Source organism: Coenobita brevimanus, chromosome 5, assembly GCF_032717465.1.
Source record: "Coenobita brevimanus isolate Jiangsu-jjx chromosome 5, ASM3271746v2, whole genome shotgun sequence".
Taxonomy (NCBI): Eukaryota; Metazoa; Arthropoda; class Malacostraca; order Decapoda; family Coenobitidae; genus Coenobita; species Coenobita brevimanus.
Genome location: NC_136958.1, coordinates 12,308,245 through 12,443,244, shown reverse-complemented (window position 1 = coordinate 12,443,244; position 135,000 = coordinate 12,308,245). Strand labels below are relative to the sequence as shown.

Below are 135,000 nucleotides of genomic sequence, written 5' to 3'. Positions count from 1 at the left end.
AGGCAGATTACTAGTTAACAGATGCATTACAGAGCGGGTGAGAGGATGGGGCAAGGCTAATGTCTCGTTTCAGTCATAATGAGGGTGAGATACAAGCAGAGAATTCAGAGGAACAGTGGTGTGTGTGTGGAGAGAGAGAGAGAGAGAGAGAGAGAGAGAGAGAATGGCCCGAGGAGTATGTGATTGGGGGGGTAAGGACAATTTTCACCAACTTCATACGTTTGGCGTTACGGTTTGACCAACTAAATAGATGGAAACAAACCAAATTTATGAGAAAGTAAATTTTATTGTAACAGACTTATAGTATTTCCTGGAAAGTAATTTATTTACTGGTGACAAATTTAAACAAACCTTCATTCTGGATTTCTGGTGCATATAGACACAACTTAAATTCAATATTGCACAACTGTTCACTGATTTTCATTTATACAGTAAGATACAAGATGCTTAAACTGACTACTTAAAAAAAGAAGTAACATACACATACACAAATCACACTTGGTAAGTCATATTAGGAAAAAAGGTGAAAAACGAATGTTGAGTCAACTTGATTGGAATGTGGATAATGGATTAATAAGGACTCAGCAGTAACAACCTGTATTTACAGATTGTGTAATGATAATGGCTTTTAGAATTTTATTCTTGTTTTCATGAGCTTCCACCTATCTACAGCTTTTCTGAAGATCCAACTGATCATTTAGGTCACTTTCACAAGCTAGAACCATCAGATAATGTAACCTTTTTTTTCTTTGGTTCGGTTTCGCAAATATGTTTTTAAAGCTTAACCTGCTAAATGACCTCTTCATTTTTGACCAACTCAGTAATTCTTTGACCAACTCAGAACACACTTTTGGGGGGTGACTCCCCCACCCCGTCCCCGGTCGGGCCATCCCTGGAGAGAGAGAGAGAGGGGGGGAGGGCCGAAGGGAGTCAGCAGAGTTAAGGAGACGAAAGATTATAACTCAGCCCACTATGTATTAAACCTGGAAAGTGTGTGTAATCGGCATACTTTGGGTCTGACATGCATTTGGCATGGATAAGCTTCATGAAACACAAAACTAAGCCGTAAGAAGTAGAGTATGCATCAAAATCATTATTATAGATCACTTGCGTCAAGATGCAAAAATAATTCCAAAGATCATATGAATACGTGAGACTGTTAATTGCTGTAGCTCAGTACCCATCGCACCCTTGCAATTTCATGTTGCATCACCACCATCCAAAACTAAACAAACGAACAATTGCCCAACACTACACAGAGTATCTCGGCAACATACCCTCTTCTCCACCCAACAATACAAATCACAGATCGCCCAACACTACAAATCACAGACATACAGTGCATAAACACAGCCATTAGCCACCACAGCTATCCAAACCCTTCAGTCCAACAGCATGGTTCGTGAACCACGACCAGACATACACTCCTCATAAACCCTACCCAGAGAGACACGAACACACCTATACTCATTTTTTTTTTTTTAATTGAGGCGAGAATGCATTGACAGGTTGGTGATGATTGGCTGAATGCAACATGTCCGAATAACATCCTTGTATTTCAAATAATTACCAGGTAATGTCACATAACTTGGTAATTATTTGAAATACAGCCACTTTACTCGAACATGTCGCATTCAGCCAGTCACCACCCTGTCAAGTGCATCTTCGTCTTTAAAAAAAAAAAAAAAAAAAAAAGTATAGTCAGACTGCGATGTGGTCACCACTGTTCCCTGCTACGGTACCGACACAAATACAACTCACAAACAAGTTACTTTGCCCACATTGCAAGGCAACCCCCCACACCACGACACATTTACCACATGCACATCACTATTGTAACACAGTCTTTCAATATAACGTCACCAAAGACTTTTGGAAACGACCGGTAGAAGCTTCTGATTTCCATTGCGATCGCAACGAGATGAACCTGGGTTTGCAACAACAACAACTACAACATCCAAACCTCCGCCGACGTTCAAGCTCGAATATACTTTTTCACCACCTTATCAAGATCCATTCTGTCTTCATGACCACACAAACTCTATACCTGTATGTTATCAACAAGCTTCCTCACACCAACAATTTCTCAGTTCCTATTATTCATTATTTAACCCACTTTACGCACCCCACACACATTCCAAAACACTTCCATTTCCAATGCCCTTACTCCATAATTTTCGCCCTTATGCCATACAGAGTTTCAAGTGATTATACACCCACATCCACACCCAAACACACTCACACCCAGACACAAACACATACATACACATACACACCCATACCCATCCCATCCCCACACCCATACCCACACCCCCACACCCATACCCAAACCCTCACCCATACCCCCACACCCACAGGCTACACCCCCACACCCCTATACTCCCACACTCCCACACCCACACTCCCCACATCCCCCACCCACCCACCCACACACACACACACACACACACTGTGTGGACGATGCCTCACTGAACCGAAGTCTGATATTTTGTGAAACATCAAGACAAGGTTCAGCAAACATTGGCTGGGAATGTATCACGGAACCTTATATATTACGTGTAAATAACGACTTTACTAGGCATAATGAATACTCAGGTGTGAGGCGTGTGAACGTGAGAAAAGCAAAAGAAGACGCGAAGTGAATATCCGCCACCGTGCGTGGCCCCGCCCACTGGCTCTGGCAGCCAACTAGCAATTGTGGATGTAATGTAGGGGATATTTGGCCATGGAAATAATGCATAATAATTACAAGTTTTACACCTGTTGCATATGCAACACCCACACCACGTCAAAAAGTAAAATGGGAACGTTGACTATATATATATATATATATATATATACAGTACATATATATATATATATATATATATATATATATATATATATATATATATATATATATATATATACAGTACATATATATATATATATATATATATATATATATATATATATATATATATATACAGTATATATATATATATATATATATATATATAGATATAGATATATATATATATATATATAATATATACTGTATATATATATATATATATATATATATATATATATATATATATATATATATATATATATATATATATATATATATATATATATATATATATATATATGCAGGGCACATTACGTAAACTTCTACAGTAAATTTTAGTTGTTACAGGTACTTACTAAATTAATGTTCATCATGTTCCTCCATGTACAGTAGATACCAAGATCAGTAGATTCTTCCTCACTGCGATACAGATTGGCTGAGGTTATGTTTCTGATCATGATACCTGACGGCTTGAAGAACGTACAGTCGTTGTCTGGTGTGTTACCAACACTGCTTTGTGAGAATAATATCCTTTATAGTTTCAACTTTGAGTTGGTTTCTATCTTTGGTATTCACACGACTGATGTCTTAGAAGCAAAGCTCGCATTCAGCAACTGCCCCAGACCCACTCAAAGATTAGAAGAGGAACTGGACGTGTGAGTCCTCGTCCTCGATGACATAACGTACCGGTTCGTCACATACTATAATGGAGATAGTGTTTGAAAATCAGTATACATTATTTCGTAAACATTATCACATTATTGGCTGAAAAATCCCACATACATGAAAGTTATCGCATTATCGCATGTACGCTATCGCATATCGCAAAGTGTGCCAAAATATTGCATTTTGCGATAATTATCGCACGTCTGGCAACGTTGGCCTCAGCCCGCAAAGGGCTGTCCACCAACCTGCTCGGCATGAGTATTGCAATCCGGCCTGCGAAACCCCAGCCAAAACAAATTCATTTCCGACAAATAGCATCTGTCGGCCACATGCGGCCGGCAGATGCTATTTGGCAACTCGGCACTCCCGTCACTCCGCGCGATACAATCTTTCCGCCATCCTGCCAGACAGGGTTGCCAGATTGGGCGAAAAGTAGCGGATTGAGCTATTTTTGCTGGTTGTCCGCTACTTAAATTTAAAATCCGCTACTTGCTACTTTTGGGGCTACTTATTATATATGGGTTCCTTGTCAACATGATTGGGCTACTTCTGTGGCTAAACTTCAGGCTCTGAGAGTATCGGACTCCACAGAACAAAATGCACTGTTCTAATCAAGAAAGTGATATCACCAGTGCTTTTGAAAGAGTAAGTGACATGTATGCTACCCCTTTTTCTCTGATTATAGATGAGTCAACTGACATTGCATGTGTAAAGCATTTGTGTGTATGTATTCGGTTTTACAGCGCTAGACTCAATAAGATTATTTCTCATTTTCTTGGACTTATTCCTGTTACAAGCATAACAACCGAGGCCTTGTACCAGCACATTAAAGATTATTTTCGGGAAATCGGGATTGACTTAAATTATTGTTTTGCACTAGGGACTGATGGAGCTTCTAACTTACGTGGCTGTCACCATTCAGTATATATGTTGATGAAAAAGGACATATCAAATTTCCTACTTGTAAAATGTACCTGCCATTCTCTTCATCTTGTTTCTTCTCATGCCTCAGAAGAATTACCATCATGCATGGATTACAAGTTGAGAGAAACTTACAACTAGTTTCATGGATCTGCTTTAAGAAAAGAGGCATATTTGGACATCTATAAGCTTATCATTGATGGCAAAGAACCTCTGCAAATTGTGCCTTTGTCAGGTACACGTTGGCTTGCCAGAAGCAACAGTGTGAAAAGGGTCTTTGATCAGTGGTACTCACTATAAGCTCATTTTGAGAATGCTGCTACCTCACGTGATAAATATGTATCTAGAGAGCTCCATTCTATGTACTCGGATCATGGTAATGAATTATACTTAACATTTTTGAGACCATTTTTGAGTGATTTTGAAAAAATGAATTTGCTTTTCCAAAAGGAGGAAGCTGATCATTGTCTCCTTAATCTATCTATCTATCTATCTATTGCCAGACGCCTCAATCCCGTTTGGGGTGGCCACAAACAAATCGCCTCCAAGTCGCCCTGTTCCTCGCCAAATCACTGCCCTGCTCCCAACTCACACCCCCATCTCTCATATACCTCTCCACCCCATCCCTCCATCTCATCCTCGGCCTCCCCCTCCCTTTTCCCCCCTCCACCTCACTCACATACACTCTCTTCGTCAGTCTTTCACCCTCCATCCTCTCCACACGGCCAAACCACCTCAATGTGTTCCTCATAACGCTTCCTATCACATCCACATCAACACCACAACGCTCCTTTATATCCTCATTCGTCAGCCTGTCTCTCCATGTAACTCCACAGGCTCCTCTTAGGTAACTCATTTCCACTGCTCTCACTCTTGACTTGTGTCCTTCCAGCAACGTCCAAGCTTCACTTCCGTACGTTAGAGTTGGTATCACAATACTGTCATGTAGTAACTTTTTCACTTCCATGATCACTTCCCTGTTTCTTATCAACGCTTTCAAAGAAGCAGCAACCTTTCTTCCCTGCTGTACCCTTTCAAGCACTTCACCCTTCAAACCTCCATCCTTACTCATCACACTACCCAAATACTTAAACGTACTCACATTTCCCAATTTCTCACCATCCAACCTCGCTGTACATTCACTGACTTCACCTCTCTCAAAGACGATCACTTTACTCTTCCCTATATTCACCTTTATATTCCGTTTCTTACACACTCTCCCAAACTCATCCACCAAGCCTTGCAGCTCCCCTTCGTCTTCACTCAACAACACAGTATCATCTGCAAACAACAGTACAGGGAGTTTCCAAACACTATCCTCTCTCACCAGGGCCACTCCAACATCCACTACCCTACCTTGTACCTCTTTTTATTACCCCATCCATGTACAGATTGAACATCAATGGAGACATGACACATCCCTGTTTCAACCCAACTTTCAAAGAGAAAAATTCACTTAGTTCACCATCCACACACACTGCAGCCTTCGCACCATCGTACACACTCTTCACAGCATTCAACAACTTCCCATCTACTCCATATATTCTTAACACTTTCCACAATCCTTGTCTATCCACCCTGTCATATGCTTTCTCCAAATCCATGAAAGCCGCATACAACTTCTTTCCCTTCTCTAGAAACTTTTCCACTAAAGATCTAAGAATGATTATCTGATCTACACAACCTCTTCCCTTCCTAAAGCCTCCCTGTTCTTCTCCACCTAATTTCTCTGTTCTTTCTCTAACTCTGTCAATAAGTATCCTACCATACACTTTTCCTATTATACTAAGAAGACAAATGCCCTTATGATTACCACACACTTCTTTTTCCCCTTTTTCTTTGTACAAGGGAATAATTATACCTGACTTCCAATCCTCCGGGACTCTACCTTCCTCCCAGGCCAATCTGCACATCTTCCACATCCATTCTACTACTATCTCTCCCCCATGCTTCAGCGTTTCACCACACACTCCATCAATTCCTGGGGCTTTCCCCGATTTAACTTTCTTCATTGCTTCCACAACTTCTATCCTACTGATTTCTTCCTGTCTTCTCACCTCCCTCCTTCTCCCAGCCATTCCCCAGCCACTTATACTCGCATTACTTCCATCCTCTATGTTCAACAATTCCTTAAAGTGTTCTCTCCATCTGCTCACTTTTTTTCCCTTCTCCACTAGTAATCTGCCATTTTTATCTTTCACTCCCCTGCTAACATCACTTCCACCCTGTCTTACTCTTTTCACCTCTTTCCAGAACATTTTCTTACAGTCCCTCCACTTTACACTCAAATTCCTTCCAAATTCCTCATCCTCTCTCTTCTTACTCTCTCCTACTAATCTTTTCACCTCCCTCTTTCTTTCTACATATAACTCTCTCTTCCGCCTCTCAACTTCTTCCACGCCTCTGTTTCTTATCCATTCATTGTATGCTTTCTTCTTTTGTGCCACAGCCTGTTTCACCTCTTCAGTCCACCATACTGTTCCTTGCACCCCCCTCCGTCTTCTCTTCCTTCCACACACCACATCACATGCTGCACATATTTCTTCTGTTAATATCCTACACACACCTTCCACGTCTCCCATCTGCTCCAATTCATATTTGGCCAATCGTTCCTCCACTTCTCTCTTATACTCTGCCTTTTTCTCATCCTCTTGTAACCTTTCCACTCTCCTTGCAACTACTCCTTCCTCTCGTCTTTCCCTTCTTCTGTTCCTCCATCTTACTTGAATTCTAATTCTGGCCACCACCAAGTAGTGGTCCGAAAGTCCACTCCCCCAGCCTCTATAAACTCTTGCATCCATTACACATCTTCGCATCCTTTCATCCACACACACATAATCAATCATTGCCTTCCTTTCATTCAGTTCACCACCCACCCTTCTCATCACTCGCCATGTATACCTGTGGATCATTTTATGCCTGAAGAGGGTATTGGCTATCACCAACCCCCTCCCAGCACAAATGTCCACTAACGCACTCCCATTCTCATCTATCTCAGCAGGCACACCCCACTCACCAACTATTCCATCCACCTTCACATTCCCAACTTTACCATTCATATCACTAATCAAAAACACTCTCTCATTCCTTCCAAACTTTTCCATGCACACTTCTACATTTGTCCAGAACTCTTCTCTCACTCTTCTAGCACGATCTTGCATTGGCGCATACACACACACAATCGCCCACATTTGTATTCCAACTTTCAACTTTACCCACACAATCCTTGACCCAAGTGATCCATACTGTCTTATGCTCCTCTTCCATCTTTTACTCACAACTATACATACTCCTTCCTTTGCCCTCTCATTCTCACCTACTCCTGCACATATACCCCATCCATACTCCCATTCTCTCACACTTTCTCCTCTCCATTTTGTTTCAGTTATTCCACATACATCCACTTTCGCACCCTCAAGCGCCTGGACAATCTCTCTCTCTTTCACCTCATCATTCGCTCCCCTTACATTCCACAATAATCATGTCCTTTGTCCGGTCCTTGGTCGTCATCGTTTGGTCAGTCCTTGTCCGAGGCTTAATGTTTGTTTTTTTAGTTAGCTGTTTTCCGGGGAGGGGCACTAACCCTCAGCCAACCCATTTAGTCGCCTTTTACGAAAGCAGGGATACTGGGGGAGTATTCTTGAAAAAAAAACCCTACCCCCAGGGGGTTATATATATATATATATATATATATATATATATATATATATATATATATATATATATATATATATATATATATATATATATATATATATATATATATATATATATATATATATATATATATATATACATATATATATATATATATATATATATATATATATATATATATATATATATATATATATATATATATATCTATTGCCAGACGCCTCAATCCCGTTTGGGGTGGCCACAAACAAATCGCCTCCAAGTCGCCCTGTCCCCCGCCATTTCACTGCCCTGCTCCCAACTCACACACCCCTCTCTCATATACCTCTCCACCCCATCCCTCCATCTCATCCTCGGCCTCCCCCTCCCTCTTCCCCCCTCCACCTCACTCACATACACTCTCTTCGTCAGTCTTTCACCCTCCATCCTCTCCACATGGCCAAACCACCTCAGTCTGTTCCTCATAACGCTTCCTATCATATCCACATCAACATAACAACGCTCCTTTATATCCTCATTCGTCAGCCTGTCTCTCCACGTGACTCCACAGGCTCCTCTTAAATAACTCATTTCCACTGCTCTCACTCTTGACTTGTGTCCTTCCAATAATGTCCAAGCTTCACTTCCGTATGTTAGAGTTGGTATCACAATACTGTCATGTAGTAACTTTTTCACTTCCATGCTCACTTCCCTGTTTCTTATCACTGCTTTCAAGGAACCAGCAACCTTTCTTCCCTGCTGTACCCTTTCAAGCACTTCACCCTCCAAACCTCCATCCTTACTCATCACACTACCCAAGTACTTAAACGTACTCACATTTTCCAATTCCTCACCATCCAACCTCGCTGTACATTTACTAACTTCACCTCTCTCAAAGACCATCACTTTACTCTTCCCTACATTCACCCTTAGATTCCGTTTCTTACACACTCTCAAACTCATCCACCATATATATACATATACACACACACACACACACACACACACACACATATATATATATATATATATATATATATATATATATATATATATATATATATATATATATATATATATATATATATATATATATATATTACAGTACTGTAGGTACCTATATACTGTAGGTACACATAAACGTATCCAGTAAAGTCAATCTACATGCTGTCATGTTTAAAAGGGGTGCAAAATCTCTAATCATGCACTTCTAACAACACTCATCCAGCCAGATCGATTTCTTGTCAGTCACCTACCTTGACTGACTTCCATACCTCTTTTCCTCACACATTCATCCACTAGATCCCTCCACCTTCTCAGCCTACCTCGCCTCCTCTCCCCTTCAATTCGTTCAGATATACATTTTTCACCATTCTATTATTATCCATTCTCTACACATAACTTTAATGCTAGGTGTTTTAGGCTCGGCTTCCCGTCCCTCTAATGCCTAGCGTGTAGCTGGGTTCTTTTTCTAGACCGGAGCTTAGACAAATAGGAGAGAGGCAGGACACAAAAACTCAAGGTAAGAACCTTACATGTGTATTACTAAATTTTACAGCGGAACCGGTAGATGTCACGAATACAGATTTACTGGACAATTATCATTCTTTGGCCTAGATATGGGTTGTTAGTGTCGTGCAGGATACTACTCAGGGCAAGGTCGGGTAAGGTGAATAGCACTTAGGGCAGAGGGGTTATGCACTCTTAATGCAGGAAGTCCAAGTTTTATATATTGGTGGAACTGGTGGTACCATCTCACTATGGGTAATTATTATTTTAACACGGGTCTGCGTGTGATCTTAGTGTGGTGCGGCGTTATTATCTGGTAGTGTATTCACTGTGATAGATCCGTATCTCGCTGCCTTCCCGTTTTCACTGTTTCACTTTTACCTTATTTATTCCACCACTCTTTCATATTGTCGCTGATGTTTTTCACACTGACCACCTTTACACTTTTAATTCACTTTTCTGCCTTTACTTCACTAAGTCATGGACACTGTGCTTTCACTGTCACTCCTCTCGGGTCTGGGCATTGTGGCAGTCAGGTACAAGGATGGCGGGGGTGACTAAGCCTCAGTATTGACAGGGCTGCAATCCGCTGGGGGCCTCTGTGTTCAGGGGCCACGGGATCACGCGTAAGAGAGTCCTCTCTCGTCCGGGGCTGCTGGTGGCGAAGGGTCCTGTGCTTTCGGGGCTTCGGGCGGGAGTCTGGCCCTCGGAGCTGGGGCTGAATAGCTGTCTGAACTTCTCACTCGGGCGCCTGACAGAGGATGAATATCTCCGTGGTCTGGGTGTAAGGAGGTCCCACCCGGGGGTCCTGGGAATGGTCTGGAGGTCCCAAAAGCTGCGGTCCCCGTTGTTTGGAGACACTGACGGGAGGGGGCTGCGCCATAGGCCTACGTCGGGGTCCATCAGGCGAGCCCTCTCATGATCCGGCAGCAGCGAATAGAGCCCGGTGGTAGTCACGGGGCCTCTCCAGTACTCCTCTAGGCTGGGGCTCCCTCTGGGTTGTAGGTTGGTGAACAGGAGTCAGCACCTGAAGGAGGAGTGGCTACCTGCCGTCTCCTATCGTAGGACCCGGCTACCAGCCGTGGCCTTATGGGGGCGCGGCTACCGGCCATGGCCAGGGGGAGGGAGTGGCTACAGGCCGACTCGGGGGCACCTTCAGAGCAGCTACAGGCCATCTCCTGACGAAGGCGGGAGCAGCCACTGGCCGTCTTCTGGTTCCCTCCGGAACAGCTGCAGGCCGCCACCTGTATGGGGGTTGAGCAGTGTGTGTGTGTGTGTGTGTGTGTGTGTGTGTGTGAACCTGGTAGCTAAAGAACTTTCTTTTTTAACTAATTAAGACAAAATTTGGCAGCAGTGTTGAAGATCAGTCAAGAGGCTGATCTGCTTTTTTTTTTTACACCAATGGGTAAAAGGTCATGGTTTCATGGCATGATCAGTTTTAAAAACTAAATTCCGATTTAGACCAAGCTTTGGACGCGGGGGGTTGGAGGGCAGGATATGGTAAAGATAAATTGAATCGATTTTGAGAACAGTCAAACATCAGTGTCAGAGATAGGTCAAATCAAAGGCACAGGGAAGGTGAACTCAAACCGTACTGATCCGATCTAGATCAAAGTTTGTGGAAGCGCTAAATATCAAGCAAGAATAATGTGATAAGATACTGAGAGCATTTGCTCGAAGTTCAAGGCCACAGGGCAAAGTCGAATGCTCAGTCCGAAGCCCAATTTGTGGAAGCGTGTGTCGAACTCTGAGTGGTCCTTCTTGTAGTTGCTGGAGTTCTTGTAGTTGATGTCTTTCTTGTTCTTGTTATCAACATTTTTTTTAGGTTATTTTATTCACATTTCATTCTTTCTGCATCAACGATTACATTCCTCTACTATCTGTAAGCTCAGTTTTATACTGTGTGATATTCTTTCTTGGACGCTTGACATGAACCACTTGACTTTTTTTTTATGGAAAGAAAAAGGAACCAAAGGCCGCAAACCGTTCCTTTCAAGAAAACAACAATAACAATACAAAAGAGAGCCAATTTCAAGATTCGTTCATTTCAAGATGCCTGAACACACTGCGTTTGAAAGACTGAAGATCATACGAAGTAGGAAATACAGATCAAGGGAGACAGTTCCAGAGTTGACCTGTTGCATAAATGAAGGACTGGTAGTAACGCTTAACTCTTGCATTTGAGAGTTGGACAGAAAAGGGATGAGAATTTGTTGCTAGGCGGGTGCTACACGCCGTCGTAGAGGTGGAGGGATGCAAGCAGAGAGTTTAGAGGAGCGGTGACCATTGAAGTGGCGATAGGAAAGAGATAAAGATGCAACAGTGCGATGAAGATACAGAGGCTGAAGAGAACCAGTAAGAGTTAATAAGACGAAAAGCTTTTGACTGCGCCCTATTGAGAAGAGCTGCATGTGGGCTTCTATGCCTTTTGTTTACGGGAAAAAAACGAAAATCGAGTCACCAGCTGTGGTAATAACTCATTACGATATGACCTTATCAAACGCCCAAACTCATTGTTGATAATGCTGATTATAGACAGGGCCATGCATAACGCTGCTCTTGAACTTTGTCCAGCCACTTTTGCATGTGTTCTAGGGTGGGTGAGTCACGATGTCTACTCTGTACTTTGTATATATTTCTAACTCCAACTACCACAACCACGTAACAAAGCCGCAGTCACAACACAAATGATACCCTAAATGAGTTTCTAGTGGAGCGCCACTAATGAACCACCCTTTATTATGTAACATTTTGGTTATATTACTCAGCGCACTCCGGCAAACTTGACCAGTGGTGCGCCATCTCGCCATACGACAGCAACTTCCCTCCGTCCAACTCTGTATTCAAAGATGAGCTGACTAGTGAATATTATCAGAGAAAGTATCGGTAGTTACCTGCCTTGTGGATTACAGCTGAAAAATACAGGTATACACAGAACATGAGTGACTTGTAGATTGATTCGAAATTGTAATTGGAGATTACTGGTAGGTGCTGGCGACTATCATCCACTGACTTGATGTAGTGCTGCCTATTTGTTCCTACACCTTTATCATTCTTTTTCTGTGTCTGCCCTCTTCTCATCTTTTTCCCCATGTCTTTCCTGTAACTTTGTATTACTCTCTTTCCTTTTCGGATGGCTTTACATAACATGACAAGTCAAATGGTTTCCTGTATGCCAGGAAACCATTTACGACGCTGGGTGGTAACCAGATAACCAACCTGTAAGTGTTCCCTACATGTCATCAAGTGAGTTGGTGGAGGGTTAGTGCTCCTTCCCGTAAAACCACTAAATCAAAGACAAACGGCCACTCCTTACGGGATTGTGGCGTCTACCTATAGATAGACGGATAGATTAACTGGAGATGGCCATTTACGAGTGACTTTAAGACCGTTGAAAGTTAATGGTAAGTTAATAAAGCCTAAATTCTAAAATAATCTGTTTCTAAAGATTCTCCAGTTTTCTTGCCAAACTAAAAAAAAAAAAAAAGTGGCCAGATTTTGTCAAAACCAACTCCCAAAATGCACGGACTAAACATTTCTGTCTCTAGCAAAATACAGGATTAAACCGTGAGCGAAAACAGCCTGAAGTTTTGACAAAGCACTCGTATATGGGTTGACCACAGGACACGGGAAGAAAATTATTGCACATTAAAATACACACACACACACACACACACACACACACACACACACACACACACACATATATATATATATATATATATATATATATATATATATATATATATATATATATATATATATTCATCATCCGGACCTCTTTTCCCACCCTAGGGCAGGGTGAGAAGCAGCAATGTCCAGACAGCCCACATTTGCCTACTCCAATGGGCCACGCTTCCATTCACTCATCATTCAAACCCCCGGAATCCTGGCTTTATCTGATACGCCAAAAACATTCACCACGTTCTGTAGCTTCACATAAACGTATTCAATGGAGTCAGTCCGAGCGCTGTCATGTTCAAAAGGGGTGCCAAATCCCTGATCATGCACTTTTTCTCACAATGTTCATCCAGCCAGCTTGATCTCTTGTCACTCCCCTAGCCTCACCGACTCCAAACCACTCTTTCTCACACACTCATCCACCATATCCCTCTACCCTCTGCTTGGCCTACCTCACCTCCTCCCTCCTTCAAATTCGCCTTCATTGCATATATTTGTGATGTATTTTTCCTACCTCCAGCAGTTTTCCATTTGGTGAGGTTTCGTGATGTTAAGAGGTTAATGAAGACCATGTTTGACTTCTCTTGTTCGAGAAAAAAAAATAAAAAACTGAACTGAATATAAATGTTTGAAATAAATGGTGACTGAGTCAAATAAAGACTTTAGAAAGTAAGAAAAATTGAAACCCCTGAAAACAAAAATAAAAACAAAGTCTGTCGCTTAACTGAAGATAACTGAGGAGATAAAAAGCCACTGGGGGAAACGTGAACCACTGGACGGATCAGCACACACACGACATGAGCGCCACTGCTAGTAAGGAGGACACAAGAGACACCGTTGCCTCTGTGTCTGGGGAGCTCGACGTATGCCTAAACAGTCAAAGTAAGTAAATTATAATGCCTGTCTTCTCGGCATTTAAGTATTAATGTTACTGGAAGTCATTTCACTGGGAGGCGGGGGGCGTTTGCCCTGAAAATGTTTGAAATTGCCCTATCTCTAAACAAGTACTACGTCAGTCCGTATGGATCAAATAACGCAAATATAAACAAAAGAATATACTTTTTCATATTCCTAACCCGAAAGCATGAGAAACCCTGAGGGTGTTTTTATGACATGTCGGCTGTCTTCTGGTAGATCAGTAAAGTCTGATTTTATGAAATTCAGATCCTTAAACTTATGATATTCAGATCCTTAAAATGTTCCCTGCCCCAGCGGGGATTTGAACCTTGGTCCAGTAGGACTGCAGGGCACTGCTTCCCCATACACAAATGTAATATATATATATATATATATATATATATATATATATATATATATATATATATATATATATATATATATATATATATATATATATATATATTTATATATATAAACATTCCAAGTTTGCCTAAATCAATGGGTCACGCTTCCATTCACTCGTCATTCAAGCCCCCGGAATCCTTGCTCTATCCGACACGCCAAAAGCGTTCACCACATACTGTAGGTACACATAAACATATCCAGTAGTGTCAATCCACACGCTGTCATGTTAAAAAGGGGTGCAAAATCTCTAATCATTCACTTCTAACAATACTCATCCAGCCAGATCGATTTCTTGTCAGTCACCTACCCTCACCGACTTCCATACCTCTCTTCCGCACACACCCATCCACTATATCCCTCCACCTTCTCAGCCTACCTCGCCTCCTCCCCCCTTCAAATTCCTTCAGATATACATTTTTCACCATTCTATTATTATCCATTCTCTCCACATAACTGTAATGCTAGGTGTTTTAGGCTCGGCTTCCCGTCCCTCTAATGCCTTGAGCGTAGCTGGGTTCTCTTTCCAGACCGGAGCTTAGACAAATAGGAGAGAGGGAGGACACAAAAACTCAAGGCATCAACCTTACATGAGTAGTACTAAATTTTACAGCAGAACGGGTAGATGTCACGAATACAGATATACTAGACAATTATAATTCTTAGGCCTAGATATGGGTTGTTAGTATCGTGCAGGATACTACTCAGGTCAAGGTCGGGTAAGGTGAACAGCACTTAGGCCAGAGGGGTTATGCACTCTTATTGCAGGAAGTCCATGTTTTATATATTGGTGGAACTGGTTGTACCATCTCACTATGGATAATTATTACTTTAACACTGGGGCCTGCGTGTGATCTTAGTGTGGTGTGGCGTTATTATCTGGTAGTGTATTCACTCTGATAGACCCGTATTTCACTGCTACCTTCTTTATTCCACCACTCTTTCATATTGTCACTGATGCTTTTCTCACTGACTTCCTTTATACTGTTAATTCACTTTTCTGCCTTTACTTCACTAAGTCACGGACACTGTGCTTTCACTGTCATTCCTTTCGGGTCTGGGCGTCGTGGCAGTCAGGTACAAGGACGGCGGGGGTGACTCGGCCTCATTATTGAAGGGGGTGCGATCCACCGGGGGCCTCTGTGTTCAGAGCCCACGGGATCATGCGTAGGGGAGTCCTCTCATCTTGTGCTCTGGTGGCGATGGATCCCGCGCTTTCGGGGCTTGGGACGAGAGTCTGGCCCTTGGGGCTGGGGCTGAATAGCTGCCTGAACTTCTCACTCAGGCACCTGATGGAGGATGAAGATCGTGGTCTGGGTGTTTGAAGGTCCCGCCTGGGGGTCCTGGGGGCGGTCTGGAGTTCCCAAGGGCTGCTGTCCCCAGTGTTCAGAGATGCTGACAGGAGGGGGCTGCGGCGTCGGCCAACATCAGGGTCCGTCACGCGAGTCCTCATAGGATCTGGCTGCATGGAGAAGAGCCCGGTGGTAGTCACGGGGCCTCTCCAGTACTCCTCCAGGCTGGGGGCTCCCTCTGGGTTGTAGGTTGGTGAACAGGAGTCAGCACCTGACGGAGGAGCAGCTACTGGCCGTCTCCTGCTGTAGGGCCCAGCTACTGGCCGTGGCCTTCCGGGGGCACGGCTACCAGCTGATGCTAAGGCCCAGCTACTGGCTGTGGCCTGGGGGAGGGAGCGGCTACAGGCCGACTCGGGGACACCTTCAGAGCGGCTACAAGCCGTCTCCTGACAAAGATGGGAGCTGCTACCGGCCGTCTTCTGGTTCCCTCCGGAGCAGCTGCAGGCCACCTCCTGTAGGATGGTCGAGCAGCTACAGGCCATCTCTCGAGGGGCACCTTCAGAGCAGCTACTGGCCATCTCCTGACAAAGGCGAGAGCAGCAACAGGCAGTCTCCTGTTTACCTCTGGAGTGGCTGCAGGCCGTCTGCTGTAGGAGAGTCGAGCGGCTCTCATTAGGGGCACCTTCAGAGTGGCTACTGGCCGTCTCCTGATGAAGGTGGGAGTGGCTACAGGCCGTCTCCTGTTTGCCTCCAGAGTGGCTTTAGGCCGTCTCCTGTAGGAGGGTTGAGTGGCTACCGGCCATCTCAGGGGTGCTGACTGGAGCTGGCGTAACAGCTCCACCCTGTGGTTGTTGGTGGTCGGCTCGTCCAGAAGGTAGTCTCGTATTCCTGCTATGGTGGTGGCGGGCGAGCTCCGGGTCATAGGGGCGCGCGGCCCAGGCGGACTTATGTCCTTGTCACCTGGAATCCAGGCACACTCTAAATGGTCCTCGGTGGGCTCCTTCTGGGGGTGTTAAGTTGCCCTCTGGGACATTATATTGCATTTTAATAACCATACCATTTCAGTATATATATATATATATATATATATATATATATATATATATATATATATATATATATATATATATATATATATATTTATGGCAGGTCCCTTAATACACCCACCCGGCTCCCCCTGCTATACCTCATAGCATTTCATCTGGCCAGAAATGTATGGCAACATTGTTCCCCCCGAGATTCTGATTGGCTGAGGGTGACTGGTCGATTTCGTTGTTGCGTAAACCGATACACTCTTTATTATTAGATGTGGTACTGATTTTTTCCACAATACAACCGTCAAAAGCAATATGAAATCCGTTATATATTTAGCAACAGTGAAATTTTCGTAGAAAGACAGACATATGAGTCAACAAAATATTATAATACAGTCCAAGCCAAGGTCAGCATTCGAACAATTTCTTTACATCCCCGGCACTCCGTAACATAACAGAAAATTAAGGAAAGCTGCTTAATGATATCCACGGGAAATTTATTACAGTACTCTGAATGAAGAATCTGAATAATACAAACACTTACATATTCATTAGCAAATTTAAGGTTAATACCAAGTCATTTTGCTTGATTACCGAAAAAGATTTTTCTTTTGCCAACTTTGCCACAGTTTGGTTATGAATAATGCTCACTAGCATCTGACGCTTAGCAGACTCAGACTCGTAACACGCCAAAGGATTGGGAGTAGCATTTGAGATGCCCCAGAAAAATAACCTAGCTACTGGTTCATTACTCCTAGTAAATTGTAGTGCACTAAAGCTACACACACACACACACACACACACACACACACACACACACAGCTCCGCGACGTAGTCTCTAGCGGTTATAGCCAGACGACGTCTTTTGTCATTGAATTCCTACTAACATAAAGGAATTTTACTCAGTTTGAGGAAAACATATTCCAGAGGGGGGCGGGGTAATAAAAGGTGTATTTTCTCTTCCCCGCTTAAAACACTCAGAAACTGAGCAGTTCTTCTGATGTTACTAAGAATTAAGGAAGATAATGTCGTCGAATTTTAGGGAGAAACATCTGCAATACCCTGACGGCCTCCTGTTCTTCCTGCCACCAGGTGACTTTTGTTCAAGCTGGGAATCTAGTTGTTGAAGCGTTAGTGAGGCTGATATCATCCCCTACCGTACGAAAGATCTGTCCTAGGGTTCCCCAACTCTCACTCCCAAAATTATAAATAAAAGAAGTAAACCGTCTGTTGGCAGCAAAAATACATGACGTCTCAGGATTCAACGTTCACTGTATTTTATATGGTGAACTTCGTTATCACACACACACACACACACACACACACACACACACACACACACACACACACACACGCACGCGCGCGCGCGAAATGAAGGGAGCTTGAATTTGGCTGTCTTTAGTATAGTCTATCTATCTATTATAAGACAACAATCCCATACGGGGTGGCCACAAACAAATCGCCTCCACGTCGCCATGTCCCCTGCCATTTCACTGCCCAGCTCCCAACTCACACCCCCCTCTCTCATATACCTCTCCGCTCCATCCCTCCATCTCACCCTTGGCCTCCCTCTTCCCCTCTCCCCCTTCACCTCACTCACATACACTCTCCTCGTCAGTCTCTCACTCTCCATCCTCTCCACATGGCCAAACCACCTCAGCGTGTTTCTCCTAACGCATCCTATCACATCCACATCCACGCCACAACGCTCCCTCACATCCTCATTTGTCAATCTGTCTCTCCATTTGACTCCACATGCTCCTCTCAAATAACTCATTTCCACTGCTCTCACTCTTGACTTGTGTCCCTACAACAACGTCCAAGCTTCACTTCCATACGTTAGAGATGGTATCACAATACTGTCATGTAGTAACTTCTTAACTTCCATGCTCCCTTCCCTGTTTCTTATCACTGCTTTCAAGGAACCAGCAACCTTTCTTCCTTGTTGTACCCTTTCAAGCACTTCACCCTCCAAAGTTCCATCCTTACTCATCACACTACCCATGTACTTAAACGTACTCACATTTTCCATTTCCTCATCATCCAACCTCACTGTACATTCACTGACCACTTCTCTCGAAGATCATAACTTTACTCTTCCCTATAATTATTCACCTTTAGATTCCGTTTATTACACACTCTCCCAAACTCATCCACCAAGCCTTGCAGCTCCTCTTCGTCTTCACTTAACAACACAGTATCATCTGCAAACAACAGTACAGGGAGTTTCCAAACACTGCCCTCTCTCATTAGGGCCACTTCAACATCCACTGCCCTACCTTGTATCTCTTTTATAAGCACATATATGTACAGACTGAACAACCATCGAGACATGACATATCCCTGTTTCAACCCAACCTTCAGATAGAAAAATTCACTCAGTTCACTATCCACACGCACTGCAGCCTTAGCACCCTCATACATACTCTTCACAGCATTCATCAATGTCCCATCTACTCCTTATATTCTTAATACTTTCCACAATCCTTGTCTATCCACCCTGTCATATGCTTTCTGCAAATCCATGAAGGTCGCATACAGTTTCTTTCCCTTCTCTAGAAACTTTTCCACTAATGATCTAAGAATGAATGTCTGATTTACACAACCTCTTCCCTTCCTAAAACCTCCCTGTTCTTCTCCAACTAATTCCTCTATTCTTTCCCAAACTCTGTCAATAAGTATCCTGCCATATACTTTTCCTGCTACACTTAGAAGACAAATGCCCCTATGATTACCACACACTTCTTTTTCCCCTTTCCCTTTGTACAAGGGAGTAATTATACGTGACTTCCAATCCTCCGGGACTCTATCTTCCTCCCAGGCCAATCTGCACATCTTCCACATCCATTCTACTACTATCTCTCCCCCATGCTTCAGCATTTCACCACACACTCCAGCAGTTCCTGAGGCTTTCCCCGATTTAACTTTCTTCATTGCTTCCACAACTTCCATCCTACTGATTTCTTCCTGTCTTCTCACCTCCCTCCTTCTCCCAGCCATTCCCCAGCCACTTATACTCGCATTACTTTTATTCTCTATGTTCAGTAATTCCTTAACGTGTTCTCTCCATCTGCTCACTTTTTCTCCCTTCTCCACTACCAATCTACCATTTTTCTCTCTCACTTCCCTACTAACTTCATTGCCATCCTGTCTAACTCTCTTTATATATTTCCAGAACATTTTCTTACAGTCTCTCCACTTTACACTCAAATTCCTTCCAAAATCCTCAACCACTCACTTCTTACTCTCTCTTACTAATCTTTTCACCTCTCTCTTCCTCTCCACATATAACTCTCTCTTCCGTCTCTCAACTTCTTCCACGCCCCTATTTCTCATCTATTTATTTTATGCTTTCTTCTTTTCTGCCACAACCTGTCTCATCTCTTCATTCCACCATGCTGTTCCTTGCACCCCCTTTCGTCGTCTCTTCACCTCACACGCCACCTCACATGCTGCACATATTTCTTCTGTGCATATCTTTCACGCACCATCCACGTCCCCCATGTGCTCCAATTCATATTTACCCAATCGTTCCTCCACTTCTCTTATATTCTGCCTGTTTCTCATCCTCTTGTAACCCATCCACTTTCCTTGCATCTACTCCTTCCTCCCGTCCTTCCCTTCTTCTATCACTCCATTATACTTGGACCTTGATTCTGACCACCACTTGGTGGTGGTCAGAAAGTCCACTCCCCCAACCTCAATATGCTCTTGCATCCATTACATACCTTCGCATCCTTTCATCCACACACACATAATCAATCATTGCCTTCCTTTCGTTCAGTTCACCACCCACCCTTCTCATCACTCGCCATGTATACCTGTGGATCATTTTGTGCCTGAAGAGGGTATTGGCTATCACCAACCCCCTCCAGGCACAAATGTCCACTAAAGCACTGCCATTCTCATCTATCTCAGCAGGCACACCCCACTCACCAACTACTGCATCCACCTTCGCATTCCCTACTTAAGCATTCATATCACCAATCAAAAACACTCTCTCATTCCCTTCAAACTTTTCCATTGACACTTCCACATAAGTCTAGAACTCTTCTCTCACCATGCCTGCACGATCTTGCGTTGGCACATACACGCACAGAGTCACCCACATTTGTAGTCCAACTTTCAATCTTACCCACACAACCATTGAGCCAACTGATCCATACTCTCTTATATTCTCCTTCCATCTGTTACTCATAACAATACACACTCCTTTTGCCCTCTTATTCTCACCTATTCCTGCACATATACCCCATCCATACTCCCATTCTCTCACATTCTCACCTCGCCATTTAGTTTCAGTTAATCCACATACATCCACTTTCGCACCCTCAAGCACCTGGACAGTCTCTCCCTCTTACACCTGATCATTTGCACCCCTTACATTCCACGTCGCCATCCGTATCATGTCCTCTGTTCGGTCCTTAGTCGTCATCTTTTGGTCAGTCCTGGTCCGAGGCTTCTTGTTCGTATTTTTAGTTAGTTGTTTTCCGGGGAGGGGCACTAACCCCTCCACCAACCCACTTCCTGTCACGTAGGGAACATGTGTCGGTTGGTTATTGCCCAGGGTTGTAAATGCTTTCCTCGTTTACATGAAAGCATTTGGCTTGTCACTCTAAGTAGAACTACCCTAAAACAGAGTACCACCACACTAAGTGGGTGGATGATGGGCGTCCCCACCTACCAATTTTGTATTGTTTTTGTTTTTTATTTTTTCTTGGAAGGAATTGTTTGCGGGCTCCTAGGCTTTGGTTCCTTCTTCCTCACATAAACACACACACACACACACACACACACACACACACACACACACACACACACCAGTCTATGCTATTCCTTGTATTTCTTTTGGCGTTCAGGAAGTTAGATAAAGATATTTGTGTCGTTTTGATTTTTTTAGTTCATATTTGCGAGGATATGCTTCCTGAATATTTAAGTAAATAAATAAACATATAAGTAAATAAAGTGTACAGTAGAATTAATTCATTTACGTGGCATTTGTTGTAATCCTGTATAGTATTTTATGTCATGGTGATGGTGCTACAGAGAAACAGCTTCCATAGTGGCACCGATAAGACTGGGTGGCTCCTCTGTTCAGGTACAAATATTCCTCGTCAAGTAGGGTTGCCATACGTCCGTATTTTTCCGGACATATCCTCCATTTCGGTCTCGAAATCTTCATCCGGAAGGAATTTTTAAAATGACGAGTGAGAGCGAGAGGCTGAGAGAAAGGGGAGGTGAAAAAAAAAATTGGTTCCCCATTTGTAATACTTTAATTATATATTTTATATCGATTTAAATTTTAAAATTAAATTAAGTTTTCTCATTTGGAAAGAATGTTCACATTTCCACTTTATGCCGAAGCCAAGACTAAGGTAATTTAAACTTGGAAAAGAATCATTTGAATATGAATTTGTGACAAATGGGCCAAAATTGGAAAATACTCGAGACACATTCTACTGTAAACATTTTCTACGGTCACGGTGAGTGTGTGTGTGTGTGTGTATGTATATATATATATATATATATATATATATATATATATATATATATATATATATGGAAACATGGAAAGTTAATTATCACCGCTGCTTTAAGGTGACATACCGCGAAAGTGTGTGTCGGGCGGGGGCAGGATGTCGGGGGCAGGATGTCTTCAGGAACGTCCTATTTTTTGAATGTTCAGATATGGCAGCCCTGTCCTCAACTCGCTTCCTTATCCTCTGACAGGTCGATGGTGGACTGCAGTATGGGGGCCACCTCGGCCTGCGGTCCACTGGGTTCACATTTCAGATGAATCTGGGGCTTCAATTACTACTACATATGATGGTGATCAAGTGGTCAAACAGACCTAGTCGGAGTGACGACCTGGCCATACATGTAGATTCGAAGCCCGAAAGCTGAATGTAGGTTTATCGATGAAGTACTACCATCAAGAGAGGTAGGCTTGTTATCTACCCATAATTATGCTGTACTAATATAACCTAGCCGAGGGCCCCCACGTCTTAGAGAGAGTAATATGGGATTACATGCCTCCAGTTATTCAGACTCACCATAAGACTGCGTCCACACCAAGTGCCTGCTGGTGCGAGCGGGATTTTTACACCACTGTTTCCCATACAAGTGACCACACTGGACGCTGGCATATGCGGACGATAGTGATACAGAGTTCCCGCCTGCGCCAGCAAACATTTGGTGTCTATGAGGCCTTAGATTGTGTTTTATAGGAAAGTGTTGTCCAAACTGAAGTATTGTACGTATAGCCTACCCTGGCAGTACGCAGCATTATTCAAAGGGGCACGTGAGAAGATTATGATTATATATATATATATATATATATATATATATATATATATATATATATATATATATATATATATATATATATATATTTTTTTTTTTTTTCTCAAACTATCACATATGGGTCATATGGCATCTTGGAACAGCAACTTTGCAAAGCATGTATGTGTGTTCATGGTTGATTGTTTAAGAATATAGAGTAACTGAATAACCACAACACTTACACATTTTCCGACTTAAGTAAATGGCAAGAGGACAGAGTAACAATTAATATGAACGAGAAAGAAATTGAGGATGGGAGTAGGGCGGTGGGTGAGGAAACGGCACAGGACGAGCACAGGATCAGTGCTGAACTCCTCGTTCGAGCCACTCTTCCTCAGTTTCTTCTTAGGAGTGAAACTGTGAACATCTCTTTTTCAAATTCACATGGAAGCTTTCACAGTTGTTTCTTTAACTGCATGAAATATGGAAAGATGGTTCAAACGCGATACCTGCTGCAGCCGCAGCAGCAATGCCAGTGAAGGAAATCAAGCAGCTGTGAAGGAAATGAAAACAAACCTTCCTAAATATCGACAATGCAAGGAAGAGTATGTGCTTTTTGGATTTACTTCTACGAATTCTGATCCTCCGGCAGCGTTGTGCTTCTTCCGTGGGGAGAGGTTGGTCAACAGTAGTATGAAGCCAGCTCATCTCCAGCGTCACCTCAACACAAAACATCAGTGTCATTGGCGGCAGAGTTTTATAAAAGAAACCTTTATGATTTTAAATGATCCCAGAGAACAATTAATAAAGCCTCCACAACATCAAGCAAAGCTCTGGAAGCAGCTTTAGCTGTATCTTTATTAGTAGCTAAAGCGAAAAAGCCATTTAATGTAGCTGAAGAACTGATATTGCCAGCTGCAGTTGTGATGGCGGAAAAAATGCTAGATAAAAACTCAGGTAACCAAACAAAGGCTGTTCTTTGTCACAACAAACAGTTTCTCGAAGGCTAGATGAAATGAGTACAGATATGATATTATTAATTTGGTTGTGAATAAGTTGAAAACAAACCAGTTTTTTTTTTTTTTCACTTCAACTTGACGAATCGACTGATGTCAGTAGACAAGCTCAACTTGTCTCATTTGTGAGATACATTGATGGAGATGAAATAAACGAACATGTACTTTTTTGCAAAAAATTAGAACATGCAACTGGGGAAGCCATTTTCAATACCGTTAATGAGTTCTTCTCTTAACAAAGGCTTAGTTGGAAATCTTCCATTAGCATGAGTACAGACGATGCTGCATCCAGGACCGGTAAATTGAAGGGACTCGTTGAATGGATTAAGAGGAAAAATCCTGATGTGGAGTGGAAACATTGCATCATTGACAGAGAATCATTAGCATCCAAAAAAATGAACTCAGAGTTGCATGGGATATCGACTGATGGCGTCAAAGTAATCAACTTTACAAAGTCAAGGCCACTTTAATGCTCACCTGTTTCACAGACCGTGGGAAAGCATAGGGTCTGAGCACACAGACCTATTACTGCACACAAAGGTGCGCTGACGGTCGAGAGGGAAGGTACTCGCCAGGTTGTTCGAAGTACGAGATGAGGTAGGCTCCTTTTCATCAGAACACGGGTCTCCTTTTGCCACCTTTCTTGAAAACACTACTTTGCTTGCACAAATGGTACTGTATATCTTGCAGACATCTTTAGCAAACTTAATGAGTTAAATTTGTCTCTGCATGGCAATGATACAAACATTCTCAACTTATATGATAAAGTGATGGTTTTCAAATGAAAATACTGTAGAGTTGTGAAAGAAGATATGCTCAGGGGGAGGTTTTAACGTGTTTTCCTCTGTCAGTAACAATGATGAGAGAGGGACTGAAACCAGTTATTGTGGAACATTTGTGCATCCTTGTCTGTGCTTTTAAATCTTACTCTCCTGACATATATGAGAGATATGTAGAGCAGGATTAGGTTAGAAATCCATTCCTCTTATCTGATAATAATATGAAGAAGCTTCCCATTTGCCTTCAGGAAGTACTGCTAGAATTGTATTCAGACCGTGGCCTCAAACTGGTATTTGAAAGCTCAACTCTCACACGTTTTTGGAGCTGTGAAAAGGAGCACCCTGACCTAGGAAAGAAGGTTTTGGAAAACCTCTTGTCTTTCGGGTCTATTTACCTTTGTGAAGCATCTTTCTCAGCAATGAGCGTTATCAAGTCAAAATCAGAGACAATATAAATGTAAACCTGGAACAAAGCCTGATCACTGCAGTAATCTCTCTACCGCCCAGAATGGCAAAAATCATCACTGAACATCAGCTCCACAATTCACAATGAGCTGTAAAGCAATTTTCAAGCATTTTTATGTTATTTCGTTAGTTTTTTTCCTTTAGTATACTTAACCCTTAGCCACCGGCGGGTCACCGGCCGCCCCACACGCCTCCATACAGGCGATTTCCGAGATTTTGGGAAAAATACCCTTACTTCAAACCCTTATATCGTACAAAATGTAATAGCTAGAGATTAAAATGAAAGTTCATAAAACTCATTAACTCTTCCTCTTTCCAATTAAGGTATCCCGAGGTCTCTAGGTGGTCCCGTCGATGAGTTAGGATGAGTTGAAGACAAGTGGTTTTTCGCGTTTTGGCGCGCTGCTCCGAGCGAGAGCCACTGGCTGTGCCCTTGGCCCAGCCGGCTAGCTTTGGCAGAACTGCCTGGAGTGGTGATTGTAACACTGCTCGTGCGTCCTTGGAAGGAATGCGGAAGATTCCACTCGTTTTTTCTACTCCTCCTTACTCACCGCTGTGAAAATGTGTCATCACCCAGTTCATGTGGCTCACCCAAGGATTTACCGCCCGCTCCATAATGCCTCTATGCCCTGTAGGTGTGTGGGAAAGGAAATATCTCGTCGTTTTTCTGTACTCACTTCTTTCGTAAAGAATATTTCTCCTTTACCTCGTTTTTCTGCTCTCACTTCTTCCGTAAATAATCATATTTCTCCTTTACTATGACACTTTGAACTGCACTGTAAAGTAAATGTTGTTGCTCTTTCACGCATTATCGTAGAGTATGAGGTAATTATTTGTACTGTAAATCAGACTGCTTTGTACTAATCAGGGTTATAGTGAAAATCATATAAATGTTTCACACAACTAACATTATTTGTACTTCACATCACAGATACACTGATGCTCATATTTGGCACAATCTCCCTGTGTATTGAGTGAAATAATTTAGGTATAGCCAGCCAAGCAGGTATTGTTCTTTGTGGCCCGCTCACAAGTGGTTTTCTTTCAGGTAACACGTAGGCAAACGCAAAGTATTTCCAATAATTTTCAAACCAATATCCAATACACAGTATCAATTTCTGTATTGCTCTTACTATAAATCACTTATTTGCATTTGTAGAACTTATTATAAATGACTTTCATCTTAGCACTTACTATACTTCACTCACAGTATCACACTTTTCACCCATTTATGAAAATACACAAACTTGTGCATTGCTGTACATTATTTACACTTCCCTACACACCTGCTCAGTACTGACGCTCGGAGTGATACTCTGAGAAGCATTTGGGGCATAGGGGGACTTTGCATTCTGCACATTGGTATGAGGTCTCTTTTCGTGCTGGGGGACGGCATTTGGTTGAGCGGCAGACGTGGCACCGCCTGTATGCCAGACGACCTGATGCTGTTCTCACGATCTCCACAATCTTGTGCCGACGGAAATACTCAGCACAGCTAAGCCTGTCCGCTGGGGCCGCTGTCCCCTGCGTAGCACCTGTCACCTGAGCTGTTGAATATTGCTCAAGGAGTTCGAGTGCTAGCTCTCTCTCAAACTCTCGTAAAGAGAGAGGTTTCCTGACAAGCTCCTTGAACAGTATGAAACTGTTCAGGACGGCGATATCAAGAAGGTGTAAGAACGCCTTCTTGTACCACCTGCAGGACTTACGTAGGCAATCGACCTCACCAATTTGCATGTCCGATTTATCAACAAGCCACATGATGATATTGTAATCGTTGACTGCAGCTGGCTTTACCACGGGTTCCCTGGTCCTGTAGTCTGTTTTACCAGTTTCTTCGAGCACACCCTTATGAACTGTAGATCTCTTGTCATGCCAGAGAAGGGCTAACATGTTCCCACATTTCTTTGCCAGAAGGGCTCCTTTCTCAGTATTTGCCGGAAATACCGGGAAATTCTTTCTGTTGGCCCTAACATTTCCACAGGACCCAGTACCATGGTCAAGCAAATACTTTGTCAACGCCCAGGGCTGTATAATAATTATCGGTATACAGAATGTGGTGCCTGTTGAAATACCTTTCCATCAGCACTTTCACTACTGATGCAGAGAATCCATGAGGATCATTGCTAGATATATCAACATCTGTTGCCGAGTAAACTATTACATCCAGCACATATCCAGTTTTCCAGTCACAAAGCATTAAGAAGTTGAGGCAAATCTGTGACGCTTTGATGGCGCATACTGAGTAAATGCAAGCCTGCCCCTGAATAACACAAGCGACTCGTCAATAACCACTTTCTGGAACGGACGGAAAACCCTGGAGAATGACTCTTTCAGCATTGTCAGGATTGGTCTTCTTTTCCATAAACTGTCGTTCGGTGCAGGCCCGTAATTTCGATTGAAATGTAGGAACCTCAGGATTGCCAGGTACCTATCACGGGCCATGTACTTCCCGAAGACAGGTTAGCCAACGAGTTCATCCACCGACCAATAGTCGTGGAGCAGATGTTTTTTTTACGTGCGCCATCAGCATGGTCAGTGCGAGCCACACAAACATCTCCCCCACCTCAACAGGTATCCATTCACGCATGTGCGTGCTCTCACTTGCAGGTATGTCCTGCCAACGCACGCACATGGCCTGGTGGAAATTTATTTCATCTACCAGGTACTGCATAATTTCAGTCGTGAAAATTGCCTTGAATAGACTACTAATAGTCCAAGGCCTGGGGGGAAGTGCATCCTCCTGCACACCTGCACCCTCCTCATCAAATGCCGGCACAGACGACTCAAAGCTGGCACCATCCTCGCACACAAATGTATCCACTCTACCCACACATGGTAGAGCAGTCTGTCTGGCAGTTGCACTGCGTTCTCCCATCACTCGTGCAAGACCACGTGCACGGCCACGGGCAGGAGTGAGGGGAGGAGAGGGAAAGGGAGAAGGAGAGGTGGGGGAGTAAGCGGGTGATGACTCACCTGACGCGGAACTTTCCATAGAAGACACTCGGCGCTGCGTATCGCCACGTAGCTCCCGTCTAGGCAATACTACTCCTGAAGGGCCTGGTTGAGGTGATTCTGCACTTGAAGTGGTAGGCTGAGGTGTGGGGGAGCAGTGGAGGAAGATATGTTGGCGAGCAGGCGGGGAGAGTGTGGGGGAAATGACTCTGCGGAGTTTTTTCCGCAGATGTCTGCCAGGTCCATGGCCACTTTCCCGATCTCCTGGGTCATCTAGCGCCTCTTCATCACCAAATTCATCGCTCTTATAGGCTGTCCCTTCCTCCTGTAGAAGTTGGAGAGCCCTCTCTGGCGTCGGAGAGCAAGTAGGGGATGGAGGGCGAGAAAGCTCGCTCTCCACATGGTAGCTGACTTTACCCTTAGACGATGTACTTTCACTAAATGCCCTAGATGACGCAGTTTAGTCTACGTCACGTCCTATGGCACTATCACTAAGCCCTTTCCCTGGCACAAAGGGCATGACTTTAGCAGGGGTCGATGAGGTGATCGGCCCTTCACACGGTGGAACGGAATCGGATGACGTTGAGGAAAATGACATGGCTCCTCTCGCTACCACTACTGAATACAGACTGAACCGCGCAACCGCGGGGTACCTGTGGGTCCTACCTATCCCGTAGGTATCACAGAAAATGGTCCGCACTCAAACAGTGGCGGGAAGGTGAGTGCGGTATAGCAAGTCAACCAGCGGCCTTGCGCGTCCTGAATCCTGTCGTGCATATGCATCAACTGGCGGATAAGGGTTAATAATTAATTGTTGTCCAGCACTCATATTATGCAAGCTTTTAATATAATTCGCACTGTCCTTCCAAATATTGATTTAATCAGTCATGGAGGTAATTAATGGTAGAAAAAGGTAGGGTAACAAGGGGTACAATAGGAAAGAAAGTTTGGACAACACTGGTATAGGATAAACTATTATATAGTAAACCACGCAGTTTCGTCTCGGCCTTGCTGGCGCATTTCTTTCGATAAGTGGGAAATAGGAGGATGTATGTGTAGTAGTGCTGTATATTGCTGCTGCTGAGAGAGAGAGAGGGAGAGAGAGAGAGAAAGAAAGAAAGAAAGAGAGAGAGAGAGAGAGAGAGAGAGATTTAGTAATGACTCACAGTTGACGGTACATATTTCGATAAGTGCGGTATGTTACGTTATCGAAACCACACTTGAATGTGTGGTTATCAGGTACAGGTCGAGGTCACAACGTTTAGATAATTATATTCTAGAGATCTTTACCCACTGTGACATTCTGTCATTTTTATAAGTACTTAACCCTTGTAAATTTCTCCTAATGACGCATACCATTTGCTGTAATAAGAGTTACATCACTGATAGGGCGATTTTTGTATCTTCATGGAACCCAGTCCTCCCTTCACCATCATCATGGCACTGGTGGTGAAGAGGGACGTCTTCTAATGGTGACACCAATATGACTGAAAGGTTCTGCTCTCTGGCTGTACAAACGTCCCACAACTCCCCCCCCCCCATCCTCTGAAAGAAGGATGGTGAACTGCAAGAGGCGGATGATATCTCAAAGTCCATTAGATTCACGTTTCACTTGAGCCTGGGGTTGCTGCTACTACAACTACTACTACTACTACTACTACTACTACTACACTACTACACAACATTTATATGGGCTGCTTTCCATAAAATTTCTTTAGAACTTTCAAAGTATGGAGGGATGTAATCGATTGCTTGTGTGTATCCTAGAAGGTAATAATCCTCGTCTCTATAAAAAGAATGGATGGATAAAGAAACAAAAGATGTAAGAATAACAAACAGATGGGATACGAATAACAGATGAATGGGATGCGAATAACGAACTGACTACAAATAACAGGCAGTACTCCCAAGGTGGATGGGTAGCTGATGACAGTGAGAGCTGGAGCTTCCGTTTTATCAACCCTCGGGACTAGTTCCTGACCATCCCGCTTTGCTGAACTTTTTCACTGCTTCGGCAACACAGAGAGTAGCCCAGCATGCTCTCCAGTACAAGTTTCTCTAACTGTCAACACCAATGTACATGCACAGTACACACTACACTTCCTTTTCAAAACTAAAAAAAAAAAAAAAAAAGGCACAGAATAACCAGGCCTCCAAGTCCCTGGGGAGGAGGGGTACCATAAATCCCCCCATCCGCTCCTCTCCCGGTGACCACTCAGTGAGATGCCTGCAACCACTGTCTGACTCACTTCTTCATTTCTGCAACATTCGCGGCCTTTCCTCTTTCTCTCTGTCGAACACCACCACTCCTCCTGTAAACCTCACTTTCTCTTCCTGACAGAGACTCACCTATCTGAGGCAACTGACAGCAAACCCTTTTCTGTTTCCTCCTACTTTCTCTGTACTTCTTTCAAAGCCAAAGGTGGTTGTTGCGTATATGTACGCAACGACTTATCTTGCTCTCATGTTCCTGAACTTGATTCTTCTGAATTCTCTACTCTCTGGCTTTGGCTTTCCTGTCATCCTCTGACTAAATATATGTGCGCTGTTTACTTATCTCCTAACTCTACTATGAAAAATTCTTCGACCATCTTACTTCTACAATCGAACACATTCTATCCATTTCTCCTTTCTCGGAAATCTCCATTCTAGGAGACATCAATGTTCACCACCACCTTTGGCTCTCCTCTCCTTTCACTGATCCACCTGGTGAACAAACCTACATCTTTTCTATCCTTAACGACCTAGAGCAGCTTGTACAACACCCTACTCGTATCCCTGATCACCTTGGAGAGAGCTCCAACATACCTGACCTCTTCCTTACAACTAATCCATCTTCTTACGCTGTTAATCTTTCCTCTCTGCTGGGATCCTCTGATCACAACCTTATCACCTTGACCTGTCATATCATTCTGGTACAGCCTGTGGACCCCCCAAAGAAAAGTCGACTGTGGCACTTTGGAGCTGTGGATTGGGAGGCCCTCAGACAGTACTTCTTTGATTTTCCATGGAATGATTATTGCTTCCATGGTCGGGAGCCATCTGAGTGTGCTTTGTGTATTACGGAGGTTATTTTTTCGGGCATGGAAGCATACATTCTCTTCTTGTATCCTTTGACTAATGCAAGAAAGCCTTGGTTTAATCACGCTTGTTCTAATGCTGTCCACAACAGGAGAGGGCCTATAAAAGGTACCAGAGCCAACCCACCCCTGAGTCACATCTTGTTTATGTTTCTGCCCAGAATCGCACTAAGTCTGTTCTCTCTGCCAAAAATAATTTCATCCGTACTAAATGCTTTCAACTCTCCAGTTCGAATTCTTCCCGCTCATTCTGGCACCTTGCCAAGAACCTTTCTAACAACTTTACCTCATCATCGTTCCCTCCTCTTTTCTACTCTGGTGGCTCTGTAGCTATTTCTTCTACTGATAAAGCAGATCTGTTTGCTCAGACTTTTTCCTCCAATTCGACCTTAGACGATTTCGGTGCTGTTCCTCCATCACTTCCCCCTTCTGACTTCCTCATAGCTGACATTAAAATTTCTTCAACTGATATATTTTCTGCCATCACTGGCCTTAACACTAACAAGGCATATGGGCCTGATGGAGTCCCTCCTGTTATCCCCAAGAACTGTACTTCTATGCTTACACCCTGCCTAGGTAAACTCTTTCGCCTTTGTTTTTCAACTTGTACCTTTCCTTCTTGCTGGAAGTTTGCTCTCATTCAGCCAGTCCCAAAGAAGGGTGACCATTCCCAACTCTCTAACTATCGTCCAATTGCTTGAACATCCTGTGTCTCAAAAGTGTTCGAGTCAATTCTTAACAAAAATTTTAAAGCATCTTTCCTATCACAACCTTCTTTATGATTGTCAGTATGGATTCCTGCAGGGACGTTCCACTGGCGATCTTTTCACCTACATTTCAGACTCCTGGTCATCTTCCTTTCGGGATTTTGACGAAAGCTTTGCCAATGCACTTGACGTCTCAAAGGCTTTCGATCAAGTCTGGCATAAATCTTTAATTTCCAAACTGCTCTCTTACGGTTTCCATCCTTCTATCTGTACATATTACACAGGAACGTAATTTACTAACTAAGTCTTGTCGCACCCCTCTTCTTATTTCCTCTCTCCACGACCCTTTCGGTTCTATGATTAGCCCCTTTCTGATCTCTAATTCCCACATTCTCGTTTAGCAAGGCTTGTATCACGTGGGTTACACTGTCGCGGAAGCTTCTAGAACCCTGTATGTCTTTGTGTGTGTAGTGCTTCCGGTGCCCACTGGCATACTGTTGATTAAGTATTTGCTGAACTCATTTCCTTTGGGTCGATTCTCCCTGACACACTTCCTATTCTACTTTCTATTGTCACATCCTGGCTGGTGCTTCTATCTATCTATCTATCTATCTATTAGTTGTATTATTATAATATGGAGTTCTTACATCAGTTCAGAGGAGCAGTGACCACTGAAGTAGCGACGGAAGAGATAAAAATGCGACAATGCAATAACGAGACAGACGTTGATGGGAGCCAGTAAGAATAGGGATGTTAATGAAACAAAAGGTCTTTGACGCCACCTTTTTGAGAAAAGCTGTACAGTATGTGGGGAACCTCCCAACACGAGAGTTGTACCCTACACAGAGACGAATAAAACCGGTGCATAAAGTCAACAACTATTCAGGGGTCAAGAAGACACAGAGTCAGCTTAGCACACACAACCTCTTGGATGCAGATTTTACAAGAGAGGTAATTTGATCTTTCTAAGACAAATCCCGAGAGAATGAAACCCCAAGTATGTTCAAAGATGATGCAGGATTGATTTGCATACTGTTAAAAATTAAAGGAGACTCCTATGGAAGATATGGATGAGCTGAAAATGTAATATCTGAGTTTTTGATGCATTATAAACAAGATTTCTTGAAACCCAATCAGAGGTATTAGCCAAGTCAGACATTAAGTGTGCCATAACCTCATCCCACTTTGCTGAATTTGCTGCTGAGATGGGCATTGCAAGAAGCAGATGGTAAGGCGAAGGATGGACTCAACAGGGTATGAGTGAATAGGGTTAGAAGAACAGCTTAGAATGTCACTGATGAATAGAGGGAAGAAAATTGGTGATAGGATAAACCCCTAAGGAACACCACTACTGATAGCCCTAGGAGAAGAAAGGTGGTCGTCTACAGCTGTAGCTGTAAAACGACCAGAAAGGAAGCTGTAGATGAAGGCACAAATAGAAGGATAGAAACCATAAGAGAGCAGTTTGGAAATTAAAGATTTATACCTGACTAGACCGAAGCTTTTGTGATGTCAGGTGCAATGGGAAAAGCTTTCGCCAATGTCCCGAAAGGAGGATAACCAGGAGTCTGTAAGGAGGGTGAGAAAATCACCAGTGGAGCGTCCCTGGAAGAACCCATACTGACGATCGGAAAGGTTATGACAGGAAATGTGTATTTTTTTTTTTTAAGAATAAATTTTAAAACTTTAAAAATACAAGATGTTAAAACAATTAGGCCATAGTTAGAGGGCTGGGAATGGTCACCCTTCTTTGGGACAGACTGAATGACAGCAAACTTTCAGCAAGGAGGTAACGTACAAGTTGACATACAAAGGCGAAAGAGTTAATCTAGGCAAGGTGCAGGCACAGAAGCACAGTTCCTGAGGACAGCAGGATGGACCCCATCAGGCCCATATGCTTTGTTAGTACTGAGGCCAGTGATGGCAGAAAACACATAATTTGAAGACATTTTAACGTTAGCCATTAGGAAGTCGGAAGGGGGTAGTGATGGAGGAACAGGACCGGAATCGTCTAAGGTAGAAATTGGGGAGAAAGTCTGAACAAAGTGTTTTACGTTATCAGTAGAAGAAACAGCTGCAGAGTCATGAGAGCAGAAAGGAGGATGAAAGGATGATGAAATAAAGCCGTTAGAAAGGTTTTTGGCAAGGTTCCAGATGGAGGGGGAAGAATTCGAGTTGGAGAGATGAGAGCATTTAGCACGAATGAAATTATTTTTAGTAGAGCTATGGGCAAATTTTGCATGATTCCAGGCAGAAACATAAGAGAGATAAGATTTGAAGGCCTGCTCCTTGTTGTGGACATCATTAGAACAATATTGATTAAACCACTTTTTTTTTTTTTTTTGCATTAGTCACAGGATAAGAGAGAGGGATGTATGCTTCGATCCTGTAATGGATGAGGCACACTCAGATGGTTCCCAGCCATGGCAGCAATAATCATTCCAGGGAAAATAAAAGAAGTACTGCCTGAGGACCATCCAATCAGCAGCTCCAAAGTGCCACAGCCACTGCATCTTGGGAGGGTCCACAGATCTTACTGGGGTGACAATAAAGGTTAATGTGTTAAGGTTGTGATAAAAGGAGTCCAACTGAGAGAGCAGATTAGCAGCATAAGCAGTAGGATTAATTGTAAGGAAAAGGATCAAGTATGCTGGAACTCTTCCCAAAATGGTCAGGGATATGGGTACAGTACATTACAAGCTGCCCTAGGTCATTAAGGATAGAAAAGATGTAGACTTATTCACCAGGTGGATCAGTTAAAGGAGAGGAGAGCCAAAGATTGTGGTGAACACTGAAATCACATAGAATGGAGATTTCAGAGAAAGGAGAAATTGATAGGATGTGTTCCATCTTTGAAGTAAGATAGTCAAAGAACTTTTCATAGTTAGTAGAATTGGGGAACAGCACAGATATATTTAGTCAGAGAATGATAAAACTGTAGCCAGAGAGTACAGAAGATTCGAGTTCAGGAACACGAGAGCAAGATTTGATGTTGCATACATATACACAACAGCCACTTTTGGCTTTGAAGTGAATGTAGAGAAAGTAGGAGGATACAGAGAAAGGTTTGAATAACAGTCGCCTCAGACAGCTGTCTCCGTTATGAAGAGAAGATGAGGTTTAGAGGATGTGAGGTGGTTTTCAACAGAGAGAAAAATAGAGAAAAGGCCACAAACGTTGCAGACACGAAGAAGTGAGTCCAGACAGTGGTTCCAGGCATTTCTCCTGGCCATCACCAGGAGAAGGCCGGATGGTGGGGACACTTATGGTCCCTCCCCTCCGCTTGGAGACTCCGATGCAGGGTGTTCAGATGCCTTTTTTTTTTTTTTTTTTTCGAGGGGGGGGGGGAGAGGAAGTGTGGTGTGTAATGTGCATCTAGTTTGGTGTTGACAGTTGGAGGAAACTGTATAGGAGTGTATACTGACCTACGTTCTGTGTTACTAAAACGTTGAAAAAGTTCAGGAAAGGGGGATGGTCAGAAGCTAGTCCCGAGGGCTGATGAAATGGGACCTCCAGGTCTCTCTATCAACATCTTTCTATCTGCCTTGGTAGAATTGCTCTGCTCAGCTGGTGCTACAGTATACTCCCATTAGAGGTGGGAAAGGGGGGAGATTACTTACTGGGAGATGTATAATGACAGCAAAAAAAAAGAATAGATAAGAAGAGGGAGGAGGGGGGTAGTGAACTGCTGGTGATGCAGTGGTGGTGGAGATCTGGAGCCAGTCCTAATCTCTCTCTCTCTCTCTCTCTCTCTCTCTCTCTCTCTCTCTCTCTTTAAAAAAAAATATCTCTCTCTCTCTCTGTCTTTAAAAAATATATATATATATATGACTAGTCCATTTGTTTTCACCTGATAAATATCCCTGACCCTTTTCACATCATTTAGTCGCCAAATATAGTCAAATTAGAAGGTAAATCTACCTATCTATCTATCTTTTCCCAGACGCGTTAATCCCGTAAGGGGTGGCCACAAACAAATCTCCTCCATGTCGCCCTTTCCCCCGCCATTTCATTGCCCTGCTCCCAGCTCACACCCTTCTCTCTCATATACATCTCCACTCCATCCCTCCATATCATCCTTGACTATTAATAAATGAGACCCACTCCTATTTTAAAATTAATGCACACTGAATTGCATCCAGTCACTCTTTACCATTCAAGTTATGGAATGGCTCAGTTCCGTCAGATGAAAACAAACTGACTACAGATGGTACACTATTGATCTGAAGGTTTTAACATTGCCTTGTGACACTGATGATTGACCGTTTGTTCTCAAAATCGAGTGACTTCACCCTTCCTTGACCCTCAGCCATTCTGCAATGTTTGGTCCTCATTGGATCAAAACTGCTTGAATTGGTGTTGCTCTGTAGCCTTGACTTTTGACCCGTTGTTCTCAAAATCGAATTCATTCAGCCTTGCCCGATTCACAGCTCTTCCACCAGTTTTGGTCCAGATTGAATGAAAATGTTTAAATTATAGAGTTGAACATTTTGCCTTGCTCCATCATTGTTCTGGTGCTGGACATCGTTTCCATGATGAGTTGTAGTCTCATACTATTTTTACATATTACATACAAAGGTGTTTATACATACTGTAATTAAAAAGTGTATAATATAGTGTGAAGATAATCAACCAAACACCATCTTACTATAAAGTGTGGCATCGGAAAGGCTGAGCGTCCAGCCTTGCAAAGCCAGCATTTTTAATTATAAACAATGAGGGTAAGGGAAGGCGATAGAAGAATATGAATTGTATATATGTTTAAGTCTTGGGGAAACACATATACCCTGTTGGTATACTTTAATGTAATTAATACTACTTTATTGAGGTGTATAATGTGCATGGTAGAGTTGTAATTACTTCTACCCATGTATAAATCCTAAAGTATCTGAGGAACAGCACCTCTATATTATGCTGACCCAGGGCCACTCCCAGCGGGGAAGCCAGCCATCTACAGCAGAACACTCTTAACACTCAAACGGGAGGGATTTACTACTCTTAAGTCTCTCTGTATTGCAGTTGTATCTTTCTGTGGTGAATAGAGATAAAACACAATCTGCTCAAGTTTATGTTTACCTGCACACGCTACCTACCATTCCTTCAACAGGATCTACACCGATATTCCCACCATCTCCTGTGTGTGAGAGAGACATTGGTGAAGAGTGTCAGTCGGAAGTACTTTGACCAGGTGGAACATTACATCATTGATAACCTGCTTGGAACAGTGCAGTTACGCCTAAACTGATACATAATATTGGTGATCAGCTGTGGGGTTCCAAACAGTGATACCTATTGGTGTTCAGTGCGGGATACGAAAAGGTGCCAAAAGGATTTAGTGTAGAAACCCTTGGAAAACCGCTCATTGATCCTACAGGTGAATACAGAAATGCTACTTTCAATTTTGCAACAGGACTAATTGCGGAGTGAGATAAAGTGGGAGCAGAAAATATCTGAGTAGTGACTTGTTCTCTCTTATCTCTACCTGTACTAGATATCTCTACCTTCAAGCGCGAACTGACAGTTATCTCACTCGTGTTCGAGGCCAGTGTTGTGAGGGGTGGTATCGTCTAGACACATCTGGCAACTATGGGCCGCGGAGGCTGGAGTGAGGCAGGGCGAGTGTGTGGGCTGTGTGGCACAGTGCGGCGTCCCGCAGTCACCTGAGGACCAGCGCGGGGAGAGGATCGTCGTGTGGTTGGAGAGAAAAAACCTGGCGGAGTGTGTGGAGTTGCAGTATCTACCTGGACTTCAGCATTCATCTGACACTTAGGTAGTGTACATGCATAGTACCACAGACATACATTCTTTAAGCAACACACACTAGTTATGTGATGTGTGTAAAAATAAAGGTTTCTTAGTTTCCCCTGAGTAGATATAATTTTTGTATATCTTTCAGTGTTTCATTCTCTATTACTAAACTCCATAACTATCCTATGTGTGTCAGTTGCACTTCCCGTGACTGGGAAGGGAAAAAATTCTGACAAGGTTAGATGGATACATTGAAGAAGTGGGGATGAAAATTAAGGGGTGATTCAGATAAACCATCCATGAAAGAAGGAGAGTCTAGTGAATTAGACTCAGAATTTTGTGAGTGGATTGAGACATTGGATAAGAGTATTCAAACCCTACATGATATGAGTGAGGGACATCTTGGGGGTGAAAGTAGTCAGAACACTTCTGGGAAACCAGATAGGGACTTGAACACTTTGCATTTGTGTTCTGGTCATATTTATTCAACAGTTCCTGAACATCAAATTACCTCCGAAATGGCCACTAGTCTCGCTGAAGGTACATCTAGTGCAGAAGAGACTGAGGACAATCAGGAACTGGCTACAACAGTACCCTTGGCCTCTCAACCGGATACTCAAAGTCCACTAATCTCTGATAGAAGTAACCACTCACATACCCACTTACACTTCAGGCATGTTCAATACACCATTAACCTTTGGACAGCAAGGACAAGACCATTTATTTGCTAATGTTCTTTATGATAATCCATGGGGCATGAATCCTAACAGTATTAGCATGCAAACCCAGGATGTTTGTGCTAATCCATGGGACATGAATACTAACAGTATTGGCATGCAAACCCAGGATCCTTGTGCTAATCCATGGGGCATGAATACTACCAGTATTGGCATGCAAACCCAGGATCTTTATGCTAATCCATGGGGTATGAATACTAACAGTATTAGCATGCAAACCCAGGATCCTTATGCTAATCCATGGGGCATGAATACTAACAGTATTGGCATACAAACTCAGGTGAATCTTCCTCTTGCAAGGCATGAACCTAATATGGCAACCACTTATCTTAACCAGGCCAAGGCTAAAAAGCCAAAGATACAAAGATGGTGTGTTATCCATGGGCAGTGTCCTCATTCTTCGGACTATTGCCCAATTGTTCTTGCCAATCGGGATAAACTGGGTAACGAAGCTAGTTCGGGGGAAGCTCAGGGCCGCACGCAGAAGTAACACGAAGGATATTACAATCCACCGATGCGTGTGTGGCAGCTATTAAAAAGGTGCATTTGCTGTCGATTCCTTGGATCATAGGGAAAGGCCAGGTGTCTTTCATAGTGGACACTGGGGCATGTGAAAATATTATTTCTAGTAAAGCGCTGGAGAGGCTCAAACATTTTTGATGCCTTAAACCAATTGGACGTTGTCAGCACCTGATGTCATTTTGACAGGTGTGACAGGAGTAAAATGAAGATCATAAGCCAGGTGCTGTTGACACTGAGCACAGATAAACGATCTCCTGTATTATGTGCTACATTTTATGTGGTTGAGTATTTCCCTCTGCCAGATGATGGGTTATTGGGCCTTGAATCCATGGAGGAGTATAACGTGATTATACACCCTCAGAGACATTCCATTTCGTTTAATGAGAAGGAGTTTGTAGGCCTTATTCCCTCAGCAACAAAAGCTGGAACAGGCATCCAACAAGGAGCCGTTCAACCAGTTGTGACCCCGACAAATGAAGCGTCAAGGGAGTCCCCAGATGAACACGAAACAGAGGGTATGGATTGGAAGCAGGTCAGGGCTATAGTGAGTGGAACTCACCACTTACCCAGTCGAACTGTCTGCAAAATTCCTGTCCAAGTACCTGATGTGTCGGGGGGAACTGATGTGGCATGCTTACCAGAGACCATAAAAAAGGCATTGTCACTGGAGTCCACCCGGAGTAGTGTCAGGCCAGACCAGAAGACGCCCCTCTTCATCGCAAATATGAGTGGTGGCGCAGTTAAGCTCAGAGATGGTTGTTATGTAGGCGACTTGATGTGCTATGGTGCCCCTGTAAAGGAAGTCAACAACATACCGGTGATCTCTTCCGTAGTCACATTACAAACGACTCAGTCGGAACCTACACGTCTTGGGAGAGGAAAGCTGCTAGACCAATACATGAAGGTAACAGATAATGTTGCCCATATAATATGGTTGCTAGCATTTCTTAAAGAATTTTCTGATGTAGTGGCATTTCCAGGAGAACCGCTGGGTAGAATGGACAAGGTGAAGCATCATATTGGGTTGTGCCCTGGTACAAATCCAATATATGTGCCTACATACCGTCTACCACACAGCCAACAGAAAGCAGTGGAAGAGGAAGTTGAGAAGATGCTTCATGATGAAGTCATTCAGCTTTCTTCCTCACTCTGGAATGCACCACTCTTTCTGGTGCCTAAAAAGGACTGTGGTGTGAGACCTGTTGTAGATTTTTGGCAAGTGAACAAGGTAACTGTACCAGATCATTATCCAATTCTGCATCTCAGAGACTTACTGCAGTCCTTGGGTAAGGGAAATACCGTGCTCACCTGCCTGGATCAAGCGTCAGGGTATTGGCAGGTGGAGCTGACCAAAGGGTCGCGTCCCATCACTGCTTAGCATTCACTGTGGGCACTTTGAATTTTTCCAGATACCTTTTGGACTGAGTAATGCTCCTTTGACATTTCAGAGGATGATAAATCAGTTGTTTGGTGAAATGAAGGGGCAGGACGTCCTGGCGTATCTAGATGACTTAACAAGTGTGAGCAAGGACATGGAAACTCATTTTAGTAAGTTAAAACGAGTGATGGAAACCTTAAGATATGTGGGTCTGAAAATCAAGCTATCGAAGTGCGAATTTCTAAAGTAAAATGTTAGATTTCTAGGGCACTTAGTTGATGGCGATGGCATCAAGGCTCTTCTTGATAAGGTTACAGCCATGGTAAATTTCCCTACACCCAAGTCCAAGGATGACGTTCGCTCATTTCTTGGGCTCATTGGTTTCTACGGGAACTTTGTCCACAATTATGTTGCTATCGCATCACCATTGACGACGCTACTTAAGAAGGATGCTGCATGGCAATGGGGACCATCAGAAGGGAAAAGCTTCAACGACCTCAAGAAAGCATGATAGAGGCAGCCGTGTTAGCATTTCCTGATTATACATAATCTTTTTACCAGTGCACGGACGCCTCAGGTTCGGGACTGGGAGTGGTGTTATAGCAAAACGATAAGGAAGGTGGTAGCTCAATCGGTAGAGAGGTGGCCTGCAGTCCTACCGCACCCAGGTTCAAAGCCCGACTGGGGCAGGGAACAGTTTGATGATTTGAATTTCATAAAAATCAGACTTTACCGATCTACCAGAAGACCCGCCGACATGTTGTAAAAATACCCCCACTAATACCAATACACCAGTCTTGTATGAGACAGCCCTAGCATGTATTCATTATGGACGGTGGGTGTTAGCGCCGAAATGGTGACATGTAGAGGTGTATGTATGTAGGAGGACTACCAGGCCTTGAGTGCAGGCTGTGAAGCCTATGCCCAGTTGGACACATAAAAAAAAAAAAATGCACACCATTGCTTATGCCAGTAGGGCACTAAGACCCCCAGAAAAGAATTATTTGGCGACACATTTGGAGACATTAGCACTCATGTGGGCGTTAGGACATTTCCGGGATATCATCTTCGGCTACCGGATAATTGTTTTAACTGACCATGCACCCATACGCGACTTGTTTAACCCGCCACGTGCCAGTGCCGTTTTAAAATGGTCTGACAAAATGGCACGGCCGGTGCCAGTGCCGTTTTAAAACAGCCTGACATAATGCTGTGGCCAGTGCCAGTGCCATTTTATAACAATCTAAAATAAATAAAACTTCACTGTGACCGCATTTTTCAAGATTCGCAGGTAAAAATTGGCAGGCATGTAAGGTAATTGTTCCTCTACCATCCCCCAGGCAGTCAAGGCCATACACTCACTCGCTCCCCCCTTCATGCTCGCTCTACCTCACTCTGGCTGTGTGCCTCACCCAGTGCTGTACATAGTGAAGGCATTTTGTAAATATTTTCATGTAAGTTTAAGTTGTAAATATTTTCTTGTAAGTGTAAGGACTATATGGTAAAGTCAAGTTATAAATACCTTCTTGTAAGTGCCAGGACTGTATGTAATGAAGTCAGGTTGTACCTATCTTCAAGTATGTGTAAGATAATGCATTCACAGTGAGAAAGACATGCAAATTGTGATAGATGCTGAAGTAATAAGTGATCAGAAAAGTGTACTGAACATTGCTATACCTTCCTAGCATAAATACCTGAGTATACCTTACACAGAAAACGGCTTTCTCTCACGTATGTGGTGAGCGTGAGAGAGTGGCTATACTGTACCTGTACATGAGTATCCAGGACTCGATAAAACTGATTTCCGAGCCTCAGTAAGCATTTTAATGGCGAAATTCGTTGTTTCAACATCAAAATCTATCATTTTAGCCAAAAAAGGTCAAAAAATGGCCGGAACTAGGGTGACCCAGAGGGCTAAAAATAGCCGGCACGCGGCGGGTTAAGGGGAAGAACTTGCACGGTAAGGTCGAGCATTGGTTCAGCAAGGCAATGGAGTTTGATCCAGAGGTCAGATATTTGCCAGGCCAACAAAATGTCGTTGCCGATGCGCTGAGTAGAAACATTACTGCTGCCATATCTGAGGATATCCCTCTTTCTGGGTATTCCCCAGACATGGTAAAAGCGGAACAATGTAAGGATACAATGTGGTCTCAAGTCATCTATGCCTTGGAGTCTGGCGACAAGTCTTGTCTACCTGAACTTCTGGTACCGATGACTCACTTCCATCTTCAATGGGGTCTTTTGTAAAAGAAACCCCCAGGGAAGGAGACCGTGTATCAGTTGGTTGTTCCTGTTACACTACAGCAAGCCATGTTACAGTTGGTTCATGAAGTAACTCAAGCGGGTCATCCTGGACACGACAGATGCATACGTAAGGCAAGAAAGAAATAATATTGGCCGACCATGAGGAAGGACATAGAAGCCCACGTTAGTCAATGTGTCAAGTGCCCAGAAATGCAAGGAACGACCGGACCTCTGACTCCCATTTTGGAGTATCCTCTACCGGAAAAAACTTGGGGTACAGTCTTCAGTGATCTCTCAGCATTGCCAAAGAGCCATCAGGGCTTAAGCAGTGGACCATTTTTCGCGATTCACTGTTTTAGCACCTTTACAGATGAAAACTGCAGAGGAGGTGGCGGATGCTTTTGTAACCTCAGTGATTTGTCCATACTCTACACCCAAGGTATAGCTTAGGGGTTAGAGGAAATCTGTCGTACGTATGGAGTAAGGCAAGTCTATATTAAGCCTTACAGTCCCAAGAGCAATGGCCTTGTAGAAAGGACAAACAGGAAAATACTGGAAGTCTTCAGACCAGCAATCAACTCATTGGAGGCAAGACTGGTTACCACACTTAGCGGCGGCCATCAACTCCTCAGATAATTCTTCAACTGGAAAGTCTCCTCATTACATCCTCTGTGGGGAAGAGAAAGTGTTACCCTACAATTTGCTAGCAGGACCTCCTACGCCAGTGTATAATCAAGAGGATTATCCAGCTTGCAAAGTTCTAACGCATACATAGTGAAGTATGGAAAAGATTAAAAGCCTCAAGAGCAGAGATGATGGTGAAACAATACAAAGGTAGTCAAGAAAAGATGCTGGAGCTAGGCCAGAAGGTTATGATCCATAACCCTGAGAGAACTTCCAAGCTCAGACCTAAGTTCCGCAGACCATACACCATTGTGGAATGAGTGCATGGACATACTTATAGAATAAGGGATGATGCTAATGGAATTCAGGAGATAGTACAGGCTGACAGGATCAAACCAGTAAGTCAAGAGCTAGGCCTAACTAACCAATCATCTGATGTGTTGTCCCCTCAGTCTTTGTTGCAGTTTATGTCGTCGTCCGTACATGTCCCTAACCAAGAGTACCGCAGCAAGCTACAATCCCACAGCAAGAGCGATTAAGGGATTATCTTCTCTTGCAGATAATGTGGCGGCTGTGGCTTGTACTCCTCTCGCATTGCTTGGGGTGGACTTGTGAAACGACGTCGGACACGGACATGACTGTGTTGATGCCAGGAGCGCTGAAGAGCCCATTTGGAGAAGTCGAGGTGGTAGAGGTTGCAGTGTGCATCTACTCTCCAATGGAAGGATATCTCCTAGCTCCAGATACTGTTAACCCCTTAACCGCGGGGCGTCACTTTCGTGATGCTCGGCAACAATGGATCATACCGCGGGGTGTCACTTTTGTGATTCTGTGTTATTTTGAATTATCCCGGGCTCTCAAGTGGTGGCTTGTATCATCTATCAGTACTGCCAATGTCCAGCACTAGTCAGCACTCCAAATCTCATCTTTACAGTACTCCCATCCACTGTTGACAATTTAGCGATTTTACCCCCTTCGTGACTCCCCTCCCTACCTGCCCTCCATTTCCCTGTCCTCTCACCTCCCACGCCGCGCTGCGCTATGCAAATTTCCCCCGGATTTTTCCACAGATTTTATCCATTGAAATAAGCCCTATGCCCTATACTTATACAAAATAATATATACCAAAAAAAAAAAACAGGTAAGTGATAGTGTTATACACCAGGAATTGGCTAATTATCACCTGACAACACCTCACGTGCATTCATTCACTACATTACCACGGTAATTTCCCCTTTGAAGTATGCCTTGTAATCGATGTCTGTAATAAAAATATATATCAGAAAGGAAGGGAGAAGCCTAAGTGACATTTACATTCACCTGGAACTACCTATTTCTTTAGTATTGCCAAGATTTTCTACCTATAAAAAATTAGCATGTAAGTTAGCAGCAGTCAGCCTAAGTGTCATTGTCAACCCTTCCCTTCTCAGATAAGCCGTGGCATTTAGTTCCTTGTCCTCTGCTGTAGTGAAACGATGTCACACTCGCACCCCGCCATTCCTGCCACTTCTGCGCCCATTGCAAAGGGCCCCGTGACCTCTACCCCTAAGAAAAGCAGGAAAGACCTTAGTGACTCTGCAGTGGCACGTGAACTGGCAGAATTGTCCATGGTTATGATGGACAGTGACTTTGACGATTCGGGTGAATCATGTTATGAGCCGGGTGAGGTTATCGTGCCAGAAACAGCTACAACGAGTGCTTCAGTGTCAGAATTAGTGTCTAGCTCCAAGGGAAAGGAGCCTTTAGTGCAGCAAGAACAGGAATTTGGGAAGGGAGTGAAAAGGCGGCGTGTTAGCCCCATAACAATGCCCCCACATGACCCAGCCCGCCATGAGTCACGAGTGCATTCACCTCCCCGTTCCCCAAGCCCCACTTCACTCATTTCTTCATCATCGTCGGCTGAGTTATCTCCAGAGTCTTCGTCGTCGGAGTCACCACCAGCATCAACAGTGAAGGCAGGCCGTAGAGGTAGAGGTAAATCAAGGAGAGTGAAAAGTAGTGTAGCTAGTAGGGTAAGGGCTGCTAGTGCTGTACGGCAACCTTGGGTCAGTGCAAGTGACCTTGACCGAGATAAATCTGCCTCACAGCCAACCTCCACCACCACCACCACCACCCGCCCTACACCACCACGACAGGGAATCCTGGACGCCTTCGCGTGGACGGAAGGGTCAGATTTTGTGCCTGAAAATTTAGCATTTGATGAGAGCTCCTCAGGAGTTCAGCTTGCCTTCACTATTGACGAAAATGCTGAGTGTGTGGACTACCTTTTGGCCTTCCTAGATGACGAAGTCATGCAGCACATATGTGATTAGACCAACTGGTATGAATCACAACGTGCTGCAAGTGGTACAGGTGCAGCCAAGCTGCAACAGTGGTCCATGCTGGGAGTGCAGGAGCTGTATGTGTTCTTTGCCCTCATGCTTCTCATGCCACACTCCAAGAAGCATGAGTTGGAAGAATACTGGTCCATGGACCCCTTACTACCCTCACCCACCTTCAATAAGTACATGGCCAGAGATTGCTTCCGGAAAATCGTGGGAAACCTGCACTTTGCCGACAATGATGTACCTTCCCAAACCGACCCACTCTGGAAGATCCGGAAGATTCTGAGCAGAATGAAGGATAAGTTTATGTCATTCTTCCACCCCTTTCAGAAGGTTGTCATTGACGAATCCTTGGTTTTGTTCAGAGGACGTCTTCGGTTTGTTCAGTACATTCCAAGCAAACGCCATGGCTTTGGAATTAAGTTCTTTGTACTGTGCGACTGTAAGACGGGGTACATCCTTGACTTCGTCATATATTCAGCCAGCACTGTCGATCTGGATAAAACACACCCCCTTGGCTTCTCAGGCTGTGTAGTGAAAGTGCTCCCAGAAAAGTATTTTGGTGGGAATCATGTGCTGTATACAGACAACTACTCTACAGCACCGAAACTTGCCAAATACCGTTCTGAGGACGGCATTGGCTCCTGCGGCACTGTGAAAAGTAATCGTGCCCACTTCCCCAAATTCCCAGAGGCAGGAACCTCGCAGCGAGGAGACGTGCACCTACGCAAGTCTGAGAAGATGCTGGCAATACGGTGGCATGACAAGAGAGTCGTGCACATGCTCACCACCGTACATAAGGGGGAGATGAGAGACAGTGGGAAGGTCGACCGTAGGACAGGCGAACCTGTGATGAAACCTGATGCTGTGTTGGACTATAAAATCAACATGCGGCTGGTGGACAAGTCTGACATGATGATTGGTGAGATCGACTGCCTCAGGAAGAATACTAGGTGGTACAGGAAAGTTTTTCTGCATCTCATAGATATGACGATGCTGAACGCCTTCATCCTGTACGAGATGAAGGTCAAGCCACCCAAATCCTTCTCCCTGAGGTTGTTCGCCAGGACTTGTGTCCAGCAGCTGCTGGAAAGATATGGTAGGGTGACAGCAGCAACTCCAAGGCGCCATCCAGTAACACTTCCCGACCGACTTGAGCAGAGGGCGTATATGGATCGGCACGGACTTGAGCTTATGCCTGCCACAGGGAAAAGGAAGGCTGCGATTCGCAGGTGTCAGGTATATGCACATACTACCCGCCGCACACCTGAGCACAAACGCACCTCTTGGCAGTGTGCTGAGTGCCAGATTCCCCTCTGTGTTACCTGCTTCTTCGATTACCACAGCCAGAAGCAGTTCTAACAGTGCAAGTGTGAAAGCAGAATAATTTGGAAATAATGTGTAAATAACGTGTAAATAATGTGTAAATAGCAGGTGAAAGCAATGGATGTTCAGTACATATGATTGAACAGTGTATTATAGTTTTATCTTACTGAAAGTGACAGGGAATAACATAGTGTAAGTAAAATAGAAGGGTAACTATTGAAAATAGAATAGAAAATGTAAATAGTAATGTAAGTAATTAGTAATATAAGAATATGAGTACAAATAATTTATGTTATAACAATGAAAGTGAATCCGTGGCTCTCTACGTATTTTACTGAATGAAAAATTGAATGCCTTCAGTGACAATAAACTAATATGACTGAAGGAAACTTATGGAGAAAGACTCCAGATATATATAAGTGTGATATAGTAATAGAAATATAAAGTGAGAGGGGTTTTATGAATAATAAATGACAGAGTACCAAGAGCGAACTAGCGCAAGTGCGACGATCAGACACGCTCGTAATTTCCATTGCTTTCACAGTGGGTTTTTTTTTGGAGTATGGATCCCAAACTACTTGAAAATCATAGAATAGTGTTTATAGTGTTTATATCTGGCTGTGGTAATCATATTACGGGTTGTCGGGAAGTGTACTTCGTTACCCTACTTCAGAGGTCTCCACAAGTCCTACGGTAACGACGAAGGCTCAACAAACATTCCAGGAGAAAGCTGAAGGTATGTGCCATAAGCATATATAATTTTAATATTCTAGGACTAATAACTGATTTTTGGCAAATATTTTTTGAGAGTCTGTCGGAGCCCGAATAACCCCGCGGGATACGCAAAACATTGGTAAACATGCCCGCGGTGTAAGGGTTAAAGAGGTCTCCAAGGGATTGCTTCACCTCAAACAGCAAGTGTTGCAAATAGGGAAGTCATTTAACTGGTACCCACAGTTGACGACCTCAGACAGTGAAGCTTTAGTACAAACCTTGCACGGTATAACCAAGCTTCAGACTGGGCATATAGACAGGCTCACAAACAGGCTCACTAAATTGCACGTCACTTTATCTAATGCAAATTCTGATCTTTCCAAGCATGTCCATGCACGTACTAAGAGAGGATTTGTGGATCTTCTAGGTATCCTGTCTCAAAAGCTCTTTGGTACAGCACTAGACAAGGACGTAGTGCAATTGGGCAGACAGATGCATGATTTGGCACTGGCAGCTAAGGCAAATAACAGGCTAATCGTACACACGTATGAACAGTTAGGTGATTTCACTAACAAAGCTAACGAGATAATTAAGACTACCAACCATCTCATAGGAGTTGTGAACAACATCCAAACCAACCTACCAACCCTGACTAACTTAGTGTTAATTGCTGAGTACTTACATGCTCTCAATGAGACAACCACTGCTTTAGAGTTGCATGCAGCCAATATGGTGGAAGGCTTAATCGATACAAGTTTGAATAGGGTTAATGCTTCGTTGCTTCCTACTCACATTCTAATCAGTGCTCTTGACATAGCTATGGTGAAGCATAGATTCATGCCACTTTTTGGTATGAGTCAACTGGAATATTATTACCCATTGTTAGAGGCCCAGTTGACCCATGACGGCATCCTGATATTGGTACCTATGAGGAATGTTGTAACAAACCATGCATGGCAGTTCATTCTTTTCCCTTTTACTACTACTAACAATACACTTGTCATTCTGAATGAGGGATCAGAGGTGCTAGTTGTCTCTGATGACAACGGATATATAGCAGAAACGACTGTGGATGAATTTGAGAAGTGTAAGGCCTCATTTCTTAATCTCCATGTATGTTCTGCTTTACATTTTGTCTTCATACCGTCAAAGGTAGATGAGTGTAAGATGGCCTTGTTGGACACTAACATTTCTTCTACACCACAAAGTTGCACTTTCCAACCCATTCAGTTGAAGTCAGTTTTCTATGCTCATGTACACTGGGTCACAAAAGTATTGGTGCACAGAGGGTCCGATGCCTACCGGGAGCATTTGATCAACTACTGATGGTTACCAACCTCTCATTGTGTAGTAACAATGTCTGTTTAAATAAAAATAACAGTTGCTATATGTTTGCAAGAGGATATTGCTAGTTGGCGATATATAACACCTCCCGACATCAGGGCTACCAACATGTGGTAGGTTGGACACTAATATTTCAGTGACTTTCGTTCTGTGTTCTAAAATGTTTCATGCATATTGTGCACTGATACTTTTGTGGCCCAGTGTACATGCGAAGCAGTACTTCTTCTATCCTGAGACAGAGGACAAAACATTGACATGTGCCACAAAACCAGTTCCTTACAATAAAGGATTACTATGTTGCACCCGATTTTTGTGAGTTGCACAGTAAAGAGATAGCAATTCTACCTAACAAGCAACATCTAGCCTTGTCGGTGAACTTCTCGTCCCAGTTACGACCCTTTCTACCTTCATTCAATGTTTTCCAGTTGGATGTGAATAGGCTGTCTCATGTGTTAAAGAGCTTACAGTTCTTCTCCTACCTGAACAAAACTGATTTGGAACCATATGTACTGTCCTATCTCCTTTCATACCTTTCTCCTTCCTATTTTGGTCCTGACGTTGGTCTTCTACTTCTTGTGGTCTTGTCCTGTGTCTGTGTTTGGGGCTACTATCTAAAGAGCCGAGTGAGAAACCCACTAAAATCAAGGGTCCGTACTCACGGATCACAAGTGGACTTGCCTGAATAGTTAGCTACCCTATACATTGGTTAGGCTACACAGTAGTTAGGAAAACAATGTCGACGGGGACGTCGAAAAGGCGTGGCCGAGCAATGTTCTGGTGCCGGACATCGTTTCCATGATGAGTTGCAGTCTCACACTATTTTTACAAATTACATACAAAGGTGTTTATACATAATTAAAAAGTGTGTAATATAGTGTGAAGATAATCAACCAAACACCATCTTACTGTAAAGTGTGGCATGGGAAAGGATGAGCGTCCAGACTTGCAAAGCCAGCATTTTCTGTTATAAACAACAAGGGTAAGGGAAGGCAATAGAAGAATATGAATTGCATATACATTTAAGTCTTGGGGAAACACATATACCCTGTTGGTATACCTTAATGTAATTAATACTACTTTATTGAGGTGTATAATGTGCATGGCAGAGTTGTAATTACTTCTGCTCACGTATAAATCCCAAAATATCTGAGGAACGGCACCTCTACATTATGCTGACCCAGGGCCACTCCCTGTAGGGAAGCCGGCCATCTATAGCAGAACACTCTTATCACTCAAACGGGAGAGACGTACTACTCTGAAGTCTCTGTGTGTCGCAACTGTATCTTTCTGTGGCGAATAAAGAGAGATAAAACACAATCTGCTCAAATTTCTGTTCACCTGCACACGCTACCTACCATTCCTTCAACAGGATCTACACCGATATTTCTATCATCTTCTGTGTGTAAGAAAGACATTGGTGGAGTGTGTCAGTTTGAAGTGACTTCGACCAGGCGGAACATTATATCATTGATAATCTGCTTGGAACAGTGCAGTCACGCCTAAGCTGATACATAATATTGGTGATCAGCTGTGGGGTTCCAACCAGATGATACATGATCTTGATCTCTTATTGTTGTCAAAGTGCCTCATCCATACCCATTTCTCTCGACTTTTACCAGATATTGTGTAAATTGTGTCAAAAATTTAAGTTAACCTTACTGTGTGGTCTTGATCTTTGACCTATTCACAAAAGCAATAGGTCAACCTTTGGGAAAATCCTCAGTCGTTCCACAAAGTTTGGGCCATATCGGATCAAAGCATTTTGCCTTTTTGTACACACACACACACACACACACACACACACACACACACACACACACACACACACACACCGAGAAAAGTAGTACTCCAGATTGTAAAAACTACGTCACCGGACTGAAAGAGTTTAGCGTCATTTTATGGCATCACATTAACCTTTCCGTGTGATGACGTCCTTTTAGTTTGTTCCTGCAACATCCACACGATTTTAGTCAGTCTGAGAGATTACTCGTGTCTGAGTCAACAATGAAATTTTTCCCCTTACCTCATCCTTATTTTAGGTATTTATTTATTTTTTGATCACTAGAAGATTTCAGCTTAAGAAAGTCTCTCTTCCTGATGCGATTAGACACTAAATAAAGACATCTAATTATTTTTTTTTCCCTTCAGAAAGCGATGACGGAGGCAAGAGTGTGGAGTATGATGACGCCCTTTGTGCCACGGGTGAGTACTGTACTAGCAGGGCTCTAATGGTGAAACAGCATTGAACTAGCAGCGCTCTGATGGTGAAACACTACTGTACTAGCAACGCTCTAATGGTGAAACAGTACTGTACTAACAGGAAGCTAATGGTGAAAAAGTACTGTACTAGCAGGGCTGTAATGGTGAAACAGTACTGTACTAGCAGCGCTCTAATGGTGAAACTACTGTACTAGCAGCACTCTAATGGTGAAACAGTACTATAGTAGCAGCGCTCTAATGGTGAAACTACTGTACTAGCATGGTTGTAATGGCGAATGAGCTCCGTACTACTATAGCATGGTTCTAATGTTAAGTGCCATAGTAGCAGGGCTCTTGTAGTGAGTACCAAACTAGCAGGCTTTTAATGGTAATTGAGCACCGCATTGGCATGGCTCTAATGGTGGGTGAATAATCAAATTTTTCCGTTGTCAAACGTACCTTCTGTGAAAATGTTCAGACATGTCTCCACAGCTAGATGAGTCTGGCTCAAATCTGCATTGCCCAGAGTCAGTAGGTAAAAGTTCGAGAGGGTTTAAAGAAACGTCCTTGTAGTCTTGGCTGGGACTAATGCATTAATGTTGGTGAGGGTCCTGTTTTTGCTGTTGCCTTGCTTGTGGTCAGTACATCATTGTCGTGAACGTTCATACCTGCTTCTGTGTTGCCTTGCCTGAGGTCAATGCATCAAAGTCTGTGGGCGTCTAGTCCATGTCTGTGTTGTCTTGACCGGATGGTGACAGGAGGAGTGGTGAGAAACAAAGATCCTTCCTCATTACTATTAAACGATCTCACTTCCTGTTAGACAACTTTTCCATCACACAGTGACTGCCTTCCTTATTATTCTTGGTATTGCTGTTGTTGCGGCCTCGTGCTGACCTGGACCTGAATTTGTGAACTGCAGGCTCAAGCTACTCTTCTACTGCAGTCCACCATTCTCCTGTCAGAGGAGGGTGGGAGGGAGTAGAGGGACATTCGTTTAACCAGGCAACAGAGCTGCCTGGTTATGTCGGTACTCCCACATGAAGGCGTCCCTATCGAGCACCCTTTAGCTATTATGTAACCCTGAGATATTCAAATGCCAGCCTGTTTGTAAGCATCCAGTGAAAAGTCTACCAAGGCGAATATTGATGAACAGAAAAGCCCTCTTCATTGCCCTTGTTCGAGAGAATCGCCACGATACGTTGATGATAACGGTCGCAGCATGATTATCGTGTGAACTTAATACGGAGATATCACTGTTATCTCGGTGAGATGATAATAACCGCACTTGTATTATCGTCACATGATGATAATAGTCGTCTCGTATTTTTTTCACCACACATCAGTAATTATCACTCTAGTTTGATAATCAGTGACGATAAATATGCACTTTGAGTGGTGTCTCAGCCTAGAAAAATATACTCAAGTTACTAACCAAAGTGTACAGGAACTCAGTCTCTAGCGCTATATATATCATACTCTGGCTCTTTCTTTACAGGTTACGGCCTATATCATTATATTCTGGTCACCACTGGGGGTTTAGCATGCGCGAGTAATGCCATTGAGCTGTTGTGTGTGTCCATCCTGATGCCGGCAGCAGAATGTGACCTGCATATGACCTCCGCAGAAAAGGGATGGCTCTCTTCAGCGGTCTTCCTCGGTAAGAATATTATTCAGAAAATTATAAGTTGTTGAATGCCGTGAAGTGTATGTATGAGAGTGCTAAGGCTGCAGTGTGTGTGGACAGCGAAGTGAGTGAATTCTTCTATTTGAAGTTGGATTGAAACAGAGATCTGTCATGTCTCTATGGTTGTTCAATCTGTATATGGATGGGTTATAAAAGAGATACAAGGTAGGGCAGTGGATGCTGGCGAGGTCCTAAAGAGAGAGGGCAGTGTGTGGAAACTCCCTGTAATGTTGTTTGCAGATGATACTGTGTTGTTAAGTGAAGACGAAGAGGAGCTGCACGGCTTGATGAATGAGTTTGGAAGAAACAGAACCTAAAGTGAATGTAGGGAAGAGTAAAGTTATGGTATTAGAGACAAATGAAGTCACTGAATGTACAATTGTGGACAGATGACTCGAGGACACCCACTCCACCATCCAGCCATGCTAGGGTGCACATTTCACCTGGCAACAGTGATGTAGCCGAGTCCTGGATCTACATTCAGGGGTCCAGTTTGCTTTCGCTTCGAAACAAACTTCTCTACATTTCAAGCCCCGACTGGTTTTCACTAAATTATGTATCATAATAAGCTATAAATATTAAGTGCAACTATGCGTTATGACATGTTATGTAAAACAAAACCAGAGGGTTTTAAGGTGTAATGCTCAAAAATAAATTGCTACTGAAGAAACGCTGCTACGTCTCCCAGGACAAAGGGAATACGATATTTTGGAAGTGACTATTGGGGCATTCCCAGTCCAGCTCTCGCCCCAGGCAGACGTCTCCATGCCTGACGAACGAGCTACTGTTTCTACTCCTGCTCATGCCTATGACCCATTGAGGGGGGCATCCAGCAGTAGTTCCAAGCCGCCGGGAGCCATGAAGTCTGGGTACAGATTCATCAAGCATCGGGACACTGGTGCTGATGTTTTTGTACACAGTCTCGGGATCGTTGCACAGAATCCCCGGCACTTTCGGCGAAGGTGAGACAGTGGAGTTTCGTTTTCATCAGTCTCCGAAGGGTCCTGAGGCCAGGGATGTCACTGGGCCAGGGGATGCTGTGCAGGGCTCTGCCCATGCACGGCAGTGCTCTGCGGCCCAGAGACGCTGGCCTCGCGGTCCTGGTTGTTCTGGGGAGATGAATCTCCTTTTTTCAATGTGCGTTGCAACGGCACAGGCTTTTAGTGGGGATGACAAGGCTGTTTTGCACATTCTCCTTCCTCAAATTTTTTAGGAGAACGGGCTACCTAGCCTTGCCATCCCCCGGAGCTTTGCTGGCAATGCACGTTTAGCCCTTCATCAGGAGCATCATCCCCGGCGGCCACAGCCACAGCCGCAGCCATGGCCACGTCCACCTCAGCCTCGCAGTACACCGCGGAAAAGGCTGCGACTAGATGGTCTCCTCAACAGGGCGACTGGCTCGACTGGCTCCACGATCACCGACCCAGCTCTGATCATGGATATGGAATAGGAAATTATCACCACCACTGCTGAGGTCCATCCCCTGCTGCCCGCAGCTGAGGGGGAAAGGGCTGCCTCACCCGTTCCATCCATTCTTTTGGATGTTCAGGGCCCTTCCTTCCCGGTTTCTCCATCTGCTGCTGAGGGTGCAGGCCTCACTCCTGCTCCCGTGCCTCTACCCCTACACCTGAGGCTGTCCCTGATCCTTTGCCTCTGCTCCCTGAGCTCGTAACGATCTTGCCTCCCTATCTTGCAGAGTCAGCTGCCGTTGATCCTGCAGCTGCTCTTGAGTTCCTCGCTGCCGAAGTCGAACGTGACTTGTTCAAGGTCGTAGATCAGATGAAGGAGGCCACTAATCTTGGCTGTCCATCTCGCCTACGTAACTCGGGGGATTTAGAAATCTACGAGGATCTAGATCGGGACTCTGACTATGCCGATCTTGACGATTTGGATGAGGTGACTTGAGTGACTTCCATCGTGCTCTAGTCATTGCAGCTTGTGACCTTGCCCTCTGCCTCCTTTACGCTCGTCTTTCTCTGTCTTGCGCCTCCTGTTTTTTTTTTTTTTTGCCTGTTGTCTTTTTAGCTCTGCTTTTCTCTGACGGGCTTTCTGTTTGCCCGTGCCCCACCACGTCATGGGGTAAATATCAACAAACAAAAAAGTGACTATTGGCTGGCATCAAGTCGCTATGGAGTATCTTTACAGTGTCAAAGGAAAATCTGTACACTGCTTGTCACAGTTGTTAGAAAAGGACTCCTCATGCCTAAGTCAGTCCCACTCCCCTGTCTGTAGCAGTGCAACCTCATAAAAGTGACCCCAGCCCCCCCCCCCTCTGACGTTCCAGCATCACCTCCAGCCACCCTCCTTGTAACAGCTGATAAGGGCGATAACCTTATATTTGTCACTTTAGATAAGTACGAGCAATATGCGCAAATTAGACTTATCAGGAATGACTAATGAACTCAGTAATAGTGTGGCACGACCATAACAAGCCACTCCATAAGCCAGTTCTTGACGCCTATTATACACATAATTAACCGTAAAAAGTTATTTAAATGAAGCATGACAGCAAATATTTCATATTATTTCTTAATACAATATGTATAGTTTTTAAGAACTACTATATTCAGACGAGAGTAAGCCAGTCTGAGTCAGACACGTAAAGAACTGTCTCGAAACGGCAGCACGCTGGACCCCTGAGTGCAGATCCACGACGATACTCACCGTGGCCAGGTGAAATGTGCACCACAGCACGATGGGGTTATGGAGCGGGTGGCTTCGAGTCATCTGTCCGCAATTGTACTGTACAATGAGGTTAGATGAGGAGGAAATGCAAAATGTGCGTGCGTTTAAGTACTTGGGTAGTGTGATGAGTAAGGATGGAAGTTTAGAGGGTGAAGTGCTTGAATGGGTACAACAAGGAAGAAAGGTTGCTGGTTCTTTGAAAGCAGTGATAAGAAACAAGGAAGTGGGCATGAAAGTGAAAATGTTACTTCATGACAGTATTGTGATACCAACTCTAACGTATGGAAGTAAAGCTTGGACCTTGTTGGAGGGACGTAAGTCAAGAGCGGAAGCAGTAGAAATGAATTACTTGAGAGGAGCATGTGGAGTTACATGGAGAGACAAACTGACAAATGAGGAAGTGAAGAAGCGTTGTGGTGTGGTCGTGGAGGTGATAGGAAGCGTTAGGAGAAACACATTGAGGTGGTTTGGCCATGTGAAGATGATGGAGAGCGAGAGACTGACGAGAAGAGTATATGTGAGTGCCAGGGAGGGGGAGGCCAAGGATGAGATGGAGGGATGGAGTGGAGAGGTATATGAGAGAGGGAGGTGTGAGATGGGAGCAAGGCAGTGAAATGGCTGGGGACAGGGCGACATGGTGGCGATATGTTTGTGGCCATCCCATAAGGGATTAAGGCGCCTGGCAATATATAGATGAATAGACAGAAAATTATGATACTACTGTATATCCTGTTCTCTCTAACTTGGCCTAAAATTGCCATATCCCCGTTTTCAACACCGAGTTATGAAAAGGGATTAAAACTGGAATGTGATGCTAATCATGAAGAGGTGTCATGAAATGGATGTAGACTGCAAAATAGCGAAATTCTGGGCCAAGTCAACGCAGAACAGTACCGGTAGTAGTGTAGTACTTACAGATTGTTTTCCTGGTTACGGGTTCGAATTCAGTCTTGTGTAATGGGATGTATAAAAACCTGGATTACCTGGAAGGAAAGTGGTGTACAGCCATTAGCGAAAGTTCGACGACTTCCCTGTTGGCTATGGCAGTGGAAGGTGTTATAATTATGAATTATTTTTAAGAGAAACGACAAGAATCTCGCAACAAAAAACTGTGAGAAGGAACGATACTCTCTGCTGTTTTGGGAGGAATGAGAAATGTGGAAGGCAGGATATAATGATGGCCAGGAGTGTCGGCGAACATTTACTCATACCTAATCCTTTCTTGGTTCAGTGGTAACGTCACGCCTTTCGACCGTGCAAGGCCCGATTTCGTATCCCGGTCTGGAATATGATTAATTTGCTATGTGACCTACGAGTATACTAATTGACTTCAGAGATTGCGTAACACATCTTCCTGAGCGATTTATTCACGAAAATCCAAGCCAATATGCTCTTCTATGTTACTGGCGCAACCTATGCCACCATTAAAGCATGCAGAAGTGTTATGGAGTAATAAGCAAAACAAACAGCTAAGGAACAGGCACCGCGAAGTCTCCTGTGCCGCTAACACTATGGCCCTGAGTGTCTTCCAGCCATTACACTGGTTGACTTCAGTGTGGGATGTGAGGTGAAGCTTGGTTGACTGTATGTCTCAGATGTTGGTGTTTTGAGTGTTTAACTGTTTAAGTTTTAGTGTAAGACAGAGATTTGTTTTTTTATGTTTCTAGATGTTATAGTACTTAGATTATCATTAGGTGTTGATTGCATTTTAGTCTTAAAAAAAAAAAACGGTAATGAAAAGAACGTAAAGATTTAAAATACAGATACACTAAAAAAAAAAGGGGGGGGGGGGAACGCTACGCTGTTGGAACCCTCCACTTGACCAAGCACATACCAGTCCCCCCCGCCTCCATGCACACCTAGCCAAGATTATAATTGCCCTCACCCGCCCCCCATCTTTCTTTTAAAGTGGCCGTAAGAAGAACGCCTTGAGGACACAACCTGGGCCCTTCAGATTCCTTACGCTGGTTGCTTTGAAATCTGGATTTTATTTTTCACTTTTTTCATTTAAAAAAAAAAAACTACTTAAGACACAGCATTCTACATATCAAAAGGCACCAGTTCACTATAAGACACATAACTGTGAATTTTTTGTTTTACTCTATTGTGCATACATTCTGAGCTGTGGCCCACGAACGAAATCTCTACACCCGGCCAGCCGCCCTGCCGCCCAGCTCTAAGGACACACAAAAATTGATCCCAGTGATAACAATACCCTCCTCTGACTTTGTCAGGCGGAGGGAGAAAAAAAAAAAAAAAAAACTTCCTGGGTGAGCTGGCAACGTTCTTGTTTTCACAGCCTGGGGATGGGCTGTACAGCAGGTGTCGGTTCACAGCATCCTCTATGGTGACGGCCAGTGCTGTGCTGTAATATGTGTGTGTGTTCGAAACTGACCAAATTAATTACTAAGGTAGTGTAGTAGTAGTAGTAGCAGTAGTAGTAGTTGTAGTAGTAGTAGCAGTAGTAGTAGTAGTAGTAGCAGTAGTACAAACAGCAGTAGCTGGAAGTAGTTAGTACTAACAATAATAGTAGCAGCAGTAGCAGCAGTAGTAGTAGCAGTAGCAGTAGTAGTAGTAGCAGTAGCAGTAGTAGTAGTAGTTGTAGTAGTAGTAGTAGTAGTAGTAGTAGTTGTAGTAGTAGTAGTAGTAGTAGTAGTAGTAGTTGGTGGTGGTGTTTTTGTTCTTGTTGTTGTAAACTTATGTCCATTTGGAGTAGAATCTAGTGAACTGCTGGCTGCTTTGCATAGTGTAACTGGGTGTACAAATGCCCACACTGACTGACAGGTAAATTGGGTGGCGTACCTCTCTTGTCTCACTGATAACATACGCGCCTTTACACAGTGCGAGTGGTGCTGGAGAGGGACGCCTTCCCGTGATGGTACCGGTATCCCCAGTTTATTTCGCTACCCGATTATACTCGTACAAACGTCCTTCATCTCCCTCCCTGTACCCCTGAAAGGAGGATGGTGAGCTGCAGGAGGAGGGTACTTCAGCCTGCAGTTCACAGGGTTCATATTCACATGTGCCTGTAGCTGCAGCTGCTACTACTACTACTACTATTATTGCTACTACTACTACTACTACAAAAAGTAGTAATAATAATAATAATTATGCTAGGTGTTTAAGGGGCGGCTTCCTGTCCCTAGAATGCCTAAAGAGCAGCTGGGTTCCCTTTCTAGACCGGAGCTTAGACAAACAAGAGAGGGCCAGGGCATAAAAACATAGGGCAACAAGCTTACACGTATATTGACAAACTCAACTGATGTGGAACGAGTAGACAATCCGATACAATTTCGTAGACAACAATCAATACATATGCTGGCATTAATGAGTCTAGTATCGTGCAGGATACAGTATATACAGGAGTCTAAGTCTGGGGTCTGAGGGGGAAAAGGCACTATTACACTGTTCTTAGTGGTGAGGCACTGTCGTGAGGCGTTCACTGCTCTGGCACTGAGCTTACAAGCTGAATACTGGGGTGGGAGTTACTGACTTGCACAAGGGAGGGGAATAGTTACAAGTGTCGTTACAAGGGGCAAGGGTAATATCACTGTAGGTAATATTCACTGTCTGTGTTTCTGGGTGCTAGAGTCTTATTTGGCCCTACTGCCCCTGGAACTCACTACAGCTTCTGTTCCTTTCTTATTCACTTGCCGTGGTCTTTTCTGGCCTCACAGTATTTACTGTAAATTCACTTTTCACTGATCTTTTCTGGCCTCACTGTATCTACTATAAACTCACTCTTACACTCTCAGTGCCAATGCCACTGTTCACCATAAGTTCACTGTCTTTTTAGGCACACTTGGTTTCACTGGGAGAAGGGAAAGTCCAGGGCTCACAACTCTCGGCCCGGGGTGGGCGGAGGCCCTGTGGGAGTCCTTTCGTCCTGCAGCCACGGGACCACTCTCAGGAGCATCGTCTCTCTGCTGGGGCTCGGGCTGTGGGTGGCAAAAGGCCCCTCGCTGTCGGGGCTGGGTACTGGGATCTGGCCTTTAGGACTGGGGCTGAACAGGCGTTGGAGATGCTCATTCAAGCGCCTGGTGGAGGACGGGCGTCGTCTTCCTCGGGGTGGGGAGTTGGCCCTCCCCAGGGTCCGGGGGATATCCTCGGAGGGCTGCCAGCTGCGGTCTTCTGCTGGGGGTGCCGCTATCAGGGCTGGGCTGCAGCGTCTCTCTCGGCCGGAGTCCGTCAGGCAGGCGTTCTCTTCCTGCGGGCGGAGGGAGAACAAAACCAGGGACAGTACTGGGCCACTTCACCAACCCTCCGAGTGGTGGTCCTCCTCCTGGAAGTTGCCTCGGTCTGGGTGGAAGGCATGTAACCTCTGCTCCTGCCAGAGGGCAGGACTGAGCACAGCTTACCGTGTCATTGCGGGGTCACAGGGGGCGAGAGACTTTGGTGACTCTCCCCGGCGTGGCTATCGGCCATCGCTAGGATCCCTTGGGCAACAGACGGAGGGTGGCTATACGCCATCCCTTCGCTGTCGGCGCTGCTATCGGCCGTCCCACAAGGAGGGCACCGTGTAGGAGAGCAGCAGCTATAGGCTATCTCCTCCCTATGGGCGCGGCTATCGGCCGTCGCTGGTGGCGTGCCCTCCGAGGCAACTGCAGAAGGGAGGGGATGTATCTGTCTCTCCCCAGTGTGGCTGTTGGCCATTGCTGGTTTCTGTAAGGGATGTGAGCAGCACTGGGCGGAGCGGCAATAGGCCATCTTCTAACTGATGGTCTGGCTATAGGCCATGACCTTTTTTGTGAGTGACTATAGGCCATCTCTGGTGCCTGGCTATAGGCCGTGGCCCTTTCTTTTGGTTAGCAACTACAGGCCATCTCTGGTGCCCAGCTATAGGCCATGGTCCTTTCTTTTGGTGAGTGGCTATAGGCCGTCTCTTGTACCTTGCTATAGGCTGTGGCCCTTTCTTTTGGTGAGTGGGTATTGTACATCTCTTTAAAAACTGAGCAGCTATCGGCCATCTCAGGTGCCCAGCTATAGGCCATGGTTAGGGTGCTGCTCTGAACTGTTAGGCCAGTTCCCGAAAGGTAGTACACTTTGACTAAGGTGGTGGCGGGGGGCGAGTTCCGGGGAATAGGGGCGCGCAGCCCAGGTGAACTTATGGCTATGTTGCCTGGGCGCAATCTGCGCGCCGTTCAGCCCTCCATGTCCTCCTCCTGGGGCTGTGGTGGCGGCTAGTGTTGTTACTACCGGCATTTTAATAATAATACTAATAATAATAATAATAACAACAACAACAATAATACTCACCATAACAACAACAACAATAATACTCACCATAACAATAACAACAACAACAACAACAGCAAAAATAATAATAATAATAATAATAAAATAATAATAATAATAACGATAACAACAACAACAACAACAACAACAACAATAATAATAATAATAATAATAATAGTAATAACGATAACGATAACAATAACAACAACAATAATAATTATAATAATAATAATAATAATATAATAAATTGTGCTAGGCAGGGGCGCTCACCATCCACTCACTCGATATTGTGCTGCTCTTGAGTACCTGTCGTTTCCTCTCTTCCTTCTTTCCTCCTCTGTTTTTATTTTTCCGTTCCTCTTTCCTCTTCCTTCTGTATTCGGGTGATTCTACACTGAGTGACAAGCCAAATGGTTTCCTGTGCACCAGGAAACCTTTTACTGCTCTGAGTGGAAACCATATAACCAAATTATGGCGCCTGGTGGTTTAGTGGGTAGTCATAGCACCCCAGTTGGATTGAGCCTGGGCAAGTTTATATCCAAGGGGTGGTTGAGGTTTATTGCTCACGTAATGCCACTCAGGGATGAGTAAGGCTGGTCACTCATCATAAATGTCATGACCAACTTGCCTAGACCCAAGCTCCTAGGCTCCTCATGCGGCAACACTGGATTACATAATGAATGAATGAATAATAATACACAGTGTATGACTGAGATGGAACCCGGTCAGGAAGGGTGATGACTGATATATGCACTGTATTTTGTGATGTTTGTCTAATTCAGTAAACAGATATATAAACATTCGGTGGGCTTACATACATTCTACCTGTTCCTTTCATTATGCTCTTCTAGTCACTCAAAGGATGAATTTTAAATCGTTATCTTGTGTTTTGTTGGCGTACGCGCGAGTCTGTGTGTGTGTGTGTGTGTGTGTGTGTGTGTGTGTGTGTGTGTGTGTGTGTGTGTGTGTGTGTGTGTGTGTGTTCTTACCTAATTGTATCTTTACAGGAATGAGTCAAGCTCGTACTGTCCCGTGTCTTAAACCATATTTATCGTACATTTCCTTAAATTTGTGAATTGTTTTGGCACACACTATTTCATTCGGTAGTGCATTCCATTGATCAATTGCTCTGTTTGGGAACCTGCATTTCCTTACGTCTTTATCACCTCTCTTCTTATGCAGTTTTTTGCAGTGTCCTCTTGCTGATGCTTCCCCATATGTTAAGTAATCATTTATGTCTATTTTCTCCTTCCCTGATATGCATTTATATAGCATTATCATGTCACCTCTTTTCCTTCTCTCCTGTAGTGTTGGTACATTCAGTTTATTTAGTCTTTCTTCGTAGCTTAGATCCCTTAAGCTTGGTATCCATTTTGAAGCGGCCCTTTGAACTTTTTCAATCTTGTCTGTGTTTCTTGAGATGAGGACTCCAGACTACTGATGCATACTCCAGGGTTGGTCTGATGAATGATGTTATTATCCTTCTTAGCATGTCTTCATTTATGTATGTGAATGCTATTCTCATATTTGCAAGCAGTGTATACATGTTCCGTACCTTCTCACTGATGTGGTCAGCCGGAGATAGTCTGTTATTGATAATCACACCTAGGTCCTTCTCTCTTTCTGGTGTGTGTAGGGTTTTATTTCCTAACGTATAATCCCAATCAGGTCTTTTTCCACTTTTACCAAACTTGATTACATGACACTTGTCCACATTGAACTCCATTTGCCATGTATTACTCCATTCATGAAGTTTATTTAATTCTTCTTGTAGCTCTTTACAAGAATCTGTGTTAGTAATTCTCCTTTGTATTTTTGCATCATCTGCAAACATATTTAGATAGCTCTCATTTCCAGTATTACTGTTTATATCATTTATATACACTAAAAACATGATTGGTGCCAGCACTGAGCCCTGTGGTACTCCATTAGTCACTTCTTTCCATGATGAGTAGTTTCCCCTTAGTACTGTTCTCATTTCTCTTTCTATGAGAAAATCTTGCATTCAGCAAAACAGTTTGCCTCGAATTCCTCCTTGACGGTACAGTTTCCATAAAAGTCTTTGGTGTGGTACTGTGTCAAATGCTTTCTTGAAATCTATATAGATACTGTCCACCCATCCTTCTCTTTCCTGTATTGTGTCTGTTACTCTGTCATAGTAGCTCAACAGGTTAGTAACACATGATTTTCCTTTTCTGAAACCAATTGTCTTTCTGTTATCATACTGTGTTCTTCTAGATGATTTACCCAAGCTTTTCTTATAAGCTTTTCTAATACCTTGCTTACAACACTGATCAGTGATACTGGTCGGTAGTTGAGTGGATTTTGTCTATTCCCATTCTTGAATAAGGGGACAATATTTGCTTTCATCCAAATATCAGGTAGTTTACCTTGACTCAAGGATTTCTTGAAAATTAAAAATAATGGTTTACTTAACTCCTTTGCACATTCTCGTAGCACACAACATGAAATTTCATCAGGACCATTTGCTTTTCCTCTGTCTAATTTACTTAACTCCTCCTGTATTACTTTTTCTAATATTTGTATATCTGGTAGTATGTGTGGGCATGCATGTTCCACATAGTCCCTCTCAAATTTTTTTTCTTCTGTAAAAACTGATTGGAAATTCTTATTTAGTGCTTCACAAATATCTTTCTCTTGTGTATAGGTGATTCCCTCGTGAGTGTGTGTGTGTGTGTGTGTGTGTGTGTGTGTGTGTGTGTGTGTGTGTGTGTGTGTGTGTGTGTGTGTGTGTGTGTGTGTGTGTGTGTGTGTGTGTGTGTGTGTGTGTGTGTGTGTGTGTGTGTGTGTGTGTGTGTGTGTGTGTGAGTGTTGTAAAGCCAATTCTTGTTTCTTGCAGGTAAAATGTTGGGTGGGTTCGTAGGGGGTTGCCTTGGTGACATCTACGGCCGGCGTCCTGTGCTGATAGTTTTGCTGCTCATCAGTGCACTGGCTGCCCTGGCATCGTCTTTCATCCAGTCATATGAGTTATTTATTGTCTTTCGCTTCATAAGTGGAGCAGGGTGAGTGGATTTCTAGTTTAGTTTCTGTTGTGGTATGTTAGGGTGTCCACCATCCACCCATCCTGTGTGGTGTTTCCTTCAGGCAACTAGTGTGAGTGACTAAATGATTTCTGCAGTCATGGAAATCAGTTATTAAGTAGATGATAACATAATAACCAATCACTTGGGTAACTGGAAAAGCATATTGCCCCATAATGTGTGTGTTGAAAGACAAACAGGAGGGTGGTGGTGTGCGATGGAAATCCCCCACATTCTACTGTATATAGCCCAAAGAAAGGTCCGTAAAGTCAGATCTGAGTCCTGTTCCTGACCATGACCCAGAAAAACCTGGCAGGCTCGTATGGCTGTGTGGTATATGAGAAGAGTGTAAGGAGACTCTGTGAGTGGAATTGGTCAATATATTCAGGGAAGAAAAATCTGAGTGAAAATGGTATGAAAGGAATGATGTGAATGAACGGGAAGGTGTGAAATGTTGAACACCACACATGAGGACGCTTATGTGAAATAAGGAAGATCTTATGTTGACAGACGATGACCAGTGACAGACATCCTCAAACTTTATACTGTCAGCTGGCAGTGGCAGGAATACAAAAAAAAAAAAAAAAAAAAAAAAAAGACACTTGGACAAGGTTTATCGGATATTAGTCCTTGTCCCTAGCTATTTCACTCCCTCCCTCACTCACTCATTCAGCTACTGTATTTTACAGATGATTAGGATCCAGACCTTATGGCAGGAGTTTAAGGTGTGTCCAGTTTTATGCCTTGGAACACGAATTTTCGCACATTGGTAGAGCCCCCCAACAGCGGGGCAGTCCCCAGTGGTCTCGTACAAGTCATTATGCACAGCTAAAGCTTTAACCAAGGATCATGAACTTTTGCATTTCGATAAATGTTGACGCTGATCAATTTTTGGAACGGGTGGAACCTCCGAGGGTCGCCCCTCACGGGGGAAGTGGTGGCCCCCTGGGGTCACGGCAGAGCCATTATACACGGCCATAGTTTTAACCTAGGAACACAAAATTTTGCATATTGGTAGGCGATTACCTCGGCCACATTTGAGGCAAAGTGGGAGCTTCGATGACCACCCTCCACAAGTAGAGGCTGGGGTGCTCTCCAGGGGAGACAATGTCATAGTTTTTTACCTAAGAACATGAAATTTTCCACAGTGGTTCATCTTTGCTGGGGCCACATTTTAAGCAGAATGAGGCCACCAAAGGACTTGGGGGTCATCCCCTGGGTTCCTGGCCAAAACCTTTATGCACAGTCTTTATTACCTCGCCCAGACGGAGTCCAATGAGTATTGTTTTTGGTCGCATATCTTTGTATGTTTGTTTGTTTCTTTGTTTGCAAGCAATATTACGGAAAAACGGCTGAATGAAATTACATGAAACTTTCAGGATATGTGGACACTGGTCCCAAAGGAAAGTGATTAAATTTTGGAGGTAATCGAGTGAACCTGAAAGGTTAAAACCAAGGTCGCAGGTTAAAGATTATTTACTATTATGAACATACAGGAACTCGCAATATAGGCTTTCACTTGGCACCAAGACCTTTGACCCTGAATGACCTTGAGAGGTCAAACTCAAGGTCACAGATATTCAGGGGGCTGTAACTCGAAACTGGTTGATGATAGAGAGATATTTACTCTTGTCAACATACGGAAAATCCCATATGGGTTGTTAATTGGTACCTTGACCTTTCACCAAAAGTGACCCTGAAAGGTCAAACTCAAGGTCACGGATATTCGGAGGGCTATTACTCGAAACTCGTTGAAGATAGAGATTTTTACTAATACCAGCATATAGGAAGTCTCATACAGGCATTCATTTGGCAGCATGACCTTTGACCTTGGGTGACCTTGAAAAGTCAAACACAAGATCACGGATTTAGAGAGGGCATAACTTGAAAACATTTGCGTCATTACCTTAGACTTTAATTGTACACTGTAACTAGATGGCTGAAATGAGACGGTATTTAACAGGAATGAAATAACTGCTGTCAGGCGAGGTTTGTTGTGCCTGGCACCTCTTTTTTTTATCTTGGGAACATGAAATTTTGCATACTGGGAGATGTTCACCCTGGGCATGGTTTAGGCCGGATTAGACCCCTGATGGCCACCTCGCCCCCAGTGGGGAACTGCCCGTGGAGGAAACAACACTATACATTTACGCCAGTACAAGAAATATGCACTGTGCCAGACTTTCATGCAGCCCAGATGTTCTTGAAGATGAGACCCCCAGGTTTTGCTTCATTGCCTCTCCAGTATATAAATATTTCCTTTCCTTTCCAGTAGCGCAGAGAAGGGTACAGTTATTAGCGGTGTCCTTTCTCTTGTTTTTTATTCTCTTCACTTCACTAGGTCTCTCATAAACTGATTTTCTATGTTCGTCCCTTTCTTGCCAATGTGTAGTGTTGGCGGCAGCTTCCCTCTGGTATGGACTTACTTCAGCGAGTTCCAGCCATCGTATCGGCGAGGTGGGGCGCTCAGTGTCATTTCTACTTTTTGGAGTATTGGCAACATTCTTGTGGCAGGTAAGTACAGGGTATTTTTAGACACGTATGGGTTTAAGTGGAGAATGAGTGTGTGGCCATTTCACTGAGCAACTTGCTGATTAATTCTCCTCCTATCGTGTTAGAATGATGATGCTAATGACGATGTTAAATGAAACAACAATGATAGGCAAATCATTTTCGTCTACTGGCTTTCGGCATCTGAGTGGGGAAAGATTAGATCATGGAATCCCGATAGGAGGAACATGGTGAGTGTCTGATGACTTCGGGTAGGTAAGTTAGCGAAAGTAATTACTCATCCACAGGTTCATCCATTTATACCTGGCGTCCTGAACAGAGGACGGAACCGGGTATTTTAAAAAGTTAATAAAGGGGGGTACTCCAGGGTACATACTTAAGAGGTTTGTGACAATAAACTGATCGACGGAGGGCGGTACACCTAATGCCATTCTAGCAAAATCCCTCACAGAGAAACCCTGGGCATTAATGGGCTAATATAACACAGATCAACACAGTACAGTAAGGAAATGTTGGGTGGGGGAGAGACATAGGTTAGAGCCTGAATACTTTATTATTTTCTCTAATTTTTCGTGCTACACAGAACCCATATTCAGAGAGACTGAACAATACATGATAAGTCTGAGACATTTATACCCCTGGAAATTCCCTCCCCCTTCTCGTGTTGCAGCCTGACTGGCTACCCCTTGGAAAATTCCGTCGTCTTGCCTCACCCCTGACTGCGACATTCGTGCTGTCCATGCTGTATACCTACACAGGCTGCAAAAATTCCTCCCTATGGTTAGATACATTTCATGCACAAATGTGAGCTGCGTTCAGCATTTTTCTCACTTGTTTATTCAGATCTTTCTCAGTGACTGCAGCTTCTTCTCACTCTGGCAAATGGCTGTGCTGACCATCTGCAACACTAGGGAATGATATATTCTGTGACACCATAGCCTATACAGTATTTGCTATGTGTTCTGCTGTCCTTGTATCCATTCCTCGTCCTGTTTCCTCTGAGTAAGTAGTAGGGGTAGGCAGCCCCGCCCAGGGAAGTACTACCGCCAAGGTTACGGGAGACTCAAGGAATAGCTTGGATTCCATTTTCTCTCCTAGGCCTTGGTAGCTGGTTACACATCTTGCTGCCTCACACACTGGAGGGCATCAGGCTGCCCTCTTTACACAACACATACATCCACATTATATTACATTACCTTAAACCAGCTATCCTCTCTCAAAAAAACACCGATCTTGTCATTACATATCATACCCATTCCACAACACATCCCTGTTCTCCCCCACATAAAAAGAACCATGGCTGCTGCTATAATGGGAATCAGTGCGGTGGTTTCTCGGGTGACCACCACCGGCAGGGCTGGGTTGTCTGCACAGGGCCCTCCTAGTCGTCATCAAGCGATTGTGCCACCTCCAGTGTTGCGGTGCCCTAAATCTGCTCGTCAGTGCAGTAAAATTTTCTTCCGCAATATAAGGGGACTTCACTCCAACATCAACTCTGTTCAAAATTTCCTCCAGTTTGAATCCCCTGATCTGCTATTTCTGACAAAGACAGAAGTAAGCTCCACCTCTGATTTAGCTAGATTTAAATTTTCCTGGTTATATCTTGATTGAAAATTTCAGACCCAAAGGAGGCTTATGTTCCTTAGCTAAATCAGAAATTGCCCTGGAGGAGATCACTAAATTTAATTGTCCTTTTTTCGACTATTCCATATACAAATTAAATTCCTTTGGTAAAATTAAGTATTTCTGTTGTGTTTATCGTTCCCCTAATGCCCCTTCAGAGCCGAGTTTATTTGACTCTCTGTCTTCACAAGTAAGTGTCCTCAACATTAATACCGCATCAGAAATTACTATTCTGGGTGATTTTAATGTCCATAATGTCGAATGGCTCACTTATTCACCCAGAACTAATGACTCTGGTCTTGAATGTGAGCTATTTGCAGACCATTTAATCTCACCCAGTTAGTCAGTCAACCCACCCATGTACCAGACAACCCTGATCAAAATCCCCACCTATTGGACTTGTTTCTAACAACCAATTCAGATACTTATAATGTCGAAGTGAAGTCCCCCCTAGGATCCTCTGATCATTGTCTGATTCAAGCCACCAGTTTCACATCTACCATACCCTCCTGCTCTGAACCTGTCGTGATGACTAAATGGCACTAATGTACGACGGGGCAGACTGGGAGGGACTTCAAAATTTTCTCATGGCTGTTCCTTGGACCTCCTTTTTCTCCCATGATGCAAAATCCACATTGGGCCACATACAGGAATCCATTAAAGTTGGCATGGAAACATTCATTCGCCATCATAGTTACAGAAAAAGATACAATTCTCCTAAATGGTTTGACCACAATTGTGCTAGAGTAACAGAACATAAAACAATATCCTATAACACTTATACAAGGACCAAAACCAAAGAACCCTTTAACTATTATAAAAATATCAGAAACCATGCCAAAACTATTATCAATCTTTCTAAATCAAACTTTCTATATAGCCAAGCTAACAAACTACTAAACAGTCCAAATGATAAAATATTCTGGTCAACCCTTAATTCATTCAAAACTAACTTCACTACCACCTCTTCCATTCCACCGTTACAGTCCCCCAATGGAAATCTAGTAAGTGACCCATGCGGAAAAGCCAATCTTCTTCTTGACATTTTTTCAACAAACTCAACCCTAAATTCAGAAAATCATAATATTCCTGTACTTGATTTTGATTCCTCTCCAATACCTCCTTTCATGATTCACACCAGACACGTACAAGCCATATTACAGAATCTATCAGCAGACAAAGCTACTGGTCCATACGAAATTCCTTCAATAGTACTTAAAAATTGCTCCTCAGTGTTGGCTCCTGTATAAGCAAAATTTTTCCGCGTATGCATCGGTACCTCAATTTTTCCAGCCCTTTGGAAAGAAGCAAGTATCCATCCTGTTCCTAAAAAGGGGGCAACTTCTATCCATCAAACTATAGACCAATTACAATAACTTCCATTCTCGGTAATGTTTTTGAGACACTAATTAACAAACACATAGTCAAGCATCTAGAAATCAATAAATTGATCAATGATCGGAAGTATGGATTTAGACAGGAACGTTCAGCTGTAGATATTCTTTGCCTTCTTACCCATCAGATTAACAAAACAATAGATCAACATGGTGAAACACACACATTAGCACTTGATATTTCAAAAGCATTTGACAGAGTATGGCACCAGGCCTTATTGTCTAAGATGTCACACTATGGTCTTGCATCACTGGTTCCTCTAATTTCTTCTTACCTTCACAGTAGAAAAATACGGGTCATGGTAGTTGGAATGTATTCTCAGTTTCATTCCTTAAATGCTGGCGTACCTCAGGGATCAGCTTTGGCGCCAACCCTCTTTCTCGTACATATAAATGACCTATCTGTCACGCACAACCCAATACACTCTTACGCTCATGACTCGACCCTTCATAGTTCTTTCTCATTTAGCACCTCCTTTACACTATTTGATATCATAAATTCCCAAATAAACACAGCAGTTTCTCTGAACCAGGGACTTTCTAAAAATAATCAATGGGGACAAGAAAATCTGGTTTCTTTTAATGCTCAGAAAACTAAATACATTAATTTCTCCAATAGAAAGAATCCCTCAGACTCTCACATAATTTTAAATGATGTCGGTATTCCCATATCCCCTACAATTAATATCCTAGGTGTTACTCTAAACCCCAACCTAAGCTGGACAGCTTATGTTAAATCCCTTGCTAAAAAATGCTTCTAAAAAAATGGGGCTTCTGTCCAGAGTTCGTGAGTTCTTCACTGACGAGCAGATGGCCACAATATACAAAAGTCATGTGCGTTCTCAGATCGAATACTGTTCACCACTGTGGAGTGGATGTGGAGCGGTTGCATTGAGGCAGTTGGACAAAATTCAAAATAAAGCCATTAGATTAATCAATAATCCTGCCATAATGCAGGACCTTTTTCCGATATCAGTACGTAGAGATGTTGCTTCTTTAGCACTATTTTATCGATATTTTTACCGTAAGTGCTCTAACGAACTGGCTTCAATTGTGCCTCCCCTTCACATTTTCTCCCGAAATACTCGGGCTGCTGGGAGCGCCCATGAACTCACACTCTCTCCCCTACAATGCAGAACCTCTGCTTATCAAAATTCATTTATCCCCAGAACTACTACTCTCTGGAATTCACTTCCTGGGAGTTGCTTCCCACATACATTTAATCCTCTCAATTTTAAATCCAATTGTTATAAGTATTTTATGAATGGAGGATGCCTTTAGGCACATAGACTTATTTTTTTTCCTTTCTTTTTCCTTCCACCATTCGTTATCAAAAAAAAAAAGTACGTTTTTACGGCATCCACTGTACGATGTGCTGTACATTGCACTGTTCTCATTTTCTACTTCCTTCCATTTTTTTTTTTTTTTAGTCCAATTTCTCCTGTTTTAGGTCCTGAGGATGCTGCGATCCTAAGGCTTGCTTTCTGGAAGTACTTGTTGATAACCGAAGCTTTGACTGAGTTAGGGACAGATATGAATCTTGTACTGTCATCGTTTGATTGAACAGTGGCATTATCTCTTTTCTTTTTAATAATATCAACTCTTTTCATTTTTAGTATTAAGAACATACATACCGGATAGCATAGCTTCTTAAAGCCTTCGAATATGTATTTAATATCTTCCTCTTTAAACTCATAACTGCAAATTCTATACGCCCTCGGGAAAAATCCCATTACAGCTCCAGACTTGGTCCTTTTATTATGTGCAGAGAGACTGTGGATAAAGTCATCTTTGTTAGTTGGTTTACGGTACAAAGAGTATTTAGCTCCCTCGTCTGTTCTCTATTCATAGTACGTAAGAATGGGAGCTTTTCCTCTTTCTCTTGATCTACTGTGAACTTTGTCATCATTCACGTTCTTTAACATTCTCAGTTCATTTAAAATATTGGTATCTTTTGGCAAACTTACTAAAACATCGTCCACATATTTGTATAATAAACAGACATTCGTGTAGATCACTAAAATACCCAGTAAAAAATAATAAAACATGACTCTGCACTACATGGAACGAGTTAAATGCATCAATTATACGGCATAAAGAGATGGACATGACCAAGGAGGGACATGAGACGAGCAATGGAAAAGAAAGGGTTAATGAAATAAAAGAAAGCTACAGATTGTTGTAGATCGACCCCCGTCTGTCTGGTTGAGCAGACCCAACAATCGCAGGAAAACAATCCATCCTGCAGGACCGTCCCGTGCAGTGAATCAACGTTACACTGAAACTGACAGCGCCTTACGACAGCGAGGTGCGGAGAAAACTGTGTGGGTTTGGTTCCTGGATGGTTGCATTTGCCTCTCTTCAACCAAATTAGCAGGGGCACCATAATAGACCCCTCATCACATAGTTATATGGTTACCACTCATCGTTGTGAGTAGTTTCCTGAGGTACTGAAAAACACAGGTAAAACATCTAATATTACTTACACTGAACTTTACAAGCGTAACAGCTGAAATCAAACAAAAAGAAATAAGTACTTATACAGTTTTGAACAGTCAGCATAACACAGTAAATACATATTATAATTATGCAAGATAAACACTGCTTATTTCTTGAACATGTATATGACATGTGTTTCATATATATACAATAATAATGAAAAGGGCACTGATGGGAAGTGAAATATTGTTGTCTTTTTTTTTTTTCTAGTGTTTGCTTTGGTGACCATTCCATATGATATTGGATTTGAGAGTCCCTCTTTCTCCTACAACTCTTGGCGGATATTCACCACCATCTGTGCTCTCCCGTCCCTCTGGTACGTATTTATCTTAAGTTGAGAACGTTATTTACACACTATTCTTGGTACCACCAAGCTAATTAGAAACCACACTGATGATGGGGTTAATGAAGGCTATAAACAACCTCTCCAGTTAGGAAGGTCTCGTATAAACCAAATAAAATAATGTGGAAATGCCTATAGAAAAGATATCAAAAGATGACACCGTTCTGAAGGGGTTTGGAAAAAATAATCCAGACACCAAGAAACAGCAACTTCCCTCATACAAACTATGCCTGTGAAGCATATAGTATGGAATGTATAACGAGAGCCAATATCAAATGCTGGACGAGATCCTGTCAGAGTATTTTAGCAAATTCAATATGAGGAATAATGAAAGTCAATAAATGTAGCATGTATTCTTTTACTTAGAATTAATGAGGGAGCATTTTGTGCATAAAATGAAGAAAATATTTTTAATTGTTTAGTGTAAAGATCAGAATACATATGTAAGTGCGGTATATGTGTAGAGATGGACAAACACTGATAACCCTTATGCTTTAGCTTGGTAGTCAGTGGTTGTGATGGTTTTATCCCACAGCTGTGTGTGTGTGTGTGTGTGTGTGAGTGTGTGTGTGTGTGTGTGTGTGTGTGTGTGTGTGTGTGTGTGTGCAGCAAATACAACAATGTGAAATGTTTGCCACTGTAGTACAGCCGAGAATTACAAAGGTCTGAATGGCAGTATGTAAATTAGGGAAGCCTTACTTCAATCTCGACCCTTCATTCTGCAGCCCAGAACCTATTTCACCATAAAGGGGCAACGTAGTATTGGAAGTTAATGAATTATGTATGAATGAATGTGTGGCCCTCTTCATCGAGAACCCTGGAGAGTTCTCCCACTATTAGATTTTCCTTCACCTGTTTTCCGGATTCTTCCAACCTATCCCCCGACACTACTACTGCTACCACCACCACCACCACCACCACCACCACCACTTACATTTTTGCAGGCACTAAGGTTAGGATAATAATGATGATTCAACTTAAGGATTTTCATAAATCACAGCTTTGATTTACTATGGAATATTTTCGTTCATCTGGATGAACTTCAAGGATAGGAGAGCATAATACAACCGAATTTATTTTTGTCGCCGAACGTTACTTAGAGGTGGTGTAGAGGAATTGAAGCATCGGCACCCTTTTATTATTTTAGAACTTTTCAGTATTAATAAAAAGAACAATGATGATTTAATAATAATAATAATAATAATAATAATAATAACCGGAAAGCGTTCTGACAGTGCATACCTCCTCCAATGCTATTGCCATTAAAAAGGATCCGGATCCGGATTCGGATCCGTGAAGATACTGTGAGGAATACATAAGATCCGGAATCGCCCCCAAATTTAATTGTTTCTTGACCTATGACCCACCCTTCCACAGAATTTTATAGAAATTCATTGAGAACTTTTGAAGATATTGTGCAGGATACATAGGCGGATCCGCCCCAACATTTAGTCAGTTCTTTCTTGACCCATGGCCCACCCTTCTACAAAATTTCATTTAAATTCATTGAGAAAATTTGGAGATATCGCGTGAACAAACAAACAAACAGACATAAGTAAATACATAATCTCCACTTTCGCTGGCTAGGATAACAATAACAATAATAATAAAAATTAAATGATAATAATATTGCCAGTAATAAATACAATAACCGGTCACCTATTCTTAGTGTAACCACAATAACGAAGCTTCGCTATACGGTTCAATAAGGTATGTTTAATATACCATAAACAAGATCTGAAGACCCTAAGGTAACATCTTGTGTAACATCATGTAGAGGTGTATGGTATGTAGGAGGACTGCTGGGCCTTGATAGCAGGCTGTGAAGCCTATGCCCAGAGTCGGACACATAAAAAAAAAAAAAAATCGCCAAGTGATCTAAATACAAAGGTGTCGACAAAAGCATGTGTAAATTTTACGTTTGTCTCGATAACTGGCTAACTGTAACCATATTCCTTCCAGATTTTAAGAGAGACCACAGCTATATATCTGGAAAGTTACAGCTTTAAAGCTACCGTGGTTTTCTCTCAAATGTGCAGCAAATTAAAAAATTAGCAGATTTAAATTCAGTACTTTCTACGAAGCTAAATGGCAAAATATTAAGCCCGAAATATTCAGGAAACATTTTCATCATAGGATTTTCAACCAAATAACTGTACCTTAATTATTTTCTGAAATATCTCAGTTTCAAATATGCAATTCTTAGAATAAGAGAGTATATCACCTTAAAAAATAGGTCAAGGTCATATATATTTGGCACAAGAACTTGGGTCACCCTTGGGATCCTTCATGTATAGTACGAGTATCATCAAGATTGAAAAAAAAAAAAAATGCAAAGAAAAATAATTATAATCAATAATAATAATGATAATAATGACGAAAACAAGAAGCTTTACCATTTATACGGCGAAGCTTAATAAAACTGATATCTAACAGGAACTATAACCGAGGCATCACTCAGTAAATGGACATAGTACCAAGGTGGTGAATGCGAGATACCTTGGTTTATGCTATATTCTCCCTCTCTCGGGATGCATTTTTATGGTTCATTGAGAATGAAAGACTGTGAAAAGTTAGTTGCAATAACAGTTTCCACAAGACAGTAAATACCCACTCAGTAACCGGCGTCTCATTTCCCTAAAATTCTGAATGAAATGCTTAAGTGCTATGTGCTGTACACCCAGAATGACAAAAGTGTAAGTAAGGAATGAAACGTTTGTAGTAAAAGATAAAAAGACGGGAGAAGTTTAGGGATGTAAGTGGCGAGAAGGCATGTCAGTGTTAATGAGAAATGAATTAGTCAGAGGAAGTATGATGAGGTTTAACAAGAAATATATCTACAAGACACAGCTAATAATCACGATGTAATGAGGAAATTTTAAGAGGAGTGCTATGAAATGGTGATGATTTTGAGAGACTTGGGGAATATCTATTATGTTTTAATGACCGTTAATAGACACTGGCAATAGAACATTTGAGTGGAAAATTAATATTGTGCATTCTTTACAGCACTGCAATTGTGCTGATTTGGCTGCCTGAATCCTCACTGTTCTTAATAGTAAAAGGTGAACAAGAGGAAGCACTGGCCATACTTAAGAAGATGTACACACGGAACACCAAGAAGTCTCCGCTTACATATCCTGTATGTTTTTATCATTATTCAGTATAACTTGGGTTTCAGAGTTAACCCATTCTTTCCTAATTGTACAAAAAATTATCTAATGGTAAAAACAAAATGTATAAGACACTATATTTTTAAAATGCTTCTCCCCTTCACTACGATAACACCTTTCCTGTATCCTTGCTATAAACAGATTATTTTACTGAGCTAGCGAGGGCTATATTTAACTTATCACCGTTCAGAAATCGACTCCCAACCTAAAATAAAAGTCCACCGGAGATAGTAAAAATACAGTTCATATAATGGTCTATAACGAGATGATCGACAATATTCATAACTCCTTCACTACTGTAAGTCAGTCTAAACATAAATAATATGGCCCAGTGAAATAAGCTTCAAATGCTAGTTTGACAACATGGTGATCGGAGACTTATTTTTACTTCGTAAAATTTTTCTTTACAAAACTAAACATTTTTTGTTCTAATATAGCCAGCTTTTGTCAGGGTCATTTTTTTATCTCGTCAAAAAAAATAATTCTCTGAAGTATTATGCTCTCTAACGTATAGAACAAATTTGTCCACAATACTACTTAATATGTATTTAAGTCTGTCACAGGGAAACTGATGTTATAATTGACTAACATAACTGATTTGTTAATTTTTAGAACACAATGGCATCCTATACCATTACTGTGATTTTCCTCATATTATATATATATATAATCATCAGCCCTTTGAGTATCCACTGCAGGACCGGCCTATCCCGATCGAAGTCGGGACGATACAGCCAATGTATCTCTACCAAGTAGCTTAGGCTGTCTGGTAGAGGTTGTATGAAGGGTGAGAAGTGCTTGTAAGTGAAATTGTAGTGTTGAAGTGGTTTTGGATGTGTGTGTAGTCTGTGAACCAAGTGTAATCGGATCGCGCAAGCCGACTGGATGCAAGCACACATTATAGTAAGCGACACTGGTTCAACCACAGCATCTCTTGTGTTTGTCAATGCAGTACGTGGCCGGGTGAACACTCGCAAAGTTTACTACCCTGGCGGGGCGCGAACCCTGGCTCACCCGTGTACGAAACGCACACTCTACCACTGTACCACAGAGGCCCCATATATATATATATATATATATATATATATATATATAATAGAGTGTGTATATATATATATATATATATATATATATATATATATAAAATAGAGAGAGTATATATATATATATAAAATATATATATATATATATAAAATAGAGAGAATATATATATATATATATATATATATATATATATATATATATATATATATATATATATAAAATAGAGAGAGTATATATATATATATATATATATTGTTACATAGCCTATGATTTCATCATCCTTTGTGTAATTTTAACGCACAGTATGCTGCATGTTTGATCACGAGCGTGTTCTGCCTCAGTCCCCCCCTTCTACCGTTATAGTAGAGTAAGTCGTCCTTTCTGTTATTCAGTGCGGGATTGTCGACCGTTTGTCCCCATTGCTTCATTTGCGCGTCCTGCTTACAAGTTGTATCAGGCTCTGCTGGCCCCTATATAATGAGCTCAGTCTCTGCATCATTGCCACTTAGATCTGCTCCTCACTTTGTTCACATCTCTGTCCTCCCCTATACAGATATTATTATTGTGAGTGCTCAAGAAATCTCCAACCATCTAGCAGCTGTGTGTAATTTGAGTATTACTGTTATTGCATTTTTTCTTGTACTGTATAGCATAAGTTTAATTTGTAGGCTTAGTGAAGTTTTTGTAATTCATGTATGGATCTTTATGTCAGTCATTTTTGATAATAGTTTGTATCTGTAATAATTTATCTGGCATTCACTGAGTATTATCTGGTATCTCATTTTTATCAGGGCTGACTTAGATAAATTTACTCTTGCTAATTTCGTGTTAATAGAGGCTATTGCAGTTAACCATATATTTAACCTGTTTATTTGCCATTACATTATCCTTATGAGTCCTGAATGTTTTGTTGTTAGTTTGTGCATTAAACTTTAACTTGTAATTTTACCTAACTCTTTTGTTTTGAACCTGGAACTTTACGGGACAGTGGTGACTCTTGGTGTTCTCACTTAAAGTGTACGTTATCTTTCTCTGTTCCGTAACATAAATTTGGCGACCTCATATCAGGATATTCAGGATATTATCATAAGGATATTGTTTGATATTTTGTGACTGTGATATATTCATGATGGCTACTATTTCTACACTTGATGAAGCCAAAGATTTTTTGTCAAATGTGCAAACAGTGTGTGATATAGAAAACAGAACAAAGAATGAACTTAAGCTTGTTGCTCAACAATTGGGAATTGCAGTTCACTCTCATCATTCTAAGGATCAAATTGTTGGCATGATTAATAAAAGCTTGTTTAATGTAACTCCTCCAAATGAGCAAACGCAGATTGAATTAGCTAAGTTACAGCTAGCTCTGCAGGAGGCTCGTGCTAAAGAAGCTGAATTTCAGGCAAATGCTAAGCAGGCGGAGTCTCAGGCTCGTATTCAGGAGGCTGAATTTCAAGCACGTGCTAAGGAGGCTGAGTCTCAGGCTAAGGAGGCGGAATCTCAGGTTCGGATTCAGGAGGCACAGATACAGGCACAAATTGAACTTGCCAGGATTCAGGCAGACCATGAGTATCGCATGAAACAAGGTGGAACTGGATCATCTAGCTCTGATGATTTTGATGTGGCTAAAAATGTTAAACTTGTCCCTCCTTTTAATGAATCTGATTTAACAAAGTATTTTCAGTTGTTTGAGAGGGTAGCTACAGGTTTTAATTGGCCTAAGGAGTATTGGCCAGTACTCCTTCAAACTGTTCTCACCGGTAAAGCTCAAGTAACTTATGCATCTTTGCCTCAGGATCAGTCTGATAATTATGATGTAGTTAAGAGCTTGATTCTTAAGGCCTATGAGCTTGTTCCTGAAGCCTATAGAGTAAAATTTAGGACAACTTACAAGCAAGATAAGCAATCCCATGTTGAGTATGCAAAAATCAAAGAAGATCTGTTAGAGCAGTGGTTAAATTCTAAGAATGTGGATTCTGATTTTGGTAAATTTAAGCAGATGATTTTGCTGGAGGATTTCAAAAGGTGTATTTATAAAGATGTAAGCCTATATCTTGATGAGAAAAGAATAGATAATTTGTCTGATGCTGCAGTTTTAGCTGATGAGTATGTTCTCACTCACAAGAGATATTTTAGAGGAAAAAGGAAAGCTGTGAGTCAGTACGTTGCCTCTACTCAGAGTACAGGTAACAGGAAAGAGAATAAGGATGATGTTTCTCAGGAAGTAAATACCAGCTTCACCTCTAGATTTCAGAAAAGTAAATGTACTTATTGTAGTAAGCTTGGTCATACTACGGAGAAATGTTTCAGGAGACAGCGTGATGTGAACAAAAAGGAGTCTTTAAATATTCAGTCAATTGGTCTAGTGTCCACCCTTGAGAGTTCCCATAATTCTTTAACTGAGTTAACTGAACCTGCTTTGAGGGGTAACTTAAATTCTCATGATGGAGCTCCTCTTTTGAGCAGTAACGTGGGTGACACTCTCAAGAGTTCATGTGCTAATTTCCTGTCTGATGGTTTTGTCAGTCCTCTGGACAGTAATGACAGGAAATCAGTTAAAATATATCGTGATACAGGTGCTTGCCAATCCCTTATGCTGACCAGTGTTCTAGGCTCTAATGTTAATTCCTCTGATGAAACTGTAATCTTACAAGGTGTAGGGAATAATTACTTCTCTGTCCCTCTGTGCAGGGTGAATTTAGAGTCTGGTTTTGTTAATGGTTCCGTTATGGTTGGGTTGGTTGAGACACTCCCAATGTCAGGTGTAACTTTCTTACTTGGAAATGATATTGGTGGAAGTCAAGTGTGTCCAGCTCCTCAGTTGTCTAGTGAGCCAGTGGCTGCGGCCCAGGATTGTGATGTCCCTGATGTGTTCCCTGCATGTGCTGTCACTAGGGCTAAGTCTAAAGTTACTGGTGATTTAGAGGATGATGATGATGATGATGTTATCCTAGCTGACACTTTTCTTGCTAATTTGGACCATTCACCAGATGAGGCAGTACCCTGTAGTGTTGATAATTTGTCTCGTCAAGAGTTGGTTGAGTTGCAGGTTGCTGACCCTGAGTTGAAAGGTCTAGCTAACTCTGCTTACAGTGAAGAAGAGTCAGCCGGTGCTTCTACTTGTTATTATGTAAAGTCAGGAGTACTTATGAGGAAGTGGAGACCCCCAACAGCATCAGCCGACTGTGAATGGGAGGTTGTACATCAAGTTGTCATCCCTCGTGTTTGTAGGCAGGATATCATTAGAGTGGCTCATGATTCCAGTTTGGCAGGACACCTTGGAGTGAGGAAGACTGTGGCACGCATTTTGAAACACTTCTACTGGCCAGGTATCTTCAGGGATGTTTCCTGGTATTGTAAGTCTTGTCACACCTGTCAAGTTCTGGGGAAGTGTAATCAGACCGAAAAGGTTGCACCTCTAGTTCCCATTCCTCCTTTTGAGGCGCCTTTCACCCGTGTGTTGGTGGATATTGTGGGCCCTCTTCCTAAGACTTCTTCAGGATTTTCTTATGTGTTGACCATGATTGATATGGCTACTCGTTATCCTGAAGCCATTCCACTTAGAAACATCTCAGCAAAGAACGTGGTTAAGGAAATGCTAGGGTTCTTCACAAAGTTTGGTCTGCCCAAGGAGGTACAGTCAGACCGGGGAAGTAATTTCATGTCAAATGTTTTCAAGCAGTCTCTGAAAGAGTTGGGCATCACCCAGATCACGTCTTCAGCTTACCATCCCCAGACCCAAGGAGCGTTGGAGAGATATCCTCAAACACTCAAATCGATGCTCAAGAAATACTGTTTGGAACATCAGAAAGACTGGGATAAAGGTCTTCCATTCGTTGTGTTTGCTGCAAGAGAATCTCCAAATGAATCACTGGGCTTCTCACCTTTTGAACTACTGTTTGGCCATGAAGTAAGAGGACCCCTTAAGTTACTCAAGGAATGCTGGCTGTTGGAGGAAGATGACGTCAACCTGCTGGAGTATGTGATGAATTTCAAAGAACGGCTGTCCACTGCTTTACAGCTGGCGAGAGAGAATTTAGGAGCTGCTCAGGAGAAGATGAAGACTTGGTATGATAAGAAGTCCAGGTTACGCCACTTTCAACCAGGAGATCAGGTTTTGGTTCTGCTACCAGTTCATGGGCAACCTCTTCAAGCCAAGTTTAGTGGCCCTTATTTCGTGGAGAAGAAACTCAGTGATGTCAGCTATGTCATCGCCACACCAGATCGTAGAAAGAGCAAGCAACTATGTCACATCAACATGCTAAAGTTATATCACAGGCGGGACGAAAATAATCCAGTCTGCACTGTAGCTGTTCCACTCGAGTCTGCAAGTGAAGCTCTCCCATGCAGTATGAGCCTGAGTGATAGTTTGGGGAAGAATCCTGATATCATGAATGATCTCCAGACTAAGCTTTCTCATCTACCTCCCAAGGAAAGGCAGGAGTTTTCGGCATTACTGCAGGAGTACCCGCAAGTGTTCCGTGCCACTCCAGGAAGAACCACTGTGTTGATGCATGATGTCGATGTTGGAGACGCAAAGACAATTAAATTGCCTCCTTATTGTGTGAACCTTGTGAAAGTTCCTCTCATCCAGAAGGAGCTTGGCTACCTGTTGGACCACAAGATGATTGAGCCCTGTCGGAGCGAGTGGAGTTCTCCTGTCACTCTGGTCCCTAAGCCAGGTGGGTCACAGAGGCTTTGCATTGACTACAGACGTGTTAATCAGATAACCAAAACAGACACTTACCCTCTCCCTCGTGTGGAAGATTGCATAGACAAGATCGGAAAGGCTAGGTACATAAGTAAGTTTGATTTGTTAAAGGGATACTGGCAAGTACCTATGACTGAACGTGCTAGGGAGATCTCATGTTTTGTAGCACTGGGAAGGACATTTGCATGTTCTGTAATGCCATGTACAGATTGTTTTAGAGTAATAAGAAATTTCCTTTGTAAATTTCTTTTTCTTTGTGGGGAGGTGTTACATAGCCTATGATTTCATCATCCTTTGTGTAATTTTAACGCACAGTATGCTGCATGTTTGATCACGAGCGTGTTCTGCCTCAGTCCCCCCCTTCTACCGTTATAGTAGAGTAAGTCGTCCTTTCTGTTATTCAGTGCGGGATTGTCGACCGTTTGTCCCCATTGCTTCATTTGCGCGTCCTGCTTACAAGTTGTATCAGGCTCTGCTGGCCCCTATATAATGAGCTCAGTCTCTGCATCATTGCCACTTAGATCTGCTCCTCACTTTGTTCACATCTCTGTCCTCCCCTATACAGATATTATTATTGTGAGTGCTCAAGAAATCTCCAACCATCTAGCAGCTGTGTGTAATTTGAGTATTACTGTTGTTGCATTTTTTCTTGTACTGTATAGCATAAGTTTAATTTGTAGGCTTAGTGAAGTTTTTGTAATTCATGTATGGATCTTTATGTCAGTCATTTTTGATAATAGTTTGTATCTGTAATTATTTATCTGGCATTCACTGAGTATTATCTGGTATCTCATTTTTATCAGGGCTGACTTAGATAAATTTATTCTTGCTAATTTCGTGTTAATAGAGGCTATTGCAGTTAACCATATATTTAACCTGTTTATTTGCCATTACATTATCCTTATGAGTCCTGAATGTTTTGTTGTTAGTTTAAGCATTAAACTTTAACTTGTAATTTTACCTAACTCTTTTGTTTTGAACCTGGAACTTTACGGGACAGTGGTGACTCTTGGTGTTCTCACTTAAAGTGTACGTTATCTTTCTCTGTTCCGTAACAATATATATATATATATAATCATTGTAAGCCATTACAAGTCCACTTCTAAACAAAAGCTACTCCCGACCTTCTCCATGAATTCCATGACTAAGCGACCTCGGCCACATTTTGCCTGCAAACTTCTCTATCTCATATCTCCATCTCCTGCCTGGTTTTTTTCTGCTACACTTACAATCTCTTGTAGTCCAGTCAAAAAGCCTCTTCCTCTATTGGTTATCTCATTTTCTTGCCACATGACCTGCCCACCTCCAGTTCTGTTCTTTTATAACCTTTGGCATGTCCTTTGCCTTAGTCTGCTGTCTCACTGAAGTTGATCTTTTCCTGTCTCTTAACTCCTAACAGCCGGCTGATGTGTATAGCCGTCACGATTCATGGCGTGGAGCCCCGCCGGCTGATGGGATTTATCGCAAACACCTTCCCACCACCCTTTGAACTCGCAGCCTTTTTCTATGGCAACCATAGGGTAGGCAGGAACCCAAGGTACCCCACTGATGCACGGCTCAGTCTGTACACGGCACTGGTAGAGTGTAGAGCGATGTCTTTCTTATCCTCCTTGTCCAAGTCCATCTCTTCTCATTCTTAATTTTTTCCAAGTCTTTATGTAATTTAACCGTTGCATATCCCTCAATATATATCTTTTCGAGCAGTTTTACAATGTTCTCTTTTACTCCTTGTTCCCAAAATTAATTTATAATTGCTAAGTGCACCACTGAGCCGAAAGTCTTTTCTTAATCAACAAACCATAAGCACAGCAGTTTATTATATTCGGTAGTTTTCTCACTTAGCTGATTCATTGTGTGTAGATGATTCATAGTTGAATACCTGCTTCAGAATCCTGCTTGCTCACGAGGTTGATTTTCTTCCAAATTTGTAGTTATTCTGTTTGTAAGGACTTTAGTGAAGAATTTGTAAATACTGGTAATAAGCTAATGGGTCGATAGTTATTAAAATCTTTTGGGTTGCCTTTCTAATAAAGCAAAATAACTATTCCATTACACCACGTTTGGAAATTTTGTTCTTCTTTATACACAGAGTAAATTGGTGGGCGAGGCTGTGTTGTACTTCCCCAGCATCCAACTGTAAATCGGCTACTATTCCATCGTCTTCTGGGGCCTTCCCCTTTTTCATACTTTTAAAAGAAATATTTACTTCGTCCGGTGTTACCTCTGGTATTTCACTCGTGTCATCTGAAAAGTTAGCTATTGGTACTATTGTCTTTGATGCATACAGGTTTTTGTAACTTTCTTCATCTCCCTTCACCATCTTATCTCCGCATTTAATGACTTCACCATTTCTGTGATTCAATGATATAAATTGTTGCTTTCCTAGTACCATTTTACTTCGCACATATTTCAGACTTTTTGCTTTTTTGATGGATTATTTGATCTGATCCATGTTTCTCTTTCTTTTTTCTTCTCTCTCTCTCCTGTTGATAAGCTTGTTTCATTCCGCTCTTTCAGTTTCATCCCTCTTTGTTTTTACTTTCATCTCTTTTTTTTCTTTTCATGAACTCGAGGGTCATTTTTGAATACTTGTTGGCTTTGGTTGTATTAGCTTTTCTGACTACCTCCGCTGATTCCTTTAGCACTGTTGTAAGTCTATCATTCAACTTACCAGTGCCACACCCAGCGTAAGTTACAGCCTGAAATCTGTTGATTATTTTTAACTGAAAGGCTGCTTTGTTATCGTTCGTTTTATTATCGCCCGCCTTTAGCAAGGCGGAACCATAATGTTTTTGTCCACGTGTGTGTGTGTGTGTGTGTGTGTGTGTGTGTGTGTGTGTGTGTGTGTGTTACCATTGTCTGTGTATGTTACCGTTATATCTCATGAAAGGCTTGAGCTATCTACATGAAACCTTCGAGGCACCAAGAAATGGCCAATATCTTGGACAAGTTCGACAATGGGCACTCTGGATCATGGTCAAGGTCACCAAAATGGCTGCCAAATGTCACCTACCTTTTATCGTCCTCCTTTAGTACCATTATATCTCATGAATGGTAAGAGCTGTCAACATGAAACCTTCAGGGTATCAAGATATGACCAAAATCTTGGACGATATCGAAAAATGAGCATTAGGGGTCAAGATCGTCACCAAAATGGCTGCCAGAAGTCAAGTAGTTTTATCGCCCGCCTTTAGCACCATTATATCTCACGAACGACTTGAGCTATCAACATAAAATCTTCAAGATATCAGGATATGGCCCAAATCTTGGACGAATTCGAAAATGGGCACTCAGGGTCAAGGTCAAGATTATCAAAATGGCTGTCAAAGGTTAATTAGTTTTAATCTGGAATGGCTTTTTGTGAAATGTTGTGACTGAATTCCGTAGCATTTTGCGAATTTTCTTCACATTTGGTTTGAAAGTAGCCTGTAACTTCGCCAACAGCATATTCTGGCGGACGATTAACATTCGGCTCCCGAATGCTTTTCTTTCATTTGGTATATCTTTTTGTTTTTAATCATTGATTAAATGTTATAAAAAAAATGGCAGCACAACTGCCAGGGTTATATGCCACCAGTATTATTAACCAGCCTTTTTCGTTTACTTCTAAAATTGAATCTAGCTGTGGAACTCACAATTTTATGGTCACTCCCTGTAATTATTGATAACTGCAACAATTATGATCGTGTTATTCTTATCTCCCATCATGAAGTTAATTTCATTTTTTGTGTCTCCATTTGGACTTCTCCAAGTCTGTTTTTGTGAAACAGTGTGTTCATTATTCTCATGTTATACATTTTAGCAAAATTAACCACCATTTCACCTCTGTCATTCCTTTCTCCCACTCCAATATATCGCATGCATGCTTCTTCTCTATTTTGAATTTGCCAACTTTCTCACTGGTTCCCCACAAATATAGAATATTTGTTTTTATCCTCTTCCATGATCTGGGAGATGTCGTCATAGAATGTTTCTATTTCTTCATCTGAGCTTCGAGTAGTCGGTGCATATATTATATTACTTTCAGGGTGTATCTTTTGCCTAGTCTGTTACAATCCATGCTACTCTGTCAAATACACTGATGAATTTAACGATGTTCTCCACAAGATTCTGTTAATTAGATATCCTAAGTTTGGAATCTTCTGCAAGGCTTCTAACATTGTATGTGAAGATTCTCATGGGTTTCAGTTTACCGTAATGTCTGGGTGGCGTATTTATTTCTTCCAGTACACGTAGTCATTCAGTCATATTGGCAGCCTCTAAGTGAGTTCAGTGAGAAATGACTTGGCAATATTGCGCCCTCGCTCGGGATTAGATGAGACAAGTCAGCTAATCAAACCATAAAATAATCGGAAAAGCCGTGTTTTCACATTAAACCAACTTACACATATACGTAACCATTTTAGGTCTAACCTAACATTAACTTAACATGGTACCTTATTTTGCTTGGGGGAATGATGAAGGAGCAAAGTTCCCGAGTCTTTTCTCGAGGCACTCGATCCGACATTGCCAAAACGACTGGATGACCAGGATGATCAGGTACTGGAGTACCAGGAAGAAAAAATTTGCGTCCCAATCTCTGTATTGCCATGACAGTGCCTACTCACTTTCGCTGGCACACTGCCTTCTAGCACAGCAGGTAATGCAGTTGGACCTTTAGGAGACAATAATCCAACAGGAACATCAGTGAAATCACTAGCAGTAGAATTTATGTTTGGTTGGGGGGGATGCCACATAGTTTCTGGTGAGATGTAATTTTTGTGCCATCTTATTCAGTATACAGTAAAAGTCCTCTCATTAGGCATCTTCGGAACCAAGCAGGTGCCGAAAGAACATAAACTGCCGGATGATTGGGAGAACCTGCCAAAAAGTTTCTAACAATCATGGTCAGTCACCCCAGTGCAGTGACAGTTTCTGGTAAGTATTTATGGTCAACCCTAAGTACTAAATATTTAATAAGCAATTTATATTTAATGTATTTAGTGACACAATGCACATGAACTTACTTTTACCTAGGTGTATTTGCATATGTACACAAAAAATCACACAGCAAAGTTTCCAAACTTTTGAAAGGTCCCGCTCACAAAGCCAGACACTCGCCGGTCATGATGGCTGACAGCGCATGCAGATCTGGGAAGCAGAAATCTTCAAAAGCACTAAGCTCAACTTTAAAATGTACTAAGCTACATGTGAACTGTTCAAATTTTCGCTGTAAATTGGACCTCACAATGCGCTAGATATAGAGGAAAATCTAATATTTATTGGCACTAAATTATGAAAAGTGCTAAATTATTATGAATGGTAATAGATCTAGTGCCAACAGTGCCAAATTTTCAACTATGGGCACACGGGTACCAGCGACAAGCTAGTGACCCCTTCACAGGTGCCGATCGGCTCAGCATATGTGCCGGAAGTGCAGATAACTTTCATAAAGAGACTATTTATAAAGACAAGAAATATTGTAAGACCAGATGCCAAATGAGCAGACTTTTTCTATATTCAGTGGAGATCTATACTGTACATAGATAGGAGTTCCCATGGTCCACGCCATCTAAGACGGTACCTTGTATATCTGCAAGGCCTTTTCCCTGTCTGCCACCCTGAAATGCACGCACCAGGTCGTAGCGGGACCCTGTCCTTGGATGGATAGATGAATGTCTATATACATGTACATATTATATATATATATATATATATATATATATATATATATATATATATTATGCAAGAAAGAAGGAACCAAAGGCCAGGAGCCCGCAAACCATTCTTTCTAAGAAAAAACAAAAACAATACAAAAGAGAGCCAAATTCAAGATCCATTCATTTCGAGATGCCTGGACACACTACGTTTGAAAGACTGGAGATCATAGGAAGTAGGAAATACAGACAGAGGGAGACAGTTCCAGAGTTAACCTGTTGCATAAATGAAGGCCTGGGAGTAACGGTTAACTCTTGCATTAGAGAGTTGGACAGAAAAAGAATGAGAGTTTGTTGCTAGACGGGTGTTACGCGCCCGTAATAGAGGCAGAGGGATGCAAGCAGAGAGTTCAGAGGAGCAGTGACCATGGAAGTAATGACAGAAAGGAGATAAAGATGCAACAGTGCGGCAAAGAGACGGAGGTTGAAGGGGGCCAGTAAGAGGAGGAGAGTTGATATGACGAGAAGCTTCTGACTCCACCCTATTGAGAAGAGTTGTGTGTGGGGAGCCTCCCCACACATGAGAGTTGTACTCTAAACAAAGGCGAATAAAACTTGTGTATAAAGACAACAACTGTGCCGGGGTAAAGAAGGTATGGAGTCAGCTTAGCACACCTAATCTCTTGGAAGCAGATTTTACAAGGTATGCAATATGATCATTCCAAGATAAGTCCCGAGTGAATGAAACCCCAAGCATGTTCAAGGATGTTGTAGGATTAAGCTGAATATTCTTAAACATTAGTGGGTACACCTGTCGAAGATTGTGTCGGGTTGATAGGTGTAAAAACTGAGTTTTTGATGCATTAAAAAAACAAGATTATTTTTATCCCAGTCAGAGATATGAGCCAAGTCAGCCATTAGGTGTGCCATAGCCACAACCCTTGTTTGTTGAAGTAACTGCTGAGATGGACGTTGCGGGAACCAAATGGAAAGGTGAAGCGAGGAATCATCAGCATACGAGTGGATAGGGTTAGATATACAGCTTAGAAGGTCATTGATGAATAAAAGGAAGAGAGTTGGTGACAGGACAATTCCCTGAGGAACACCACTGTTGATAGATCTAGGGGAAGAACAATGGCCGTCAACAACAGCTGCTATAGAACGACCAGAAAGGAAACTAGAGATGAAGGCACAGATAGAAGGATAGAAACTGTATGAGGGCAGTTTGGAAATTAAAGATTTATGCCAGACTCGATCGAAAGCCTTTGAGATGTCAAGTGCAATGGCAATGCTTTCTCCAAGGTCCCGAAAGCAGGATGACCAGGAGCCTGAAAGGTAGGTGAGAAGATCGCCAGTGGAGCGCCCCTGACGTAACCCATACTGACGATCGGAAAGAAGGTTGTGATAGGAAAGATGCTTTAAAATTTTTCTATTAAGAACTGACTCAAAAACTTTTGAGACACAGGATGCTAAAGCAATTGGACGATAGTTAGAGGGTTGGGAATGGTCACCCTTCTTTGGGACTGGCTGAATGAGAGCAAACTTCCAGCAAGAAGGAAAGGTACAAGTTGACAGACAAAGGCAAAAAACTTTACCTAGGCAGGGTGTATGCACAGTAGCACAGTTCTTGAGGACAACAGGAGGGACTTCATCAGGCCCATATGCCTTGTTAGTATTGGGGCCTGTGATGGCAGAAAATACATCAGCTGAAGACATTTTAATGTCAGCCATGAGGAAGTCAGAGGGGGAAAGTGATGGAAGAGCAGCACCGGAATCATGTAAGGTGAAATTGGAGGAGAAAGTCTGAGTGAGGAGATCTGCTTTGTCTGTAGAAGAAATAGCTACAGAGCCATCAGAATAGAAAAGAGGAGGGAAGGATGACGAGGTAAGGTTGTTAGAAAGGTTTTTGGTAAGGTGCCAGAAGGAACGGGAAGAATTCGAGTTGGAAAGTTGAGAGCATTTAGTATGGATGAAATTATTTTTATCAGAGCGAAGAACAGTCTTAGCACGATTCTGGGCAGAAAGAAAAACAAGATGTGATTCAGGGTGGGTTGGCTTCGGTACCTTTTATAGGCCCTCTCCTTGTTGCTGACAACATTAGAACAAGCGTGATTAAACCAAGGCTCTCTTGCATTAATCAAAGGATACGAGAAGGGAATGTATGCTTCATGCCCAAGAAGATAACCTCTGTAATGCGCAAGGCACAGTGAGATGGCTCCCGACCATGGAAGCAATAATCTTTCCATGGAAAATAATAGAAGTACTGCCTGAGGGCCTCCCAATCTGCAGCTCCAAAGTGCCACAGACGACATTTGTTAGGGGGGTCCGCAGGCCATACCGGAGCGATAGGACAGGTTAAGGTATTAAGGTTGTGATCAGAGGAACCCAACGGATAGGAAAGATTAACAGTGTAAGCAGAAGGATTAGTTGTAAGAAAGAGGTCAAGTATGTTGGAGCTCTCTCCAAGGTGGTCAGGGATATGGGTAGGGTGCTGTACAAGCTACTCTAGGTCATTAACCCATCACGTCCCGAGCTATTTCGCACCTCTGACACCCCCCAATCCCGAGCTATTTTGGAAAAAAAAATTTTTGCTAAACCTTCCACTTATGTTGAGAAACAAAGGAAAATCACCAAGAAAGGGCTTACCGTGGTCCATAAGTGGTCGGAACAGGTGAGGTCCCCCACGCCAGGTATCGTATTCTATCACTGATGTGTGAGTCACTCACGTTTTCTATGTTAGGTAATTTTGGGAGAAACCACAAACAACACCTCTACATTTATTGAATTTGAACTAATGAACAATAAGAATAACAATATAATAGTTTTCAATGACATATATATGAAAAATAAGCATTGTACCTTCGCTTGAGGATAGCGAGTTGGGTCAGAGTGGTAACACGCTATGTGCTAAGTTTCTTGTTTCAGTCAACATATTTTTTCTACTTGTATACAACTGTTTCAGTGCCATTTTAACATTTTGTACTGTTTGTAAATGTTTTCAGTTTTCATTCATCTCGATGACATGTAGCACAACTATAGCGCACATCTGCTTACTCAGCGCACTCGCTATGACTCGTATCTCAGCATACCACATTGTTTTATCACTTTCATAGTATTGTTTTCTTTACATTGAACCTTTCCTCCACCACTGTAAATGTTTTCAAGTATTTACATTCATTACGAGGGCATTTAGCGAAATGCTAGTGCATATTCACATAGCAAGCACACTCTCTACCACTCGTGTTTCAACATTTACTTTGTTTCTTCAGTCACAAATATACTTCCCCACTTACATTACACCCGTTTACACCCAATACTGCACAATACATATTTACGGGACTTATTTACTCAACTGAGCGTCAGAATATCGCACCAAAATACCCTCGCAATGAATGTTTCGACTAAGATAATACTCATGCACTTACATACTAATTTCCCACTTATATTACACCCGTTTCCACTTGTATACTCCTATTTACATATATTCGGACCTTATTTATTCCAATGAGCATCAGAAAATCGCATCTATATACACTTGCTAGGAATATTTTGACTTAGAATAAATTTCAGCACTTACAAAATTTTCAACTTATATTACACCCGTTTGCATTTTTCATACTAATATTTACATATTGACGGGCCTTGTTTATTCCACTGAGTGTCAGAATATCGCATCAAAATACCCTCGCTAGGTATGTTTCCATTTAGATCATATTTATACACTTACATAATAATTTTCCACTTATATTACACCCGTTTCCACTTACATACTACTATTTACAGATCTACGGGCCTTATAATTACACTGAGCATCTGTTTGTCGCATTTATTTCTGAGTATCAGCGTCATGTGGCATTCACACCATATCAGAAGTGCATCAAGGTGTGATACTCACTGAAACATGGGTGAATACAGAGACCCACGTCTCACTGAACGCATTCATAGCGGGTGTCTTTTCTCTGTGTGGTGGGTCTCACACGGAAATTGCTACACACATGACACCTGCGTTGGGGCCTAGGTTTATTTGGCTGGGGAGGTATAGGAGTGGGGAAATGGTGGGCGGATATTCTCAGGGGAGTTTGGGCGGCAGGGGCAGTGCGTGTGCGGTGTTGGGGCCTTTCAGTCGCATACCTGGCAAAAATCTCTCGTGTTAGCTCCCTCACAAACCCTTCAAAGGTTTCCTGAACTCCTGTTGTCATGGCGTGCAGGTAGTGGCAATTCAGGGCAGTTATATCTAGCACGTGAAAGAAGAGCTTCTTGTACCACTTCATCATGGTCCTGGCACCCTCGACTGTGGATATCATGGAGTCTCACTGGTCCCCCAGGCTCATGTTGATATTGTAATCGAGGACACACTCAGGTTTCCATATGTGGCGCCTGTTCTCGCTCCGATAATCCATGGACTCTGTACGGTGCATCAAGGGACGGTGAACCGTGGACAAGAGGCTGACTTCTCTATTGTGGTTCCACACTGTTGCAAGTATATCGTTTGCCTGGAAGAAAACAACCTCATTTCTGTCAAGTTTCCACCCCACCTTGACCATATGACACCGGTTCACCTTCACAGTACCACAGATTCCCGTGTCATGCCAGTGTAGATAACAAGCGAGAAGAGGGCTAGTGTACCAGTTGTCCAGGTAAAGGACGTGACCACGATGAAGGTAGTCTTCTATCATTGTCCTTACCACTGCTCCAGACAGGCCAATACTCCGATCTTCTATTATGTCTGTCTGTGCACCGGTGAACAAGACTATGTCTTGCACATGACCAGTCCTACAGTCACACATAACAAAGATCTTGAACCGAAAACGGTGCCTTTTGCTGGGTATGTACTGCCGAAATGAAATATTGCCTCTCCACAACACGAGACTCTCGTCTATGACGAGGTCTCTGTAGGGATAAAATGAGGAACGAAATGTTTGCCTCAGGTGATCAAAGACCAACCTAATTCGCCTCATCTTATCTGTGTCATTCGCATTTGCAGGATCATCAGCATCGTAAAAGTGGAGGCGACTTAGAATCTGCTGAAAGCGATTACTGCTTGTGACTTGGCCATATATTGGTGTCAGCATAACAGGGTCCCTTGTCCAGTATGCCAGAATTCTGTTCTTTCGTACAATACCCATCAAAAGTACCAGGGCAAAAAATAAAAACTTTCTGAAAGGGAGACTGGGTAATCATATCTGATAGAATGCCTGCTCCTTGTGCCCAGTCTTTCATTCTCACGGCGCTGGCTGCTAGCGAAATGGTTTGTCTGGTCCACTATTTCCTCCACAAAAGCCTCACTGAAAAAAAGGTGGAAAAAATCCAGCCTGGTGGAATTAGGGTGAATTCCGGGAGCAGTGCAGCCAGCAAGCCCCTGCTCAGTGAAGGGGTGAATGATGGGAGAAAAATCACTCCCATCCTCCCAGTTCCAACTCACATAACCTTCGTCCCCATCGTCCCCATCGTTGCCTTCGTCTGGGTGGGGAGGAGATGCTGGTGGGGTAGGTTGGGGAGGAAGAGTGCAGAGGGCTTCCCCACTCGCACTCCTCTTCCCTCGGCCTTTACCCTTTCCCTTTCCCTTACCCTTACGGCCTTGTGGAACATTAGGGGGCTGTGGGGATGAAGTCTGGGAATATTGGGGAGCATAAGACGTGCAGGGGAGTGGTTCCTCCCCACCTTCCCCCTCCATCACAACCCCACGTGATTCATCACACACCCTCGCTCGCCCACGTGATACTCCCCGCCACCTCACACCTCCACAGGAGAGCGATAACTCACTCCTACCACTCTCACTTTCAATATTCCTCCCCGCACTTTCCCTTTCAATCCCCACTCCCTCCACACCACTTCCGACCTCCCTAAACAAAAGACTAGGCCCATACCTGCTCATAGAATGTGGTGTGCGCTTGGGTCCATGATGGGTGTTAATTTCTCAGCCGTACCACGTGACAGCATGTCTCACGGCTCCGTCCTTGTCCTCGTCCTCAAAATCCAGCTCCACATCACGTAGGGGCTGCCGAGAGGATGTTGCACATTGTTTTTGTGCAGGCTGGCCCTCTCTAGCAGCATGATAAGTCACGTAGCGCCGCTTCCTGGGGGACAGGACTTCCTTATCACTGCTGCTACTTTCCTCTGGTTGGACATAATCTTTGTCCACAACCTCGTCGTCCAGTAGAGAATCACTGTCGCCTGTGAAGGTGTCCAGGGCAGCTTGGATTTCCTCCTCCGAGAGACCATTATGTGCCATGTCTGAGCAGAACCGTTGCTAACAGGTGAGTGACCGAGCCGAGGGTGAGCACGGATCATGCAGGGTCGCCAAGTGTCCCTACCTGGTGGCAGGTAGGGGAAGATCGAGCGACCCTATGTAACCAAAATCAAGCGCGAATTTTGAAAATTGTGCAAATTATGCACCTTGCAATTGCGCGACGTACCAGTACGTCAACGGGACTGGCAAATGCAAAATGTTGCAATGTACTCATACGTCGATGGGACACCTCGGGTTAAGGATAGAAAAGATGTAGGCTTGTTCACCAGGTGGATCAGCGAAAGGAGAGGAGAGCCAAAGGTGGTGGTGAACATTGAACCTGTGGGTTTGAAATGAGTATAGAGAAAGTAGGAAGAAACAGAAAAGGGTTTGCTGTCAGTTGCCTCAAACAGCTGAGTCTCTGTCAAGAAGAGAAGGTGAGATTTAGAGAAGGAGAGGTGGTGTTCGACAGAGAGAAACCTTGAGGCAAGGCCGTGAATGTTGCAGAAGTGAAAAAGTGAGTCAGGCAGTGGTTCCAGGCATCTCTCTGAGTCGTCACCGGGAGAGAGACAGATGGTGAGGGAATTTATGGTCCCCCCCCCCTGAGGACTCCGAGGCATGATTGATTGATGCCATTTTCCTTTTTTAAATTTTGAAAAGATAGTGTCGTGTGTGCTGTGCATGTAGTTTGGTGTTAACAGTTAGAGAAACTTGTACTGGAGAGCGTGCTGACCTACTCTCTGTGCTAATGAAGCACTGAAAAATTTCAGCAAAGTGGAATGGTCAGGAACTAGTCCTGAGGGTTATTGAAATGGGAGCTCCAGCTCTCCCTGTCATCAGCTTTCCACCCACCTAATATACAGTATATATATATATATATATATATATATATATATATATATATATATATATATATATATATATGTATCTCTTAGGGTGGGTCAAAAATTTAAAATTCGATGAAACATGGCTATTTTGATGACCTATAGTATGTTTTCACATGAACTAATTGTATTCTTAAAAATGAGTCAGTGGTACTCCAGCAACTTTCAATTTAGTTTTTACGGCACTGACGCTCCTAACATTCAGTGATTACCGGTGATTGCCAGCTCTGTAAATGGTTACCCATTGTTTTGCATTTCTGTTACCAATTACACAAACTGGTACTGGGATACAGTTTTGAATTTTTTATGAGTTTACATAATTTACTGAAATCATGGCCAGTTGCAGCACACGAGAAAGCACGAAAGACTGTTTTCGGCTCATCACACAGTCTTCTGGTAAATCAGTTGCCTACTAGCTGTGATTTCATAAGGGCATATTTGGTACATAAATCTACAAATCCGTCACTGAGCACCCAAGCCTATGAGGAAACTGTTGCACCTGAAGTGGCAGGAACTTACGAGAAAGCTTCCATCTCATCTACTGATTACACCAGTGTTGTTATTCGTGTGAAATGCCTGAGAGCAAAGCCACAGGAGCTTAGAAAATATCCAGTGAGCAAAAGGGCTTCCAACACCTACTGTACATAGAGAAACTCACTAGCTTTGACACCTTATTTGACATTAGTCGTTGCAAATATTTCAAAACATTCAATGCACATGAGAGGTCTGAGTGTCAATGCACTAGAGCAGACAAGATATCGCCTGAGGAGTGGCCTTTCTGGGTTGACCAAAATAGTTGCAGAAAATTGTATATGGTGGAACAGACCGGAAGAAGACAGCACAAAATAAGTGTGCAGCAAAAAGAGTGATGAAAAGGAAACTCTGTGAAGAGTCTACTAGAGATACTAAGCGAAATAATGAAGATATAATTTTTTTTTTTTTTTAATGCGAGGAAGAAGGAACCAAAGGCCAAGAGCCCGCAGTAACAGTTCCCTCCAAGAGAAAAACAAAATACAATAGAGAGCCAAATTCAAGATCCGATCATTTTGAGATGCCTGGACACACTACGTTTGAAAGACTGGAGATCATAGGCAGGAGGAAATACAGACAGAGGGAGACAGTTCCAGAGCTGACCTGTTGCATAACTGAAAGACTGGAAGTAACGGTTAACTCTTGCATTAGAGAGTTGGACAGAAAAGGGATGAGAGTTTGCTGCCAGACGGGTGCTACGCGCCCGTCGTAGAGGTGGAGGAATGCAAGCAGACAGTTCAGAGGAGCAGTGACCATTAAAGTAGCGATAGAAAAGAGATAAAGATGCAACAGTGCGGCGAAGAGACAGAGGTTGAAGGGAGTCAGTAAGAGGAGGAGAGTTAATGAGACGAAAAGCCTTTGACTCCACCCTATTGAGAAGAGCTGTATGTGGGGAGCCTCCCCACACATGAGAGTTGTATTCCACACAGGGGCGGATAAAACCCCTGTATAGAGTCAACAATTGTGCAGGGGTAAAGAGAGAGCGGAGTCGGCTTAGCACACCCAATCTCTTGGAAGCAGATTTTACAAGAGATGTAATATGATCTTTCCAAGATAAGTCCCGAGTAAATGAAACCCCAAGCATGTTCAAGGATGATGCAGGATTAAGCTGAATATTATTAAACATTAGTGGGTATACCTGTGGAAGATTTTGTCGGGTTGACAGGTGTAAGAACTGAGTCTTAGATGCATTAAAGACAACCATATTATTTTTACCCCAGTCAGAGATATGAGCCAAGTCAGACATTAGGTGTGCCATAGCCTCATCCCTTGTTTCTTGAAGTAACTGTTGAGATGGGCGTTGCGGGAACCGAATGGAAAGGTGAAGGGTGGAGTCATCAGCGTATGAGTGGATAGGGTTAGATGTACAGCTTAGAAGATCATTGATGAATAAGAGGAAGAGAGTTGGTGATAGGACAGAGCCCTGAGGAACACCACTGTTGATAGATCTAGGAGAAGAACGATGGCCGTCTACGACAGCGGCTATAGAACGACCAGAAAGGAAGCTAGCGATGAAGGCACAGATAGAAGGATAGAAACCGTAGGAGGGCAGTTTGGAAATTAAAGATTTATGCCAGACTCGATCGAAAGCCTTTGAGATGTCAAGTGCAATGGCAAAGCTTTCGCCAAAGTCCAGGACACCATGTACTGACGAAAGTGATTCCTGTGATGAACTATATGATCAATATGTTGATGATGATACTGCAGAAGTAGTTGGAAGCTAACAGAACAGAGTCAGAAAAGATTAGTCTATCCTGAGCTGAGTCGTGCAGCTGATCGATTTCAAGTAAGCAATAGAGACATCTGCTCCATTGTGAATGAAGTACTGAAAGACATGAATATTCTTTGCAAAGAAAATAAAGTTGATCCCAGTAAACTCCGCCGTCAGAGAATATACTGGAGAGACGTCACATTGCAACAGCATAAAAATGACCTGAAGGAGATCGTTTGGATCGGTTTCGATTGAAAAATCGACCAGACGCTCAAGAAAACCCCAGATGGTCAGAGAATCGGGAAGGAAGATCACTATTCAGTAGTTGCTTTTCCTGACGTCATTTACGTGACCACGTTTCTCCCGAAAGTGGATGAGCAGCAGATACTGTATTGCCAAGGAAGTCATGCCTGTCATTCGAGAAACAGATCCAACAGATTCATTGCAACTATCGTCTGTGATGGGGAGGCGGTAGCTTAGTCGGTAGATACGTGGCCTGCAGCCCTACTGGACCCAGGTTCAAATCCCCAGTGGGGCAGGGTACAGTTTAAGGATTTGAATTAAATAAAAACACACTTTACTGATCTACCAGAAGACCCGCCGACATGTCGTAAAAATACTCCTGCAAATGCTAATACATCAGGTCTGTATGAGACAGCCCGAGCATGTATTTAATATGGACGGTGCGTGTTAGCGCATGCAGAGGTGTATGGTATGCAGGAGGATTGCTGGGCTTTGAGAGCAAGCTGTGAAGCCTATGCCCAGAGCCGGACACATAAAAAAAAAAAATGTCAATACTGGAAAGAGAAATGGAGTGATCCGTGAGCTCGAAACACAGCTTGGCTACTACAGTGGACGTTTGTTTTTTGTATCTTGTTGAAATCATTTTCCGAAGGTATTTTGAGGCAGTTGATGGTTCGACAACAGGTCCACGAGGCTGCAGAGGAGAAGCAGGTCATTCGCTTGAATCTGACCCAAAAGATCTTCCAGTTGTTGGTTATGAACGTGTTGCTGAAAAAACTTGCATTTTACCAGAAGGAGTTGTAAGTGATCTCAGCAAAGATCAGGGCTATCTTAAACGTGCATGTTTGGCAGTGCAATTGCCAAGTGGAGATACTAATGAAGGTGTGGGACCATCTGCACAACCAGGACCGCTAAATAATGCCAGGTGGCTTATGAAAGCTAATTGCGTATTGCAACTTTACATGTCAAAGGAGCAACCATCGCCAACCCTAAAACGTCTCGTTTCATTCATTGTGAACTACTATGCTCCTGTGTGGTTCAGGGTGAAAGCCTGACACGAGCTGTTAGGATGGAGCCAAAAATATCTTCTTCATGGTGGAGCTCCTTCAAAAGCTGCCATTGGAGGATCAGGCGATCATTCGCCCTGTGCTTGCCAATAACAGCTACTTCTGTTACCCAGAGAACATCCTGTTGTCGGCTGTTGCTGATGAAGATGTTGGCGTACACTCGATGGCGATCAAGTTGATGAAACAAGCACAGATGAATGAGAATGATGACCAAGCCTCAGTTAGAATATTTGAAAAATCGTCACTGAAGATAAACTTCGATGCCAAGAAGTACCCTGAGCTGGTAAAGCTTTCTTCTGCCACACTTCCTCCATTGCTGAATGATAGACTGGACCAAATGGACGAAAGCCAACCCATCGTACTGGACGAATCGCGTCATGGCATGCTCGTCCAATGTAAGCGATCTCCCAGCTTGTTCCCAAAGCGTGAAAGTAAACAAGACTTTTGATGTGGTCAACTGTTCATGTCATTTCTGCTGTTCTTTTTCTTTTTCATGAAATAATGCCTTTCACATGATTTAATACAATTATTTCAACTGTTACTTTTAATTTCAAAATTGAAATTTAACACAGGAATTGCATTTTAGTTCATCCGAAAAAATAGCACGTGTTTCTAATTTTTTTGAGAAATAACTATTTTTAGATCCATGTTGCTGGAATGGGCGCGTATATATCGAAACAGTTTTTTCGTGGTGTTACTGTCATTGTAAAGGAGTACCATTCTGATAATGTTTCAACCTGACAACCCTAAGTTGGTTCCTTTTCGACCCACCCCAATATATATATCCCTAGATGCGATACCTCTGCTTAGCAATGGGGGTACGAATACCACCATACTCCTCTGGACGATGGCTGCATTCCGGTTTAACGATGGACCCTCTGACATCGCGTCCTCAGGCGATAGGAGGAAAATTTGAACCACGAGCATTCTCTCAGCCAGCTGAGCCTGCCCGCCTCCTGGGATGCGCAGAAACGCTTGTGCAGCCCCCACATCCATCACTGACCCTGCGCTCACCCATATCATTCTTCTCGCGCTGGCCATCTAAGAGTGAGGAACTCTTTTATGCTCGCTCACCACGCATCGTGTACCATCATCAATGTTACACAAGCCAGTATCGTAGTGCATCGTAACTGACTATGAGCAGTGCCATGAGTAGAGCAGTGATAGTAATCATGTGTGGAGTGTGATTTTGTGTGATTTTTGGCCTAAATAAGTGTGATCATGTCTGGTAAGGATGCTGCACGCAGTGGGGATAGTGATGATGCTAGTGGAGACCCTAGTCAGGGTGGTAAGCAGCCTGCTGGTGTTGGTGCTGGTGATGTTGCTGTGAAGTATGTTCATTAAACTGTGTCTTTGGAAATGAAACCAGATATTATTAAGTCCCACGACTAAGGTGAGGGTGAGTGTGCTGTCGCCTTGGCTCTCCACCTGGCCCAGTCGACTGTCTCCATTATCATCAAGGAGGGGGAGGCCATTTACCACAGGGGGAGTTGCAACCTTATCTGCCTTCCATATCACCTCCAGAGAGAGCCTATGATGGAGGAACTGGAGCAGATGCTCCGCACATGGGTGGAGGACCAGAACAGGAGGAAGGCACCCATGAATCAGGCGATTATTTGCTGCAAGGGTCTCCCACTATGGGACGAAATTAATGTGAGGCAGGATCTTGATGCTAGCGGGACATTTAAGGCTAGCCATGGGTGGTTTGACCACTTCAAGAGGCGCACTAATCTGCACCACGTGAAGATGTATGGTGCGGCGGTGAATGTGGATATGGTGGCCTCTTTTGGAAGAGAATGCCCTCAAAGACATTCCTTGGATCAGAGGAAGAGTCTACGTCAGGGTTCAATGCCTCAAAGGACCAGCTTACGCTGCTGCTGGGGGACAACACCAAGGATGACCTCAAGTTGAGGCTGCTCCTTGTCTACCACTCTGAGAACCCTAGGTCTCTGGTGGGGTATGTGAAGGAAAACCATGGGGTGATTTGGAAGTCTAACAAGAAGGCCTGGCTGACTTCCAACATCTGTTCGTCACATTTCCACTCCTACCTCTTTCGTGTTCTCAAGAGGTATGCCTCACGGGAGAATTTGGCGAACTGATTTCTCACGGTGGTAGACAATGCACCTAGCCACCCTCCCATGATGAAGGAGTGGGTAAGCAACAATGAAGTGGTGTTCCTGCCCCCCAACACCACGCCATTGTTGCAACCCATGGATCGAAGGGTGATCGCTAATTTTAAGGCGTATTACCTCCACTGCACTATGATGCAGTTGGTGAGGGTCTGTGACAGCAACGATAAGACGACAGTGCAAACGTTCTGGAAAGGATACAATATATGCCACACCATAGACAGCATCACTGCAGCATGCCAGGAGGTTAGCCAATCCATCACGAACGGTGTGTGGCAGAAGCTGTGGCCAGAGTACATGCACTCCTTCATCGGCTTCCCCAAGGGCGTCCAAGCTCCGCCGGTGCAGCATGTGCAGCACGAAATTGTTGAACTGTCCCACGAGCCAGGGAGGTCGACGAGGAGGACGTGGAGGAGTTCCTGGAAAGCCACAGGGAGGAGCTGAGAAATGAAGAGCTCCTGAATATGGAGATTCAGTGGGTGCACCAGGAGGCACAGGAGGAGGAGGTCGTCCCTTAAGTGTGAGTTCTCATCATGACAATTCTGAAGGAGGTGGTGACCAGGCTGAACGAGATCATTGCACTTATGCGCACACATGACCCTCTCCCAGGACGAAACAGAGACACAGCTACTCGGCTGGAGGAGGGGATGAAGGTGTATAGGACGATGCTGGAGGAAAAGAAGAGGGCTGCCAGGCAGACTACAATCACTGCCTTTTTCAAACAGGCCCCCATCATGCCAGTGACCTACAGATGATTTCCCCAGCCCTTGATGAGCAGAGCATCTCCCCAGCCAGTGACCAGCAGAGAAACACCCAGAGCCTCCTCCTGCTGAGGATGTGCTCACCCCCTATTGCTGGACCTAACTTCCAGCTGATCCCTGTCTCCTGTATCACCTGTGTCTCCATTGCTATACTCTGCTACTCCATCGCTGCCTTCTTTGCCCCAGCCTCCATCTCCCTCACCACTTTGGCTACTGCCTCTGTCTCCCTCGCCACAACTTGAGCCACCACATCTGACTCCATCGCTACCTCATCAGTCATGGCACTTGTCTCCCTCACCACCTCCTCTGTCATCACATCACACTCTATCACCACCCCCAGAGCCATCGCATCGCTCCCCATTGCCACCACCTGAGCCATCGCATTGCACTCCATCGCCATCACCTGAGTCACTGCATCGCACCCCGTCACCACCCCTAAAGCCAGTGCATCAGTCTCCCGCTACAATCACCCCACCTCACCAGGCTTCCCCCATCCCTCTGACCTTCCCCCACAGATGGGGTTTGAGGGCTTTGAGAAGGATGAGTGACTGCTAGGGAGCACCACATGTCCCCTAGCCTCGGGGGGGGGGATAGCAAGGAAGATGATCAGGGCCGGACATGGACTTACAGGAAGTAAGTGATGAGAGGTGTTTGATATTTTTAAACCTATTTTGTATGATTTTCAGATTGTATTTGTTGGTTTTAGTGAGTTATTTACAGGTGTTAGGGTTAGGTTGCCTTCCTTTACAGCCGTCAGGCCATTTAGATCGGCTTTTGGGGCTCATTTGGGTGGGTTTTGGACTTGGTTGGGGGGAAACACAAGACTGAAAAACACATCCCATTACTTTACATGTTAAAACTACCCTGTTATTCAATATCCCGCATAACGATTTTTTTCAAATAACGGAACAGAGTAAGGAAAAACAAATGAATAAGAAAAATAATCTATACATCAGATTACTGGCATCCTCCATTCATAAAATATCTGTAACAGTTGGACTTGAACAGCTGCAGGTTGAATTTTGGAGAGAAACAACTACTTCCAGAGAGATACAGTTCAGGGAATAAAAGAATTCTGATAGGCAGAAGTTCTGCAACATGGCTGTGTGCCATTCCAGTCATGAGCGCTACGAGATGCCCATGTAGCACAAGGGAAGGCATGGAGAGGTGACACGATGGACACAACACTGTCTGAGCATTTGCCGTAAAAATATCTGTAAAATAATGCAAGGGAGGCAACATTCCTTCTTACTTGTAGGGGAGGTAGTTTATTTTATAATAGCAGGGTTATGAATAATTCCAGCAGCTTTGTTCTGAATTTTGTCTAGTTGTTTTAATGCAACCTCTCCACATCCATTTCATAAGGCTGAGCAATGTTCAAGTGAGAGTGCATATGACTCTTATAAATTATAGCTCGTCAGTGAAGAAGTTATGAACACTGTACAATAATCCAAGTTTCTTTGAGGCGGTTTTAGTAAGTGATCTGACATGAGAGGTCCAGCTGAATGCATTGTTAAGTGAAACACTGAGAATTTTGGTATTTTTGGAGATATGAATTTTAGTAAGATAAAAGGTAATATGCGAATCAGGCAATATCTGTCTATTAGAAAATTGTATATATTTAGTTTTACTAGCATTAAATGAGACAAGGTTCTTTTGTCCCCATTCACTGATCGTAGATAAGTTATGCTTTATGGAGATGGCTGTTCCGAGTTGAGATTTAGAGATCTTAGACTTGGTAAAAGTGTTTTTTTTTCTTTTCTTTTTTTTTTTTTTTTATGTGTTCGACTCTGGGCATAGGCTTCACAGCCTGCTATCAAGGCCCAGCAGTCCTCCTACATACCGTACACCTCTACATGTCACCACTTCGGCGCTAACACCCACAGTCCATATTGAATACATGCTAGGGCTGTCTCATACAGGACTGGTGTATTGGTATTACCGGGGGTATTTTTACGACATGTCGGCGGTCTTCTGGTAGATCAGTAAAGCCTGATTTAATGAAATTCAAATCCTTAAACTGTTCCCTGCCCCAGCCGGGATTCGAACCTGGGTCCGTTAGGACTGCAGGCCACCTCTCTGCCGATTGAACTGTGAAGTGTTGAGTCATCTACATATGAATGAATGAGATTGTGGGTGACAGATAAGAGATCATTAATGTGAACCAGAAACAGGGTTAGAGCCAGAACTGATCCCTGTGGCACGCCAGCATTAGCTGAGTGGAAATTGGAATATACATCATCTACTTTTACTCTTTCAGTTGCTGAGATATGAGGAAAGCAGAGGAACAAGAGATGTTAGTCCATAGCAAGGGAGTTTGGACAGCAGGGAACAGTGCCACACTCTATTGAAAACTTTAGAAGTATCAAGGGCTACTGCCTGAGTTTCTCCATGTTGGTCAGTTAATTGATGGATAATATGAATCAGAAGATTGAGTATGGCAATGGTGGATCTTTTGTGGAAAAAACCATATTGTTTATCACTAATCAAGTTGTTGGATTCAAGACGTTTAATTATGAGCTTATTAATTAAAATTTCAAATACTTTACTACGAAAAGATGAGATAGCTATTGGTCTGTAATCAGAGTGGTCAGAGGAACGTCCTTTTTTTGGAACTGGGTGGATATTGGTTTCTTTCCATGACTTAGAGAATAGGTTTTTGTCTAACCCATTACATCGTTAAACCTGGGTATACGTGTGTGTGCATAGATAGAGAGATAGATAGATAGTTCTCTCTCTCTCTCTTTATATATATATATATATATATATATATATATATATATCCATCATCCAGTCTCACGTTGCCACATGAGAAGCATAGGAGCCCTGGGCTAGGCAAGTTGTTCCTGACATTTAAGATGAGAGTGATCAGCCTCACTCATCCCTCAGTGATATTACGTGAGCAATAAACCCCAACCACCCCTTGGGTATAAACCCTCACCGGTTCAATCCGATTGGAGCGCAGTAATTACCCACTAAACCACAAATCGCCAAAATTTGGCCATGTGCTTACCACCCAGCAGAGAAAATGGTTTCCTGGTGTACGGGAAACCATTTGGCTTTTCATTCAGTTAGAATCACCCAAAGGCAGAAGGAAGTGGAAAGAATGAAGGAAAGAAAGACAGAAGAGGATGGAAGGAAGGAATGAAGGATGGAGGAGAGGAAAGAGCAGACACCCGAGAGCAGCACTACATCGAGTGAGTGGACGGTGAGGGCCTTCATCTACCACCAATATATATATATATATATATATATATATATATATATATATATATATATATATATATATAAGACTTCATTTTCAATACATCCTTAAATCCATTATCATTTTGTGATTTTCTTCCCCATTATTCCTTCCAGGTAAAATCAATCAACACTGCAAGTTTGAAAACAGAAGTAGACACCGAAAAGAATTGTTGGGGCAAGTTTTCATCACTGTTCCTGTCAACGTGGCGGCATGCCAGTGATCTCTTCAGCCGCGCACTAATTCATATAACTGTCATATGTTTTGCTGTCTCGTTTACTATTGAATTCGGGTAAGTTGGAGATGAAAGTACTAGGATTACATACATTTTTCTTAATACTGTTTATTAATTTTCTCATAGTGAAGTGTGTGTGTGTGTGTGTGTGTGTGTGTGTGTGTGTGTGTGTGTGTGTGTGTGTTATTTTTTGATGAATTTATGCAGATATCCTGTTTGGACCCTGCTCTTATCAGTGCGTGACTACTTTCATATACTATGATCATCTGGGAAAGAGTAATGAGGGATTAAAAAGCTACCTTTGTTATCATTCTTTAAAAAGCTAATTAACATATAGCACATGCTATATTTGGGTATACAGTATTGATGTCTAAGGAGTCTCATGAATGTTAGTGCTATGAAGTATGGAAGAAGGGATAATGAGAGGGTAAGATTTAGTGACTGATTCACAGTGCGATTCCCAGATTGGTCGGAATGTGCGAATTTGTTTCCAGAAATAGTAATCAACATCATCATCATCATCATACCTGCTCATTAACATAAGGTGGGGAGGATCCAGAAGGTGCCACACCGGCTCAGTGATTACTGTGTTTACCTTTTTATCTCCATGTGTGTTGAATCATGGGTTCAAATCCCAAGCTTTGGCAGCCATTTTAAGTGGACACTGGCAGCAGTCCTTTACATATGCTTGCATATATATCCACTATTATAGCTTATATTAATGGCAAATACAGACTCTGACACACAACCACAACTGTTGCAACATTCGTTTCTTATATGCACGGCTTTCTTGACACAGACACATTCCTGATTCATACTGGTTCGTACGAGGAAATTATGATTCTAGTTGCAGGTTTCCCTGCGAGAAAAAAGAAAAAGATTTTTCAGTGGACCTCAATGCCACAGATGCTGCAGATACAGGAAAAGAAGGCGTCATCATCGTCGTCATCATCATCATCATCATCATCATCATCATCATCATCCCAGCCCTGGTTCCAACCTTAGAGAAACATGAACGATAATTGGGAAACATATCAGCAGAGCCCATTGGAAGAGACCAAATCTATTCACTTATCATTCTTGCGTTTATATTTCTCAACTCCATCACAAAGACACAGACCTAACCCACCAACACCATTTACTTCGCTGCATCAAATTGGTTTTGCTATGTCTGTGGAGCAGACTTCGCAGTATGGAGAGAGAGAGAGAGAGAGAGAGAGAGAGAGAGAGAGAGAGAGAGAGAGAGCAGCCAATTCCAATTCCATACTTCTCGTATCCTTTTAATGCGCTGGCTCCCAGGGTTAGGCTTTGTATTCAATAAAGTGTCTGGGCGCAAAATATTTGTTGTTCGTATGATGACTTCCTCACCTGCATTCATCTCAGGTTCATGTAATGGGAGACACAGGAGTGAGAGTACGGTAATCAGGGTCAAAAGTTAGCTTAGCACTCAACTGTATGTGCTTCACACGTAAGACATGTCCATCACTTTCCTTCCTGGCATAATATTATACCAGAATGAATTCTGTATGTCCAGAAGAAACATACCAAAGTTCTTTCAGTTCTGCCATGTTAAACAGCAGATAGCAGTAAGAAGTAGAAGTGGTATACTGGGCCACCTTATGTATGTGATTGTACAGCATTTGGTATTTGTATTGCAGTTACTATGGCCTGTGGCTGTGGTTCCCTGAGCTGTTCAACCGGCTGGAATTGTACTATAATGACCATCCTGATGCCAGGGTAAGACTTGCACTAAGGTTTCTTGCACCCTCTCTCTGCATTGGCCTTCCTTTCCAGATTTCCATTTCTGGTTCTCATTCCTAATTTTTTGTATGCAAGGAAGAAGGAACTAAAGGCCAGGAGCCTGCAAGATTGTTCCTTAAAAAAATAAATAAATAAATAAAAATAACAGAGAGCCAAATGCATTATCCGTTCATTTTGAAATGTCTGGACACACTGCATTCGAAAGACTCGCGATCATAGGCAGTAGGAAATACAGACAGAGAGAGACAGTTCCAGAGCTGATCTGTTGGATACATTAAGGACTGGGAGTAACGGTTAACTAGAATTATTACTTAATTAGAATTATTACGTAATATTACTTAATGAATGTAGTTTTGAATGGTGAGTTGCTTGAGAGGTTAGAGTGTTTTAAATATTTAAGGTCACATGTTGCTGAGGATGGATGAATAGATGTAAAGGTGAAGTTTAGAATGAATGAAGTAGGAAAGGTGCTGGAAGGATGTAAAATGTTTAGATGTCGTTCACTTAGAAATGATGTAAAGAGAAAGCTGTATGAGGGAATAGTGATACCGACTACGTTATATGGAGACTGAAACATGGAATATGTGAGTAGCACAGGGGAAGAATCTGAATGCAAGGGAGATAAGGTGTCTGAGGAGTATGTGTGCAGTGACGCGTGTGGATCGAGTGAGAAATGATAAAGTACGGAGAACTGGAGTTATGCGGGAGATGGCTGATCGAGTTGGGCAGAGTGTTGCGATGGTTTGGGTAAATGGTGAGAATGGATTAAGAGCGACTGGTGAAAAAGATAACTGGATATGATGTGAGAGGTGTAAGGCTAAGAGGAAGACCACGAGTAGAATGGACGAGCAGTGTGAAGAGAGCGCTAGATGTGAGAAGGATGTCTGTAGGGCATGGAAGAATGGCTGCACGTAATAGGGATGAATGGAGAGAAATTGTGAATGCATAAATGGTGACGCAACCCCTACGGGATCTTCTCCCTCTTCTGGTCTAATCAGCTGATCAGGTTAGGTGCGAGAAAGGGGATGGGTCCATTATGATGTGGTAGGGGTAAACTAGTTCTGCTCTCGGGCCCTGCTGGGGATGTCACTGGATTGCACTGCGCAATTGACCATCGCGCGGTATGGTGTGGTGACGAGCAGTCTTTTCTCCCCTGAGAGGTTAAGATATGAGTAAATGTGTGGGTGTGGATAAGTAATGCGGTGAGTGTGTCGTTCTGTCTCGGCTACCTCCCTTTGGGGGGGAAAACGTAGGTTTATACAGTAGATTGACAGATTACTTTATATGTCTGCAATTTTCCACGTTCTTTTCATACAATCATCCTTTATTTATTTATTTTTTTATTTAGGTTCATTGTTATCTCTCTTGCCACCTATAATCGAGACAAAGAACAGCAATTACACCCGCGTGGATAAGCTCGGAGGGTGCTATATTTTGCTAGATGTGTGTGTGTGTGTGTTCTTACCTTACCTAATTGTTCTTACCTAATTGTATCTTTACAGGAATGAGTCAAGCTCGTACTGTCCCGTGTCTTAAACCATATTTATCGTACATATCCTTAAATTTGTGAATTGTTTTGGCACACACTATTTCATTCGGTAGTGCATTCCATTGATCAATTGCACTGTTTGGGAAACTGAATTTCCTTACGTCTTTATCACCTCTCTTCTTATGCAGTTTTTTGCAGTGTCCTCTTGCTGATGCTTCTCCATATGTTAAGTAATCATTTATGACTATTTTCTCCTTCCCTGATATGCACTTATATAGTATTATCATGTCACCTCTTTTCCTTCTCTCGTGTAGTGTTGGTAGATTCAGTTTATTTAGTCTTTTTTTCGTAGCTTAGGTCCCTTAAGCTTGGTATCCATCTTGTAGCGGCCCTTTGAACTTTTTCAATCTTGTCTATGTGCTTTTTGAGATGAGGACTCCAGACTACTGATGTATATTCCAGGGTTGGTCTAATGAATGATGTTATTATCCTTCTTAGCATGTCTTCATTTATGTATGTGAATGCTATTCTCATATTTGCAAGCAGTGTATACATGTTCCGTACCTTCTCGCTGATGTGGTCAGCCGGAGATAGTCTGTTATTGATGATCACACCTAGGTCTTTCTCTCTTTCTGATGTGTATAGGGTTTTATTTCCTAACTTATAATCCCTATCAGGCCTTTTTCCACTTTTACCAAACTTGATTACATGACACTTGTCCACATTGAATTTCATTTGCCATGTACTACTCCATTCATGAAGTTTATTTAATTCTTCTTGTAGCTCTTTACAAGAATCTGTGCTAGTAATTCTCCTTTGTATTTTTGCATCATCTGCAAACATATTTAGATAGCTCTCATTTCCAGTGTTACTGTTTGTATCATTTATATACACTAAAAACATGATTGGTGCCAGCACTGAACCCTGTGGTACTCCACTAGTCACTTCTTTCCATGATGAGTAATTTCCTCTTAGTACTGTTCTCATTTCTCTTTTTATGAGAAAGTTTTGCATCCAACAAAACAGTTTGCCTCGAATTCCTCCTTGATGGTACAGTTTCCATAAAAGTCTTTGGTGTGATACTGTGTCAAAAGCTTTCTTGAAATCTAAATAGATACTGTCCACACATCCTTCCCTTTCCTGTATTGTGTTTGTTACTCTGTCATAGTAGCTCAACAGATTAGTAACACATGATTTTCCTTTTCTGAAACCAACTGTCTTTCTTTTATCATACTGTGTTCTTCTAGATGATTTACCCAAGCTTTTCTTATAAGCTTTTCTAATACCTTGCTTACAACACTGGTCAGTGATACTGGTCGGTAGTTGAGTGGATTTTGTCTATTTCCTTTCTTGAATAAGGGGACAATATTTGCTTTCTTCCAAATATCAGGTAGTTTACCTTGGCTCAAGGATTTCTTGAAAATTAAAAATAATGGTTTACTCAACTCTTTTGCACATTCTCGTAGTACCCAACATGAAATTTCATCAGGACCACTTGCTTTTCCTCTGTCTAATCTACTTAACTCCTGTATTACTTTTTCTGCTATTTGTATATCTGGTAGTATGTGTGGACATGCATGTTCCACATAGTCCCTCTCAAAATTTTTTTCCTCTGTAAAAACTAATTGGAAATTCTTATTTAGTGCTTCACAAATATCTTTCTCTTGTTTATAAGTGATTCCTTCGTCCGTAATTGTTTGTATTATATCTTTTACTTTGGTTTTGCTTCTGATATAGCTGTAAAACAGCTTTGGTTGATCACTACTTTTATTTATTATATCCTCCTTATTCTTGTATAATCGTTTCTTGCCAGTTTGTAATTATTATACGCCCTTTCACTATTATGTCTTCTGTATCTATTCCACAACAAATCTCTTCTTTCTTTTGATTTTTTACATTCTGTATTGAACCATTTCTGTATTTTCTTATCTGCTTCTTTGTGCTGTTGGATGTACTTCTGGACTCCTATTTCATAAAATTCACAGAACTGTCTATATACAGCATTTAAATCTTGTCCTCTAAGCTCATTTTCCCAATCAACTTCTAAGAAATACTTCTTTAGGTCTTGATAATTTCCCATTTTATAGTTTAGGCTCTTTTTGTAACTGTCATTGCTGTTTACTATGTAATATGCTATCCTGAAGTTATAATTTAGTACTGCATGATCGCTTTTGGCGAGTGGAGGGTGATATATTAAACTGTCAATATCATTTTCTTGCCTAGTAAATATTAGATCTAGCACTGAAGGTACATCAAGTCCTCTTTTTCTGGTGGTTTCCCTCACATGTTGCGTTAGGAAGAACTCTTGTACGAGATCCAGGAGCTTTTGGTCCCAACAGCTTTCTTGGCTAATTATATCTAGAGTATTCCAATTTATATTTGTATTGAAATCCCCAGTTAGTATAATTCTTTCTGATTTCTCTTCTGTTTTATGTAGTAATGATCTTAAACTCTGAATTGTACTCTCTGCCAGGTCCTCATATTCATCTCTTTCCCATGTGTTTGATTTGGGTGGCATGTACAAATTGGCTACAATTACTTTACCTTCAGATGTGTTGATCTCTACTGCAATCAGTTCTACTTGTGATGGTATATCTAGTTTTATTTCATTGACTTTTAGATTTTTCTTAGTGTGTGTGTGTGTGTGTGTGTGTGTGTGTGTGTGTGTGTGTGTGTGTGTGTGTGTGCAAGTAAGTAAAAAAGTCTTAAACCGGTCTTAACCAACTTTGGTGAAGGCGTAGGGGGATAACGAAGTGTTTGAACTCTTGTTTTTTGGAACAATAGGTCAAAAGTCAAGCTCATAGCCCTAAGTCAAAATGTGACCCAGCAAGGTTAACTCCGATTTCGATCAAACTTGTTGGAATAGTTGAGAATAAAGCAAAAACGAAGGAGTAAGACTTTGAGGAAATTTTGTCAGATGTCAAGATCACAGGGTAAGTCTTACTTTGACTCGCGTGTCTGTGTGTGAACAAAATAACTAAAACAGTTTTGATCTGACTTGGACCAAATTTGGCTTATCATGTTAGGGTCACATGGCAAGGTTAACTTAGTCATTTTTCATCTGAGTTACAGCAAGCTTTGTGAAAGTGTTCAAGGCAAGACATGGAGAAAGGGATTCTATTTTGAGAATCACAGAATGGCCAGGGTCACAGACAGGGCAAGATCTAAAGGCAGGGGCACAGGACAAGGTCAACAGTAGAAATACTGATCTTATTTCCAATAAACATGATGAAAGGGTTAAGGTTCAGGTAAGAATTATGTAATTTGATTTTCAGAGCAACCAGTTGAAAGGCAAGGTCCCAGGGAAGAGTCAAATCTTCTATTCTTAGACCAGTTGGTGGGCATGGATGTTGTACTCTGTGAGTGCTCCTTCTTGTTATGTATAGATTACGCATGTGTGCTTTTACTTTTGTATAGGTAAGCGTGTGTGAGCTCCAAGGCTACAATAGTAATGTGACGGAAACATCCCACTGTGACACCGGAGAACCTCCTATCGACACAGCGGCTCTATATAACACTCTCATCACTGCTGTTGCTCCACTTCCAACCTGCATCTTTACCATCTTTTTTATGGATAAATTTGGGAGGAAGTTCTTCTTAGGTTTGTTACAATTTATAATTCAGCTTTTGATCTGTTTAAAAGGAATTCAGACTTTCAAAATCTTGAATGTTGAGTGAACACATATACTGTATGGAAATTCACTGGTGAAAGCTATTATACATGTCTTTCTCCTTTTTAACGTTTTCTAAATCCTAAGTCAGATATAAGAAGAATAGATCAGCGGTGTGTTTCATCACGATTGTCATCAGCCTGAACTAGCCGATTTCCGTACAAGAGATATGGGTCTTTTTAATTTTTAACTTGGTCCACTCAGTTATCATCATCATCATATATCATCATTTAGATTCTTATTGCTTCCCAAATACGGAATAAAATGGGATCCAGAAAGCCAAGAGTGAGAGCAGTACATATGGAACTGTTAAGGAATGCAGATGAGTTGCTTAGGGTTGTTAGATTATATATGCAGAGATTTGTAACAGATGTGGAACAAGGAAATATCTTGATGCAAGGGCAGAAGAGAGTATGCTTAGATGGTGTGGTCACACTGAGAAAAAGAATATACCGTATACAGGAAGGTGATACGGTGCATGTGAGTGAGCTGGAAGGTGGGAAGAAGCATGAAACATCAAGAAAAGTGCGAATGGATAATGTACAGTGAACTAGTGAATAAGCAGAGTATAGAAATTAAAGAACAAAAAGAAACGACAGAAGCTAGTAATGTATGTACGGAGGGCTGCACCGTGTTTTCAACTTGGTAGTCGACGGCATGACTCTAGTAGTAGTAGTTATTGCAGCCGCAGGCTTAACTTGAACCCAGTTGACTGCAAGGTAAAGATGCCTCCTTCCTGCAGTACCCCATCGTCCCTCGGGGATAGCGAAAAGAATGAGGGACGTTTGTATAACGTCACTCAGCCATATTGCAGAACTTTTGCCTATCAGAATTCTTTCATTCCCCGAACTGCATCTCTCTGGAACTCGCTTCCCCAGAGCTGTTTCCCTCCAAACTTCAACCTATAGCAGCTCAAGTCCAACTATTACAGATATTTAATGAATGGAGGACGCCAGTAATCTGGTGTATGGATTTTTTTTTCTCATTTGTTTTTCCTTCCTCTGTTCTGTTATTTAAAAAAAAAATAACAGGATTGCTATAATGCCTCGTTACATCGATGCTGCCGCATGAAGGCGTCCTTCACTAGTAGACTACTATTACACACGCTTATAAAGCATGATTTTTTCTGCATCGTTTGGCGTCTTGGGTAGAGCCTAAAATATCAGAGGCTTGAATGATAAATGGATGGATGTACTGGACCATTTAAACTGACCCTCTTTTGGTAGTTTTCCTGATTCTGTACATTCGTGTTGCCGTTTCTAGATCCCTTCCACTCCGTGTAAGTGGGGATTGGATGATGATGATGATGATGATGATGATGGACTCATTCAATTAATGAAGAGGAATAAACTTCAACGTTTAAAGGAAAAAATAGAAATAAAAAGAGGGAAAGTCGTAGAGAATATTTAAATCTAATGGAGGATGTTGGTTGCAGTGTTAGGTATGGTGTTGTCTGGACTGGCGGCATTTTCCATCTTCTTCGTAAAAACTTCAGTGGACAACCTGATCGTGAGCTGTGTGTATGGGGCCGTCAGCTCTTTGGCCTTCAATGCTCTAGCTTGTATTGGAGCTGAACTGTACCCTTCATATATCAGGTATGGGCTTTGTAAGTGATTTGTGTATTATGTGCCGAGATATTCGATTCTATCACTGTCCTACGTGCTTGGAAGAATAGGAGCAAGTCTGTAAATGATGTGATGGTTGCATGTCTGTCCCCCTTTGTATAAGTGCGTCTGTTTCTTTTGCCTTATAGTACGTGGACTCATGCATATGACAGGTGTCGGTGTGCACCACCGACACCTGTCATATGCATGTTTACTTATATTCATTGGAGGTAGATGTGGGGGCCCATCATCCACTCACTTGATGTAGTGCTGCCATGTCCGTCATTTTCTTTTCTGTGCTCGTCCTCTTCTCTTCCTACTTCTCCCATCTTTCCTTTCACTATTTATTACTCTTCTTTCCACTTCAGGTGGCTTTACACCGAATAACAAGCCCATTGTGGACCTGTATTTCAGGAAACCATTTAAAACGCAGGGTGATATCCATGTAGCTGAATAATGGGGTAACGTGGAGCTTTCCTTCCTGTAGTGCCTCTGTTACCTTGGTAGAGACGATGGTGCGGCATCCATTAGAGAACCAAACCTCCACATTAATCCCCCACACTCGTTGTGACGATGCACTATTACCCGCATGGGAACATTGGTTCACAGCACGGGACGGCCCTGCAGGGGTGGTTGATTGCCTGCGGTTGATGGGTCTGGCCGGCGAGACAGACAGGTTGCACAGCAACAACAGCAAATTATATTCATTTGTGCTTGTGTATAAACATATTCTTATATGCGGGAGCATCTCTAGGTGTGGCATTGTGCAGTACGCCTGTCTCTCGGACGCGAAGTGCTTCATTTCCATTTACTTTAGCAACTGCGAAGCCATACCACATCATACCATGAGACAGCAATCACCTTCCATACCACATCATCCCACAACACAGCAATCACTTTCATACCACATCATACCACAACACAGCAATCACCTTCCATACCATATCAGTGTCTCAGTAACACAGAGAGTAAGCTAGCATGCTTTCCAATACAAGTTTCTCTATCGACACCAAACAACATGCACAGTACACACTACACTTCCTTTTCCAAAATGGGCTTTGAAATACCTAGCCTCGGAGTGCCCGGGGGGGGGGGGACTAAAAATGCCCCCACCTTCTGCCCCTCTCCCAGTGACTACTCAAGCTGCCTGGAACCACTGTCTGACTCACATCCTCTTCATTTCTGCAACAATGGTGGCCTTTCCTCAAACTTTTGCTCCTCTGATCACAACCTTATCACCTTAACCTGTCCTTTCGCTCTGGTACGGCCTGTGGACCCTTCAAAGAAACGTCGTATGTGGTACTTTGGAGCTGCGGATTGGGAGGCCCTCAGGCAATACTTCTTTGATTTTCTCTGGAATGATTATTGCTTTCATGGTGGGGAACCATCTGAGTGTGCCTTGCGCATTACGGAGATTATTCTCTCGGGCATGGAAGCATACATTCCTTTCTCATATCCTTTGACTAATGCAAGAAAGCCTTTGTTTAATCACGCTTGTTCTAATGGTGTCCACAACAAGGAGAGGGCCTATAAAAGGTACCGGAGCCAACCCATCCCTGAATCACATCTTTATTACGTTTCTGCCCGGAATTCTGCTAAGTCTGTGCTTCACTCTGCTAAAAATATATTTTCATCCGTACTAAATGCTCTCAATTCTCCAACTCGAATTCTTCCCATTCCTTCTGGCACCTCGCCAAAAACCTTTCTAACAACTTTACCTCATCGTCCTTCCCTCCTCTTTTCTACTCTGATGGTTCTGTAGCTATTTCTTCTACTGATGAAGCAGATCTCTTTGCTCAGACTTTCTCCTCCAATTCCATCTTAGACGATTCCGGTGTTGTTCTTCCATAACTTCCCCCCTCTGACTTCCTCATGACTGACATCAAAATTTCTTCAGCTGACGTATTTTCTGCCATCACAGGCCTCAATACTAACAAGGCATATGGACCTGATGGAGTCCCTCCTGTTGTTCTCTAGAACTTTGCCTCTGTGCTTACACCGTGCTTAGACAAACTCTTTCGTCTTTGTCTATCAACTTGTACCTTTCCTTCTTGCTGGAAGCTTGCTCTCATTCAGCCAGTCCCAAAGAAGGGTGACCATTCCCAACTCTCTAACTATCGTCCAGTTGCTTTAACATCCTGTATCTCAAAAGATTTTTAGTCAATTCTTAATAGAAAAATTTTAAAGCATCTTTCCTATCACAACCTTCTTTCTGATTGTCAGTATGGGTTCCGTCAGGGACGCTCCACTGGCGATCTTCTCACCTTCTTTTTAGACTCCTGGTCTTCCTCCTTTTGGGACTTTGGCGAAAGCTTTGCCATTGCATTTGACATCTCAAAGGCTATCGATCGAGTCTGGCATAAATCTTTAATTTCCAAACTGCCCTCTATGGTTTCTATCCTCCTTTCTGTGCCTTCATCTATAGCTTCCTTTCTGGTCGTTCTATAGCCGCTGTTGAAGACAGCCATCGTTCTTCTCCAAGATCTATCAACAGTGGTGTTCCTCAGGGCTCTGTCCAATCACCAACTCTCTTCCTTTTATTCATCAATGATCTTTTAAGCTGTACATCAAACCCTATCCATTCATATGCTGATGACTCCAACCTTCACCTTTCTATTCGGTTCCCGCAACGCCCATCTCAGCAGTTACTTCAACAAACAAGGGATGAGGCACCTAATATCTGACTTGGCTCGTACCTCTGACTGGGGTAAAAATAATCTTATTTTTTTTAATGCAGCAAAGACTCAGTTCTTACACCTATCAACCTGACAAAATCTTCCACAGGTGTACCCACTGTTTGATAATATTCGCTTAATCCTGCATCATCCTTAAACATGCTTGGTGTTTCATTTACTCGAGACTTATCTTGGAAAGATCATATTACATCTCTTGTAAAATCTGCTTCCAAGAGATTAGGTGTGCTAAGCCAACTCCATTCATTCTTTACCCCTGCACAATTGTTGACTCTATACAGGGGTTTTATCCACCCCTGTGTGGAGTACAACTCTCACTGCTGGGGAGGCTCCCCACATACAGCTCTTCTCAACAGGGTGGAGTCAAAAGCTCTTCGTCTCATTAACTCTCCTCCTCTTACTGACTCCTTTCAACCTCTTTGTCTTCGCCGCACTGTTGCATCTATTTCTCTTTTCTATCACTACTTCAATGGTCACTGTTCCTCTGAACTGACTGCTTGCATTCCTCCACCTCTATGACGGGCGCGTAGCATCTGTCTAGCAACAAACTCTCGTCCCTTTTCTGTCCAACTCTCTAATGCAAGAGTTAACCGTTACTCCCAGTCCTTCATTTATGCAACAGGTGAACTCTGGAACTGTCTCCCTCTGTCTGTATTTCCTGCTTCCTATGATCTCCAGTCTTTCAAAAGCAGTGTGTTCATGCATCTCAAAATTATCAGATCTTGAATTTGGCTCTCGCTTGTATTTTTTTTTTCTTGGAAGGAACAGTTATTCCAGGCTCGTGACCTTTGGTTCCTTCTTCCTCGCATAAAAAAAAAAATCATACCACAACACAGCAATCACCTCCCACTCATACCACAACACAGCAATCACCTCCCACTCATACCACAACACAGCAATCACTCCCATACCACATCATACCACAACACAGCAATCACCTCCCATACCACATCATACCACAACACAGCAATCACCGCCCATACCACATCATACCACAACACAGCAATCACCGCCCATACCACATCATACTAACGGCATTAAGTGAAGGGCCATGAAGGTTCCGTATCTATGACTTCTGCACTTGTTTAGGAAATGGACAGCTGAAACTCAACCTTCCTTATGTCTTGACACAGGGAAGTGACTTTCCCATCGTCCAATGCAGGTCACAAGAAACCTTTCATCTCATCTTTTTAGAAGAATGAGGGTTTTGAATTCCATTCATATCAACATTAGTGGAATACACCCTGTGAAGGTAGGCCTGACAGAGTATCTGGTCAAGATTTTTCCTTGGAAACCATGGGAAGAGAGAAAGGTATGGGTGTGACAAACAGAACGCCGTGGTTGGATTGGTGTGCCAGTATAATAGGTGGCGTATAATCTGGGGAGATGTAATGTGCAGGGCATTGTATGTTGGCTGATAAAGTTTTAAGTTTAGGATTATTCTTCCAGATTTGAGGGGGGAGGAAGAAAAAAAAAAAAAAAAAAAAAAACTGTAGTGTGCAAGGATGAGTGAACAAGACAACCTGAGGAAATGGTGAATGGTGGGGAAAGGGAGGAATATACTTTGCGAGACTGCAAGTCGAAGATTTTTCTGGAAATTCAGTTGAGAGTACAGGAAAGCAGAAAGGGTCAGATGGTCAAGTAAGGAGAGAGTTAGGATGGTGGTGGGTAGAGGGGCATAGAGTGGCCCGCCTTACGCGCCTTTCATACAACATTACAGTTTTATTGAATTACTTTAACATTCTAGCCTCTGATAACATAGCCTCAGATTTTCTGGTTTCGGAAGGAGTCATGTAAGATTGGTTATTGTAATCACGCTATCCGCGTAACATGGTGGTACTAAAAACTGCATGCTCTTGTAAAATGCAAGCAGAAGATTGTAATGTAAATGCTTCCGACCATAATGGTTCTAATTTGATTTGTATGTTGATTGATGTGATTCAGCAATATCTTGTTATCATTCTGTTAGTTATTAAAGACAGGAATGCCCTACTCATAAATGTTCTCAGCAATTTCATTGCTCGCCGAGGTCACATATACACCAGTTGCTCACAGGTGCAGGTGGTTGCGGACGTGAGTTTTGCATCTCTATAGCATATAAATGCAACCCCACTGGACGTGGGGCCGGTATGGATGAAAACTTTTATGGGCTTCAGCGATGCAAAACTCTCACCCTCACTAACAATTATTTGGTGTGGACGTAACCTGACTCATGACCTCATCTTTCGCATATTACAACATTACAAATGACCCACGTGGGAAAGCAGATATCTTTGCTAGTACCTTTGCAAGAAACTCTACCTGCCAGAATGTCCCAGTACTGGAACTTGATTCTCCCGAAATTGCCCCACTTAAAATACAGACAAGATACATAATATCCATCCTAGACAATTTACATACCAACAAAGCTCCAGGCCCAGATGGAATTCCGCCAATTGTTTTGAAAAAGTGTTCCCGTGATCTTGCCTCTGTTCTAGCTAAATTATTCAGATTATGCATACGTACTTCTTTATTCCCAAATTCATGGAAAGAAGCCAATATCCACCCAGTTCCGAAGAAAGGATGTTCGTCTGACCCTTCCAATTACAGACCAATAGCTGTCACATCTTCTCTTGGTAAGGTATTTGAAACTTTAATTAATAAGCACATTGTTAAACATCTTGAATCCAACAACTTAATTAGTGATAGACAATACGGTTTTCACCATGAAAGATCCACCATTGACATACTCAATCTCTTAACTCATACCATCCATCAATCAATTGATCTTTTTGGAGCAACTCATGCAGTAGCTCTTGATATCTCTAAAGCTTTCGACAGAGTATGGCACCGTTCCCTGCCGTCCAAACTCCATTGCTATGGACTAACATCTTTTGTTCCTTTGATTTCTTCGTATCTTAGTGACAGGAAAATAAGAGTAAAAGTAGATGATGTATATTCCAATTTCCACGCAATTAACGCCGGCGTGCCGCAGGGATCAGTTCTGGCACCAACCCTATTTCTGGTTCATATTAATGATCTCTTATCTGTCACCCACAATCCCATTCACTCATATGCAGATGACACTAACACTACATAGTTCATTCACACTCAGACATCCATTTACAAAGCCTAATATCTCTACCTCTCAAATCAGTACAGCCATCTCCATAAATCAAGATCTATCTACAATCAGTGAATGGGGACAAAACAACCTTGTTTCTTTTAATGCTAGTAAAACTAAATATATACAGTTTACTAATAGACAGATATTGCCAGATTCATTCATTACCTTCAGTGCTACTAATATTCCCATCTCCAAAAGTATTGAAATTCTTGGTGTCTCACTTAACACTGCCCTCAGCTGGACCTTTCATGTCAGAACACTTGCTAAAACCGCCTCAAAGAAACTTGGATTATTGTACAGAGTCCGTAAATTCTTCGCCAATGAGCAGTTAGCTATAATTTATAAGAGTCATGTGCACTCTCAGCTTGAATATTGCTCACCCTTGTGGAATGGATGTGGAGAGGTTGCATTAAGACAACTTGACAAAATTCAGAATAAAGCTGTTAGAATCATTAACAACCCTGCCATTACATATAAACTACCTCCCCTGCAAGTAAGAAGGAATGTTGCCTCCCTTGCATTATTTTACAGATATTTTTTTGGCAAATGCTCAGACGAAGTTGCGTCCATGGTGCCACCTCTCCATGCCTTCCGTCGTGCTACACGGGCATCTGGTAACGCTCATGACTGGAATGTCACTCAGCCATATTGCAGAATTTCTGCCTCTCAGAATTCTTTCATTCCACGAACTGCATCTTTCTGGAACTCGCTTCCCCAGAGTTATTTTCCTCCAAATTTCAACCCACAACTGTTCAAGTCTAACTGTTACAGATATTTTATGAACAGAGGACACCAGTAATCTGGTGTATGGATTATTTTTTTTACTCATTTGTTTTTCCTTCCTCCATTCTGTTATTTATAAAAAATATATATATATACCATTTGATCACGAACCCTAGTTTTATTTATTTGATATGTGTGTTAGACATGATCTGATGTGCATTAATAATCTCTTGCTTTGTACACGTGCAGTAATAATGTATAAAAGCATGTATACAGATCCTAGTTTCTCTCCAACTTTCAAGGGCAACATCACTAGCGGTATCTTCCCTGGTTAAAGGAGCAGCGTCCATACTAGCCAATGTCGCTTTTGGTTACCTGTTGGATACCAATTGTGCCATACCTATACTCCTGGTGGCATCGCTCCTTATAGGTCAGTATCAGTACTGTGCATTGTAAGACTTACTCCTCATAGGTCTTTATCAGTACTTTACTTTGCTTTATAAGACTTACTTCTCATATTATTAGTACTTTAGTTTGTTTTATAAGACTAACTCCTGATAGGTAAGTATCATAACTTTACTTTGCCTTATGTCTGACTCGTCATAGGTCAGGATTAAACCTTGGCTTTGTTTTATAGCACTCCCATTACCATCTGTTTCTATTAAAAATGTCGTCTTAGAGCATTTCCATAAACTTGTAACTGAAAATAGACCTATTCTATTAATCCAGGTTATTTTTAATCTTGCCTTTCCATGCAAATACCCTTGAAAATTTGCTTTTTAAATGGCTGGCAGAAGTCAGGACCATGAATGTAGCACGAGTATAACCAGTGGACCCACAAAACAAAGTAAATTACAGGCCACGGGTTTAATGGACCGGTGCAAGTCCCAGTATGTAAACTATCACATTCTTTAAAAAACACTCAACCTGAAAGGACCTTACAACTCCACTCCGATTATTTGTGTTCTGTTATTGCTAACTACAGACGAGTTCATAATTTTCTGAAAAAAATAGAAAGAAATTAAAGAACTGGGAGAGTTATATACAACCTTCATTACCAGAGGTTTGTCCAGAGCTGAATGAAATCATCTGGTAACAGCAGTATCTAGACTGACCCTGGTGAAAAGAGACATTAAAGACTCTGTGATAGATGGACTGATGTAATAGCTAGATGGCGATGCCTTAATTCCTTAAGGAATGGTCACAAACGAATTGCCACCACGTCACTCAGTCCTGTACCACTTGGCTGCCCTCTCTGTAGTGCGTACCCCCTGTTATCATATAATTTTTCGCCCCATCCTTCCATCTCAACTTCGGTCTCTTCGTCCCCCTTCCCCCTCCATCTCACTCACGTACAATTTCCTAGCCAGTCTCTTACTATCCATCCTCTCTACATGGCCAAACCACCTCAAGAGTATTTCTCCTAATGCGTTCGAGTACATCCACATCAACACAACAGCCCTCCTTCACTTCCTTATTCGTCTGTCTGTCTCTCTACGTAACTCATGCCCCGCATACAGCATTTTAAATGTTATGTAATATTTAGCAGAATCATTGTCAACAGGTGGTGGTGTGTTAGGCCTGTTACTGCCCAACACAAGCAGAACAGCACTGACCTGAAGAACCGATCACGACTGTAGGTACTGTATATGTTGAACTAACTGCTCATTGTTTAAGGGCGGGTGGCAAGGAAGTTTTCAGTTGCACACCTAAAGTATATTTTTTATCGATGCCCTGTTGAACTTTTATTTTATTTAACAAGGGTAACACATGTTTTTCATGGATATCATGCTGGGCTTCTTTATTATTTTCATTAAAATAACTTTCGTTATTCTTCAGCTATATGTTTTTTCCCTACTCTTACCTTGTAGCAAATGAAGGTTAGTGATTTAACTGTGGCTTGTTCACACGTACTGTCCATGATGATGTGTGGTTTCTAGTGGAGGGAATCACGAACATATTTGCCATCGATTTGCGTCGCAATTCTGGCTTTTTCAGGAAGGACAAGGGAAGGAGAGTGTAGAATCTTCCATATCCCTAATTCTTCTTGCAAAAGCAAATCTTAAGTTGGGCATAAGTTGGGACAGAGGATCTATCATAAATATGTTCGAGAATCTCACCGGAGGAAAATACGAAAGCGAATTATTATTTAACAACTCTTTAACACTCCCAGGATCTTATATATATATATATATATATATATATATATATATATATATATATATATATATATATATATATATATATATATAAATATAAGACAACGGTTGGGTTCCTCTACAAATTACTGGAACTTTCCGGTAGCACCTCGATATATCTATCTATCTATCTATCTATCTCTCTATATATATATATATATATATATATATATATATATATATATGTATGTATCTCTCTCTCTCTCTCTCTCTCTCTGTAAATATATATATATATATATATATATATATATATATATATATATATATATATATATATACACGAGGCCCTACCCAAAAGTTCCATTAATTTGAACAGAGGGAGCCAACCATTTGCAGTTCTGCCTTTTGGTGCTAGGAGGAGTCAGCAGCACCCCTTGTGCGTCAGTGTGGCCCCGGCCATGTCTGTGAGTAGACGTGTTTTTGAGCTAAGCTTACTACTGTAACATGGTGTGTAGGTGGTTTGGCGGTTTTGCAATGGCTGACGTCATGGAACAAAGAACCTTGTAGAAACTTCGTAGCTTCTTGTAGTGTGTTTTGTAGATCAGTTATGCTTAAGTTATACTCTTGGACGAGAGGCAGTTATACGTGAGTAGGTTTGTAAGTAGATAGTCTTAGTTCCCTTTGTCATGCAATGACAGGAGAGCTAAAGATTAGTATGGGACTATTTATAATTTTATTTGTCTTGAAAAGATTAACTAAAGTCTCTCACACACAAGTACAGAGTCCCGCTGTTACCTTCCAGATTGTCTCGTTAGACCACTTTTCTCTCTCCCTCTCTTTACAACTCCTCGGTTCTATAACTAGCCCCCTTCTGCCTCTCTAATCCTTCCTTCCTTGTCTAGGAGGGCTTGTGTCACATGTACTGGACACATGTTTGAATGTTCGTGAAGCCCGTGTGTCTGTGTGTATGTAGCGTTTCCGGTGACACAGTGCACATCTGGCATTCCTTACAGAAATGCAAACACATTCCCTTTCCCACTGAAATCGCAAACACATTTCCTTTCCCACCTAGCTTGACTACCTTTAAGACTACACATTTGTGTTCCTATCTGTTATGAATTTGTATTATTATAATAAATTATGGAGTCCTGACATTACTCGGTCATGCCAGCTGGCGATCCTCAGATAACATTTATCAGTGACACACTCTAATCTATTAATACATAATACTGATTATAATATTGAATAGACATATTATTCATAATAATATTGTACTGACCTAATAATATTCTAGAAATATAATACATTTTAAGCAAATTGTATACATAATTGAACAAATGCTTTATAGGTAAACTGATCAGAGAATATTGTATAACATCTTGTAAAATGTGTATGTATAACAGACATACGCATATAATTGTGCAATGGTAATACTGCTAGGTCATTACATGGAGTTATCCCTTTATTAGTATCTAATATTTCGTCTAACTTGTATGATGATTCTGGTAATACAGAATTGTAGTAACATCGTATGAATTGTTACATAATTGTATTGTAATTGTTACTTATCGTTTGTAGTTACATAATTGTAGCAACTCTAACATAATTGTATAACATTGTAGAAATACAGAATTGTAGTAACATTGTATGAATTGTTACATAATTGTATTGTTACATAATAATTGTATTATACATAATCGTACTGTAATTGTTACATATCATTTGTAGTTACATAATTGTAGTAACTGCAGCAATACTGTAGTAGCAGCAGTCCTGAAATCGCTAATCCGGTCATGCTGCGGTCAATGATAGTGATGATGTGCCTTGCCACTGGCTTGTGGAGAACAATAACTTGCTCTTTGTTTCACTTATACAAGGAGTTTATGTTGTATTGTGGCATTTGTTTTAACAGTTACACCTATTTTCGTTTGTTTGTTATGCGACCTTACTGTATTTTTTTGTATGTATTTATTTTCTATAGTTTGTTTTTCTCTGTTTGTGTACGCTTTTTCCGTGTTGTCCGAGATTGCATAATTGCTGGCTAATCCCTGGGACCCTTTTTGAAGGCTTAGTTTATATACAACAGATAATATTGAAAATAATATTATATAGCCCCATATTTTGTTATTTTATATAAAAAATATATATACTGTCACGAGTCGGCTAGTGACATTGGCTTTTGTGGGAAACCGCGAACTCTAGTGGAATCCCAGTTTATCGTTCAGTTAACCGCTCACTCGGTCGGGAGTGTTTTTCAGACAATTTTCCAATGTGTCATAAATGATCGTTTTTGTGCAAGACATTAGGGCTGCTGCTGAGCGATTTATTTTGGGCATGTTTCGCTCATTCTAGCCGTTAGTAATGCGGCCACAGCACTTGCCTCTTTCCCACAATTTAGTCAGTCGAGGTTTGAGCGCCACAAAAGCAGGTTGGACCAGAGCGTAGTGCCGCCGTTCCTGATTTCCACATAGTGTGATAGGCGAGAGGCTCAGTGAGTGCAGTGTCCTTCCAGTAACGACCCCCAGTCATCCGCTTAGTCCACTCTTTGACCAGTATTTCTTTTCGTATTTTCCTAGGTTTAAGAGTTTAGCTTCAGAGTGAGCGAGTGAGTGCAATCTCTTTATTTTGAATTCATTTTGAAATGTAACGTTAAATTTATTTCTTTGTAATCAATAAATTTAACAGTTCTTTTTTCTTGAGCTTAATGTAATGTAAACTCGTGTTTCAGTTCTCCATACTAACCTTATTTCCCTTATAGCTCCTAGCTTGCATAAATGCTTTGCTATTCATAACTTGTACTTAGGCCAGTCTTGTTGTATTAAGCTTAAAATCTGTTGTGCCATCTAGGAGTTAACGCATCAGCAAAAATCTGTTATTAATAGCATTAGTTATTGATTGTCAGGGGTGAAGTCACTTTCTCCAGAGGCCAACAGTACTAATAAACAGCATTTGTGAGTAATTAGTCTCTGCTGTGTACTGTTGAGAAAGTTTATAAATTCTCGTTCGTAGAGAATCGGTGAAGCAAGCCAGGATAAAGTAATCATTGCTTGATTTTAACAAGGCAGTTCATTGTCCCTGCTCTTCAGTATTATTGAACATTATCTTTTAATATTGCATATAACTTAAAAACCCTGTGACATATACACTATATACAACATTAACTATATGCACTCAATTGTTCATTTTACCTATCGTGGGAAATATATGTGTCAGCACTGTGTGGAAATCTTTGTCTTCACGATTGTGTGAAAGATGTTGTTCATTCTTGCTAACGTTATTTGTGTGGGCCATTTTTTTTTCTTTTCCAGGTTTTCCTTGTAATTTAGTTTGACTGTTTCCACTAAGTAGCTTAAATTAATAAATGCTTATTACAATTCTTTTAATTGCTCACTGAGTAACTGTGATTGTATATTTTAATTATCGTTTTGTAGATGTAATAATGTGTAGTTGTACGTATGAAACAATTATGTATGTATAAATGGTAACAATCGTTGGGAATAAATGAATGCTAACAAGTATTTGGTGACTGAATTATGCACATAACTGAAGTAGGTATGTGTACCTAAATTGTAACTATACAGCAAGGTTTAAATGTTTGTGGAGAAGGTTTTGTACACCACTATGTCTATCACTGTGTATTGTATAAATGAAGTAACTATGTAACTGACTCATTTTTACCATGGTGGGAATGGTGTTAGTGATGGTGCAGGTGGTGAGTTGATTGATGTGCTGTGGGATGTCCTCAACTTCTCAGTAAAAAGCTAGCAACGTTGACTTTTCACACTCTGGTAGCTGCGGTGAGTAAATGAGTAGCGATGAGTAACTTGAGTGAAGAAGGATGAGTAAGAAGAGTTGTGAATGTGGGCTTTGGTATTTGCTGCCGTCATCTTGACCTCTTCACTCCTTCGTCAGCGTGGTGATGTTGGTGGAGGTAGGGGGCAGCTGGAGAGAGGAGTGAGGGTTTGTTGCTGTGTTATTGCTCTTTGTTTGTCTGTTTTGTTTTGTTTTCTTGATGTATTCTCGGTTTTGTGGAAATCCATCCACTGGTTTTTGTGTAATATTGCTCACAAACCAACCAACCAACCAACAAACAAACAAATGGACAGGGGTGAAAACATAACCTCCTTTGCGTAGTTATAAACAGACAGTGTATGGTGGATCCTGAGGAATCCCAAGCATCTAAAGGTAGCATTACAGGGATGAATAATTAGAATGCAGAAATTTTAACCCTTTGCACATGATGACTCAAAATGAGTCAAAATGGTGTTAGTCTCAAAAGGAACTGATGACACACTGTGACACAGTTGTCAGTGTTCATCTGAAAGGATGCCATTAACCCGCAGCGTCCCAGAGACGTGAATTCACGTCCTCACATGATGTGCATTCATATCCTGGAGACGTGAATTAACGCGGCAACATTGCAAGGTCCCTAATTTGCACAATTTTCAATTTTCGCGTGTGATTTTGCGAGTGATTTTTGGCACGTATACATGGGACACCTTCCTCTAATCCTCTACAAGATGCCAAGCAGGGACAATACCTTACACCGCATAACCTCTCCCCCCCCCTGCATGCCATTGTCTCGGCAATTCACCTGTTACCAGTGACCTGGCCAATAAAGACATTCAGGGCCAGAGTGATTCCCCAATCAAAGACAATTTGGAGGACAAAGTTTACATAGCATTAGAGGAAGAAATAGAAATGATGATCAGGTAATGTGGGAAAAAAAGGTCATGAATGGTGATGAGTGAGTGAGTGAAACAACGCTTATAATGCTTATATTACTGTTTGAAAACCAATATACTCTTGTACTACATATAAATTCGTACCAAGTAAATAAATAAATACTGTTTATGAGTGGATAAAATAGTTACCCCCCCATAGAACTCGTTTTCTTTGGTACCAGCCTGTTAGAAAACCCAGTCAGGTAAGGAGGTACTCGTACCTAGATCGATTATTTTAAACCTCAGGTGAGCGATTTCCCTATGAATTTTCGATGTTTCTCACCAAAAGCAGATGTTAGAGTAAAAAAAAAAAAAAATCCAAAAATGTTGGGACTGGGGCGTACCACTGCCCAGAAAACGTCGGGATGGGGCAGGTTAAGCAATTCTGGATAAAAATATTCACCAAAATTTATGTTTTAGCAAGAAACACATCAATATTTGGTGCATCATAGGGGTGTCTATTTCCAGGCCAACACTCTCAAACAGTCAGCATTCTCTCGGTTCTTGGTTCGAGGGGAGGGAGTGCAAGCGATTTTTTGGGCGATTTCCTCAAACACCACGTGAAAGCTCGTGATATTCTGCACATAGGTATATTCTTAGCTCTTGCATTATGTGGCCAAAAGTTTGTACTAGAGTGATGACAGTTATTTTCACTGTTGAACTATAGTATTCTTGCCTCATTTCAGTATTTACAAATTACTATTACTCATCAATTTTAGGTGTTTTTATTAGATTATCGGATAGTATAAAATTACAGAAGATCATGGAATACAATCTATACCATTACTGTATAATCAATTTCTGGGGCAAAAAAAAATACACGGCAATATTTTCCTTTGTTCATAAGTCCAGCCTGCCCTTGTGGCATTTTCTCTGATGATGTCACACACACAGAAAACTTATGGTGCATGAGTGAGTCCTGGACTTAATTATGATGCCCCAATTTTTAGGCCCCAAACCAGTAATGTGCATGGCTATAGTGGGGGTCCATTTAAAAAGAAACCCAAGGAGTTTGATGGCAAAGTATCTTGGTAAGCTTACTGTGCACAGTTTCAGTTAATTGTTGATCAGAATGGTTGGGATGATAGGTGGCTGCCTACCAGCCTCAGGGGTGCTCCAGTGGAAAGTCTGGGCCAGATGTCAGTAGAGGAGAGGAACAGTTATCAGTCCTTAGTAGCCATACTGGAGCGCAAATATGGTACCATGTGCCAGACTGAGGTTTACAAAGAAAGATTCCACAGACATGTACGAGCTCGATATGAATCCCTGCAGCAGGTTCCTCATGATCTGGAAAGTATGGTGCACAAGTTGTACCCAGGAGCAGCACCTAAACTTTGGGCTATTCTTCTGAGGGACCATTCATCAATGCTCCTGATAGTGCAGAGTTGAAAGTGCAAGTGAAACAGGCATTACCAAGAAGCATGCAAGACGCACTAGCCAGGGCTCTAGAATTTGAGCCCTACATCAGGACCAGTATGTCCACTTTTCAGGCAGGTTGTAGTCCAGGATTGAGTAAGGCAAGAGAGGGACAGGTACGTGATGTGGAAAAATTTGAAGTTGCAGTAGTCTGAGATGCCAGGACATAGGAAATAGGACTGCTACAAGTGGATGAGGGAACGGGAGAAGATTAGAAGAAGTTGCTGGTTCTGTGAGAAGCAGAACACAGGAAGGCTGATTGTTACAAATGAAAGAAGGAGCAAGAACAGAGCAGTCCAAGGAAACCCACGATTGCAGCAACTGGGTTTTGGACATGTGGTGAGGTAGGACACCTCAACTATGATTGTCCAAATGAGAAGGATGGCAAGAAGAAGGCTGCTGATGACAAAAAGGATGAGGATAAATTACTAAAAGCTGGAGAAAAGAGGCAACAACCAGCCAGTTTTTCCCAAGAAGCCCCACCACTAAGAAAATACATGAGAATTGCAATTGACAATGTGCATGTTGATGGAAGAATAGACAGCAAGAAATGCTCCCTGGTGATTGATTCAGCCTCAAAGCAGACTTTTGTGAGGCCAGATGTGTTACATCATCGGTATCTACCTGAGTCATCAGAACAGTCTACAGTATGTAGCCGAGATGGAGGATCCTTGTCATTTTGGTCTGCACTATCTGCTGTCCATGGAAATGTGTTGGACTTCTGCTCCATGAAGCTGAAGGTTCAAGGAAAGTCGGTTCCTGTCACAGCAGTGAGATGTACCTGTTCTGGCGATGAGATGAGGGCAGTCTGCACTACAGTGATACCCAAAAAAACTATTGCTCTAGTGCAAGGTGAGTGGCTCTTTTGACAGCTGTCTAGGGGTAGTGGAGTTTGATGCACAGTGTATGATGAAGGCCGGAAAGATGATGAGGAGAACTTTGGTGGAAAGACGTACAGGTGAAGTGCCAGTTGTGGTGGCCAATTTTTTCCGTGAGCCACAGAAGATCAACGAGGAAGAAACTGTGGGACTGTTCCAGGCAGTGGTCCCTGAGTGGTATCAGTGGAAGACCTGTATAAGGAGTGTAGAAAGATGGGAATCTGCCAGCCCACTTACAAGACCTGTTTTGAAAATGTTAGTGCCTGGATGACTCACAAGTGTGACAGTTAAGGCAACTGCTAGTGAAGTTTGCTGAAGTCTTCTACACCGGAGACCTAGACCTGGGATGCACAGATTTAACTAAGCATTGTATCGACACTGGGGATCACCGCTCGATTAAAAAGCCAGTTCGGAGGATGGCATCAGCTCAACAGCAAAAAATGGAGAAGATGGAGAATCTTGAAAGTCAGGGAGTGATAGAAAAGTCCAGCAGTCCTTGGGCATCAGCAGTTGTTCTGATAAGGAAGAATGATGGCTCGGTTAGGTGCTGTGTGGATTATCAAGCCTTGAATGAAGCGACAGTGAAGGATGCATACCCCTTGCCATGAACTAATGTAATGCTGGATGCTGTGTCACGTGCCAAGAGGTTCTTCACCCTAGATATGAAAGCAGGATACCACCAGGTCAAGACTGCAGAGAACAAGGAAAAAACAGCTTTTTCATATGGGGGTGGTGGTTCATGGCAGTTTAAAGTGATGCCATTTTGCTTGAGCAATGTCCCAGCTCATTGAGTGTCTCATGGATCGTGTACTGGAAGGCCTGCACTGGCATACAGCTCTCATCTATCTGGATGATGGACAGACTTTTGACGACGGACTGGAGAGGCTGTAGGAGGTGCTCAACAGAATCCAAGCAACACACATCAAACTGAACCCAAAGAAGTGCTACTTGTTCCAGAAGGAAGCAAAGTACCTGCGACACATTGTAGATGAGGGCAGTGACCGTACTGATCCGGAGAAGGTGGCAGCTGTGAAAAACTGGCCGGTTCCAATTTGTGTGGAGAAGCTACGGAGTTTCCTGGGTTTGTGTACCTAGTACCAGCGTTTTGTCAAGGACTTTGCAACAACAGCTGCACCTCTACACAAGATGTTGGGGAAGAGGCAGAAATTTTCATGGGAGTGCAGTGACTCAGAAGGCCTTTGATGAACTCAAGCATGTGTGAGCAAGTTCTCCATATTGCTATACCCAGATCAGAGACTGTGATGCTAGTGACCAAGGTATTGGTGGAGTCCTGTCACAGAAGAACGATGACAAAGAGCATGTGTGGCATATTATAGCAAGAAGCTCAGCCCACAAGAATGGAACTACTGTGTGACCTGTAAGGAGCTCTTGGCAGTGATGAGGAGCCTTGATTTCTTCTATCCCTACTTGTATGGGCCCTATTTCATCATCAGGATGGACCATGAGCACTCAAGTACCTGAATACTTTAAAGAATCCGGAAAGACAACTGGCACTCTGGCTCAGTATGCATGACCACCTCATGTACGAGGTGCAGCACCATCCTGGGTGGGTACATGGCAATGCGGACCACCTGAGCCTTCAACCTTGTGACCCAGAGTGCCGGTATGTAGTAAAGAAGATCGGAGCAAGAATTGCAGCCATACTGTGGTAACAGGGACACAGTCAGCTGAAGAAGACCTGACGAGGATGCAGATGGAGGATGCAGATTTACAACCAGTGCTCAAGTGGCTGCAGCAGAGAACAGTGCAACCATCTTGGGAAGAGGTTTCAGGTTCAGCCCTGTGACTAAGAGCTATTGGAGTGAATGGCACCTTCTTCATCTCAGCAACGGACTACTGGATCATAAGTGGGAGACACCCAGTGGCCTCAGCAAGTATTGGCAACTGGTGATTCCATAGAACATGAAGTCTGAGATCTTGAATGGGTCTCATAGCCAGATCACTAGAGGGCATCTGGGAGTGAAGAAACCTCAAGTCGGCTGAAACAGAGGTTTTACTGAATTGGCATGCATCAGGACGTTGAAGAGTGGTATTGGGCCTGTGATGTACACTGTACAAGAAGGGACCCAAAAAGCGTGGTTGCGCCCCTCTCCAGCTGCACCAAGTGGGTGCACCAATGGAAAGGGTCATGGTGGACATTGCTGGACCTCTGCCACTCGCTGAAAGAGGAAACTGGTATGTATGTTTCACCATGAACTACTTGACAAAGTAGCCAGAAGCCTATGCCATCCTCGATCAAGAGGCTGCTAATGTTGCTCAGGTGTTGGTTGACCAGTTTTTTTGTCGTTTTGGGATGCCACAAGAGCTACATTCAGACGGGAGTAAAAACTTTGTGTCTGCTGTGTTCCTTGAGTGCTGCAAGTTACTGGGGATCAAGAGGACCAGGACAACCCCACTTAGGCCACAGTCAGATGGGATGGTGGAGGAATTCAACCGGACTCTGGGACAAGAACTGGCCAAGTACTGCATAGAGGAACACACGGAATGGGACCAGAAAATATCTGCATTGCTGATGGCATATCGGTCTACTGGCTACACCCCTGCAAAACTGATGCTGGGCCACGAGTTATGCTTACCAGGTGACCTGTTAGTGGGAAGACCACCTGGTGAGGAGCTGCCCACAACAGACACTTTCAGCTATGTGAAGCATCTTCAGGAAAGGCTGGCTGAGGTACATCAACAAGTGCGAGGAGCCCTAAAGTTTTCAGGTGAAGTGATGATGGGGGAGGGGGTGGCTCAATCGGTAGAGAGGTGGCCTGCAGTCCAACCTTATCCAGGTTCAAATCCCCGCTGGGGCAGGGAACAGTTTAAGGATTTGAATTTCATAAAATCAGTCTTTACTGATCTACCAGAAGACCCGCCGACATGTCGTAAAAATACCCCCGCTAATACCAATACACCAGTTCTGTATGAGACAGCCCTAGCATGTATTCAATATGGACGGTGGGTGTTAGCAACGAAGTGGTGACATTTAGAGGTCCATGGCATGTAGGAGGACTACTGGGCTTTGAGAGCATGCTGTGAGGCCTATGCCAAGAGTCGGACACTTAAAAAAAAAAAAAAGTATGATGCCAAGGCAAGTGAGCTTCAAGGATGGTGACAAAGTTTGGTTATACAATGCTCAGCGGAAGAAGGGGGCAGATATTGATGCTGCAGAGCCCCTGGGAAGGGCTTTACACTGTGTTGGGCCACCTATAAGACATAACATACTGGATTTGGGGAGGCAGGATATCTCTACCAGCATGAATTGTCTGTGACAATACCATGGGTCAGGACAGTACAGCTGGGGCATCTCTAAGGAAGCGTGATCTCCCACAGCCGAGGATGTTGAGGAGGACCAAGGAGCTGTGGTATAGGAGGCTGGTGACAGTTTCCCTAAAGAAGTGGATCAGGAAGTGGACCAAGACATTCCAGTAGGTTTTGTGGAGGAACAGGGATGTCGTCAGAAATGACATAGGAAAAGACCTGATAAGTTGAAGGATTATTTTATGTATAATCAAATGTTTAATTTGTATTAATGATTATGTATGCAAGTACTGTGAAGTTTTGTCAGGATGATAAAGGACTATGGAGGGGGTAGTGTTGAGAAGCAGGCACTAGTTAGGTAGTAATAGACTGTTCCCAGTGGTTCTCGCAGTTTCTGTTACATGTCAGACTCGCCAGTTAGCCTGCTATTGTGAGCAATTTTGTAAAGTTATACATAAATTTTTATTATTTTTCTTTATAATGCTTTATTTTGGTGTTTGTTTGTTAAATTATGTAATTTTATTTCAGCTTGTATGCTAAAGCATTTACACTGTTATGCAGCGTAGGAAAACTCTGGACATTTTGGATATCTCCGAGTGGGTAACGGATGCTTCTCCAAGAATGTAGTAGATCTTTCTCGTAAACAGGGAGCTTATATAAGGGTGGGGAAGGAACTAGAGGAGTCTCAGTTCAGTTTGAGTTTAGTTCAGTGTCAGTTCAGTGCAGTCTGTGAAGATTGTACAGTATAGCTCCGGTGCTTGCAAAAACAGTGAAGTGTAGTTGGGAAACATTAAGTGTAATTATTTGGTGAAAAAAGACTGAAAGGGAAGCCAGTGTTTATTGCCACACCTGAGCCGATGATGTTGTTGCACACTGAAAAGTTGACCACAGGAAAAACAACTCACTGGGCAACGTCCTTCCTGCACTGAACTACTGCTGTTGGAGCCTGCAGCACTGTGGGACTGGGGAAACCAATCTGTCTGTCTATTTCCAGACGTTTTAATCCCGTAAGGGGTGGACACAAACAAATTGCCTCCATGTCGCCCTGTCCCCCGCCATTTCACTGCCCTACTCACAGGTTACACCCCCGTCTCTCATATACTTCTCCACTTCATCCCTTCATCTCATCCTTGGCCTCCCCTCTCTCTCCCCCCCTCCACCTCGCTCACGTACACGCTCCACACCAGTCTCTCACTCTCCATCCTCTCCACATGGCAAAACCACATCAGTGTGATTCTCCTAACGTTTCCTATCACATCAACATCCACACCATAACGCTCCTTCACATCCTCAGTTATCAGTCTATCTCTCCATGTGGCTCCACAAGCTCCGCTCAAATAGCTGATTTCCACTGCTCTCACGCTTGACTTCTGTCCCTCCAACAACGTCCAAGCTTCACTTTCATACTTTAGAGTTGGTATCACAATACTGTCATGTAGTAACTTTTTCGGTTCATGCACACTTCCCTGTTTCTTATCACTGCTTTCAAGGAACCAGCAACATTTCTTCCTTGTTGTATCCCTTCAAGCACTTCACTCTCTAATCTTCCATCCTTACTCATCACACTACCCAAGTACTTAAACGCACTCATATTTTCCATTTCCTCCTCATCCAACCTCAGTGTACATTCACTGACTTCACTTCTCTTGAAGACCACAACTCTACTCTTTGCTACATTCACTTTTAGATTCTGTTTCTTACACACTTTCCCAAACTCATCCACCAAGCCTTGCAGCTCTCCTTCATCTTCACTCAACACCACAGTGTCATCTGCGAACAACAGTACAGGGAGTTTCCAAACACTGTCCTCTCTCATCAGGGCTGCTACAGCATCCACTGCCCTACCTTGTATCTCTTTTATAACCCCATCTGTATACATATTGAACAACCGTGAAGACATGACACATCCCTGTTCCAACCTTCAAACAGAAAAATTCACTCAGTTCACTATCTATACGCACTGCATTCAGCACCCTCATACATACTCTACACAGAATATAACAACCTCCAATATACTCCATATATTCTTAACACTTTCCACAATCCTTGTCTATCCACCCTGTCATATGCTTTCTCCAAATCCATGAAGGCCGCATACAACTTCTTTACCTTCTCTAGAAACTTTTCCTCTAAAGATCTAAGAATGAATATCTGATCTACACAACCTCGTCCCTTCCTAAAACTTCCCTGTTCTTCTCCAGCTAATTCCTCTGTTATTTCCCTAACTCTGTCAATCAGCATCTTACCATACAGTTTTCCTATTGCACTTAGAAGACAAATACCCTTATGATTACCACAAACTACGTTTTCCCCTTTTTCTTTGTACAGGGGAATAATTATACCTGATTTTCAATCCTCCGGGACTCTACCTTCCTCCCAGACCAATCTGCACACCTTCCACATCCATTCTACTACTATCTCTTCCCCATCCTTCAGCATTTCACCACACACTTCATCAATTTCTGGGCCTTTCCCCATATTAACTTTCTTCATTGCTTCCACAACTTCCATCCTACTAATTTCATCATCTCTTCTCACATCCTTCCGTTTCCCAGCCATTTCCCAACCACTTAAACTCACATTACTTTCATTCTCTATGTTCAACAATTCCTTAAAGTGTTCTTTCCATCTGCTCACTTTTTCTCCCTTCTCCATTAGTAATCCACCATTTTTATCTATCATGCCCCGAATAACTTATTTGCCACCCTGTCTAACTCTCTTTACCTTTTTCTATAACATTTTCTTACATTCCCTCCACTTTACACTCAAATTCCTTCCAAATTCCTCATCCACTCTCTTCTTACTCACTCTTACTAATATTTTTGTCTCCCTCTCTATATATAACTCTCTCTTCCATTTCTCAACTTCTACGCCCCCATTTCTCATCCACTTGCCATATGCTTTCTTCCTTTGTTCCACAGCCCCTCTCGCCTCTTCATCCCACCATCCTGTTCCTTGCACCCCTTTTCGTCTTCTCTTCACCCAATACACCAACTCACATGCTGCACAAATTTCTTCTGTGAATATCTTGCACACACCTTCCACGACCCCCATCTGCTCCAATCCATATTTACCCAACTGCTCCTCCACTTCTCTCCTATTTTCTGCCTTTTTCTCATCCTCTTGTAACCTTTCCACCCTCCTTGCTTATACTACTTCCTCCTGTCCTTCCCTTCTTCTATTCCTCCATTTCATTAGGACCTTGATTCTCACAACCACGAAATGATGGTCAGAAAGTCCACACCACCAACTTCTATATGCTCTTGCATCCATTACACACCTCATCCTTTCATCCACACACACATAATCAATCATTGCCTTCCGTTCATTCAGTTCACCACTCACCCTTCTCATCACTTGCCACGTACACCTATGGATCATTTTGTGCCTGAAGAGGGTATTGGCTATCACCAACCCCCTCCCAGCACAAATGTCCACGAATGCACTGCCATTCTCATTTATCTCAGCAGGCACACCCCACTCGCCAACTACTCCATCCACCTTCGCAGTCCCTATTTTACCTTTCTTATTGCCAATCAATAACACTCTGTCATTCCTTTTCCATGCACGCTTCCACACTTGTCCAGAACTCTTCTCTCACT

General features: G+C 42.6%; 1 protein-coding gene across 1 annotated transcript; it reads left to right on the top strand.

The window, feature by feature from the left end:
- The first annotated feature begins 38,421 nt into the window (after positions 1-38,421).
- LOC145397453 (synaptic vesicle glycoprotein 2C-like) lies at positions 38,422-120,595 on the top strand. Its single transcript, XM_080270518.1, has 13 exons — positions 38,422-38,545; positions 51,265-51,318; positions 52,811-52,972; positions 63,780-63,942; positions 66,353-66,474; positions 72,198-72,303; positions 75,340-75,472; positions 103,810-103,985; positions 105,587-105,665; positions 110,596-110,779; positions 112,285-112,444; positions 119,278-119,405; positions 120,540-120,595. Exons 1-13 carry the CDS (start codon positions 38,422-38,424, stop codon positions 120,593-120,595), a joined length of 1,647 nt encoding a protein of 548 aa, XP_080126644.1.
- The last annotated feature ends 14,405 nt before the right edge of the window (positions 120,596-135,000 follow it).

Bases quoted from the DNA above. Each gene is read 5' to 3' on its own strand.
- LOC145397453 (XM_080270518.1), top strand. From the start codon at position 38,422: ATGGCCACTAGTCTCGCTGAAGGTACATCTAGTGCAGAAGAGACTGAG. The intron at 52,973-63,779 runs GTAAGAATATTA...TGTTTCTTGCAG, and splicing joins CTCTTCAGCGGTCTTCCTCG to GTAAAATGTTGGGTGGGTTC. The intron at 119,406-120,539 runs GTCAGTATCAGT...CATTGTCAACAG, and splicing joins GGTGGCATCGCTCCTTATAG to GTGGTGGTGTGTTAGGCCTG.